Below are 144,179 nucleotides of genomic sequence, written 5' to 3'. Positions count from 1 at the left end.
GTTTCCTAGTGCCGGTTTGAATTTCCTGCAGTTTTCACTGTAAAACCGATTTGGAGCTTGTACCTCCCAATATATATGTATGGAGTGGAGATTGCAACTTAAAAGAATCTTTGTGTTAATAAAAAGCTAAGTGAAGTACGGCTATCACACACACTTATTTCTCATAACTGAGCATCTGGAGAGATGTTCGTTTATCTAGCACCAATAGAACGGATTGCAGGAGAAACTTTTACTCTGGTTTCTCGGGCTGTTTCCTAGTGCTGGTTTGAAGTTCCTGCAATTTTCTCTGTAAAGCCGAGTTGGAGCTAGTACCTCCCATTATATATGTATGGACTGAATTTTGCAACTTAAAAGAAACTTTGTGTTCCCAACAAGCTAGTTGAAGGACGGCTTTCACACACACTTATCGCTCAGAAATGAGCATGTGGAGAGTCGTTCATTCATCTAGCACAAAGGGAACGGTTTGCAGTAGAAATTTTTACTCTGGTTTCTCAGGCTGTTTCCTAGTGCCGGTTTGAATTTCCTGCACTTTTCACTGTAAAACCGAGTAGGAGCTAGTATCTCCCCATATATACGTATGAAGTGGAGTTTGCAACTACAAAGAAACTTTGTGTTCCCAACAAGCTAGGTGAAAGACGGCTTTCACACACACTTATCTCTCAGAACTGAGCATATGGAGAAACGTTCGTTCATCTTGCACAAAGGGAACGGGTTGCAAGAGAAACTTTTACTCTGGTTTCTGAGACAGTTTCCTAGGGCCGGTTTGAAGTTCCTGCAGTTTTCATTTTGAAATCGAGTTGGAGCTAGAACCTCCCTTTATATATGTATGGATTGGAGTTTGCAACTTAAAAGAACTTTGTGTTCCCAACAAGCTAGTTTAAGGAAGGCTTTCACACACACTTATCTCTCTGAACTGAGCACGTGGAGAGACGTTCGTTCATCTAGCACAAAGGGAACGTGTTGCAGGGGGAAGTTTTTCTCTGGTTTCTCAGGCTTTTTCCTAGTGCCGGTTTGAAGTTCCTGCAGTTTTCACTGTAAAACCAAGTTGGAGCTTGTATCTCCCCATATATCTATATGGAGTGTAGTTTGCAAATGTAAAGAAACTTTGTGTTCCCAACAAGCTAGGTGAAGGACAGCTTTCACACACACTTGTCTCTCCGAACTGAGCACGTGGAGGGATGATCGTTCATCTAGCACAAAGGGAACGGTTTGCAGGAGAAACATTTACTCTAGTTTCTCACGCTGTTTCGCAAGGCCGGTTTGAAGTTCCTGCAGTTTTCACTGTAAAACCGGGTTGGAGCTAGTACCTCCCCATATATACCTATGGAGTGGAGTTTGCAACTGTAAAGAAACTTTGTGTTCCCAACAAGCTAGGTGAAGGACAGCTTTCACACACACTTATCTCTACGAACTGAGCATGTGGAGAGACGTTCTTTTTTCTAGCAAATGGGAACGGTTTGCAGGTGAAACTTTTACTGTTTCATCACGCTGTTTCTTAGTGCTGGTTTGAAGTTCTTTCAGTTTTCACTGTAAAACCGTGTTGGCCTAGTACCTCCCCATATATATATATATGGATTGGAGTTTGCAACTGAAAAGAAACTTTGTGTTCCCAACAAGGTAGTTGAAGGACGGCTTTCACACACACTTATCTCTCAGAACTGAGCGTGTGGAGAGAAGTTCGTTCATCTAGCACATAGGGAACGGGTTGCAGGAGAAACTATTTCTCTGGTTTCTCAGAATGTTTCCTAGTGCCGGTTTGAAGTACCTGCATTTTTCACTGTAAAACCGAGTTGGAGATAGTACCTCCCCATATATATGTATGGAGTGGGGTTTGCAAGTGAAATAAACTTTGTGTTCCCAATAAGCTAGGTGAAGGATGGCTTTCACCCACAATTATCTCACAGAACTGAGCAGGTTGAGAGACTTTCATTCATCTAGCACAAAGGGAACGGGTTGCAGTAGAAATTATTACTCTGGATTCTCAGTCTGTGTCCTAGTGCCGGTTTGAATTTCCAGCAGTTTTCACTGTAAAAACGAGTTGGCGCTAGTACCTCCCCATATATATCTATGGAGTGGAGTTTGCAACTGAAAAGAAAATTTGTGTTCCCATCAAGCTAACTGAAAGACGGATTTCACACACAAAACTGGGCTTTAACACACAGAACTTTATCTCTAAAAACTGAGCATGTTTAGAGACGTTCGTTCATCAAGCACATAGGGAAAGTTTTGCATGAGAAAATTTTACTCTGGTTTCTCTGGCTGTTTCCTAGTGCTGGTTTGAAGTTCCTGCAGTTTTGACTGTAAAACTGAGTTGGAGCTATTACCTCCCCATATATATGTATAGTGGAGTTTGCAACTGAAATAAACTTTGTTTTCCCAAGAACCTAGGTGAAAGACCGCTATCATACACACTTATCTCTCACAACTGTGTATGTGGGGAGACGTTCGTTAATCTAGCACAAAAGGAACGGTTTGCAGGAAAAACTTTTGCTCTGTTTATCAGGCTGTTTCCTGGTGCCGGTTTGAAGTTCCTGCAGTTTTCACTGTAAAACCGAGTTGGAGCTAGTACCTCCCCATATATATGTATGGAGTGGAGTTTGCAACTGAAAGGAAACATTGTGTTCCGAACAAGCTAGCTGAAGAACGGCTTTCACACACACTTATCTCTCAGATCTGAGCATGTGGAGAGACGTTCGTTCATCTAGCACAAAGGTAACGGGTTGCAGGAGAAACTTTTACTCTGGTATATCACACTGTTTCCTAGTGCCGGTTTGAAGTTCCTGCAGTTTTCATTTTGAAATCGAGTTGTTGCTAGAACCTCCCTTTATATATGTATGGATTGGAGATTGCAACTTAAAAGAACTTTGTGTTCCCAACAAGCTAGTTTAAGGAAGGCTTTCACACACACTTATCTCTCTGAACTGAGCACGTGGACAGACGATCGTTCATCTAGCACAAAAGGAACGGGTTGCAGGAGAAACTTTTTCTCTGGTTTCTCAGGCTGTTTCCTAGTGCTAGTTTGAAGTTCCTGCAGTTTTCACTGTAAAATCGAGTTGGAGCTACTACCTCCCCATATATAAGTATGGAGTGTAGTTTGCAACTGAAAGGAAACTTTGTATTCCCAACAAGCTAGGTGAAGGACGGCTTTCACACACAATTATCTCTCAGAAATGAGCATGTGGAGAGACGTTCGTTCATCTAGCACAAAGGGAATGGTTTGCAGGTGAAACTTTTACTCTTTTTTCTCAGGCTGTTTCCTAGTACCGGTTTGAATTTCCTGCATTTGTCAGTGTAAAACCGAGTTGGATCTAGTACCTCCCCATATATATGTATGGTGTGATATTTGCAACTTAAAGGAAACTTTGTGTTCCCAACAAGCTAGGTGAAGGAAGGCATTCACGCACACTTATCTCTCAGAACTGTGTATGTGGATAGATGTTCGTTCATCAAGCACAAAGGGAACAGTTTGCAGGAGAAATTTTTACTCCGGTTTCTCAGGCTGTTTCCTAGTGCCGGTTTGAATTTCCTGCAGTTTTCACTGTAAAACCGATTTGGAGCTAGTACCTCCCCATATATATGTATGGAGTGGAGATTGCAACTTAAAAGAATCTTTGTGTTAATAAAAAGCTAAGTGAAGGACGGCTATCACACACACTTATTTCTCATAACTGAGCATCTGGAGAGATGTTCGTTTATCTAGCACCAATAGAACGGATTGCAGGAGAAACTTTTACTCTGGTTTCTCGGGCTGTTTCCTAGTGCTGGTTTGAAGTTCCTGCAATTTTCTCTGTAAAACCGAGTTGGAGCTAGTACCTCCCATTATATATGTATGGAGTGAATTTTGCAACTGAAAAGAAACTTTGTGTTCCCAACAAGCTAGTTGAAGGACGGCTTTCACACACACTTATCGCTCAGAAATGAGCATGTGGAGAGTCGTTCATTCATCTAGCACAAAGGGAACGGGTTGCAGTAGAAATTTTTACTCTGGTTTCTCAGGCTGTTTCCTAGTGCCGGTTTGAAATTCCTGCAGTTTTCACTGTAAAACCGAGTTGGAGCTAGTACATCCCCATATATGTGTATGGAGTGGAGTTTGCATCTGAAAAGTATCATTGTGTTCCCAACAAGCTAGGTGAAGAACGGCTTTCACACACACTTATATCTCAGAACTGAGTATGTGGATAGACGTTCGCTCACCTAGCACAAATCGAACGGGTTGAAGGAGAAATATTTACTCCGGTTTCTCAGGATGTTTCCTAGTGCCGGTTTGAAGTTCCTGCACTTTTCACTATAAAACCGAGTAGGAGCTAGTACCTCCCCATATATACGTATGAAGTGGAGTTTGCAACTACAAAGAAACTTTGTGTTCCCAACAAGCTAGGTGAAAGACGGCTTTCACACACACTTATCTCTCAGAAGTGAGCATATGGAGAAAAGTTCGTTCATCTTGCACAAAGGGAACGGGTTGCAAGAGAAACTTTTACTCTGGTTTCTGAGACAGTTTCCTAGTGCCGGTTTGAAGTTCCTGCAGTTTTCATTTTGAAATCGAGTTGGAGCTAGAACCTCCCTTTATATATGTATGGATTGGAGTTTGCAACTTAAAAGAACTTTGTGTTCCCAACAAGCTAGTTTAAGGAAGGCTTTCACACACACTTATCTCTCTGAACTGAGCACGTGGAGAGACGTTCGTTCATCTAGCACAAAGGGAACGTGTTGCAGGAGGAAGTTTTTCTCTGGTTTCTCAGGCTTTTTCCTAGTGCCGGTTTGAAGTTCCTGCAGTTTTCACTGTAAAACCAAGTTGGAACTAGTATCTCCCCATATATCTATATGGAGTGTAGTTTGCAAATGTAAAGAAACTTTGTGTTCCCAACAAGCTATGTGAAGGGCAGCTTTCACACACACTTGTCTCTCCGAACTGAGCACGTGGAGAGATGATCGTTCATCTAGCACAAAGAGAACGGTTTGCAGGAGAAACATTTACTCTAGTTTCTCACGCTGTTTCGCAAGACCGGTTTGAAGTTCCTGCAGTTTTCACTGTAAAACCGGGTTGGAGCTAGTACCTCCCCATAGATACCTATGGAGTGGAATTTGCAACTGTAAAGAAACTTTGTGTTCCCAACAAGCTAGGTGAAGGACAGCTTTCACACACACTTATCTCTCCGAACTGAGCATGTGGAGAGACGTTCGTTTTTCTAGCAAATGGGAACGGTTTGCAGGTGAAACTTTTACTGTTTCATCCCGCTGTTTCTTAGTGCCGGTTTGAAGTTCTTTCAGTTTTCACTGTAAAACCGTGTTGGCCTAGTACCTCCCCATATATATATATATGGATTGGAGTTTGCAACTGAAAAGAAACTTTGTGTTCCCAACAAGGTAGTTGAAGGACGGCTTTCACACACACTTATCTCTCAGAACTGAGCGTGTGGAGAGAAGTTCGTTCATCTAGCACAAATGAACGGGTTGCAGGAGAAACTATTTCTCTGGTTTCTCAGAATGTTTCCTAGTGCCGGTTTGAAGTACCTGCATTTTTCACTGTAAAACCGAGTTGGAGATAGTACCTCCCCATATATATGTATGGAGTGGGGTTTGCAAGTGAAATAAACTTTGTGTTCCCAATAAGCTAGGTGAAGGACGGCTTTCACCCACAATTATCTCACAGAACTGAGCAGGTTGAGAGACATTCATTCATCTAGCACAAAGGGAACGGGTTGCAGTAGAAACTATTACTCTGGATTCTCAGTCTGTGTCCTAGTGCCGGTTTGAATTTCCAGCAGTTTTCAATGTAAAAACGAGTTGGATCTAGTACCTCCCCATATATAACTATGAAGTGGAGTTTGCAACTGAAAAGAAAATTTGTGTTCCCATCAAGCTAACTGAAAGACGGATTTCACACACAAAACTGGGCTTTAACACACAGAACTTTATCTCTAAGAACTGAGCATGTGGAGAGACGTTCGTTCATCAAGCACATAGGGAACGGTTTGCATGAGAAAATTTTACTCTGGTTTCTCTGGCTGTTTCCTAGTGCTGGTTTGAAGTTCCTGCAGTTTTGACTGTAAAACTGAGTTGGAGCTATTACCTCCCCATATATATGTATAGTGGAGTTTGCAACTGAAATAAACTTTGTTTTCCCAAGAACCTAGGTGAAAGACCGCTTTCATACACACTTATCTCTCACAAATGTGTATGTGGGGAGACGTTCGTTAATCTAGCACAAAGGGAACGGGTTGCAGGAAAACTTTTGCTCTGTTTATCAGGCTGTTTCCTGGTGCCGGTTTGAAGTTCCTGCAGTTTTCACTGTAAAACCGAGTTGGAGCTAGTACCTCCCCATATATATGTATGGAGTGGAGTTTGCAACTGAAAGGAAACTTTGTGTTCCGAACAAGCTAGCTGAAGAACGGCTTTCACACACACTTATCTCTCAGAACTGAGAATGTGGAGAGACGTTCGTTCATCTAGCACAAAGGGCACGGGTTGCAGGAGAAACTTACTCTGGTTTCTCAGGCTGTTTCCTACTGCCGGTTTAAAATTCCTGCTGTTTTCACTGTAATACCAATTTGGAGCTAGTACCTCCCCATACATATGTATGGAGTGGAGTTTGCAACTGAAATAAACTTTGTGTTCCCAACAAGCTAGGTGAAGGACGGATTCACACACACTTATCTCGCAGAACAGAGCATGTGGAGAGACGTTCGTTCATCTAGCACGATGGGAACGTGTTGCAGGAGAAACTTTTACTTTGGTTTCTCAGGCTGTTTCCTAGTGCCGGTTTGAAGTTCCTGCAGTTTTTACTGTAAAACCAAGTTGGAGCTAGTACCTCCCCATTTATATGTATGGAGTGGAGTTTGCAACTGAAATAAACTTTGTGTTCCCAACAAGCTAGGTGAAGGACGGCTTTCACGCACACTTATATCTCAGAACTGAGCATGTGGAGAGACTTTCGTTCATCTAGCACAAAGGGAACGGGTTTCAGAAGAAACTTTTACTCTGTTTTCTCAGGCTGTTTCCTAGTGCCGCTTTGAATGTCCTGCAGTTTTCACTGTAAAACCTATTTGGAGATAGAACCACCCTATATATATGTATGGAGTGGAGGTTGCAACTTAAAAGAAATTTTGTGTTAACAAACAAGCTACGTGAAGGACGACTTTCACACACAATTATCTCTCAGAACTGAGCATGTGGAGAGACGAACGTTCATCTAGCCCAAAGGTAACGGGTTGCAGGAGAAACTTTCACTCTGGTTTATCAGACTGTTTCCTAGTGCTAGTTTGAAGTTCCTGCAGTTTTCATTTTGAAATCGAGTTGTTGCTAGAACCTCCCTTTATATATGTATGGATAGGAGATTGCAACTTAAAAGAACTTTGTGTTCCCAACAAGCTAGTTTAAGGAAGGCTTTCACACACACTTATCTCTCTGAACTGAGCACGTGGACAGACGATCGTTCATCTAGCACAAAGGGAACGGGTTGCAGGAGAAACTTTTTCTCTGGTTTCTCAGGCTGTGTCCTAGTGCTAGTTTGAAGTTCCTGCAGTTTTCACTGTAAAATCGAGTTGGAGCTACTACCCCCCATATATAAGTATGGAGTGTAGTTTGCAACTGAAAGGAAACTTTGTATTCCCAACAAGCTAGATGAAGGACGGCTTTCAAACACACTTATCTCTCCGAACTGAGCATGTGGAGAGACGTTCTTTCATCTATCCCAAAGAAAACTGTTTGCAGGGGAAAGATTTACTCTGGTTTCTCAGGCTGTTTCCTAATGCTGGTTTGAAGACCCTGCATTTTTCACTGTAAAACCGAGTTGGTGCTAGTACCTCCCCATATATATGTATGGAGTGGAGTTTGCTACTGAAAAAAAACTTTCTGTTCGCAACAAGCTAGGTGAAGGACCGTTTTCACACAATTATCTCTCAGAAATGAGCATGTGGAGAGACGTTCGTTCATCTAGCACAAAGGGAATGGTTTGCAGGTGAAACTATTATTCTTTTTTCTCAGGCTGTTTCCTAGTACCGGTTTGAATTTCCTGCCTTTGTCAGTGTAAAACCGAGTTGGATCTAGTACCTCCCCATATATATGTATGGTGTGATATTTGCAACTTAAAGGAAACTTTGTGTTCCCAACAAGCTAGGTGAAGGAAGGCATTCACGCACACTTATCTCTCAGAACTGAGCATGTGGAGAGATGTTCGTTCATCAAGCACAAAGGGAACAGTTTGCAGGAGAAATTTTTACTCCGGTTTCTCAGGCTGTTTCCTAGTGCCGGTTTGAATTTCCTGCAGTTTTCACTGTAAAACCGATTTGGAGCTAGTACCTCCCCATATATATGTATGGAGTGGAGATTGCAACTTAAAAGAATCTTTGTGTTAATAAAAAGCTAGGTGAAGGACGGCTATCACTCACAATTATTTCTCATAACTGAGAATCTGGAGAGATGTTCGTTCATCTAGCACCAATAGAACGGGTTGTAGGGGAAACATTTACTCTGGTTTCTCGGGCTGTTTCCTAGTGCTGGTTTGAAGTTCCTGCAATTTTCTCTGTAAAACCGAGTTGGAGCTAGTACCTCCCATTATATATGTATGGAGTGAATTTTGCAACTGAAAAGAAACTTTGTGTTCCCAACAAGCTAGTTGAAGGACGGCTTTCACACACACTTATCGCTCAGAAATGAGCATGTGGAGAGTCGTTCATTCATCTAGCACAAAGGGAACGGTTTGCAGTAGAAATTTTTACTCTGGTTTCTCAGGCTGTTTCCTAGTGCCGGTTTGAATTTCCTGCAGTTTTCACTGTAAAACATATTTGGAGTTAGTACCACCCTATATATATTTATGGATTGGTGTTTGCATCTGAAAAGAATCATTGTGTTCCCAACAAGCTAGGTGAAGGACGGCTTTCACACACACTTATATCTCAGAACTGAGTATGTGGATAGACGTTCGCTCATCTAGCAAAAATGGAACGGGTTGAAGGAGAAATACTTACTCCGGTTTCTCAGGATGTTACCTAGTGCCGGTGTGAATTTCCTGCACTTTTCACTGTAAAACCGAGTAGGAGCTAGTATCTCTCCATATATACGTATGAAGTGGAGTTTGCAACTACAAAGAAACTTTGTGTTCCCAACAAGCTAGGTGAAAGACGGCTTTCACACACACTTATCTCTCAGAACTGAGCATATGGAGAAACGTTCGTTCATCTTACACAAAGGGAACGGGTTGCAAGAGAAACTTTTACTCTGGTTTCTGAGACAGTTTCCTAGTGCCGGTTTGAAGTTCCTGCAGTTTTCATTTTGAAATCGAGTTGGAGCTAGAACCTCCCTTTATATATGTATGGATTGGAGTTTGCAACTTAAAAGAACTTTGTGTTCCCAACAAGCTAGTTTAAGGAAGGCTTTCACACAAACATATCTCTCTGAACTGAGCACGTGGAGAGACGTTCGTTCATCTAGCACAAAGGGAACGTGTTGCAGGAGGAAGTTTTTCTCTGGTTTCTCAGGCTTTTTCCTAGTGCCGGTTTGAAGTTCCTGCAGTTTTCACTGTAAAACTAAGTTGGAGCTAGTATCTCCCCATATATCTATATGGAGTGTAGTTTGCAAATGTAAAGAAACTTTGTGTTCCCAACAAGCTAGGTGAAGGACAGCTTTCACACACACTTGTCTCTCCGAACTGAGCACGTGGAGAGATGATCGTTCATCTAGCACAAAGGGAACGGTTTGCAGGAGAAACATTTACTCTAGTTTCTCACGCTGTTTCGCAAGGCCGGTTTGAAGTTCCTGCAGTTTTCACTGTAAAACCGGGTTGGAGCTAGTACCTCCCCATATATACCTATGGAGTGGAGTTTGCAACTGTAAAGAAACTTTGTGTTCCCAACAAGATAGGTGAAGGACAGCTTTCACAAACACATCTCTCCGAACTGAGCATGTGGAGAGACGTTCGTTCTTCTAGCAAATGGGAACGGTTTGCAGGTGAAACTTTTACTGTTTCATCACGCTGTTTCTTAGTGCTGGTTTGAAGTTCTTTCAGTTTTCACTGTAAAACCGTGTTGGCCTAGTACCTCCCCATATATATATATATGGATTGGAGTTTGCAACTGAAAAGAAACTTTGTGTTCCCAACAAGGTAGTTGAAGGACGGCTTTCACACACACTTATCTCTCAGAACTGAGCGTGTGGAGAGAAGTTCGTTCATCTAGCACAAATGAACGGGTTGCAGGAGAAACTATTTCTCTGGTTTCTCAGAATGTTTCCTAGTGCCGGTTTGAAGTACCTGCATTTTTCACTGTAAAACCGAGTTGGAGATAGTACCTCCCCATATATATGTATGGAGTGGGGTTTGCAAGTGAAATAAACTTTGTGTTCCCAATAAGCTAGGTGAAGGACGGCTTTCACCCACAATTATCTCACAGAACTGAGCAGGTTGAGAGACTTTCATTCATCTAGCACAAAGGGAACGGGTTGCAGTAGAAACTATTACTCTGGATTCTCAGTCTGTGTCCTAGTGCCGGTTTGAATTTCCAGCAATTTTCAATGTAAAAACGAGTTGGAGCTAGTACCTCCCCATATATAACTATGAAGTGGAGTTTGCAACTGAAAAGAAAATTTGTGTTCCCATCAAGCTAAGTGAAAGACGGATTTCACACACAAAACTGGGCTTTAACACACAGAACTTTATCTCTAAGAACTGAGCATGTGGAGAGACGTTCGTTCATCAAGCTCATAGGGAACGGTTTGCATGAGAAAATTATACTCAGGTTTCTCTGGCTGTTTCCTAGTGCTGGTTTGAAGTTCCTGCAGTTTTGACTGTAAAACTGAGTTGGAGCTATTACCTCCCCATATATATGTATAGTGGAGTTTGCAACTGAAATAAACTTTGTTTTCCCAAGAACCTAGGAGAAAGACCGCTTTCATACAAACTTATCTCTCACAACTGTGTATGTGGGGAGTCGTTCGTTAATCTAGCACAGAGGGAACAGTTTGCAGGAGAAACTTTTACTCCGTTTTCTCAGGCTGTTTCCTAGTGCCGGTTTGAATTTCCTGCAGTTTTCACTGTAAAACCGAGTTGGAGCTAGTACCTCCCCATATATATGTATGGAGTGGAGATTGCAACTTAAAAGAATCTTTGTGTTAATAAAAAGCTAGGTGAAGGACGGCTTTCACACACACTTATTTCTCATAACTGAGCATCTGGAGAGATGTTCGTTCATCTAGCACCAATAGAACGGGTTGCAGGAGAAACTTTTACTCTGGTTTCTCGGGCTGTTTCCTAGTGCTGGTTTGAAGTTCCTGCAATTTTCTCTGTAAAACCGAGTTGGAGCTAGTACCTCCCATTATATATGTATGGAATGAATTTTACAACTGAAAAGAAACTTTGTGTTCCCAACAAGCTAGTTGAAGGAGGGCTTTCACACACAATTATCGCTCAGAAATGAACAGGTGGAGAGTCGTTCATTCATCTAGCACAAAGGGAACGGGTTGCAGTAGAAACTTTTACTGTGGTTTCTCAGGCTGTTTCCTAGTGCCGGTTTGAAATTCCTACAGTTTTCACTGTAAAACATATTTGGAGTTAGTACCAACCTATATATATTTATGGATAGGTGTTTGCATCTAAAAAGAATCATTGTGTTCCCAACAAACTAGGTGAAGGACGGCTTTCACACTCAATTATCTCTTAGAACTGAGTATGTGGATAGACGTTCGCTCATGTAGCACAAATGGAACGGGTTGAAGGAGAAATTTTTACTCCGGTTTCTCAGGATGTTTCCTAGTGCCGGTTTGATGTTCCTGCAGTTTTCACTGTAAAACCGAGTTGGAGCTAGTACCTCCCCATATATGTGTATGGAGTGGAGTTTGCAACTGAAATAAACTTTGTGTTCCCAACAAGCTAGGTGAAGAACGGCTTTCACGCACACTTATCTCTCAGAACTCAGCATGTGGAGAGACGTTCGTTCATCTAGCACAAAGGGAAAGGTTTGCAGGAGAAACTTTTACTCCGGTTTCTCATGCTGTTTCCTAGTGCCGGTTTGAAGTTCCTGCACTTTTCACTGTAAAACCGAGTAGGAGCTAGTACCTCCCCATATATACGTATGAAGTGGAGTTTGCAACTACAAAGAAACTTTGTGTTCCCAACAAGCTAGGTGAAAAACTGCTTTCACACACACTTATCTCTCAGAACTGAGCATATGGAGAAACGTTCGTTCATCTTGCACAAAGGGAACGGGTTGCAGGAGAAACTTTTACTCTGGTTTCTGAGACAGTTTCCTAGTGCCGGTTTGAAGTTCCTGCAGTTTTCATTTTGAAATCGAGTTGGAGCTAAAACCTCCCTTTATATATGTATGGATTGGAGTTTGCAACTTAAAAGAACTTTGTGTTCCCAACAAGCTAGTTTAAGGAAGGCTTTCACACACACTTATCTCTCTGAACTGAGCACGTGGAGAGACGTTCGTTCATCTAGCACAAAGGGAACGGGTTGCAGGAGAAAGTTTTTCTCTGGTTTCTCAGGCTTTTTCCTAGTGCCGGTTTGAAGTTCCTGCAGTTTTCACTGTAAAACCAAGTTGGAGCTAGTATCTCCCCATATATCTATATGGAGTGGAGTTTGCAACTGTAAAGAAACTTTGTGTTCCCAACAAGCTAGGTGAAGGACAGCTTTCACACACACTTATCTCTCCGAGCTGAGCACGTGGAGAGATGTTCGTTCATCTAGCACAAAGGGAACTGTTTGCAGGATAAACTTTTACTCTAGTTTCTTAGGCTGTTTCGTAAGGCCGGTTTGAAGTTCCTGCAGTTTTCACTGTAAAACCGGGTTGGAGCTAGTACCTCCCCATATATATCTATGGAGTGGAGTTTGCAACTGTAAAGAAATTTTGTGTTCCCAACAAGCTAGGTGAAGGACAGCTTTCACACACACTTATCTCTCCGAACTGAGCATGTGGAGAGACGTTCGTTCTTCTAGCAAATGGGAACGGTTTTGCAGGTGAAACTTTTACTGTTTCATCACGCTGTTTCTTAATGCCGGTTTGAAGTTCTTTCATTTTTCACTGTAAAACCGTGTTGGCCTTGTACCTCCCCATATATATATATGGATTGGAGTTTGCAACTGAAAAGAAACTTTGTGTTCCCAACAAGGTAGTTGAAGTACGGCTTTCACACACACTTATCTCTGAGAACTGAGCGTGTGGAGAGAAGTTCGTTCATCTAGCACATAGGGAACGGGATGCAGGAGAAACTATTTCTCTGGTTTCTCAGAATGTTTCCTAGTGCCGGTTTGAAGTACCTGCATTTTTCACTGTAACACCGATTTGGAGATAGTACCTCCCCATATATATGTATGGAGTGGGGTTTGCAAGTGAAATAAACTTTGTGTTCCCAATAAGCTAGGTGAAGGACGGCTTTCACCCACAATTATCTCACAGAACTGAGCAGGTTGAGAGACTTTCATTCATCTAGCACAAAGGGAACGGGTTGCAGTAGAAACTATTACTCTGGATTCTCAGTCTGTGTCCTAGTGCCGGTTTGAATTTCCAGCAGTTTTCAATGTAAAAACGAGTTGGAGCTAGTACCTCCCCATATATAACTATGAAGTGGAGTTTGCAACTGAAAAGAAAATTTGTGTTCCCATCAAGCTAACTGAAAGACGGATTTCACACACAAAACTGGGCTTTAACACACAGAACTTTATCTCTAAGAACTGAACATGTGGAGAGACGTTCGTTCATCAAGCACATAGGGAACGGTTTGCATGAGAAAATTTTACTCTGGTTTCTCTGGCTGTTTCCTAGTGCTGGTTTGAAGTTCCTGCAGTTTTGACTGTAAAACTGACTTGGAGCTATTACCTCCCCATATATATGTATAGTGGAGTTTGCAACTGAAATAAACTTTGTTTTCCCAAGAACCTAGGTGAAAGACCGCTTTCATACACACTTATCTCTCACAAATGTGTATGTGGGGAGACGTTCGTTAATCTAGCACAAAGGGAACGGGTTGCAGGAAAACTTTTGCTCTGTTTATCAGGCTGTTTCCTGGTGCCGGTTTGAAGTTCCTGCAGTTTTCACTGTAAAACCGAGTTGGAGCTAGTACCTCCCCATATATATGTATGGAGTGGAGTTTGCAACTGAAAGGAAACTTTGTGTTCCGAACAAGCTAGCTGAAGAACGGCTTTCACACACACTTATCTCTCAGAACTGAGCATGTGGAGAGACGTTCGTTCATCTAGCACAAAGGGAACGGGTTGCAGGAGAAACTTACTCTGGTTTCTCGGGCTGTTTCCTAGTGCCGGTTTGAAGTTCCTGCTGTTTTCACTGTAATACCAATTTGGAGCTAGTACCTCCCCATACATATGTATGGAGTGGAGTTTGCAACTGAAATAAACTTTGTGTTCCCAACAAGCTAGGTGAAGGACGGATTCACACACACTTATCTCTCAGAACTGAGCATGTGGAGAGACGTTCGTTCATCTAGCAGGATGGGAACGTGTTGCAGGAGAAACTTTTACTTTGGTTTCTCAGGCTGTTTCCTAGTGCCGGTTTGAAGTTCCTGCAGTTTTTACTGTAAAACCAAGTTGGAGCTAGTACCTCCCCATATATATGTATGGAGTGGAGTTTGCAACTGAAATAAACTTTGTGTTCCCAACAAGCTAGGTGAAGGACGGCTTTCACGCACACTTATCTCTCAGAACTGAGCATGTGGAGAGACGTTCGTTCATCTAGCACAAAGGGAACGGGTTTCAGAAGAAACTTTTACTCTGTTTTCTCAGGCTGTTTCCTAGTGCCGCTTTGAATGTCCTGCAGTTTTCACTGTAAAACCTATTTGGAGCTAGAACCACCCAATATATATGTATGGAGTGGAGGTTGCAACTTAAAAGAAATTTTGTGTTAACAAACAAGCTACGTGAAGGACGACTTTCACACACAATTATCTCTCAGAACTGAGCATGTGGAGAGACGAACGTTCATCTAGCCCAAAGGTAACGGGTTGCAGGAGAAACTTTCACTCTGGTTTATCAGACTGTTTCCTAGTGCTAGATTGAAGTTCCTGCAGTTTTCATTTTGAAATCGAGTTGTTGCTAGAACCTCCCTTTATATATGTATGGATAGGAGATTGCAACTTAAAAGAACTTTGTGTTCCCAACAAGCTAGTTTAAGGAAGGCTTTCACACACAGTTATCTCTCTGAACTGAGCACGTGGACAGACGATCGTTCATCTAACACAAAGGGAACGGGTTGCAGGAGAAACTTTTTCTCTGGTTTCTCAGGCTGTTTCCTAGTGCTAGTTTGAATTTCCTGCAGTTTTCACTGTAAAATCGAGTTGGAGCTACTACCTCCCCATATATAAGTATGGACGTAGTTTGCAACTGAAAGGAAACTTTGTATTCCCAACAAGCTAGATGAAGGACGGCTTTCAAACACACTTATCTCTCCGAACTGAGCATGTGGAGAGACGTTCTTTCATCTATCCCAAAGAAAACTCTTTGCAGGGGAAAGATTTACTCTGGTTTCTCAGGCTGTTTCCTAATGCTGGTTTGAAGATCCTGCATTTTTCACTGTAAAACCGAGTTGGTGCTAGTACCTCCCCATATATATGTATGGAGTGGAGTTTGCTACTGAAAAAAAACTTTCTGTTCGCAACAAGCTAGGTGAAGTACCGTTTTCACACAATTATCTCTCAGAAATGAGCATGTGGAGAGACGTTCGTTCATCTAGCACAAAGGGAATGGTTTGCAGGTGAAACTATTACTCTTTTTTCTCAGGCTGTTTCCTAGTACCGGTTTGAATTTCCTGCATTTGTCAGTGTAAAACCGAGTTGGATCTAGTACCTCCCCATATATATGTATGGTGTGATATTTGCAACTTAAAGGAAACTTTGTGTTCCCAACAAGCTAGGGGAAGGAAGGCATTCACGCACACTTATCTCTCAGAACTGTGTATGTGGATAGATATTCGTTCATCAAGCACAAAGGGAACAGTTTGCAGGAGAAATTTTTACTCCGGTTTCTCAGGCTGTTTCCTAGTGCCGGTTTGAATTTCCTGCAGTTTTCACTCTAAAACCGATTTGGAGCTAGTACCTCCCCATATATATGTATGGAGTGGAGATTGCAACTTAAAAGAATCTTTGTGTTAATAAAAAGCTAGGTGAAGGACGGCTATCACACACACTTATTTCTCATAACTGAGAATCTGGAGAGATGTTCGTTCATCTAGCACCAATAGAACGGGTTGTAGGAGAAACATTTACTCTGGTTTCTCGGGCTGTTTCCTAGTGCTGGTTTGAAGTTCCTGCAATTTTCTCTGTAAAACCGAGTTGGAGCTAGTACCTCCCATTATATATGTATGGAGTGAATTTTGCAACTGAAAACAAACTTTGTGTTCCCAACAAGCTAGTTGAAGGACGGCTTTCACACACACTTATCGCTCAGAAATGAGCATGTGGAGAGTCGTTCATTCATCTAGCACAAAGGGAACGGGTTGCAGTAGAAATTTTTACTCTGGTTTCTCAGGCTGTTTCCTAGTGCCGCTTTGAATTTCCTGCAGTTTTCACTGTAAATCCTATTTGGAGCTTGTACCACCCTAAATATATGTATGGAGTGGAGGTTGCAACTTAAAAGAAATTTTGTGTTAACAAACAAGCTACGTGAAGGACGGCTTTCACACACAATTATCTCTCAGAACTGAGCATGTGGAGAGACGAACTTTCATCTAGCCCAAAGGTAACGGGTAGCAGGATAAACTTTTACTGTGGTTTCTCAGGCTGTTTCCTAGTGCCGGTTTGAAATTCCTACAGTTTTCACTGTAAAACATATTTGGAGTTAGTACCAACCTATATATATTTATGGATAGGTGTTTGCATCTGAAAAGAATCATTGTGTTCCCAACAAACTAGGTGAAGGACGGCTTTCACACTCACTTATCTCTCAGAACTGAGTATGTGGATAGACGTTCGCTCATCTGGCACAAATGGAACGGGTTGAAGGAGAAATTTTTACTCCGGTTTCTCAGGATGTTTCCTAGTGCCGGTTTGATGTTCCTGCAGTTTTCACTGTAAAACCGAGTTGGAGCTAGTACCTCCCCATATATGTGTATGCAGTGGAGTTGGCAACTGAAATAAACTTTGTATTCCCAACAAGCTGGGTGAAGAACGGCTTTCACGCACACTTATCTCTCAGAACTCAGCATGTGGAGAGACTTTTATTCATCTAGCACAAAGGGAGTGGTTTGCAGGAGAAACTTTTACTCCGGTTTCTCATGCTGTTTCCTAGTGCCGGTTTGAAGTTCCTGCACTTTTCACTGTAAAACCGAGTAGGAGCTAGTACCTCCCCATATATACGTATGAAGTGGAGTTTGCAACTACAAAGAAACTTTGTGTTCCCAACAAGCTAGATGAAAGACGGCTTTCACACACACTTATCTCTCAGAACTGAGCATATGGAGAAACGTTCGTTGATCTTGCACAAAGGGAACGGGTTGCAGGAGAAACTTTTACTCTGGTTTCTGAGACAGTTTCCTAGTGCCGGTTGGAAGTTCCTGCAGTTTTCATTTTGAAATCGAGTTGGAGCTAGAACCTCCCTTTATATATGTATGGATTGGAATTTGCAACTTAAAAGAACTTTGTGTTCCCAACAAGCTAGTTTAAGGAAGGCTTTCACACACACTTATCTCTCTGAACTGAGCACGTGGAGAGACGTTCGTTCATCTAGCACAAAGGGAACGGGTTGCAGGAGAAAGTTTTTCTCTGGTTTCTCAGGCTTTTTCCTAGTGCCGGTTTGAAGTTCCTGCAGTTTTCACTGTAAAACCAAGTTGGAGCTAGTATCTCCCCATATATCTATATGGAGTGGAGTTTGCAACTGTAAAGAAACTTTGTGTTCCCAAGAAGCTAGGTGAAGGACAGCTTTCACACACACTTATCTTTCCGAACTGAGCACGTGGAGAGATGATCTTTCATCCAGCACAAAGGGAACGGTTTGCAGGAGAAACTTTTACTCTAGTTTCTTAGGCTGTTTTGCAAGGCCGGTTTGAAGTTCCTGCAGTTTTCACTGTAAAACCGGGTTGGTGCTAGTACCTCCCCATATATATCTATGGAGTGGAGTTTGCAACTGTAAAGAAACTTTGTGTTCCCAACAAGCTAGGTGATGGACAGCTTTCACACACACTTATCTCTCCGAACTGAGCATGTGGAGAGACGTTCGTTCTTCTAGCAAATGGGAACGGTTTGCAGGTGAAACTTTTACTGTTTCATCACGCTGTTTCTTAGTGCCGGTTTGAAGTTCTTTCAGTTTTCACTGTAAAACCGTGTTGGCCTTGTACTTCCCCATATATATATATATGGATTGGAATTTGCAACTGAAAAGAAACTTTGTGTTCCCAACAAGGTAGTTGAAGGACGGCTTTCACACACACTTATCTCTCAGAACTGAGCATGTGGAGAGACGTTCTTTCATCTATCGCAAAGAAAACTGTTTGCAGGAGAAAGTTTTACTCTGGTTTCTCAGGCTGTTTCCTAATGCTGGTTTGAAGATCCTGCATTTTTCACTGTAAATCCGAGTTGGTGCTAGTACCTCCCTATATATATGTATGGAGTGGAGTTTGCTACTGAAAAAAAACTTTCTGTTCGCAACAAGCTAAGTTAAGGACGGTTTTCACACACAATTATCTCTCAGAAATGAGCATGTGGAGAGACGTTCGTTCATCTAGCACAAAGGGAATGGTTTGCAGGTGAAACTTTTACTCTTTTTTCTCAGGCTGTTTCCTAGTACCGGTTTGAATTTCCTGCATTTGTCAGTGTAAAACCGAGTTGGATCTAGTACCTCCCCATATATATGTATGGTGTGATATTTGCAACTTAAAGGAAACTTGGTGTTCCCAACAAGCTAGGTGAAGGAAGGCATTCACGCACACTTATCTCTCAGAACTGTGTATGTGGATAGATGGTCGTTCATCAAGCACAAAGGGAACAGTTTTTAGGAGAAATTTTTACTCCGGTTTCTCAGGCTGTTTCCTAGTGCCGGTTTGAATTTCCTGCAGTTTTCACTGTAAAACCGAGTTGGAGCTAGTACCTCCCCATATATATGTATGGAGTGGAGATTGCAACTTAAAAGAATCTTTGTGTTAATAAAAAGCTAGGTGAAGGACGGCTTTCACACACACTTATTTCTCATAACTAAGCATCTGGAGAGATGTTCGTTCATCTAGCACCAATAGAACGGGTTGCAGGAGAAAATGTTACTCTGGTTTCTCGGGCTGTTTCCTAGTGCTGGTTTGAAGTTCCTGCAATTTTCTCTGTAAAACCGAGTTGGAGCTAGTACCTCCCATTATATATGTATGGAGTGAATTTTGCAAATGAAAAGAAACTTTGTGATCCCAACAAGCAAGTTGAAGGACGGTTTGCACACACATTTATCGCTCAGAAATGAGCATGTGGAGAGTCGTTCATTCATCTAGCACAAAGGGAACGGGCTGCAGTAGAAAATTTTACTCTGGTTTCTCAGGCTGTTTCCTAGTGCCGGTTGGAAATTCCTACAGTTTTCACTGTAAAACATATTTGGAGTTAGTACCACCCTATATATATTTATGGATTGGTGTTTGCATCTGAAAAGAATCATTGTGTTCCCAACAAGCTAGGTGAAGGACGGCTTTCACACACACTTATCTCTCAGTACTGAGTATGTGGATAGACGTTCGCTCATCTAGCACAAATGGAACGGGTTGAAGGAGAAATTTTTACTCCGGTTTCTCAGGATGTTTCCTAGTGCCGGTTTGATGTTCCTGCAGTTTTCACTGTAAAACCGAGTTGGAGCTAGTACCTCCCCATATATGTGTATGGAGTGGAGTTTGCAACTGAAATAAACTTTGTGTTCCCAACAAGCTAGGTGAAGAACGGCTTTCACGCACACTTATATCTCAGACCTCAGCATGTGGAGAGACGTTCGTTCATCTAGCACAAAGGGAACGGGTTGCAGGAGAAACTTTTACTCTGGATTCTCAGTCTGTGTCCTAGTGCCGGTTTGAATTTCCAGCAGTTTTCACTGTAAAAAAGAGTTGGCGCTAGTACCTCCCCATATATATCTATGGAGTGGAGTTTGCAACTGAAAAGAAAATTTGTGTTCCCATCAAGCTAACTGAAAGACAGATTTCACACACAAAACTGGACTTTAACACACAGAACTTTATCTCTAAGAACTGAGCATGTGGAGAGACGTTCGTTCATCAAGCACATAGGGAACGGTTTGCATGAGAAAATTTTACTCTGGATTCTCAGGCTGTTTCCTAGTGCTGGTTTGAAGTTCCTGCAGTTATGACTGTAAAACTGAGTTGGAGCTATTACCTCCCCATATATATGTATAGTGGAGTTTGCAACTGAAATAAACTTTGTTTTCCCAACAACCTAGGTGAAAGACCGCTTTCATACACACTTATCTCTCACAACTGTGTATGTGGGGAGACGTTGGTTAATCTAGCACAAAGGGAACGGGTTGCAGGAAAAACTTTTTCTCTGTTTATCAGGCTGTTTCCTGGTGCCGGTTTGAAGTTCCTGCAGTTTTCACTGTAAAACCGAGTTGGAGCTAGTACCTCCCCATATATATGTATGGAGTGGAGTTTGCAACTGAAAGGAAACTTTGTGTTCCGAACAAGCTAGCTGAAGAACGGCTTTCACACACACATATCTCGCAGAACTGAGCATGTGGAGAGACGTTCGTTCATCTAGCACAAAAGGAACGGGTTGCAGGAGAAACTTACTCTGGTTTCTCGGGCTGTTTCCTAGTGCCGGTTTGAAGTTCCTGCTGTTTTCACTGTAAAACTGAGTTGGAGCTAGAACCTCCCCATACATATGTATGGAGTGGAGTTTGCAACTGAAATAAACTTTGTGTTCCCAACAAGCTAGGTGAAGGACGGATTCACACACACTTATCTCGCAGAACAGAGCATGTGGAGAGACGTTCGTTCATCTAGCACGAAGGGAACTTGTTGCAGGAGAAACCTTTACTTTGGTTTCTCAGGCTGTTTCCTAGTGCCGCTTTGAATTTCCTGCAGTTTTCACTGTAAAACCTATTTGGAGCTAGTACCACCCTATATATATGTATGGAGTGGAGGTTGCAACTTAAAAGAAATTTTGTGTTAACAAACAAGCTACGTGAAGGACGGCTTTCACACACAATTATCTCTCAGAACTGAGCGTGTGGAGAGACGAATGTTCATCTAGCACAAAGGTAACGGGTGCAGGAGAAACTTTTACTCTGGTTTATCAGACTGTTTCCTAGTGCCGGTTTGAAGTTCCTGCAGTTTTCACTGTAAAACCGAGTTGGAGCTACTACCTCCCCATATATAGTATGGATTGGAGATTGCAACTTAAAAGAATCTTTGTGTTAATAAAAATCTAGGTGAAGGACGGCTTTCACACACACTTATTTCTCATAACTGAGCATCTGGAGAGATGTTCGTTCATCTAGCACAAATAGAACGGTTTGCAGGAGAAACTTTTATTCTGGTTTCTCTGGCTGTTTCCTAGTGCTGGTTTGAAGTTCCTGCAATTTTCTCTGTAAAACCGAGTTGGAGCTAGTACCTCCCATTATATATGTATGGAGTGAATTTTGGAACTGAAAAGAAACTTGTGTTCCCAACAAGCTAGTTGTAGGAAGGCTTTCACACACACTTATCGCTCAGAAATGAGCATGTGGAGAGTCGTTCATTCATCTAGCACAAAGGAACGGGTTGCAGTAGAAACTTTTATTCTGGTATCTCAGGCTGTTTCCTAGTGCCGGTTTGAAATTCCTGCAGTTTTCACTGTAAAACATATTTGGAGTTAGTACCACCCTATATATATTTATGGATTGGTGTTTGCAACTGAAAAGAATTTTTTGTTCCCAACAAGCTAGATGAAGGAAGGCTTTCACACAGACTTATCTCTCAGAACTGAGTATGTGGATATACGTTAGCTCATCTAGAACAATGGGAACGGGTTGAAGGGAAATTATTACTCCGGTTTTAAGGTTGTTTCATAGTGCCGTTTTGATGTTCCTGCAGTTTTCACTGTAAAACCGATCTGGAGCTACTACCGCCCCATATATATGTATGGAGTGGAGATTGCAACTTGAAAGTAACTTTGTGTTAACAAACAAGCTTGGTGAAAGACGGCTTTCACATACACTTATCTCTCAGACATGAGTAGGTTGAGGGAAGTTCGTTCATTTAGCACAAAAGGAACGGGTTGCATGGTAAACATTTACTCTGGTTTCTCAGATTGTTTCCTGGTGCCGGTTTGAAGTTCCTGCAGTTTTCACTGTAAAACCGAGTTGGAGATAGTACCTCCCCATATATATGTATGGATTGGGGTTTGCAAGTGAAATAAAATTTGTGTTCCAAATAAGCTAGGTGAAGGACGGCTTTCACACACAATTATCTCACAGAACTGAGCAGGTTGAGAGACTTTCATTTATGTAGCACAAAGGGAACGGGATGCAGTAGAAACTATTACTCTGGATTCTCAGTCTGTGTCCTAGTGCCGGTTTGAATTTCCAGCTGTATTCATTTTAAAAAAGAGTTGGAGCTAGTACCTCCCCATATATATCTATTGAGTGGAGTTTACAACTGAAAAGAAATTTGTGTTCCCATCAAGCTAACTGAAAGACGGATTTCACACACAAAACTGGGCTTTAACACACAGAACTTTATCTCTAAGAACTGAGCATGTGGAGAGACGTTCGTTCATCGAGCACATAGGGAACTTTTTGCATGAGAAAATTTTACTCTGGTTTCTCTGGCTGTTTCCTAGTGCTGGTTTGAAGTTCCTGCAGTTTTGACTGTAAAACTGAGTTGGAGCTATTACCTCCCCATATATATGTATAGTGGAGTTTGCAACTGAAATAAACTTTGTTTTCCCAACAACCTAGGTGAAAGACCGCTTTCATACACACTTATCTCTCACAAATGTGTATGTGGGGAGACGTTCGTTAATCTAGCACAAAGGGAACGAGATGCAGGAAAAAATTTTGCTCTGTTTATCAGGCTGTTTCCTGGTGCCGGTTTGAAGTTCCTGCAGTTTTCACTGTAAAACCGAGTTGGAGCTAATACATCCCCATATATATGTATGGAGTGGAGTTTGCAACTGAAAGGAAATTTTGTGTTCCGAACAAGCTAGCTGAAGAACGGCTTTCACACACAATTATCTCTCAGAACTGAGCATGTGGAGAGACTTTCGTTCATCTAGCACAAAGGAAACGGTTTTCAGAAGAAACTTTTACTCTGTTTTCTCAGGCTGTTTCCTAGTGCCGCTTTGAAATTCCTGCAGTTTTCACTGTAAAACCGAGTTGGAGCTAGTACCAACCTATATATATGTATGGAGTGGAGGTTGCAACTTAAAAGAAATTTTGTGTTAACAAACAAGCTACGTGAAGGACGGCTTTCACACACAATTATCTCTCAGAACTGAGCATGTGGAGAGACGAACTTTCATGTAGCACAAATGGAACGGGTTGCAGGAGAAACTTTTACTCTGGTTTATCAGACTGTTCCTAGTGCTAGTTTGAAGTTCCTGCAGTTTTCATTTTGAAATCGAGTTGGAGCTAGAACCTCCCTTTATATATGTATGGATTGGAATTGCAACTTAAAAGAACTTTGTGTTCCCAACAAGCTAGTTTAAGGAAGGCTTTCACACACACTTATCTCTCTGAACTGAGCACGTGGACAGACGATCGTTCATCTAGCACAAAGGGAACGGGTTGCAGGAGAAACTTTTTCTCTGGTTTCTCAGGCTGTTTCCTAGTGCTAGTTTGAAGTTCCTGCAGTTTTCACTGTAAAACCGAGTTGGAGCTAGTACCTCCCCATATATATGTATGGAGTGGAGATTGCAACTTAAAAGAATCTTTGTGTTAATAAAAAGCTAGGTGAAGGACGGCTTTCACACACACTTATTTCTCATAACTGAGCATCTGGAGAGATGTTCGTTCATCTAGCACAAATAGAACGGGTTGCAGGAGAAACTTTTATTCTGGTTTCTCGGGCTGTTTCCTAGTGCTGTTTTGAAGTTCCTGCAATTTTCTCTGTAAAACCGAGTTGAAGCTTGTACCTCCCATTAGATATGTATGGAGTGAATTTTGCAACTGAAAAGAAACTTTGTGTTCCCAACAAGCTAGTTGTAGGACGGCTTTCACACACACTTATCGCTCAGAAATGAGCATGTGGAGAGTCGTTCATTCATCTAGCACAAAGGAACGGGTTGCAGTAGAAACTTTCACTCTGGTTTCTCTGTCTGTTTCCTAGTGCCGGTTTGAAATTCCTGCAGTTTTCACTGTAAAACATATTTGGAGTTAGTACCACACTATATATATTTATGGATTGGTGTTTGCATCTGAAAAGAATCATTGTGTTCACAACAAGCTAGGTGAAGAACGGCTTTCACACACACTTATCTCTCAGAACTGAGCATATGGAGAAACGTTCGTTCATCTTGCGCAAAGGGAACGGGTTGCAGGAGAAACCTTTACTCTGGTATCTCAGGATATTTCCTAGGTCCTGTTTGAAGTTCCTGCAGTTTTCATTGTGAAAACGAGATGGAGCTAGTACCTCCCCATATATAAGTATGGAGTGGAGTTTGCAACTGAAGAAAACTTTGTGTTCCCAACAAGCTATGTGAAGGACGCATTCACGCACATTTATCTCTCAGATCTGTGTATGTGGATAGATGTTCGTTCATCAAGCACAATGGGAACAGTTTGCAGGAGAAATTTTTACTCCGTTTTCTCAAGCTGTTTCCTAATGCAGGTTTGAAGTTCCTGCAGTTTTCACTGTAAAACCGATTTGGAGCTAGTACCTCCCCATATATATGTATGCAGTGGAGATAGCAACTTAAAAGAAAATTTGTGTTAACAAACAAGCTAGATGAATTACGGCTTTCACACACACTTATCTCTCAGAACTGATTATGTGTAGATACGTTCGTTCATCTAGCCCAAAGGGAACAGTTTGCAGGAGAAATTTTTACTCCGGTTTCTCAGTCTGTTTCCTAGTGCCGGTTGAATTTCCTGCAGATTTCCCTGTAAAAATATTTGGAGGTAATACCTCCCTATATATATATATGGATTGATGTTTGCATCTGAAATTAAACTTTGTAATCCCAACAAGCTAGTTGAAGGACGGCTTTCACACACACTTATCTCTCAGAACTGAGTACGTGGATAGACGTTCGCTCATCTAGCACAAAGGGAACGGGTTGAAGGAGAAATTTTTACTCCGGTTTCTCAGGATGTTTCCTAGTGCCGGTTTGATGTTCCTGCAGTTTTCACTGTAAAACAGAACTGGAGCTAGTACCTCCCCATATATATGTATGGAGTGGAGATTGCAAATTAAAGAAACTTTGTGTTAACAAACAAGCTATGTGAAGGACGGCTTTAACACACTTATCCCTCAGAGATGAGTAGGTGGAGAGACGTTCGTTCATCTAGCACAAAAGGAACGGGTTGCAGGGTAAACTTTTACTCTGGTTTCTCAGGGTGTTTCCTAGTGCCGGTTTGAAGTTCCTGCAGTTTTCGTTGTGAAAACGAGTTGGAGCTAGTACCTCCCCATATATATGTATGGAGTGGAGTTTGCTACTGAAAAGAAACTTTGTGTTCCCAACAAGCTAGGTGAAGGACGGCTTTCACACACACTTAACTCTTAGAAATGTGCATGTGGAGAGACGTTCGTTCATCTAGCACAAAGGAAAGGCTTGCAGGAGAAACTTTTATTCTGGTTTCTCAGGCTATTTCCTAGTGCCGATTTGAAATTCCTGCTGTTTTCACTGTAAAACATATTTGGAGTTAGTACCACCCTATATATATATATATGGATTTGTGTTTGCATCTGAAAAGAATCTTTGTGTTCCCAACAAGCTAGGTGAAGGAAGGCTTTCACACAGACTTACCTCTCAGAACTGAGTATGTGGATAGACGTTCGCTCATCTAGCACAAAGGGAACGGTTTGAAGGAGAAATTATTTCTCAGGTTTCTCAGGATGTTTCCTAGTGCCGGTTTGATGTTCCTGCATTTTTCACTGTAAAACCGAGTTGGAGCTAGTACCTCCCCATATATATGTATGGAGTGGAGATTGCAACTTAAAAGAAACTTTGTGTTAACAAACAAGCTAGGTGAAGGACGGCTTTCACACACACATCTCTCAGAACTGAGTAGGTTGAGGGACGTTCGTTCATTTAGCACAAAAGGAACGGGTTGCAGGAGAAACTTTTATTCTGGTTTCTCGGGTTGTTTCCTAGTGCTGGTTTGAAGTTCCTGCAATTTTCTCTGTAAAACCGAGTTGGAGCTAGTACCTCCCATTATATATATATGGAGTGAATTTTGGAACTGAAAAGAAACTTTGTGTTCCCAACAAGCTAGTTGAAGGACGGCTTTCACACACACTTATCGCTCAGAAATGAGCATGTGGAGAGTCGTTCATTCATCTAGCACAAAGGAACGGGTTGCAGTAGAAATTTTTACTCTGGTATCTCAGGCTGTTTCCTAGTGCCGGTTTGAAATTCCTGCAGTTTTCACTGTAAAACATATTTGGAGTTAGTACCACCCTATATATATTTATGGATTGGTGTTTGCATCTGAAAAGAATTTTGTGTTCCCAACAAGCTAGGTGAAGGAAGGCTTTCACACAGACTTATCTCTCAGAACTGAGTATGTGGATAGACGTTCGCTCATCTAGCACAATGGGAACGGGTTGAAGGAGAAATTATTACTCCGGTTTTAAGGTTGTTTCATAGTGCCGTTTTGATGTTCCTGCAGTTTTCACTGTAAAACCGATCTGGAGCTACTACCGCCCCATATATATGTATGGAGTGGAGATTGCAAGTTAAAAGAAACTTTGTGTTTACAAACAAGCTAGGTGAAAGACGGCTTTCACATACACTTATCTCTCAGACATGAGTAGGTTGAGGGAAGTTCGTTCATCTAGCACAAAAGGAACGGGTTGTATGGTAAATATTTACTCTGGTTTCTCAGACTGTTTCCTGGTGCCGGTTTGAAGTTCCTGCAGTTTTCACTGTAAAACCGAGTTGGAGATAGTACCTCCCCATATATATGTATGGATTGGGGTTTGCAAGTGAAATAAACTTTGTGTTCCCAATAAGCTAGGTGAAGGACGGCTTTCACACACAATTATCTCACAGAACTGAGCAGGTTGAGAGACTTTCATTCATCTAGCACAAAGGGAACGGCTTGCAGGTGAAACTTTTATTCTGGTTTCTCAGGCTATTTCCTAGTGCCGGTTTAAAGTTCCTGCAGTTTTCATTGTGAAAACGAGATGGAGCTAGTACCTCCCCATATATAAGTATGGAGTGGAGTTTGCAACTGAAGAAAACTTTGTGTTCCCAACAAGCTATGTGAAGGTCGCATTCACGCACATTTATCTCTCAGATCTGTGTATGTGGATAGATGTTCGTTCATCAAGCACAATGGGAACAGTTTGCAGGAGAAATTTTTACTCCGTTTTCTCAAGCTGTTTCCTAATGCAGGTTTGAAGTTCCTGCAGTTTTCACTGTAAAACCGAGTTGGAGCTAGTACCTCCCCATATATATGTATGCAGTGGAGATAGCAACTTAAAAGAAAATTTGTGTTAACAAACAAGCTAGATGAAGTACGGCTTTCACACACACTTATCTCTCAGAACTGATTATGTGGAGATACGTTCGTTCATCTAGCCCAAAGGGAACAGTTTGCAGGAGAAATTTTTACTCCGGTTTCTCAGTCTGTTTCCTAGTGCCGGTTGAATTTCCTGCAGATTTCCCTGTAAAAATATTTGGAGGTAATACCTCCCTATATATATATATGGATTGATGTTTACATCTGAAAATAAACTTTGTAATCCCAACAAGCTAGTTGAAGGACGGCTTTCACACACACTTATCTCTCAGAACTGAGTACGTGGATAGACGTTCGCTCATCTAGCACAAAGGGAACGGGTTGAAGGAGAAATTTTTACTCCGGTTTCTCAGGATGTTTCCTAGTGCCGGTTTGATGTTCCTGCAGTTTTCACTGTAAAACAGTACTGGAGCTAGTACCTCCCCATATATATGTATGGAGTGGAGATTGCAAATTAAAACAAACTTTGTGTTAACAAACAAGCTATGTGAAGGACGGCTTTAACACACTTATCCCTCAGAGATGAGTAGGTGGAGAGACGTTCGTTCATCTAGCACAAAAGGAACGGGTTGCAGGGTAAACTTTTACTCTGGTTTCTCAGTGTGTTTCCTAGTGCCAGTTTAAAGTTCCTGCAGTTTTCGTTGTGAAAACGAGTTGGAGCTAGTACCTCCCCATATATATGTATGGAGTGGAGTTTGCTACTGAAAAGAAACTTTGTGTTCCCAACAAGCTAGGTGAAGGACGGCTTTCACACACACTTAACTCTTAGAAATGTGCATGTGGAGAGACGTTCGTTCATCTAGCACAAAGGAAAGGCTTGCAGGAGAAACTTTTATTCTGGTTTCTCAGGCTATTTCCTAGTGCCGATTTGAAATTCCTGCTGTTTTCACTGTAAAACATATTTGGAGTTAGTACCACCCTATATATATATATATGGATTGGTGTTTGCATCTGAAAAGAATCTTTGTGTTCCCAACAAGCTAGGTGAAGGAAGGCTTTCACACAGACTTACCTCTCAGAACTGAGTATGTGGATAGACGTTCGCTCATCTAGCACAAAGGGAACGGTTTGAAGGAGAAATTATTTCTCAGGTTTCTCAGGATGTTTCCTAGTGCCGGTTTGATGTTCCTGCATTTTTCACTGTAAAACCGAGTTGGAGCTAGTACCTCCCCATATATATGTATGGAGTGGAGATTGCAACTTAAAAGAAACTTTGTGTTAACAAACAAGCTAGGTGAAGGACGGCTTTCACACACACATCTCTCAGAACTGAGTAGGTTGAGGGACGTTCGTTCATTTAGCACAAAAGGAACGGGTTGCAGGAGAAACTTTTATTCTGGTTTCTCGGGTTGTTTCCTAGTGCTGGTTTGAAGTCCTGCAATTTTCTCTGTAAAACCGAGTTGGAGCTAGTACCTCCCATTATATATATATGGAGTGAATTTTGGAACTGAAAAGAAACTTTGTGTTCCCAACAAGCTAGTTGAAGGACGGCTTTCACACACACTTATCGCTCAGAAATGACATGTGGAGAGTCGTTCATTCATCTAGCACAAAGGAACGGGTTGCAGTAGAAATTTTTACTCTGGTATCTCAGGCTGTTTCCTAGTGCCGGTTTGAAATTCCTGCAGTTTTCACTGTAAAACATATTTGGAGTTAGTACCACCCTATATATATTTATGGATTGGTGTTTGCATCTGAAAAGAATTTTGTGTTCCCAGCAAGCTAGGTGAAGGAAGGCTTTCACACAGACTTATCTCTCAGAACTGAGTATGTGGATAGACGTTCGCTCATCTAGCACAATGGGAACGGGTTGAAGGAGAAATTATTACTCCGGTTTTAAGGTTGTTTCATAGTGCCGTTTTGATGTTCCTGCAGTTTTCACTGTAAAACCGATCTGGAGCTACTACCGCCCCATATATATGTATGGAGTGGAGATTGCAAGTTAAAAGAAACTTTGTGTTTACAAACAAGCTAGGTGAAAGACGGCTTTCACATACACTTATCTCTCAGACATGAGTAGGTTGAGGGAAGTTCGTTCATCTAGCACAAAAGGAACGGGTTGTATGGTAAATATTTACTCTGGTTTCTCAGACTGTTTCCTGGTGCCGGTTTGAAGTTCCTGCAGTTTTCACTGTAAAACCGAGTTGGAGATAGTACCTCCCCATATATATGTATGGATTGGGGTTTGCAAGTGAAATAAACTTTGTGTTCCCAATAAGCTAGGTGAAGGACGGCTTTCACACACAATTATCTCACAGAACTGAGCAGGTTGAGAGACTTTCATTCATCTAGCACAAAGGGAACGGGTTGCAGTAGAAACTATTACTCTGGATTCTCAGTCTGTGTCCTAGTGCCGGTTTGAATTTCCAGCAGTTTTCACTTTAAAAACGAGTTGGAGCTAGTACCTCCCCATAGATATCTATGGAGTGGAGTTTGCAACTGAAAAGAAATTTGTGTTCCCATCAAGCTAACTGAAAGACGGATTTCACACACAAAACTGGGCTTTAACACACAGAACTTTATCTCTAAGAACTGAGCATGTGGAGAGACGTTCGTTCATCGAGCACATAGGGAACTTTTTGCATGAGAAAATTTTACTCTGGTTTCTCTGGCTGTTTCCTAGTGCTGGTTTGAAGTTCCTGCAGTTTTGACTGTAAAACTGAGTTGGAGCTATTACCTCCCCATATATATGTATAGTGGAGTTTGCAACTGAAATAAAATTGGTTTTCCCAACAAGCTAGGTGAAAGACCGATTTCATACACACTTATCTCTCACAACTGTGTATGTGGGGAGACGTTTGTTAATCTAGCACAAAGGGAACGGGATGCAGGAAAAAATTTTGCTCTGTTTATCAGGCTGTTTCCTGGTGCCGGTTTGAAGTTCCTGCAGTTTTCACTGTAAAACCGAGTTGGAGCTAGTACCTCCCCATATATATGTATGGAGTGGAGTTTGCAACTGAAAGGAAATTTTGTGTTCCGAACAAGCTAGCTGAAGAACGGCTTTCACACACAATTATCTCTCAGAACTGAGCATGTGGAGAGAATTTCGTTCATCTAGCACAAAGGGAACGGGTTTCAGAAGAAACTTTTACTCTGTTTTCTCAGGCTGTTTCCTAGTGCCGCTTTGAATTTCCTGCAGTTTTCACTGTAAAACCGAGTTGGAGCTAGTACCACCCTATATATATGTATGGAGTGGAGGTTGCAACTTAAAAGAAATTTTGTGTTAACAAACAAGCTACGTGAAGGACGGCTTTCACACACAATTATCTCTCAGAACTGAGCATGTGGAGAGACGAACGTTCATGTAGCACAAATGGAACGGGTTGAAGGAGAAACTTTTACTCTGGTTTATCAGACTGTTTCCTAGGGCCGGTTTGAAGTTCCTGCAGTTTTCATTTTGAAATCGAGTTGTTGCTAGAACCTCCCTTTATATATGTATGGATTGGAATTGCAACTTAAAAGAACTTTGTGTTCCCAACAAGCTAGTTTAAGGAAGGCTTTCACACACACTTATCTCTCTGAACTGAGCACGTGGACAGACGATCGTTCATCTAGCACAAAGGGAACGGGTTGCAGGAGAAACTTTTTCTCTGGTTTCTCAGGCTGTTTCCTAGTGCTAGTTTGAAGTTCCTGCAGTTTTCACTGTAAAATCGAGCGGAGCTACTACCTCCCCATATGTATGTATGGTGTGTAGTTTGCAACTGAAAGGAAACTTTGTATTCCCAACAAGCTAGATGAAGGACGGCTTTCACACACACTTATCTCTCCGAACTGAGCATGTGGAGAGACGTTCTTTCATCTATGGCAAAGAAAACTGTTTGCAGGAGAAAGTTTTACTCTGGTTTCTCAGGCTGTTTCCTAAAGCTGGTTTGAAGATCCTGCATTTTTCACTGTAAAACCGAGTTGGTGCTAGTACCTCCCCATATATATGTATGGAGTGGAGTTTGCTACTGAAAAGAAACTTTCTGTTCGCAACAAGCTAGGTGAAGGACGGTTTTCACACACAATAATCTCTCAGAAATAAGCATGTGTAGAGACGTTCGTTCATCTAGCACAAAGAGAACGGTTTGCAGGTGAAACATTTACTCTTTTTTCTCAGGCTGTTTCCTAGTACCGGTTTGAATTTCCTGCATTTGTCAGTGTAAAACCGAGTTGGATCTAGTACCTCCCCATATATATGTATGGTGTGATATTTGCAACTTAAAGGAAACTTTGTGTTCCCAACAAGCTAGGGGAAGGAAGGCATTCACGCACACTTATCTCTCAGAACTGTGTATGTGGATAGATGTTCGTTCATCAAGCACAAAAGGAACGGTTTGCAGGAGGAATTTTTTCTCCGGTTTCTCAGGTTGTTTCCTAGTGCCGGTTTGAATTTCCTGCAGTTTTCACTGTAAATCATATTTGGAATTAGTACCACCCTATATATATTTATGGATTGGTGTTTGCATCTGAAAAGAATCATTGTGTTCAAAACAAGCTAGGTGAAAAACGGCTTTCACACACACATATCTCTCAGAACTGAGCATTTGGAGAAACGTTCGTTCATCTTGCACAAATGGAACGGGTTGCAGGAGAAACTTTTACTCTGGTTTCTCAGGATATTTCCTAGTGCCGGTTTGAAGTTCCTGCAGTTTTCACTGTAAAATCGATTGGAACTAGTACCTCCCCATATATATATATGGAGTGGAATTTGCAACTGAAAAGAAACTTTGTGTTCCCAACAAGCTAGGTGAAGGACAACTTTCACACACGCTTATCTCTCAGAACTGAGCATGTGGAGAGACGTTCGCTCATCTAGCACAAAGGGAACGGGTTGCAGGTGAAATTTTACTCTGGTTTGTCAGGCTGCTTCCTAGTGCCGGTTTGAAATTCCTGCAGTTTTCACTGTAAAAAATATTTGGAGTTAGAACCACCCTATATATATTTATGGATTGGTGTTTGCATCTGAAAAGAAACTTTGTAATCCCAACAAGCTAGTTGAAGGACGGCTTTCACACACACTTATCTCTCAGAACTGAGTACGTGGATAGACGTTCGCTCATCTAGCACAAAGGGAACGGGTTGAAGGAGAAATTTTTACTCCGGTTTCTCAGGATGTTTCCTAGTGCCGGTTTGATGTTCCTGCAGTTTTCACTGTAAAACCGAACTGGAGCTAGTACCTCCCCATATATATTTATGGAGTGGAGATTGCAACTTAAAACAAACTTTGTGTTAACAAACAAGCTATGTGAAGGACGGCTTTAACACACTTATCTCTCAGAGATGTGTAGGTGGAGAGACGTTCGTTCATCTAGCACAAAAGGAAAGGGTTGCAGGGTAAACTTTTACTCTGGTTTCTCAGGGTGTTTCCTAGTGCCGGTTTGAAGTTCCTGCAGTTTTCGTTGTGAAAACGAGTTGGTGCTAGTACCTCCCCATATATATGTATGGAGTGGAGTTTGCTACTGAAAAGAAACTTTGTGTTCCCAACAAGCTAGGTGAAGGACGGCTTTCACACACACTTATCTCTCAGAAATGTGCATGTGGAGAGACGTTCGTTCATCTAGCACAAAGGAAAGGCTTGCAGGAGAAACTTTTATTCTGGTTTCTCAGGCTATTTCCTAGTGCCGATTTGAAATTCCTGCTGTTTTCACTGTAAAACATATTTGGAGTTAGTACCACCCTATATATATATATATATATGGATTGGTGTTTGCATCTGAAAAGAATCTTTGTGTTCCCAACAAGCTAGGTGAAGGAAGGCTTTCACACAGACTTATCTCTCAGAACTGAGTATGTGGATAGACGTTCGCTCATCTAGCACAAAGGGAACGGGTTGAAGGAGAAATTATTACTCCGGTTTCTCAGGATGTTTCCTAGTGCCGGTTTGATGTTCCTGCATTTTTCACTGTAAAACCGAGTTGGAGCTAGTACCTCACCATATATATGTATGGAGTGGAGATTGCAACTTAAAAGAAACTTTGTGTTAACAAACAAGCTAGGTGAAGGACGGCTTTCACACACACATCTCTCAGAACTGAGTAGGTTGAGGGACGTTCGTACATTTAGCACAAAAGGAACGGGTTGCAGGGTAAACTTTTTCTCTGATTTCTCAGGCTGTTTCCTAGTGCCGGTTTGAAGTTCCTGCAGTTTTCATTGTGAAAAACAGTTGGAATTAGAACCCCCCTTATATATGTATAGAGTGAATTTTGAAACTGAAAGGAAACTTTGTGTTCCCAACAAGCTAGGTGAAGAACGGCTTTCACGCACACTTATCTCTCAGAACTGAGCATGTGGAGAGACGTTCGTTCATCTAGTACAAAGGGAAAGGTTTGCAGGAGAAACTTTTACTCCGGTTTCTCATGCTGTTTAATAGTGCCGGGTTGAAGTTCCTTCAGTTTTCACTGTAAAACCGAGTAGGTGCTAGTACCCAACCATTTACACTTATGAAGTGGAGGTTGCAACTACAAAGAAACTTTGTGTTACCAACAAGCTAGGTGAAAGCGGCTTTCACAAATGCTTATCTCTGAGAACTGAGCATGTGGAGAGACGTTCGTTCATCTAGCACAAAGGGAAAGGGTTGCAGGTGAAACTTTTACTCTTTTTTCTCAGGCTGTTTCCTAGTACCGGTTTGAAGTTTCTGCAGTTGTCATGTAAAACCGAGTTGGAGCTAGTACCTCCCCACATATATGTATGGTGTGATGTTTGCAACTTAAAGGAAACTTTGTGTTCCCAACAAGCTAGATGAAAGACGGTATTCACGCACACTTATCTCTCAGAACTGTGTATGTGGATAGATGTTCGTTCATCAAGCACAAAGGGAACAGGTTGCAGGAGAAATTTTTACTCCGGTTTCTCAGGCTGTTTCCTAGTGCCGGTTTGAAGTTCCTGCAGTTTTCACTGTAAAACCGAGTTGGGGCTAGTACCTCCCCATATATATGTATGCAGTGGAGATAGCAACTTAAAAGAAACTTTGTGTTAAGAAACAAGCAAGATGAAGTACGGCTTTAACACACACTTATCTCTCAGAACTGATTATGTGGAGAGACGTTCGTTCATCTAGCCAAAGTGAACAGTTTGCAGGAGAAATTTTTACTCCTGTTTCTCAGTCTGTTTCCTAGTGCCGGTTGAATATCCTGCAGTTTTCCCTGTAAAAAATATTTGGAGGTAGTACCTCCCTATATATATATATGGATTGATGTTTGCATCTGAAAAGAATCTTTCTATTCCAAACAAGCTAGTTGAAGGACGGCTTTCACACACACTTATTTCTCAGAACTGAGTACGTGGATAGACGTTCGCTCATCTAGCACAAAGGGAACGGGTTGAAGGAGAAATTTTTACTCCGATTTCTCAGGATGTTTCCTAGTGCCGGTTTGATGTTCCTGCAGTTTTCACTGTAAAACCGAACTGGAGCTAGTACCTCCCCATATATATGTATGGAGTGGAGATTGCAACTTAAAACAAACTTTGTGTTAACAAACAAGCTATGTGAAGGACGGCTTTAACACACTTATCTCTCAGAGATGAGTAGGTGGAGAGACGTTCGTTCATCTATCACAAAAGGAACGGGTTGCAGGGTAAACTTTTACTCTGGTTTCTCAGGGTGTTTCCTAGTGCCGGTTTAAAGTTCCTGCAGTTTTCCTTGTGAAAACGATTTGGAGCTAGTACCTCCCCATATATATGTATGGAGTAGAGTTTGCAACTGAAAAGAAACTTTGTGTTCCCAACAATTTAGGTGAAGGACGGCTTTCACACACACTTATCTCTCAGAAATGTGCATGTGGAGAGACGTTCGTTCATCTAGCACAAATGAAAGGCTTGCAGGAGAAACTTTTATTCTGGTTTCTCAGGCTATTTCCTAGTTCCGGTTTGAAGTTCCTGCAGTTTTCATTGTGAAAAACAGTTGGAGCTAGAACCCCCCTTATATATGTACGGACTGGAGTTTGCAACTGAAAAGAAACTTTGTGTTCCCAACAAGCTAGGGGAAGAATGGCTTTCACACACAATTATCTCTCAGAACTGAGCATGTGGATAGACTTTCGTTCATCTTGCACAAAGGGAACGGGTTGAAGGAGAAATTTTTACTCCGATTTCTCAGGATGTTTCCTAGTGCCGGTTTGAAATTCCTGCAGGTTTCACTGTAAAACATATTTGGAGTTAGTACCACCCTATATATATTTATGGATTGGTGTTTGCATCTGAAAAGAATCATTGTGTTCACAACAAGCTAGGTGAAGAACGGCTTTCACACACACTTATCTCTCAGAACTGAGTATGTGGATAGACGTTCGCTCATCTAGCACAAAGAGAACGGGTTGAAGGAGAAATTATTACTCCGGTTTCTCAGGATGTTTCCTAGTGCCGGTTTGATGTTCCTGCATTTTTCACTGTAAAACCGAGTTGGAGCTAGTACCTCACCATATATATGTATACATTGTATTTTGCAAATGAAAGGAAACTTTGTGTTCCCAACAAGCTAGGTGAAGAACGGCTTTCACGCACACTTATCTCTCAGAACTTAGTATGTGGAGAGGCTTTCGTTCATCTAGCAGAAAGGGAAAGGTTTGCAGGAGAAACTTTTACTCCGGTTTCTCATGTTGTTTCCTAGTGCCGGGTTGAAGTTCCTGCAGTTTTCAATGTAAAACCGAGTAGGAGCTAGTACCTAACCATTTACACGTATGAAGTGGAGGTTGCAACTACAAAGAAACATTGTGTTACCAACAAGCTAGGTGAAAGCGGCTTTCACAAACGCTTATCTCTCAGAACTGAGCATGTGGACAGACGTTCGTTCATCTAGCACAAAGGGAATGGTATGCAGGGTAAACTATTACTGTGGTTTCTCAGGCTGTTTCCTAGTGCCGGTTTAAAGTTCCTGCAGTTTTCATTGTGAAACCGAGTTGGAGCTAGTACCTCCCCATATATATATATGAAGTGGGTTTTGCAAGTGATTATATTCTTTGTGTTCCCAACAAGCTTGGTGAAGGACGGCATTCAGGCGCACTTATCTCTCAGAACTGAGCATGTGGAGAGACGTTCGTTCATATAGCACAATGGGAACGGGTATCAGGTTAAACTTTTACTCTGGTTTCTCAGGCTTTTTCCTAGTGCCGGTTTGCCGTTCCTGCAGTTTTCACTGTAAAACCGATTTGGAGCTTGTACCTCCTCTTATATATGTATGGAGTGGAGTTTGCAACTGAAAAGAAAGTTTGTGTTCCAAACAAGCAAGGTGAAGGAAGGCTTTCACACACACTTATCTCTCCGAAATGAGCATGTGGAAAAACTTTCGTTCATCTAGAACAAAGGGAACGGGTTGAAGGGTAAACATTTACTCTGGTTTCTCAGCTGATTCCTAGTGCCGGTTTAAAGTTCCTGCAGTTTTCACTGTAAAATCGAGCGGAGCTACTACCTCCCCATATGTATGTATGGTGTGTAGTTTGCAACTGAAAGGAAACTTTGTATTCCCAACAAGCTAGGTGAAGGACGGCTTTCACACACACTTATCTCTCCGAGCTGAGCATGTGGAGAGACATTCTTTTATCTATGGCAAAGAAAACTGTTTGCAGGGGAAAGTTTTACTCTGGTTTCTCAGGCTGTTTCCTAATGCTGGTTTGAAGATCCTGCATTTTTCACTGTAAAACCGAGTTGGTGCTTGTACCTCCCCATATATATGTATGGAGTGGAGTTTGCTACTGAAAAGAAACTTTCTGTTCGCAACAAGCTAGGTGAAGGACGGTTTTCACACACAATAATCTCTCAGAAAGAAGCATGTGGAGAGACGTTCGTTCATCTAGCACAAAGAGAACGGTTTGCAGGTGAAACTTTTACTCTTTTTTCTCAGGCTGTTTCCTAGTACCGGTTTGAATTTCCTGCATTTGTCAGTGTAAAACCGAGTTGGATCTAGTACCTCCCCATATATATGTATGGTGTGATATTTGCAACTTAAAGGAAACTTTGTGTTCCCAACAAGCTAGGGGTAGGAAGGCATTCACGTACACTTATCTCTCAGAACTGTGTATGTGGATAGATGTTCGTTCATCAAGCACAAAGGAACGGTTTGCAGGAGAAATTTTTTCTCCGGTTTCTCAGGCTGTTTCCTAGTGCCGGTTTGAATTTCCTGCAGTTTTCACTGTAAAACCGAGTTGGAGCTAGTACTTCCCCATATATATGTATGGAGTGGAGATTGCAACTTAAAAGAATCTTTGTGTTAATAAAAAGCTAGGTGAAGGACGGCTTTCACACACACTTATTTCTCATAACTGAGCATCTGGAGAGATGTTCGTTCATCTAGCACAAATAGAACGGGTTGCAGGAGAAACTTTTATTCTGGTTTCTCGGGCTGTTTCCTAGTGCTGGTTTGAAGTTCCTGCAATTTTCTCTGTAAAACCGAGTTGAAGCTAGTACCTCCCATTATATATGTATGGAGTGAATTTTGCAACTGAAAAGAAACTTTGTGTTCCCAACAAGCTAGTTGTAGGACGGCTTTCACACACACTTATCGCTCAGAAATGAGCATGTGGAGAGTCGTTCATTCATCTAGCACAAAGGGAACGGGTTGCAGTAGAAACTTTCACTCTGGTTTCTCAGTCTGTTTCCTAGTGCCGGTTTGAAATTCCTGCAGTTTTCACTGTAAAACATATTTGGAGTTAGTACCACCCTATATATATTTATGGATTGGTGTTTGCATCTGAAAAGAATCATTGTGTTCACAACAAGCTAGGTGAAGAACGGCTTTCACACACACTTATCTCTCAGAACTGAGCATATGGAGAAACGTTCCTTCATCTTGCACAAATGGAACGGGTTTCAGGAGAAACTTTTACTCTGGTTTCTCAGGATATTTCCTAGTGCCGGTTTGAAGTTCCTGCAGTTTTCACTGTAAAATCGATTGGAACTAGTACCTCCCCATATATATATATGGAGTGGAGTTTGCAACTGAAAAGAAACTTTGTGTTCCCAACAAGCTAGGTGAAGGACAACTTTCACACACGCTTATCTCTCAGAACTGAGCATGTGGAGAGACGTTCGCTCATCTAGCACAAAGGGAACGGGTTGCAGGTGAAATTTTACTCTGGTTTGTCAGGCTGCTTCCTAGTGCCGGTTTGAAATTCCTGCAGTTTTCACTGTAAAAAATATTTGGAGTTAGAACCACCCTATATATATTTATGGATTGGTGTTTGCATCTGAAAAGAAACTTTGTAATCCCAACAAGCTAGTTGAAGGACGGCTTTCACACACACTTATCTCTCAGAACTGAGTACGTGGATAGACGTTCGCTCATCTAGCACAAAGGGAACGGGTTGAAGGAGAAATTTTTACTCCGGTTTCTCAGGATGTTTCCTAGTGCCGGTTTGATGTTCCTGCAGTTTTCACTGTAAAACCGAACTGGAGCTAGTACCTCCCCATATATATTTATGGAGTGGAGATTGCAACTTAAAACAAACTTTGTGTTAACAAACAAGCTATGTGAAGGACGGCTTTAACACACTTATCTCTCAGAGATGTGTAGGTGGAGAGACGTTCGTTCATCTAGCACAAAAGGAAAGGGTTGCAGGGTAAACTTTTACTCTGGTTTCTCAGGGTGTTTCCTAGTGCCGGTTTTAAGTTCCTGCAGTTTTCGTTGTGAAAACGAGTTGGTGCTAGTACCTCCCCATATATATGTATGGAGTGGAGTTTGCTACTGAAAAGAAACTTTGTGTTCCCAACAAGCTAGGTGAAGGACGGCTTTCACACACACTTATCTCTAAGAAATGTGCATGTGGAGAGACGTTCGTTCATCTAGCACAAAGGAAAGGCTTGCAGGAGAAACTTTTATTCTGGTTTCTCAGGCTATTTCCTAGTGCCGATTTGAAATTCCTGCTGTTTTCACTGTAAAACATATTTGGAGTTAGTACCACCCTATATATATATATATATATATATGGATTGGTGTTTGCATCTGAAAAGAATCTTTGTGTTCCCAACAAGCTAGGTGAAGGAAGGCTTTCACACAGACTTATCTCTCAGAACTGAGTATGTGGATAGACGTTCGCTCATCTAGCACAAAGGGAACGGGTTGAAGGAGAAATTATTACTCCGGTTTCTCAGGATGTTTCCTAGTGCCAGTTTGATGTTCCTGCATTTTTCACTGTAAAACCGAGTTGGAGCTAGTACCTCACCATATATATGTATGGAGTGGAGATTGCAACTTAAAAGAAACTTTGTGTTAACAAACAAGCTAGGTGAAGGACGGCTTTCACACACACATCTCTCAGAACTGAGTAGGTTGAGGGACGTTCGTTCATTTAGCACAAAATGAACGGGTTGCAGGGTAAACTTTTTCTCTGATTTCTCAGGCTGTTTCCTAGTGCCGGTTTAAAGTTCCTGCAGTTTTCATTGTGAAAAACAGTTGGAATTAGAACCCCCCTTATATATGTATAGAGTGAATTTTGCAACTGAAAGGAAACTTTGTGTTCCCAACAAGCTAGGTGAAGAACGGCTTTCACGCACACTTATCTCTCAGAACTGAGCATGTGGAGAGACGTTCGTTCATCTAGTACAAAGGGAAAGGTTTGCAGGAGAAACTTTTACTCCGGTTTCTCATGCTGTTTAATAGTGCCGGGTTGAAGTTCCTTCAGTTTTCACTGTAAAACCGAGTAGGAGCTAGTACCTAACCATTTACACTTATGAAGTGGAGGTTGCAACTACAAAGAAACTTTGTGTTACCAACAAGCTAGGTGAAAGCGGCTTTCACAAATGCTTATCTCTGAGAACTGAGCATGTGGAGAGACGTTTGTTCATCTAGCACAAAGGGAAAGGGTTGCAGGTGAAACTTTTACTCTTTTTTCTCAGGCTGTTTCCTAGTACCGGTTTGAAGTTTCTGCAGTTGTCAGTGTAAAACCGAGTTGGAGCTAGTACCTCCCCACATATATGTATGGTGTGATGTTTGCAACTTAAAGGAAACTTTGTGTTCCCAACAAGCTAGATGAAAGACGGTATTAACGCACACTTATCTCTCAGAACTGTGTATGTGGATAGATGTTCGTTCATCAAGCACAAAGGGAACAGGTTGCAGGAGAAATTTTTACTCCGGTTTCTCAGGCTGTTTCCTAGTGCCGGTTTGAAGTTCCTGCAGTTTTCACTGTAAAACCGAGTTGGGGCTAGTACCTCCCCATATATATGTATGCAGTGGAGATAGCAACTTAAAAGAAACTTTGTGTTAAGAAACAAGCAAGATGAAGTACGGCTTTAACACACACTTATCTCTCAGAACTGATTATGTGGAGAGACGTTCGTTCATCTAGCCAAAGTGAACAGTTTGCAGGAGAAATTTTTACTCCTGTTTCTCAGTCTGTTTCCTAGTGCCGGTTGAATATCCTGCAGTTTTCCCTGTAAAAAATATTTGGAGGTAGTACCTCCCTATATATATATATGGATTGATGTTTGCATCTGAAAAGAATCTTTCTATTCCAAACAAGCTAGTTGAAGGACGGCTTTCACACACACTTATCTCTCAGAACTGAGTACGTGGATAGACGTTCGCTCATCTAGCACAAAGGGAACGGGTTGAAGGAGAAATTTTTACTCCGATTTCTCAGGATGTTTCCTAGTGCCGGTTTGATGTTCCTGCAGTTTTCACTGTAAAACCGAACTGGAGCTAGTACCTCCCCATATATATGTATGGAGTGGAGATTGCAACTTAAAACAAACTTTGTGTTAACAAACAAGCTATGTGAAGGACGGCTTTAACACACTTATCTCTCAGAGATGAGTAGGTGGAGAGACGTTCGTTCATCTATCAGAAAAGGAACGGGTTGCAGGGTAAACTTTTACTCTGGTTTCTCAGGGTGTTTCCTAGTGCCGGTTTAAAGTTCCTGCAGTTTTCCTTGTGAAAACGATTTGGAGCTAGTACCTCCCCATATATATGTATGGAGTAGAGTTTGCAACTGAAAAGAAACTTTGTGTTCCCAACAATTTAGGTGAAGGACGGCTTTCACACACACTTATCTCTCAGAAATGTGCATGTGGAGAGACGTTCGTTCATCTAGCACAAATGAAAGGCTTGCAGGAGAAACTTTTATTCTGGTTTCTCAGGCTATTTCCTAGTTCCGGTTTGAAGTTCCTGCAGTTTTCATTGTGAAAAACAGTTGGAGCTAGAACCCCCCTTATATATGTACGGACTGGAGTTTGCAACTGAAAAGAAACTTTGTGTTCCCAACAAGCTAGGGGAAGAATGGCTTTCACACACAATTATCTCTCAGAACTGAGCATGTGGATAGACTTTCGTTCATCTTGCACAAAGGGAACGGGTTGAAGGAGAAATTTTTACTCCGATTTCTCAGGATGTTTCCTAGTGCCGGTTTGAAATTCCTGCAGGTTTCACTGTAAAACATATTTAGAGTTAGTACCACCCTATATATATTTATGGATTGGTGTTTGCATCTGAAAAGAATCATTGTGTTCACAACAAGCTAGGTGAAGAACGGCTTTCACACACACTTATCTCTCAGAACTGAGCATGTGGATAGACGTTCGTTCATCTAGCACAAAGGGAACGGGTTGAAGGAGAAATTATTACTCCGGTTTCTCAGGATGTTTCCTAGTGCCGGTTTGATGTTCCTGCATTTTTCACTGTAAAACCGAGTTGGAGCTAGTACCTCACCATATATATGTATGGAGTGGAGATTGCAACTTTAAAGAAACTTTGTGTTAACAAACAAGCTAGGTGAAGGACGGCTTTCACACACACATCTCTCAGAACTGAGTAGGTTGAGGGACGTTCGTTCATTTAGCACAAAAGGAACGGGTTGCAGGGTAAACTTTTTCTCTGGTTTCTCAGGCTGTTTCCTAGTGCCGGTTTGAAGTTCCTGCAGTTTTCATTGTGAAAAACAGTTGGAATTAGTACCCCCCTTATATATGTATAGAGTGAATTTTGCAACTGAAAGGATACTTTGTGTTCCCAACAAGCTAGGTGAAGAACGGCTTTCACGCACACTTATCTCTCAGAACTGAGCATGTGGAGAGACTTTCGTTCATCTAGTACAAAGGGAAAGGTTTGCAGTAGAAACTTTCACTCTGGTTTCTCAGTCTGTTTCCTAGTGCCGGTTTGAAATTCCTGCAGTTTTCACTGTAAAACATATTTGGAGTTAGTACCACCCTATATATATTTATGGATTGGTGTTTGCATCTGAAAAGAATCATTGTGTTCACAACAAGCTAGGTGAAGAACGGCTTTCACACACACTTATCTCTCAGAACTGAGCATATGGAGAAACGTTCGTTCATCTTGCAGAAATGGAACGGGTTGCAGGAGAAAATTTTACTCTGGTTTCTCAGGATATTTCCTAGTGCCGGTTTGAAGTTCCTGCAGTTTTCACTGTAAAATCGATTGGAACTAGTACCTCCCCATATATATATATGGAGTGGAGTTTGCAACTGAAAAGAAACTTTGTGTTCCCAACAAGCTAGGTGAAGGACAACTTTCACACACGCTTATCTCTCAGAACTTAGCATGTGGAGAGACGTTAGCTCATCTAGCACAAAGGGAACGGGTTGCAGGTGAAATTTTACTCTGGTTTGTCAGGCTGCTTCCTAGTGCCGGTTTGAAATTCCTGCAGTTTTCACTGTAAAAAATATTTGGAGTTAGATCCACCCTATATGTATTTATGGATTGGTGTTTGCATCTGAAAAGAAACTTTGTAATCCCAACAAGCTAGTTGAAGGACGGCTTTCACACACACTTATCTCTCAGAACTGAGTACGTGGATAGACGTTCGCTCATCTAGCACAAAGGGAATGGGTTGAAGGAGAAATTTTTACTACGGTTTCTCAGGATGTTTCCTAGTGCCGGTTTGATGTTCCTGCATTTTTCACTGTAAAACCGAGTTGGAGCTAGTACCTCACCATATATATGTATGGAGTGGAGATTGCAACTTTAAAGAAACTTTGTGTTAACAAACAAGCTAGGTGAAGGACGGCTTTCACACACACATCTCTCAGAACTGAGTAGGTTGAGGGACGTTCGTTCATTTAGCACAAAAGGAACGGGTTGCAGGGTAAACTTTTTCTCTGGTTTCTCAGGCTGTTTCCTAGTGCCGGTTTGAAGTTCCTGCAGTTTTCATTGTGGAAAACAGTTGGAATTAGAACCCCCCTTATATATGTATAGAGTGAATTTTGCAACTGAAAGGAAACTTTGTGTTCCCAACAAGCTAGGTGAAGAACGGCTTTCACGCACACTTATCTCTCAGAACTGAGCATGTGGAGAGACGTTCGTTCATCTAGTACAAAGGGAAAGGTTTGCAGGAGAAACTTTTACTCCGGTTTCTCATGCTGTTTAATAGTGCCGGGTTGAAGTTCCTTCAGTTTTCACTGTAAAACCGAGTAGGAGCTAGTACCTAACCATTTACACGTATGAAGTGGAGGTTGCAACTACAAAGAAACTTTGTGTTACCATCAAGCTAGGTGAAAGCGGCTTTCACAAATGCTTATCTCTGAGAACTGAGCATGTGGAGATACGTTCGTTCATCTAGCACAAAGGGAAAGGGTTGCAGGTGAAACTTTTACTCTTTTTTCTCAGGCTGTTTCCTAGTACCGGTTTGAAGTTTCTGCAGTTGTCAGTGTAAAACCGAGTTGGAGCTAGTACCTCCCCACATATATGTATGGTGTGATGTTTGCAACTTAAAGGAAACTTTGTGTTCCCAACAAGCTAGATGAAAGACGGTATTAACGCACACTTATCTCTCAGAACTGTGTATGTGGATAGATGTTCGTTCATCAAGCACAAAGGGAACAGGTTGCAGGAGAAATTTTTACTCCGGTTTCTCAGGCTGTTTCCTAGTGCCGGTTTGAAGTTCCTGCAGTTTTCACTGTAAAACCGAGTTGGGGCTAGTACCTCCCCATATATATGTATGCAGTGGAGATAGCAACTTAAAAGAAACTTTGTGTTAAGAAACAAGCAAGATGAAGTACGGCTTTAACACACACTTATCTCTCAGAACTGATTATGTGGAGAGACGTTCGTTCATCTAGCCAAAGTGAACAGTTTGCAGGAGAAATTTTTACTCCTGTTTCTCAGTCTGTTTCCTAGTGCCGGTTGAATATCCTGCAGTTTTCCCTGTAAAAAATATTTGGAGGTAGTACCTCCCTATATATATATATGGATTGATGTTTGCATCTGAAAAGAATCTTTCTATTCCAAACAAGCTAGTTGAAGGACGGCTTTCACACACACTTATCTCTCAGAACTGAGTACGTGGATAGACGTTCGCTCATCTAGCACAAAGGGAACGGGTTGAAGGAGAAATTTTTACTCCGATTTCTCAGGATGTTTCCTAGTGCCGGTTTGATGTTCCTGCAGTTTTCACTGTAAAACCGAACTGGAGCTAGTACCTCCCCATATATATGTATGGAGTGGAGATTGCAACTTAAAACAAACTTTGTGTTAACAAACAAGCTATGTGAAGGACGGCTTTAACACACTTATCTCTCAGAGATGAGTAGGTGGAGAGACGTTCGTTCATCTAGCACAAAAGGAACGGGTTGCAGGGTAAACTTTTACTCTGGTTTCTCAGGGTGTTTCCTAGTGCCGGTTTAAAGTTCCTGCAGTTTTCCTTGTGAAAACGAGTTGGAGCTAGTACCTCCCCATATATATGTATGGAGTGGAGTTTGCAACTGAAAAGAAACTTTGTGTTCCCAACAATTTAGGTGAAGGACGGCTTTCACACACACTTATCTCTCAGTACTGAGTATGTGGATAGACGTTCACTCATCTAGCACAAATGGAACGGGTTGAAGGAGAAATTTTTACTCCGGTTTCTCAGGATGTTTCCTAGTGCCGGTTTGATGTTCCTGCAGTTTTCACTGTAAAACCGAGTTGGAGCTAGTACCTCCCCATATATGTGTATGGAGTGGAGTTTGCAACTGAAATAAACTTTGTGTTCCCAACAAGCTAGGTGAAGAACGGCTTTCACGCACACTTATCTCTCAGAACTCAGCATGTGGAGAGACGTTCGTTCATCTAGCACAAAGGGAACGGGTTGCAGGAGAAACTTTTACTCTGGATTCTCAGTCTGTGTCCTAGTGCCGGTTTGAATTTCCTGCAGTTTTCACTGTAAAAAAGAGTTGGCGCTAGTACCTCCCCATATATATCTATGGAGTGGAGTTTGCAACTGAAAAGAAAATTTGTGTTCCCATCAAGCTAACTGAAAGACGGATTTCACACACAAAACTGGACTTTAACACACAGAACTTTATCTCTAAGAACTGAGCATGTGGAGAGACGTTCGTTCATCAAGCACATAGGGAAAGGTTTGCATGAGAAAATTTTACTCTGGTTTCTCAGGCTGTTTCCTAGTGCTGGTTTGAAGTTCCTGCAGTTTTGACTGTAAAACTGAGTTGGAGCTATTACCTCCCCATATATATGTATAGTGGAGTTTGCAACTGAAATAAACTTTGTTTTCCCAACAACCTAGGTGAAAGACCGCTTTCATACACACTTATCTCTCACAACTGTGTATGTGGGGAGACGTTCGTTAATCTAGCACAAAGGGAACGGGTTGCAGGAAAAACTTTTTCTCTGTTTATCAGGCTGTTTCCTGGTGCCGGTTTGAAGTTCCTGCAGTTTTCACTGTAAAACCGAGTTGGAGCTAGTACCTCCCCATATATATGTATGGAGTGGAGTTTGCAACTGAAAGGAAACTTTGTGTTCCGAACAAGCTAGCTGAAGAACGGCTTTCACACACACATATCTCTCAGAACTGAGCATGTGGAGAGACGTTCGTTCATCTAGCACAAAAGGAACGGGTTGCAGGAGAAACTTACTCTGGTTTCTCAGGCTGTTTCCTAGTGCCGGTTTGAAGTTCCTGCTGTTTTCACTGTAAAACTGAGTTGGAGCTAGAACCTCCCCATACATATGTATGGAGTGGAGTTTGCAACTGAAATAAACTTTGTGTTCCCAACAAGCTAGGTGAAGGACGGATTCACACACACTTATCTCGCAGAACAGAGCATGTGGAGAGACGTTCGTTCATCTAGCACGAAGGGAACTTGTTGCAGGAGAAACCTTTACTTTGGTTTCTCAGGCTGTTTCCTAGTGCCGCTTTGAATTTCCTGCAGTTTTCACTGTAAAACCTATTTGGAGCTAGTACCAACCTATATATATGTATGGAGTGGAAGTTGCAACTTAAAAGAAATTTTGTGTTAACAAACAAGCTACGTGAAGGACGGCTTTCACACACAATTATCTCTCAGAACTGAGCATGTGGAGAGACGAATGTTCATCTAGCACAAAGGTAACGGGTGCAGGAGAAACTTTTACTCTGGTTTATCAGACTGTTTCCTAGTGCCGGTTTGAAGTTCCTGCAGTTTTCACTGTAAAACCGTGTTGGAGCTAGTACCTCCCCATATATATGTATGGAGTGGAGATTGCAACTTAAAAGAATCTTTGTGTTAATAAAAAGCTAGGTGAAGGACGGCTTTCACACACACTTATTTCTCATAACTGAGCATCTGGAGAGATGTTCGTTCATCTAGCACAAATAGAACGGGTTGCAGGAGAAACTTTTATTCTGGTTTCTCTGGCTGTTTCCTAGTGCTGGTTTGAAGTTCCTGCAATTTTCTCTGTAAAACCGAGTTGGAGCTAGTACCTCCCATTATATATGTATGGAGAGAATTTTGGAACTGAAAAGAAACTTGTGTTCCCAACAAGCTAGTTGTAGGACGGCTTTCACACACACTTATCGCTCAGAAATGAGCATGTGGAGAGTCGTTCATTCATCTAGCACAAAGGAACGGGTTGCAGTAGAAACTTTTATTCTGGTATCTCAGGCTGTTTCCTAGTGCCGGTTTGAAATTCCTGCAGTTTTCACTGTAAAACATATTTGGAGTTAGTACCACCCTATATATATTTATGGATTGGTGTTTGCAACTGAACAGAATTTTGTGTTCCCAACAAGCTAGATGAAGGAAGGCTTTCACACAGACTTATCTCTCAGAACTGAGTATGTGGATATACGTTCGCTCATCTAGAACAATGGGAACGGGTTGAAGGAGAAATTATTACTCCGGTTTTAAGGTTGTTTCATAGTGCCGTTTTGATGTTCCTGCAGTTTTCACTGTAAAACCGATCTGGAGCTACTACCGCCCCATATATATGTATGGAGTGGAGATTGCAACTTGAAAGAAACTTTGTGTTAACAAACAAGCTAGGTGAAAGACGGCTTTCACATACACTTATCTCTCAGACATGAGTAGGTTGAGGGAAGTTCGTTCATTTAGCACAAAAGGAACGGGTTGCATGGTAAACATTTACTCTGGTTTCTCAGATTGTTTCCTGGTGCCGGTTTGAAGTACCTGCAGTTTTCACTGTAAAACCGAGTTGGAGATAGTACCTCTCCATATATATGTATGGATTGGGGTTTGCAAGTGAAATAAACTTTGTGTTCCCAATAAGCTAGGTGAAGGACGGCTTTCACACACAATTATCTCACAGAACTGAGCAGGTTGAGAGACTTTCATTTATGTAGCACAAAGGGAACGGGATGCAGTAGAAACTATTACTCTGGATTCTCAGTCTGTGTCCTAGTGCCGGTTTGAATTTCCAGCAGTTTTCACTTTAAAAACGAGTTGGAGCTAGTACCTCCCCATATATATCTATGGAGTGGAGTTTACAACTGAAAAGAAATTTGTGTTCCCATCAAGCTAACTGAAAGACGGATTTCACACACAAAACTGGGCTTTAACACACAGAACTTTATCTCTAAGAACTGAGCATGTGGAGAGACGTTCGTTCATCAAGCACATAGGGAACTTTTTGCATGAGAAAATTTTACTCTGGTTTCTCTGGCTGTTTCCTAGTGCTGGTTTGAAGTTCCTGCAGTTTTGACTGTAAAACTGAGTTGGAGCTATTACCTCCCCATATATATGTATAGTGGAGTTTGCAACTGAAATAAACTTTGTTTTTCCAACAACCTAGGTGAAAGACCGCTTTCATACACACTTATCTCTCACAACTGTGTATGTGGGGAGACGTTCGTTAATCTAGCACAAAGGGAACGAGATGCAGGAAAAAAATTTGCTCTGTTTATCAGGCTGTTTCCTGGTGCCGGTTTGAAGTTCCTGCAGTTTTCACTGTAAAACCGAGTTGGAGCTAGTACCTCCCCATATATATGTATGGAGTGGAGTTTGCAACTTAAAGGAAATTTTGTGTTCCGAACAAGCTAGCTGAAGAACGGCTTTCACACACAATTATCTCTCAGAACTGAGCATGTGGAGAGACGAACGTTCATCTAGCACAAATGGAACGGGTTGCAGGAGAAACTTTTACTCTGGTTTATCAGACTGTTCCTAGTGCTAGTTTGAAGTTCCTGCAGTTTTCATTTTGAAATCGAGTTGGAGCTAGAACCTCCCTGTATATATGTATGGATTGGAATTGCAACTTAAAAGAACTTTGTGTTCCCAACAAGCTAGTTTAAGGAAGGCTTTCACACACACTTATCTCTCTGAACTGAGCACGTGGACAGACGATCGTTCATCTAGCACAAAGGGAACGGGTTGCAGGAGAAACTTTTTCTCAGGTTTCTCAGGCTGTTTCCTAGTGCTAGTTTGAAGTTCCTGCAGTTTTCACTGTAAAATCGAGCGGAGCTACTACCTCCCCATATATATGTATGGTGTGTAGTTTGCAACTGAAAGGAAACTTTGTATTCCCAACAAGCTAGGTAAAGGACGGCTTTCACACACACTTATCTCTCCGAACTGAGCATGTGGAGAGACGTTCTTTCATCTATGGCAAAGAAAAATGTTTGCAGGAGAAACTTTTATTCTGGTTTCTCGGGCTGTTTCCTAGTGCTGGTTTGAAGTTCCTGCAATTTTCTCTGTAAAACCGAGTTGAAGCTAGTACCTCCCATTATATATGTATTGAGTGAATTTTGCAACTGAAAAGAAACTTTGTGTTCCCAACAAGCTAGTTGTAGGACGGCTTTCACACACACTTATCGCTCAGAAATGAGCATGTGGAGAGTCGTTCATTCATCTAGCACAAAGGGAACGGGTTGCATTAGAAACTTTCACTCTGGTTTCTCAGTCTGTTTCCTAGTGCCGGTTTGAAATTCCTGCAGTTTTCACTGTAAAACATATTTGGAGTTAGTAACACCCTATATATATTTATGGATTGGTGTTTGCATCTGAAAAGAATCATTGTGTTCACAACAAGCTAGGTGAAGAACGGCTTTCACACACACTTATCTCTCAGAACTGAGCATATGGAGAAACGTTCCTTCATCTTGCACAAATGGAACGGGTTGCAGGAGAAACTTTTACTCTGGTTTCTCAGGATATTTCCTAGTGCCGGTTTGAAGTTCCTGCAGTTTTCACTGTAAAATCGATTGGAACTAGTACCTCCCCATATATATATATGGAGTGGAGTTTGCAACTGAAAAGAAACTTTGTGTTCCCAACAAGCTAGGTGAAGGACAACTTTCACACACGCTTATCTCTCAGAACTGAGCATGTGGAGAGACTTTCGCTCATCTAGCACAAAGGGAACGTGTTGCAGGTGAAATTTTACTCTGGTTTGTCAGGCTGCTTCCTAGTGCCGGTTTGAAATTCCTGCAGTTTTCACTGTAAAAAATATTTGGAGTTAGAACCACCCTATATATATTTATGGATTGGTGTTTGCATCTGAAAAGAAACTTTGTAATCCCAACAAGCTAGTTGAAGGACGGCTTTCACACACACTTATCTCTCAGAACTGAGTACGTGGATAGACGTTCGCTCATCTAGCACAAAGGGAACGGGTTGAAGGAGAAATTTTTACTCCGGTTTCTCAGGATGTTTCCTAGTGCCGGTTTGATGTTCCTGCAGTTTTCACTGTAAAACCGAACTGGAGCTAGTACCTCCCCATATATATTTATGGAGTGGAGATTGCAACTTAAAACAAACTTTGTGTTAACAAACAAGCTATGTGAAGGACGGCTTTAACACACTTATCTCTCAGAGATGTGTAGGTGGAGAGACGTTCGTTCATCTAGCACAAAAGGAAAGGGTTGCAGGGTAAACTTTTACTCTGGTTTCTCAGGGTGTTTCCTAGTGCCGGTTTAAAGTTCCTGCAGTTTTTGTTGTGAAAACGAGTTGGTGCTAGTACCTCCCCATATATATGTATGGAGTGGAGTTTGCTACTGAAAAGAAACTTTGTGTTCCCAACAAGCTAGCTGAAGGACGGCTTTCACACACACTTATCTCTAAGAAATGTGCATGTGGAGAGACGTTCGTTCATCTAGCACAAAGGAAAGGCTTGCAGGAGAAACTTTTATTCTGGTTTCTCAGGCTATTTCCTAGTGCCGATTTGAAATTCCTGCTGTTTTCACTGTAAAACATATTTAGAGTTAGTACCACCCTATATATATGTATATATATATGGATTGGTGTTTGCATCTGAAAAGAATCTTTGTGTTCCCAACAAGCTAGGTGAAGGAAGGCTTTCACACAGACTTATCTCTCAGAACTGAGTATGTGGATAGACGTTCGCTCATCTAGCACAAAGGGAACGGGTTGAAGGAGAAATTATTACTCCGGTTTCTCAGGATGTTTCCTAGTGCCGGTTTGATGTTCCTGCATTTTTCACTGTAAAACCGAGTTGGAGCTAGTACCTCACCATATATATGTATGGAGTGGAGATTGCAACTTAAAAGAAACTTTGTGTTAACAAACAAGCTAGGTGAAGGACGGCTTTCACACACACATCTCTCAGAACTGAGTAGGTTGAGGGACGTTCGTTCATTTAGCACAAAAGGAACGGGTTGCAGGGTAAACTTTTTCTCTGGTTTCTCAGGCTGTTTCCTAGTGCCGGTTTGAAGTTCCTGCAGTTTTCATTGTGAAAAACAGTTGGAATTAGAACCCCCCTTATATATGTATAGAGTGAATTTTGAAACTGAAAGGAAACTTTGTGTTCCCAACAAGCTAGGTGAAGAACGGCTTTCACGCACACTTATCTCTCAGAACTGAGCATGTGGAGAGACGTTCGTTCATCTAGTACAAAGGGAAAGGTTTGCAGGAGAAACTTTTACTCCGGTTTCTCATGCTGTTTAATAGTGCCGGGTTGAAGTTCCTTCAGTTTTCACTGTAAAACCGAGTAGGAGCTAGTACCTAACCATTTACACGTATGAAGTGGAGGTTGCAACTACAAAGAAACTTTGTGTTACCAACAAGCTAGGTGAAAGCGGCTTTCACAAATGCTTATCTCTGAGAACTGAGCATGTGGAGAGACGTTCGTTCATCTAGCACAAAGGGAAAGGGTTGCAGGTGAAACTTTTACTCTTTTTTCTCAGGCTGTTTCCTAGTACCGGTTTGAAGTTTCTGCAGTTGTCAGTGTAAAACCGAGTTGGAGCTAGTACCTCCCCACATATATGTATGGTGTGATGTTTGCAACTTAAAGGAAACTTTGTGTTCCCAACAAGCTAGATGAAAGACGGTATTCACGCACACTTATCTCTCAGAACTGTGTATGTGGATAGATGTTCGTTCATCAAGCACAAAGGGAACAGGTTGCAGGAGAAATTTTTACTCCGGTTTCTCAGGCTGTTTCCTAGTGCCGGTTTGAAGTTCCTGCAGTTTTCACTGTAAAACCGAGTTGGGGCTAGTACCTCCCCATATATATGTATGCAGTGGAGATAGCAACTTAAAAGAAACTTTGTGTTAAGAAACAAGCAAGATGAAGTACGGCTTTAACACACACTTATCTCTCAGAACTGATTATGTGGAGAGACGTTCGTTCATCTAGCCAAAGTGAACAGTTTGCAGGAGAAATTTTTACTCCTGTTTCTCAGTCTGTTTCCTAGTGCCGGTTGAATATCCTGCAGTTTTCCCTGTAAAAAATATTTGGAGGTAGTACCTCCCTATATATATATATGGATTGATGTTTGCATCTGAAAAGAATCTTTCTATTCCAAACAAGCTAGTTGAAGGACGGCTTTCACACACACTTATCTCTCAGAACTGAGTACGTGGATAGACGTTCGCTCATCTAGCACAAAGGGAACGGGTTGAAGGAGAAATTTTTACTCCGATTTCTCAGGATGTTTCCTAGTGCCGGTTTGATGTTCCTGCAGTTTTCACTGTAAAACCGAACTGGAGCTAGTACCTCCCCATATATATGTATGGAGTGGAGATTGCAACTTAAAACAAACTTTGTGTTAACAAACAAGCTATGTGAAGGACGGCTTTAACACACTTATCACTCAGAGATGAGTAGGTGGAGAGACGTTCGTTCATCTAGCACAAAAGGAACGGGTTGCAGGGTAAACTTTTACTCTGGTTTCTCAGGGTGTTTCCTAGTGCCGGTTTAAAGTTCCTGCAGTTTTCCTTGTGAAAACGAGTTGGAGCTAGTACCTCCCCATATATATGTATGGAGTGGAGTTTGCAACTGAAAAGAAACTTTGTGTTCCCAACAATTTAGTTGAAGGACGGCTTTCACACACACTTATCTCTCAGAAATGTGCATGTGGAGAGACGTTCGTTCATCAAGCACAAATGAAAGGCTTGCAGGAGAAACTTTTATTCTGGTTTCTCAGGCTATTTCCTAGTTCCGGTTTGAAGTTCCTGCAGTTTTCATTGTGAAAAACAGTTGGAGCTAGAACCCCCCTTATATATGTACGGACTGGAGTTTGCAACTGAAAAGAAACTTTGTGTTCCCAACAAGCTAGGGGAAGAATGGCTTTCACACACAATTATCTCTCAGAACTGAGCATGTGGATAGACTTTCGTTCATCTTGCACAAATGGAACGGGTTGAAGGAGAAATTTTTACTCCGATTTCTCAGGATGTTTCCTAGTGCCGGTTTGAAATTCCTGCAGTTTTCACTGTAAAACATATTTGGAGTTAGTACCACCCTATATATATTTATGGATTGGTGTTTGCATCTGAAAAGAATCATTGTGTTCACAACAAGCTAGGTGAAGAACGGCTTTCACACACACTTATCTCTCAGAACTGAGCATATGGAGAAACGTTCGTTCATCTTGCACAAATGGAACGGGTTGCAGGAGAAACTTTTACTCTGGTTTCTCAGGATATTTCCTAGTGCCGGTTTGAAGTTCCTGCAGTTTTCACTGTAGAATCGATTGGAACTAGTACCTCCCCATATATATATATGGAGTGGAGTTTGCTACTGAAAAGAAACTTTGTGTTCCCAACAAGCTATGTGAAGGACAACTTTCACACACGCTTATCTCTCAGAACTGAGCATGTGGAGAGACGTTCGCTCATCTAGCACAAAGGGAACGGGTTGCAGGTGAAATTTTACTCTGGTTTGTTAGGCTGCTTCCTAGTGCCGGTTTGAAATTCCTGCAGTTTTCACTGTAAAAAATATTTGGAGTTAGAACCACCCTATATATATTTATGGATTGGTGTTTGCATCTGAAAAGAAACTTTGTAATCCCAACAAGCTAGTTGAAGGACGGCTTTCACACACACTTATCTCTCAGAACTGAGTACGTGGATAGACGTTCGCTCATCTAGCACAAAGGGAACGGGTTGAAGGAGAAATTTTTCTCCGGTTTCTCAGGATGTTTCCTAGTGCCGGTTTGATGTTCCTGCAGTTTTCACTGTAAAACCGAACTGGAGCTAGTACCTCCCCATATATATGTATGGAGTGGAGATTTCAACTTAAAACAAACTTTGTGTTAACAAAAAAGCTATGTGAAGGACGGCTTTAACACACTTATCTCTCAGAGATGAGTAGGTGGAGAGACGTTCGTTCATCTAGCACAAAAGGAACGGGTTGCAGGGTAAACTTTTACTCTGGTTTCTCAGGGTGTTTCCTAGTGCCGGTTTAAAGTTCCTGCAGTTTTCGTTGTGAAAACTAGTTGGTGCTAGTACCTCCCCGTATGTATGTATGGAGTGGAGTTTGCTACTGAAAAGAAACTTTGTGTTCCCAACAAGCTAGTTGAAGGACGGCTTTCACACACACTTATCTCTAAGAAATGTGCATGTGGAGAGACGTTCGTTCATCTAGCACAAAGGAAAGGCTTGCAGGAGAAACTTTTATTCTGGTTTCTCAGGCTATTTCCTAGTGCCGATTTGAAATTCCTGCTGTTTTCACTGTAAAACGTATTTGGAGTTAGTACCACCCTATATATATATATATATATATATATATATATATGGATTGGTGTTTGCATCTGAAAAGAATCTTTGTGTTCCCAACAAGCTAGGTGAAGGAAGGCTTTCACACAGACTTATCTCTCAGAACTGAGTATGTGGATAGACGTTCGCTCATCTAGCACAAAGGGAACGGGTTGAAGGAGAAATTATTACTCCGGGTTCTCAGGATGTTTCCTAGTGCCGGTTTGATGTTCCTGCATTTTTCACTGTAAAACCGAGTTGGAGCTAGTACCTCACCATATATATGTATACAGTGTATTTTGCAAATGAAAGGAAACTTTGTGTTCCCAACAAGCTATGTGAAGGACGGCTTTCACGCACACTTATCTTTCAGAACTGAGTATGTGGAGAGGCTTTCGTTCATCTAGCAGAAAGGGAAAGGTTTGCAGGAGAAACTTTTACTCCGGTTTCTCATGCTGTTTCCTAGTGCCGGGTTGAAGTTCATGCAGTTTTCAATGTAAAACCGAGTAGGAGCTAGTACCTAACCATTTACACGTATGTAGTGGAGGTTGCAACTACAAAGAAACATTGTGTTACCAACAAGCTAGGTGAAAGCGGCTTTCACAAACACTTATCTCTCAGAACTGAGCATGTGGACAGACGTTCGTTCATCTAGCACAAAGGGAATGGTATGCAGTGTAAACAATTACTGTGGTTTCTCAGGCTGTTTCCTAGTGCCGGTTTAAATTTCCTGCAGTTTTCATTGTGAAACCGAGTTTGAGCTAGTACCTCCCCATATATATATATGAAGTGGGTTTTGCAAGTGATTATATACTTTGTCTTCCCAACAAGCTTGGTGAAGGACGGCATTCAGGCGCACTTATCTCTCAGAACTGAGCATGTGGAGAGACGTTCGTTCATATAGCACAAAGGGAACGGGTATCAGGTTAAACTTTTACTCTGGTTTCTCAGGCAATTTCCTAGTGCCGGTTTGCCGTTCCTGCAGTTTTCACTGTAAAACCGAGTTGGAGCTTGTACCTCCTCTTATATATGTATGGAGTGGAGTTTGCAACTGAAAAGAAAGTTTGTGTTCCAAACAAGCAAGGTGAAGGAAGGCTTTCACACACACTTATCTCTCCGAAATGAGCATGTGGAAAAACGTTCGTTCATCTAGAACAAAGGGAACGGGTTGAAGGGTAAACATTTACTCTGGTTTCTCAGCTGATTCCTAGTGCCGGTTAAAAGTTCCTGCAGTTTTCACTGTAAAATCGAGCGGAGCTACTACCTCCCCATATGTATGTATGGTGTGTAGTTTGCAACTGAAAGGAAACTTTGTATTCCCAACAAGCTAGGTGAAGGACGGCTTTCACACACACTTATCTCTCCGAGCTGAGCATGTGGAGAGACGTTCTTTCATCTATGGCAAAGAAAACTGTTTGCAGGGGAAAGTTTTACACTGGTTTCTCAGGCTGTTTCCTAATGCTGGTTGGAAGATCCTGCATTTTTCACTGTAAAACCGAGTTGGTGCTAGTACCTCCCCATATGTATGTATGGAGTGGAGTTTGCTACTGAAAAGAAACTTTCTGTTCGCAACAAGCTAGGTGAAGGACGGTTTTCACACACAATAATCTCTCAGAAATAAGCATGTGGAGAGACGTTCGTTCATCTAGCACAAAGAGAACGGTTTGCAGGTGAAACTTTTACTCTTTTTTCTCAGGCTGTTTCCTAGTACCGGTTTGAATTTCCTGCATTTGTCAGTGTAAAACCGAGTTGGATCTAGTACCTCCCCATATATATGTATGGTGTGATATTTGCAACTTAAAGGAAACTTTGTGTTCCCAACAAGCTAGGGGAAGGAAGGCATTCACGTACACTTTTCTCTCAGAACTGTGTATGTGGATAGATGTTCGTTCATCAAGCACAAAAGGAACGGTTTGCAGGAGAAATTTTTTCTCCGGTTTCTCAGGCTGTTTCCTAGTGCCGGTTTGAATTTCCTGCAGTTTTCACTGTAAAACCGAGTTGGAGCTAGTACTTCCCCATATATATGTATGGAGTGGAGATTGCAACTTAAAAGAATCTTTGTGTTAATAAAAAGCTAGGTGAAGGACGGCTTTCACACACACTTATTTCTCATAACTGAGCATCTGGAGAGATGTTCGTTCATCTAGCACAAATAGAACGGGTTGCAGGAGAAACTTTTTTTCTGGTTTCTCGGGCTGTTTCCTAGTGCTGGTTTGAAGTTCCTGCAATTTTCTCTGTAAAACCGAGTTGAAGCTAGTACCTCCCATTATATATGTATGGAGTGAATTTTGCAACTGAAAAGAAACTTTGTGTTCCCAACAAGCTAGTTGTAGGACGGCTTTCACACACACTTATCGCTCAGAAATGAGCATGTGGAGAGTCGTTCATTCATCTAGCACAAAGGGAACGGGTTGCATTAGAAACTTTCACTCTGGTTTCTCAGTCTGTTTCCTAGTGCCGGTTTGAAATTCCTGCAGTTTTCACTGTAAAACATATTTGGAGTTAGTACCACCCTATATATATTTATGGATTGGTGTTTGCATCTGAAAAGAATCATTGTGTTCACAACAAGCTAGGTGAAGAACGGCTTTCACACACACTTATCTCTCAGAACTGAGCATATGGAGAAACGTTCGTTCATCTTGCACTAATGGAACGGGTTGCAGGAGAAACTTTTACTCTGGTTTCTCAGGATATTTCCTAGTGCCGGTTTGAAGTTCCTGCAGTTTTCACTGTAAAATCGATTGGAACTAGTACCTCCCCATATATATATATGGAGTGGAGTTTGCAACTGAAAAGAAACTTTGTGTTCCCAACAAGCTAGGTGAAGGACAACTTTCACACACGCTTATCTCTCAGAACTGAGCATGTGGAGAGACGTTCGCTCATCTAGCACAAAGGGAACGGGTTGCAGGTGAAATTTTACTCTGGTTTGTCAGGCTGCTTCCTAGTGCCGGTTTGAAATTCCTGCAGTTTTCACTGTAAAAATATTTGGAGTTAGAACCACCCTATATATATTTATGGATTGGTGTTTGCATCTGAAAAGAAACTTTGTAATCCCAACAAGCTAGTTGAAGGACGGCTTTCACACACACTTATCTCTCAGAACTGAGTACGTGGATAGACGTTCGCTCATCTAGCACAAAGGGAACGGGTTGAAGGAGAAATTTTTACTCCGGTTTCTCAGGATGTTTCCTAGTGCCGGTTTGATGTTCCTGCAGTTTTCACTGTAAAACCGAACTGGAGCTAGTACCTCCCCATATATATTTATGGAGTGGAGATTGCAACTTAAAACAAACTTTGTGTTAACAAACAAGCTATGTGAAGGACGGCTTTAACACACTTATCTCTCAGAGATGTGTAGGTGGAGAGACGTTCGTTCATCTAGCACAAAAGGAAAGGGTTGCAGGGTAAACTTTTACTCTGGTTTCTCAGGGTGTTTCCTAGTGCCGGTTTAAAGTTCCTGCAGTTTTCGTTGTGAAAACGAGTTGGTGCTAGTACCTCCCCATATATATGTATGGAGTGGAGTTTGCTACTGAAAAGAAACTTTGTGTTCCCAACAAGCTAGGTGAAGGACGGCTTTCACACACACTTATCTCTAACAAATGTGCATGTGGAGAGACGTTCGTTCATCTAGCACAAAGGAAAGGCTTGCAGGAGAAACTTTTATTCTGGTTTCTCAGGCTATTTCCTAGTGCCGATTTGAAATTCCTGCTGTTTTCACTGTAAAACATATTTGGAGTTAGTACCACCCTATATATATATATATATATATATATGGATTGGTGTTTGCATCTGAAAAGAATCTTTGTGTTCCCAACAAGCTAGGTGAAGGAAGGCTTTCACACAGACTTATCTCTCAGAACTGAGTATGTGGATAGACGTTCGCTCATCTAGCACAAATGGAACGGGTTGAAGAAGAAATTATTACTCCGGTTTCTCAGGATGTTTCCTAGTGCCGGTTTGATGTTCCTGCATTTTTCACTGTAAAACCGAGTTGGAGCTAGTACCTCACCATATATATGTATGGAGTGGAGATTGCAACTTAATAGAAACTTTGTGTTAACAAACAAGCTATGTGAAGGACGGCTTTCACACACACATCTCTCAGAACTGAGTAGGTTGAGGGACGTTCGTTCATTTAGCACAAAAGGAACGGGTTGCAGGGTAAACTTTTTCTCTGGTTTCTCAGGCTGTTTCCTAGTGCCGGTTTGAAGTTCCTGCAGTTTTCATTGTGAAAAACAGTTGGAATTAGAACCCCCCTTATATATGTATAGAGTGAATTTTGCAACTGAAAGGAAACTTTGTGTTCCCAACAAGCTAGGTGAAGAACGGCTTTCACGCACACTTATCTCTCAGAACTGAGCATGTGGAGAGACGTTCGTTCATCTAGTACAAAGGGAAAGGTTTGCAGGAGAAACTTTTACTCCGGTTTCTCATGCTGTTTAATAGTGCCGGGTTGAAGTTCCTTCAGTTTTCACTGTAAAACCGAGTAGGAGCTAGTACCTAACCATTTACACGTATGAAGTGGAGGTTGCAACTACAAAGAAACTTTGTGTTACCAACAAGCTAGGTGAAAGCGGCTTTCACAAATGCTTATCTCTTAGAACTGAGCATGTGGAGAGACGTTCGTTCATCTAGCACAAAGGGAAAGGGTTGCAGGTGAAACTTTTACTCTTTTTTCTCAGGCTGTTTCCTAGTACCGGTTTGAAGTTTCTGCAGTTGTCAGTGTAAAACCGAGTTGGAGCTAGTACCTCCCCACATATATGTATGGTGTGATGTTTGCAACTTAAAGGAAACTTTGTGTTCCCAACAAGCTAGATGAAAGACGGTATTCACGCACACTTATCTCTCAGAACTGTGTATGTGGATAGATGTTCGTTCATCAAGCACAAAGGGAACAGGTTGCAGGAGAAATTTTTACTCCGGTTTCTCAGGCTGTTTCCTAGTGCCGGTTTGAAGTTCCTGCAGTTTTCACTGTAAAACCGAGTTGGGGCTAGTACCTCCCCATATATATGTATGCAGTGGAGATAGCAACTTAAAAGAAACTTTGTGTTAAGAAACAAGCAAGATGAAGTACGGCTTTAACACACACTTATCTCTCAGAACTGATTATGTGGAGAGACGTTCGTTCATCTAGCCAAAGTGAACAGTTTGCAGGAGAAATTTTTACTCCTGTTTCTCAGTCTGTTTCCTAGTGCCGGTTGAATATCCTGCAGTTTTCCCTGTAAAAAATATTTGGAGGTAGTACCTCCCTATATATATATATGGATTGATGTTTGCATCTGAAAAGAATCTTTCTATTCCAAACAAGCTAGTTGAAGGACGGCTTTCACACACACTTATCTCTCAGAACTGAGTACGTGGATAGACGTTCGCTCATCTAGCACAAAGGGAACGGGTTGAAGGAGAAATTTTTACTCCGGTTTCTCAGGATGTTTCCTAGTGCCGGTTTGATGTTCCTGCAGTTTTCACTGTAAAACCGAACTGGAGCTAGTACCTCCCCATATATATGTATGGAGTGGAGATTGCAACTTAAAACAAACTTTGTGTTAACAAACAAGCTATGTGAAGGACGGCTTTAACACACTTATCTCTCAGAGATGAGTAGGTGGAGAGACGTTCGTTCATCTAGCACAAAAGGAACGGGTTGCAGGGTAAACTTTTACTCTGGTTTCTCAGGGTGTTTCCTAGTGCCGGTTTAAAGTTCCTGCAGTTTTCCTTGTGAAAACGAGTTGGAGCTAGTACCTCCCCATATATATGTATGGAGTGGAGATTGCAACTGAAAAGAAACTTTGTGTTCCCAACAATTTAAGTGAAGGACGGCTTTCACACACACTTATCTCTCAGAAATGTGCATGTGGAGAGACGTTCGTTCATCTAGCACAAATGAAAGGCTTGCAGGAGAAACTTTTATTCTGGTTTCTCAGGCTATTTCCTAGTTCCGGTTTGAAGTTCCTGCAGTTTTCATTGTGAAAAACAGTTGGAGCTAGAACCCCCCTTATATATGTACGGACTGGAGTTTGCAACTGAAAAGAAACTTTGTGTTCCCAACAAGCTATGTGAAGAATGGCTTTCACACACAATTATCTCTCAGAACTGAGCATGTGGATAGACTTTCGTTCATCTTGCACAAGGGGAACGGGTTACAGGGGAAACTTTTACTCTGGGTTCTCAGGCTGTTTCCTAGTTCCGGTTTGAAGTTCCTGCACTTTTCACTGTAAAATCGAGTTGGAGCTAGTACATCCCCATATATATGTATACAGTGTATTTTGCAAATGAAAGGAAAATTTGTGTTCCCAACAAGCTAGGTGAAGAACGGCTTTCAAGCACACTTATCTCTCAGAACTGAGTATGTGGAGAGGCTTTCGTTCATCTAGCAGAAAGGGAAAGGTTTGCAGGAGAAACTTTTACTCCGGTTTCTCATGCTGCTTCCTAGTGCCGGGTTGAAGTTCCTGCAGTTTTCACTGTAAAACCGAGTAGGAGCTAGTACCTAACCATTTACACGTATGAAGTGGAGGTTGCAACTACAAAGAAACTTTGTGTTACCAACAAGCTAGGTGAAAGCGGGTTTCACAAACGCTTTTCTCTCAGAACTGAGCATGTGGAGAGACGTTCGTTCATCTAGCACAAAGGGAATGGTATGTAGGGTAAACTATTACTGTGGTTTCTCAGGCTGTTTCCTAGTGCCGGTTTAAAGTTCCTGCAGTTTTCATTGTGAAACCGAGTTGGAGCTACTACCTCCCCATATATATATATGAAGTGGGTTTTGCAAGTGATTATATACTTTGTGTTCCCAACAAGCTTGGTGAAGGACGGCATTCAGGCGCACTTATCTCTCAGAACTGAGCATGTGGAGAGACGTTCGTTCATATAGCACAAAGGGAACGGGTATCAGGTTAAACTTTTACTCTGGTTTCTCAGGCTTTTTCCTAGTGCCGGTTTGCCGTTCCTGCAGTTTTCACTGTAAAACCGAGTTGGAGCTTGTACCTCCTCTTATATATGTATGGAGTGGAGTTTGCAACTGAAAAGAAAGTTTGTGTTCCAAACAAGCAAGGTGAAGGAAGGCTTTCACACACACTTATCTCTCCGAAATGAGCATGTGGAAAAACATTCGTTCATCTAGAACAAAGGGTACGGGTTGAAGGGTAAACATTTACTCTGGTTTCTCAGCTGATTCCTAGTGCCGGTTTAAAGTTCCTGCAGTTTTCACTGTAAAATCGAGTGGAGCTACTACCTCCCCATATGTATGTATGGTGTGTAGCTTGCAACTGAAAGTAAACTTTGTATTCCCAACAAGCTAGGTGAAGGACCGCTTTCACACACACTTATCTCTCCGAACTGAGCATGTGGAGAGACGTTCTTTCATCTATGGCAAAGAAAACTGTTTGCAGGGGAAAGTTTTACTCTGGTTTCTCAGGCTGTTTCCTAATGCTGGTTTGAAGATCCTGCATTTTTCACTGTAAAACCGAGTTGGTGCTAGTACATCCCCATATATCTGTATGGAGTGGAGTTTGCTACTGAAAAGAAACTTTCTGTTCGCAACAAGCTAGGTGAAGGACGGTTTTCACACACAATAATCTCTCCGAAATAAGCATGTGGAGAGACGTTCGTTCATCTAGCACAAAGAGAACGGTTTGCAGGTGAAACTTTTACTCTTTTTTCTCAGGCTGTTTCCTAGTACCGGTTTGAATTTCCTGCATTTGTCAGTGTAAAACCGAGTTGGATCTAGTACCTCCCCATATATATGTATGGTGTGATATTTGCAACTTAAAGGAAACTTTGTGTTCCCAACAAGCTAGGGGAAGGAAGGCATTCACGCACACTTATCTCTCAGAACTTTGTATGTGGATAGATGTTCGTTCATCAAGCACAAAAGGAACGGTTTGCAGGAGAAATTTTTTCTCCGGTTTCTCAGGCTGTTTCCTAGTGCCGGTTTGAATTTCCTGCAGTTTTCACTGTAAAACCGAGTTGGAGCTAGTACTTCCCCATATATATGTATGGAGTGGAGATTGCAACTTAAAAGAATCTTTGTGTTAATAAAAAGCTAAGTGAAGGACGGCTTTCACACACACACATTTCTCATAACTGAGCATCTGGAGAGATGTTCGTTCATCTAGCACAAATAGAACGGGTTGCAGGAGAAACTTTTATTCTGGTTTCTCGGGCTGTTTCCTAGTGCTGGTTTGAAGTTCCTGCAATTTTCTCTGTAAAACCGAGTTGAAGCTAGTACCTCCCATTATATATGTATGGAGTGAATTTTGCAACTTAAAAGAAACTTTGTGTTCCCAACAAGCTAGTTGTAGGACGGTTTTCACACACACATATCTCTCACAACTGAGCATATGGAGAAACGTTCGTTCATATTGCACAAATGGAACGGGTTGCAGGAGAAACTTTTACTCTGGTTTCTCAGGATATTTCCTAGTGCCGGTTTGAAGTTCCTGCAGTTTTCACTGTAAAATCGATTGGAACTAGTACCTCCCCATATATATATATGGAGTGGAGTTTGCAACTGAAAAGAAACTTTGTGTTCCCAACAAGCTAGGTGAAGGACAACTTTCACACACGCTTATTTCTCAGAACTGAGCATGTGGAGAGACGTTCGCTCATCTAGCACAAAGGGAACGGGTTGCAGGTGAAATTTTACTCTGGTTTGTCAGGCTGCTTCCTAGTGCCGGTTTGAAATTCCTGCAGTTTTCACTGTAAAAAATATTTGGAGTTAGAACCACCCTATATATATTTATGGATTGGTGTTTGCATCTGAAAAGAAACTTTGTAATCCCAACAAGCTAGTTGAAGGACGGCTTTCACACACACTTATCTCTCAGAACTGAGTACGTGGATAGACGTTCGCTCATCTAGCACAAAGGGAACGGGTTGAAGGAGAAATTTTTACTCCGGTTTCTCAGGATGTTTCCTAGTGCCGGTTTGATGTTCCTGCAGTTTTCACTGTAAAACCGAACTGGAGCTAGTACCTCCCCATATATATTTATGGAGTGGAGATTGCAACTTAAAACAAACTTTGTGTTAACAAACAAGCTATGTGAAGGACGGCTTTAACACACTTATCTCTCAGAGATGTGTAGGTGGAGAGACGTTCGTTCATCTAGCACAAAAAAAAAGGGTTGTAGGGTAAACTTTTACTCTGGTTTCTCAGGGTGTTTCCTAGTGCCGGTTTAAAGTTCCTGCAGTTTTCGTTGTGAAAACGAGTTGGTGCTAGTACCTCCCCATATATATGTATGGAGTGGAGTTTGCTACTGAAAAGAAACTTTGTGTTCCCAACAAGCTAGGTGAAGGACGGCTTTCACACACACTTATCTCTAAGAAATGTGCATGTGGAGAGACGTTCGTTCATCTAGCACAAAGGAAAGGCTTGCAGGAGAAACTTTTATTCTGGTTTCTCAGGCTATTTCCTAGTGCCGATTTGAAATTCCTGCTGTTTTCACTGTAAAACATCCTTGGAGTTTGTACCACCCTATATATATATATATATATGGATTGGTGTTTGCATCTGAAAAGAATCTTTGTGTTCCCAACAAGCTAGGTGAAGGAAGGCTTTCACACAGACTTATCTCTCAGAACTGAGTATGTGGATAGACGTTCGCTCATCTAGCACAAAGGGAACGGGTTGAAGGAGAAATTATTACTCCGGTTTCTCAGGATGTTTCCTAGTGCCGGTTTGATGTTCCTGCATTTTTCACTGTAAAACCGAGTTGGAGCTAGTACCTCACCATATATATGTATGGAGTGGAGATTGCAACTTAAAAGAAACTTTGTGTTAACAAACAAGCTAGGTGAAGGACGGCTTTCACACACACATCTCTCAGAACTGAGTAGGTTGAGGGACGTTCGTTCATTTAGCACAAAAGGAACGGGTTGCAGGGTAAACTTTTTCTCTGGTTTCTCAGGCTGTTTCCTAGTGCCGGTTTGAAGTTCCTGCAGTTTTCATTGTGAAAAACAGTTGGAATTAGAACCCCCCTTATATATGTATAGAGTGAATTTTGCAACTGAAAGGAAACTTTGTGTTCCCAACAAGCTAGGTGAAGAACGGCTTTCACGCACACTTATCTCTCAGAACTGAGCATGTGGAGAGACGTTCGTTCATCTAGTACAAAGGGAAAGGTTTGCAGGAGAAACTTTTACTCCGGTTTCTCATGCTGTTTAATAGTGCCGGGTTGAAGTTCCTTCAGTTTTCACTGTAAAACCGAGTAGGAGCTAGTACCTAACAATTTACACGTATGAAGTGGAGGTTGCAACTACAAAGAAACTTTGTGTTACCAACAAGCTAGGTGAAAGCGGCTTTCACAAATGCTTATCTCTGAGAACTGAGCATGTGGAGAGACGTTCGTTCATCTAGCACAAAGGGAAAGGGTTGCAGGTGAAACTTTTACTCTTTTTTCTCAGGCTGTTTCCTAGTACCGGTTTGAAGTTTCTGCAGTTGTCAGTGTAAAACCGAGTTGGAGCTAGTACCTCCCCACATATATGTATGGTGTGATGTTTGCAACTTAAAGGAAACTTTGTGTTCCCAACAAGCTAGATGAAAGAAGGTATTCATGCACACTTATCTCTCAGAACTGTGTATGTGGATAGATGTTCGTTCATCAAGCACAAAGGGAACAGGTTGCAGGAGAAATTTTTACTCCGGTTTCTCAGGCTGTTTCCTAGTGCCGGTTTGAAGTTCCTGCAGTTTTCACTGTAAAACCGAGTTGGGGCTAGTACCTCCCCATATATATGTATGCAGTGGAGATAGCAACTTAAAAGAAACTTTGTGTTAAGAAACAAGCAAGATGAAGTACGGCTTTAACACACACTTATCTCTCAGAACTGATTATGTGGAGAGACGTTCGTTCATCTAGCCAAAGTGAACAGTTTGCAGGAGAAATTTTTACTCCTGTTTCTCAGTCTGTTCCCTAGTGCCGGTTGAATATCCTGCAGTTTTCCCTGTAAAAAATATTTGGAGGTAGTACCTCCCTATATATATATATGGATTGATGTTTGCATCTGAAAAGAATCTTTCTATTCCAAACAAGCTAGTTGAAGGACGGCTTTCACACACACTTATCTCTCAGAACTGAGTACGTGGATAGACGTTCGCTCATCTAGCACAAAGGGAACGGGTTGAAGGAGAAATTTTTACTCCGATTTCTCAGGATGTTTCCTAGTGCCGGTTTGATGTTCCTGCAGTTTTCACTGTAAAACCGAACTGGAGCTAGTACCTCCCCATATATATGTATGGAGTGGAGATTGCAACTTAAAACAAACTTTGTGTTAACAAACAAGCTATGTGAAGGACGGCTTTAACACACTTATCTCTCAGAGATGAGTAGGTGGAGAGACGTTCGTTCATCTAGCACAAAAGGAACGGGTTGCAGGGTAAACTTTTACTCTGGTTTCTCAGGGTGTTTCCTAGTGCTGGTTTAAAGTTCCTGCAGTTTTCCTTGTGAAAACGAGTTGGAGCTAGTACCTCCCCATATATATGTATGGAGTGGAGTTTGCAACTGAAAAGAAACTTTGTGTTCCCAACAATTTAGGTGAAGGACGGCTTTCACACACACTTATCTCTCAGAAATGTGCATGTGGAGAGACGTTCGTTCATCTAGCACAAATGAAAGGCTTGCAGGAGAAACTTTTATTCTGGTTTCTCAGGCTATTTCCTAGTTCCGGTTTGAAGTTCCTGCAGTTTTCATTGTGAAAAACAGTTGGAGCTAGAACCCCCCTTATATATGTACGGACTGGAGTTTGCAACTGAAAAGAAACTTTGTGTTCCCAACAAGCTAGGGGAAGAATGGCTTTCACACACAATTATCTCTCAGAACTGAGCATGTGGATAGACTTTCGTTCATCTTGCACAAAGGGAACGGGTTACAGGGGAAACTTTTACTCTGGGTTCTCAGGCTGTTTCCTAGTTCCGGTTTGAAGTTCCTGCACTTTTCACTGTAAAATCGAGTTGGAGCTAGTACATCCCCATATATATGTATACAGTGTATTTTGCAAATGAAAGGAAACTTTGTGTTCCCAACAAGCTAGGTGAAGAACGGCTTTCACGCACACTTATCTCTCAGAACTGAGTATGTGGAGAGGCTTTCGTTCATCTAGCACAAAGGGAAAGGTTTGCAGGAGAAACTTTTACTCCGGTTTCTCATGCTGTTTCCTAGTGCCGGGTTGAAGTTCCTGCAGTTTTCACTGTAAAACCGAGTAGGAGCTAGTACCTAACCATTTACACGTATGAAGTGGAGGTTGCAACTACAAAGAAACATTGTGTTACCAACAAGCTAGGTGAAAGCGGCTTTCACAAACGCTTAACTCTCAGAACTGAGCATGTGGAGAGACGTTCGTTCATCTAGCACAAAGGAAATGGTATGCAGGGTAAACTATTACTGTGGTTTCTCAGGCTGTTTCCTAGTGCCGGTTTAAAGTTCCTGCAGTTTTCATTGTGAAAACGTGTTGGAGCTAGTACCTCCAAATATATATATATGAAGTGGGTTTTGAAAGTGATTATATACTTTGTGTTCCCAACAAGCTTGGTGAAGTACGGCATTCAGGCGCACTTATCTCTCAGAACTGAGCATGTGGAGAGACGTTCGTTCATATAGCACAAAGGGAACGGGTTGCAGGTGAAATTTTACTCTGGTTTGTCAGGCTGCTTCCTAGTGCCTTTTTGAAATTCCTGCAGTTTTCACTGTAAAAATATTTGGAGTTAGAACCACCCTATATATATTTATGGATTGGTGTTTGCATCTGAAAAGAAACTTTGTAATCCCAACAAGCTAGTTGAAGGAGGGCTTTCACACACACTTATCTCTCAGAACTGAGTACGTGGATAGACGTTCGCTCATCTAGCACAAAGGGAACGGGTTGAAGGAGAAATTTTTACTCCGGTTTCTCAGGATGTTTCCTAGTGCCGGTTTGATGTTCCTGCAGTTTTCACTGTAAAACCGAACTGGAGCTAGTACCTCTCCATATATATTTATGGAGTGGAGATTGCAACTTAAAACAAACTTTGTGTTAACAAACAAGCTATGTGAAGGACGGCTTTAACACACTTATCTCTCAGAGATGTGTAGGTGGAGAGACGTTCGTTCATCTAGCACAAAAGGAAAGGGTTGCAGGGTAAACTTTTACTCTGGTTTCTCAGGGTGTTTCCTAGTGCCGGTTTAAAGTTCCTGCAGTTTTCGTTGTGAAAACGAGTTGGTGCTAGTACCTCCCCATATATATGTATGGAGTGGAGTTTGCTACTGAAAAGAAACTTTGTGTTCCCAACAAGCTAGGTGAAGGACGGCTTTCACACACACTTATCTCTAAGAAATGTGCATGTGGAGAGACGTTCGTTCATCTAGCACAAAGGAAAGGCTTGCAGGAGAAACTTTTATTCTGGTTTCTCAGGCTATTTCCTAGTGCCGATTTGAAATTCCTGCCGTTTTCACTGTAAAACATATTTGGAGTTAGTACCACCCTATATATATATATATATATGGATTGGTGTTTGCATCTGAAAAGAATCTTTGTGTTCCCAACAAGCTAGGTGAAGGAAGGCTTTCACACAGACTTATCTCTCAGAACTGAGTATGTGGATAGACGTTCGCTCATCTAGCACAAAGGGAACGGGTTGAAGGAGAAATTATTACTCCGGTTTCTCAGGATGTTTCCTAGTGCCGGTTTGATGTTCCTGCATTTTTCACTGTAAAACCGAGTTGGAGCTAGTACCTCACCATATATATGTATGGAGTGGAGATTGCAACTTAAAAGAAACTTTGTGTTAACAAACAAGATAGGTGAAGGACGGCTTTCACACACACATCTCTCAGAACTGAGTAGGTTGAGGGACGTTCGTTCATTTAGCACAAAAGGAACGGGTTGCAGGGTAAACTTTTTCTCTGATTTCTCAGGCTGTTTCCTAGTGCCGGTTTGAAGTTCCTGCAGTTTTCATTGTGAAAAACAGTTGGAATTAGAACCCCCCTTATATATGTATAGAGTGAATTTTGCAACTGAAAGGAAACTTTGTGTTCCCAACAAGCTAGGTGAAGAACGGCTTTCACGCACAATTATCTCTCAGAACTGAGCATGTGGAGAGACGTTCGTTCATCTAGTACAAAGGGAAAGGTTTGCAGGAGAAACTTTTACTCCGGTTTCTCATGCTGTTTAATAGTGCCGGGTTGAAGTTCCTTCAGTTTTCACTGTAAAACCGAGTAGGAGCTAGTACCTAACCATTTACACGTATGAAGTGGAGGTTGCAACTACAAAGAAACTTTGTGTTACCAACAAGCTAGGTGAAAGCGGCTTTCACAAATGCTTATCTCTGAGAACTGAGCATGTGGAGAGACGTTCGTTCATCTAGCACAAAGGGAAAGGGTTGCAGGTGAAACTTTTACTCTTTTTTCTCAGGCTGTTTCCTAGTACCGGTTTGAAGTTTCTGCAGTTGTCAGTGTAAAACCGAGTTGGAGCTAGTACCTCCCCACATATATGTATGGTGTGATGTTTGCAACTTAAAGGAAACTTTGTGTTCCCAACAAGCTAGATGAAAGACGGTATTCACGCACACTTATCTCTCAGAACTGTGTATGTGGATAGATGTTCGTTCATCAAGCACAAAGGGAACAGGTTGCAGGAGAAATTTTTACTCCGGTTTCTCAGGCTGTTTCCTAGTGCCGGTTTGAAGTTCCTGCAGTTTTCACTGTAAAACCGAGTTGGGGCTAGTACCTCCCCATATATATGTATGCAGTGGAGATAGCAACTTAAAAGAAACTTTGTGTTAAGAAACAAGCAAGATGAAGTACGGCTTTAACACACACTTATCTCTCAGAACTGATTATGTGGAGAGACGTTCGTTCATCTAGCCAAAGTGAACAGTTTGCAGGAGAAATTTTTACTCCTGTTTCTCAGTCTGTTTCCTAGTGCCGGTTGAATATCCTGCAGTTTTCCCTGTAAAAAATATTTGGAGGTAGTACCTCCCTATATATATATATGGATTGATGTTTGCATCTGAAAAGAATCTTTCTATTCCAAACAAGCTAGTTGAAGGACGGCTTTCACACACACTTATCTCTCAGAACTGAGTACGTGGATAGACGTTCGCTCATCTAGCACAAAGGGAACGGGTTGAAGGAGAAATTTTTACTCCGATTTCTCAGGATGTTTCCTAGTGCCGGTTTGATGTTCCTGCAGTTTTCACTGTAAAACCGAACTGGAGCTAGTACCTCCCCATATATATGTATGGAGTGGAGATTGCAACTGAAAAGAAACTTTGTGTTCCCAACAATTTAGGTGAAGGACGGCTTTCACACACACTTATCTCTCAGAAATGTGCATGTGGAGAGACGTTCGTTCATCTAGCACAAATGAAAGGCTTGCAGGAGAAACTTTTATTCTGGTTTCTCAGGCTATTTCCTAGTTCCGGTTTGAAGTTCCTGCAGTTTTCATTGTGAAAAACAGTTGGAGCTAGAACCCCCTTATATATGTACGGACTGGAGTTTGCAACTGAAAAGAAACTTTGTGTTCCCAACAAGCTAGGGGAAGAATGGCTTTCACACACAATTATCTCTCAGAACTGAGCATGTGGATAGACTTTCGTTCATCTTGCACAAAGGGAACGGGTTGAAGGAGAAATTTTTACTCCGATTTCTCAGGATGTTTCCTAGTGCCGGTTTGAAATTCCTGCAGTTTTCACTGCAAAACATATTTGGAGTTAGTACCACCCTATATATATTTATGGATTGGTGTTTGCATCTGAAAAGAATCATTGTGTTCACAACAAGCTAGGTGAAGGACGGCTTTCACACACACTTATCTCTCAGAACTGAGCATATGGAGAAACGTTCGTTCATCTTGCACAAATGGAATGGGTTGCAGGAGAAACTTTTACTCTGGTTTCTCAGGATATTTCCTAGTGCCGGTTTGAAGTTCCTGCAGTTTTCACTGTAGAATCGATTGGAACTAGTACCTCCCCATATATATATATGGAGTGGAGTTTGCTACTGAAAAGAAAATTTGTGTTCCCAACAAGCTATGTGAAGGACAACTTTCACACACGCTTATCTCTCAGAACTGAGCATGTGGAGAGACGTTCTCTCATCTAGCACAAAGGGAACGGGTTGCAGGTGAAATTTTACTCTGGTTTGTTAGGCTGCTTCCTAGTGCCGGTTTGAAATTCCTGCAGTTTTCACTGTAAAAAATATTTGGAGTGAGAACCACCCTATATATATTTATGGATTGGTGTTTGCATCTGAAAAGAAACTTTGTAATCCCAACAAGCTAGTTGAAGGACGGCTTTCACACACACTTATCTCTCAGAACTGAGTACGTGGATAGACGTTCGCTCATCTAGCACAAAGGGAACGGGTTGAAGGAGAAATTTTTACTCCGGTTTCTCAGGATGTTTCCTAGTGCCGGTTTGATGTTCCTGCAGTTTTCACTGTAAAACCGAAATGGAGCTTGTACATCCCCATATATATTTATGGAGTGGAGATTGCAACTTAAAACAAACTTTGTGTTAACAAACAAGCTATGTGAAGGACGGCTTTAACACACTTATCTCTCAGAGATGTGTAGGTGGAGAGACGTTCGTTCATCTAGCACAAAAGGAAAGGGTTGCAGGGTAAACTTTTACTCTGGTTTCTCAGGGTGTTTCCTAGTGCCGGTTTAAAGTTCCTGCAGTTTTCGTTGTGAAAACGAGTTGGTGCTAGTACCTCCCCGTATGTATGTATGGAGTGGAGTTTGCTACTGAAAAGAAACTTTGTGTTCCAAACAAGCTAGGTGAAGGACGGCTTTCACACACACTTATCTCTAAGAAATGTGCATGTGGAGAGACGTTCGTTCATCTAGCACAAAGGAAAGGCTTGCAGGAGAAACTTTTATTCTGGTTTCTCAGGCTATTTCCTAGTGCCGATTTGAAATTCCTGCTGTTTTCACTGTAAAACATATTTGGAGTTAGTACCACCCTATATATATATATATATATATGGATTGGTGTTTGCATCTGAAAAGAATCTTTGTGTTCCCAACAAGCTAGGTGAAGGAAGGCTTTCACACAGACTTATCTCTCAGAACTGAGTATGTGGATAGACGTTCGCTCATCTAGCACAAAGGGAACGGGTTGAAGGAGAAATTATTACTCCGGTTTCTCAGGATGTTTCCTAGTGCCGGTTTGGTGTTCCTGCATTTTTCACTGTAAAACCGAGTTGGAGCTAGTACCTCACCATATATATGTATACAGTGTATTTTGCAAATGAAAGGAAACTTTGTGTTCCCAACAAGCTTGGTGAAGAACGGCTTTCACGCACACTTATCTCTCAGAACTGAGTATGTGGAGAGGCTTTCGTTCATCTAGCAGAAAGGGAAAGGTTTGCAGGAGAAACTTTTACTCCGGTTTCTCATGGTGTTTCCTAGTGCCGGGTTGAAGTTCCTGCAGTTTTCAATGTAAAACCGAGTAGGAGCTAGTACCTAACCATTTACACGTATGTAGTGGAGGTTGCAACTACAAAGAAACATTGTGTTACCAACAAGCTAGGTGAAAGCGGCTTTCACAAACGCTTATCTCTCAGAACTGAGCATGTGGACAGACGTTCGTTCATCTAGCACAAAGGGAATGGTATGCAGGGTAAACTATTACTGTGGTTTCTCAGGCTGTTTCCTAGTGCCGGTTTAAAGTTCCTGCAGTTTTCATTGTGAAACCGATTTGGAGCTAGTACCTCCCCATATATATATATGAAGTGGGTTTTGCAAGTGATTATATACTTTGTGTTCCCAACAAGCTTGGTGAAGGACGGCATTCAGGCGCACTTATCTCTCAGAACTGAGCATGTGGAGAGACGTTCGTTCATATAGCACAAAGGGAACGGGTATCAGGTTAAACTTTTACTCTGGTTTCTCAGGCAATTTCCTAGTGCCGGTTTGCCGTTCCTGCAGTTTTCACTGTAAAACCGAGTTGGAGCTTGTACCTCCTCTTATATATGTATGGAGTGGAGTTTGCAACTGAAAAGAAAGTTTGTGTTCCAAACAAGCAAGGTGAAGGAAGGCTTTCACACACACTTATCTCTCCGAAATGAGCATGTGGAAAAACGTTCGTTCATCTAGAACAAAGGGAACGGGTTGAAGGGTAAACATTTACTCTGGTTTCTCAGCTGATTCCTAGTGCCGGTTTAAAGTTCCTGCAGTTTTCACTGTAAAATCGAGCGGAGCTACTACCTCCCCATATGTATGTATGGTGTGTAATTTGCAACTGAAAGGAAACTTTGTATTCCCAACAAGCTAGGTGAAGGACGGCTTTCACACACACTTATCTCTCCGAGCTGAGCATGTGGAGAGACGTTCTTTCATCTATGGCAAAGAAAACTGTTTGCAGGGGAAAGTTTTACTCTGGTTTCTCAGGCTGTTTCCTAATGCTGGTTGGATGATCCTGCATTTTTCACTATAAAACCGAGTTGGTGCTAGTACCTCCCCATATATATGTATGGAGTGGAGTTTGCTACTGAAAAGAAACTTTCTGTTCGCAACAAGCTAGGTGAAGGACGGTTTTCACACACAATAATCTCTCAGAAATAAGCATGTGGAGAGACGTTCGTTCATCTAGCACAAAGAGAACGGTTTGCAGGTGAAACTTTTACTCTTTTTTCTCAGGCTGTTTCCTAGTACCGGTTTGAATTTCCTGCATTTGTCAGTGTAAAACCGAGTTGGATCTAGTACCTCCCCATATATATGTATGGTGTGATATTTGCAACTTAAAGGAAACTTTGTGTTCCCAACAAGCTAGGGGAAGGAAGGCATTCACGTACACTTATCTCTCAGAACTGTGTATGTGGATAGATGTTCGTTCATCAAGCACAAAAGGAACGGTTTGCAGGAGAAATTTTTTCTCCGATTTCTCAGGCTGTTTCCTAGTGCCGGTTTAAAGTTCCTGCAGTTTTCCTTGTGAAAACGAGTTGGAGCTAGTACCTCCCCATATATATGTATGGAGTGGAGTTTGCAACTGAAAAGAAACTTTGTGTTCCCAACAATTTAGGTGAAGGACGGCTTTCACACACACTTATCTCTCAGAAATGTGCATGTGGAGAGACGTTCGTTCATCTAGCACAAATGAAAGGCTTGCAGGAGAAACTTTTATTCTGGTTTCTCAGGCTATTTCCTAGTTCCGGTTTGAAGTTCCTGCAGTTTTCATTGTGAAAAACAGTTGGAGCTAGAACCCCCCTTATATATGTACGGACTGGAGTTTGCAACTGAAAAGAAACTTTGTGTTCCCAACAAGCTAGGGGAAGAATGGCTTTCACACACAATTATCTCTCAAAACTGAGCATGTGGATAGACTTTCGTTCATCTTGCACAAAGGGAACGGGTTGAAGGAGAAATTTTTACTCCGATTTCTCAGGATGTTTCCTAGTGCCGGTTTGAAATTCCTGCAGTTTTCACTGTAAAACATATTTGGAGTTAGTACCACCCTATATATATTTATGGATTGGTGTTTGCATCTGAAAAGAATCATTGTGTTCACAACAAGCTAGGTGAAGAACGGCTTTCACACACACTTATCTCTCAGAACTGAGCATATGGAGAAACGTTCGTTCTTCTTGCACAAATGGAACGGGTTGCAGGAGAAACTTTTACTCTGGTTTCTCAGGATATTTCCTAGTGCCGGTTTGAAGTTCCTGCAGTTTTCACTGTAGAATCGATTGGAACTAGTACCTCCCCATATATATATATGGAGTGGAGTTTGCTACTGAAAAGAAACTTTGTGTTCCCAACAAGCTATGTGAAGGACAACTTTCACACACGCTTATCTCTCAGAACTGAGCATGTGGAGAGACGTTCTCTCATCTAGCACAAAGGGAACGGGTTGCAGGTGAAATTTTACTCTGGTTTGTCAGGCTGCTTCCTAGTGCCGGTTTGAAATTCCTGCAGTTTTCACTGTAAAAAATATTTGGAGTTAGAACCACCCTATATATATTTATGGATTGGTGTTTGCATCTGAAAAGAAACTTTGTAATCCCAACAAGCTAGTTGAAGGACGGCTTTCACACACACTTATCTCTCAGAACTGAGTACGTGGATAGACGTTCGCTCATCTAGCACAAAGGGAACGGGTTGAAGGAGAAATTTTTACTCCGGTTTCTCAGGATGTTTCCTAGTGCCGGTTTGATGTTCCTGCAGTTTTCACTGTAAAACCGAAATGGAGCTAGTACCTCCCCATATATATTTATGGAGTGGAGATTGCAACTTAAAACAAACTTTGTGTTAACAAACAAGCTATGTGAAGGACGGCTTTAACACACTTATCTCTCAGAGATGTGTAGGTGGAGAGACGTTCGTTCATCTAGCACAAAAGGAAAGGGTTGCAGGAGAAACTTTTACTCTGGTTTCTCAGGGTGTTTCCTAGTGCCGGTTTAAAGTTCCTGCAGTTTTCGTTGTGAAAACGAGTTGGTGCTAGTACCTCCCCATATATATGTATGGAGTGGAGTTTGCTACTGAAAAGAAACTTTGTGTTCCCAACAAGCTAGGTGAAGGACGGCTTTCACACACACTTATCTCTAAGAAATGTGCATGTGGAGAGACGTTCGTTCATCTAGCACAAAGGAAAGGCTTGCAGGAGAAACTTTTATTCTGGTTTCTCAGGCTATTTCCTAGTGCCGATTTGAAATTCCTGCTGTTTTCACTGTAAAACATATTTGGAGTTAGTACCACCCTATATATATATATATATATATGGATTGGTGTTTGCATCTGAAAAGAATCTTTGTGTTCCCAACAAGCTAGGTGAAGGAAGGCTTTCACACAGACTTATCTCTCAGAACTGAGTATGTGGATAGACGTTCGCTCATCTAGCACAAAGGGAACGGGTTGAAGGAGAAATTATTACTCCGGTTTCTCAGGATGTTTCCTAGTGCCGGTTTGATGTTCCTGCATTTTTCACTGTAAAACCGAGTTGGAGCTAGTACCTCACCATATATATGTATGGAGTGGAGATTGCAACTTAATAGAAACTTTGTGTTAACAAACAATCTAGGTGAAGGACGGCTTTCACACACACATCTCTCAGAACTGAGTAGGTTGAGGGACGTTCGTTCATTTAGCACAAAAGGAACGGGTTGCAGGGTAAACTTTTTCTCTGGTTTCTCAGGCTGTTTCCTAGTGCCGGTTTGAAGTTCCTGCAGTTTTCATTGTGAAAAACAGTTGGAATTAGAACCCCCCTTATATATGTATAGAGTGAATTTTGCAACTGAAAGGAAACTTTGTGTTCCCAACAAGCTAGGTGAAGAACGGCTTTCACGCACACTTATCTCTCAGAACTGAGCATGTGGAGAGACGTTCGTTCATCTAGTACAAAGGGAAAGGTTTGCAGGAGAAACTTTTACTCCGGTTTCTCATGCTGTTTAATAGTGCCGGGTTGAAGTTCCTTCAGTTTTCACTGTAAAACCGAGTAGGAGCTAGTACCTAACCATTTACACGTATGAAGTGGAGGTTGCAACTACAAAGAAACTTTGTGTTACCAACAAGCTAGTTGAAAGCGGCTTTCACAAATGCTTATCTCTGAGAACTGAGCATGTGGAGAGACGTTCGTTCATCTAGCACAAAGGGAAAGGGTTGCAGGTGAAACTTTTACTCTTTTTTCTCAGGCTGTTTCCTAGTACCGGTTTGAAGTTTCTGCAGTTGTCAGTGTAAAACCGAGTTGGAGCTAGTACCTCCCCACATATATGTATGGTGTGATGTTTGCAACTTAAAGGAAACTTTGTGTTCCCAACAAGCTAGATGAAAGACGGTATTCACGCACACTTATCTCTCAGAACTGTGTATGTGGATAGATGTTCGTTCATCAAGCACAAAGGGAACAGGTTGCAGGAGAAATTTTTACTCCGGTTTCTCAGGCTGTTTCCTAGTGCCGGTTTGAAGTTCCTGCAGTTTTCACTGTAAAACCGAGTTGGGGCTAGTACCTCCCCATATATATGTATGCAGTGGAGATAGCAACTTAAAAGAAACTTTGTGTTAAGAAACAAGCAAGATGAAGTACGGCTTTAACACACACTTATCTCTCAGAACTGATTATGTGGAGAGACGTTCGTTCATCTAGCCAAAGTGAACAGTTTGCAGGAGAAATTTTTACTCCTGTTTCTCAGTCTGTTTCCTAGTGCCGGTTGAATATCCTGCAGTTTTCCCTGTAAAAAATATTTGGAGGTAGTACCTCCCTATATATATATATGGATTGATGTTTGCATCTGAAAAGAATCTTTCTATTCCAAACAAGCTAGTTGAAGGACGGCTTTCACACACACTTATCTCTCAGAACTGAGTACGTGGATAGACGTTCGCTCATCTAGCACAAAGGGAACGGGTTGAAGGAGAAATTTTTACTCCGATTTCTCAGGATGTTTCCTAGTGCCGGTTTGATGTTCCTGCAGTTTTCACTGTAAAACCGAACTGGAGCTAGTACCTCCCCATATATATGTATGGAGTGGAGATTGCAACTTAAAACAAACTTTGTGTTAACAAACAAGCTATGTGAAGGACGGCTTTAACACACTTATCTCTCAGAGATGAGTAGGTGGAGAGACGTTCGTTCATCTAGCACAAAAGGAACGGGTTGCAGGGTAAACTTTTACTCTGGTTTCTCAGGGTGTTTCCTAGTGCCGGTTTAAAGTTCCTGCAGTTTTCCTTGTGAAAACGAGTTGGAGCTAGTACCTCCCCATATATATGTATGGAGTGGAGTTTGCAACTGAAAAGAAACTTTGTGTTCCCAACAATTTAGGTGAAGGACGGCTTTCACACACACTTATCTCTCAGAAATGTGCATGTGGAGAGACGTTCGTTCATCTAGCACAAATGAAAGGCTTGCAGGAGAAACTTTTATTCTGGTTTCTCAGGCTATTTCCTAGTTCCGGTTTGAAGTTCCTGCAGTTTTCATTGTGAAAAACAGTTGGAGCTAGAACCCCCTTATATATGTACGGACTGGAGTTTGCAACTGAAAAGAAACTTTGTGTTCCCAACAAGCTAGGGGAAGAATGGCTTTCACACACAATTATCTCTCAGAACTGAGCATGTGGATAGACTTTCGTTCATCTTGCACAAAGGGAACGGGTTGAAGGAGAAATTTTTACTCCGATTTCTCAGGATGTTTCCTAGTGCCGGTTTGAAATTCCTGCAGTTTTCACTGTAAAACATATTTGGAGTTATTACCACCCTATATATATTTATGGATTGGGGTTTGCATCTGAAAAGAATCATTGTGTTCACAACAAGCTAGGTGAAGAACGGCTTTCACACACACTTATCTCTCAGAACTGAGCATATGGAGAAACGTTCGTTCATCTTGCACAAATGGAACGGGTTGCAGGAGAAACTTTTACTCTGGTTTCTCAGGATATTTCCTAGTGCCGGTTTGAAGTTCCTGCAGTTTTCACTGTAAAATCGATTGGAACTAGTACCTCCCCATATATATATATGGAGTGGAGTTTGCAACTGAAAAGAAACTTTGTGTTCCCAACAAGCTAGGTGAAGGACAACTTTCACACACGCTTATCTCTCAGAACTGAGCATGTGGAGAGACGTTCGCTCATCTAGCACAAAGGGAACGGGTTGCAGGTGAAATTTTACTCTGGTTTGTCAGGCTGCTTCCTAGTGCCGGTTTGAAACTCCTGCAGTTTTCACTGTAAAAATTATTTGGAGTTAGATCCACCCTATATGTATTTATGGATTGGTGTTTGCATCTGAAAAGAAACTTTGTAATCCCAACAAGCTAGTTGAAGGACGGCTTTCACACACACTTATCTCTCAGAACTGAGTACGTGGATAGACGTTCGCTCATCTAGCACAAACGGAATGGGTTGAAGGAGAAATTTTTACTCCGGTTCCTCAGGATGTTTCCTAGTGCCGGTTTGATGTTCCTGCAGTTTTCACTGTAAAACCGAACTGGAGCTATTACCTCCCCATATATATTTATGGAGTGGAGATTGCAACTTAAAACAAACTTTGTGTTAACAAACAAGCTATGTGAAAGACGGCTTTAACACACTTATCTCTCAGAGATGTGTAGGTGGACAGACGTTCGTTCATCTAGCACAAAAGGAAAGGGTTGCAGGGTAAACTTTTACTCTGGTTTCTCAGGGTGTTTCCTAGTGCCGGTTTTAAGTTCCTGCAGTTTTCGTTGTGAAAACGAGTTGGTGCTAGTACCTCCCCATATATATGTATGGAGTGGAGTTTGCTACTGAAAAGAAACTTTGTGTTCCCAACAAGCTAGGTGAAGGACGGCTTTCACACACACTTATCTCTAAGAAATGTGCATGTGGAGAGACGTTCGTTCATCTAGCACAAAGGAAAGGCTTGCAGGAGAAACTTTTATTCTGGTTTCTCAGGCTATTTCCTAGTGCCGATTTGAAATTCCTGCTGTTTTCACTGTAAAACATATTTGGAGTTAGTACCACCCTATATATATATATATATATATGGCTTGGTGTTTGCATCTGAAAAGAATCTTTGTGTTCCCAACAAGCTAGGTGAAGGAAGGCTTTCACACAGACTTATCTCTCAGAACTGAGTATGTGGATAGACGTTCGCTCATCTAGCACAAAGGGAACGGGTTGAAGGAGAAATTATTACTCCGGTTTCTCAGGATGTTTCCTAGTGCCGGTTTGATGTTCCTGCATTTTTCACTGTAAAACCGAGTTGGAGCTTGTACCTCACCATATATATGTATGGAGTGGAGATTGCAACTTAAAAGAAACTTTGTGTTAACAAACAAGATAGGTGAAGGACGGCTTTCACACACACATCTCTCAGAACTGAGTAGGTTGAGGGACGTTCGTTCATTTAGCACAAAAGGAACGGGTTGCAGGGTAAACTTTTTCTCTGATTTCTCAGGCTGTTTCCTAGTGCCGGTTTGAAGTTCCTGCAGTTTTCATTGTGAAAAACAGTTGGAATTAGAACCCCCCTTATATATGTATAGAGTGAATTTTGAAACTGAAAGGAAACTTTGTGTTCCCAACAAGCTAGGTGAAGAACGGCTTTCACGCACACTTATCTCTCTGAACTGAGCATGTGGAGAGACGTTCGTTCATCTAGTACAAAGGGAAAGGTTTGCAGGAGAAACTTTTACTCCGGTTTCTCATGCTGTTTAATAGTGCCGGGTTGAAGTTCCTTCAGTTTTCACTGTAAAACCGAGTAGGAGCTAGTACCTAACCATTTACACGTATGAAGTGGAGGTTGCAACTACAAAGAAACTTTGTGTTACCAACAAGCTAGGTGAAAGCGGCTTTCACAAATGCTTATCTCTGAGAACTGAGCATGTGGAGAGACGTTCGTTCATCTAGCACAAAGGGAAAGGGTTGCAGGTGAAACTTTTACTCTTTTTTCTCAGGCTGTTTCCTAGTACCGGTTTGAAGTTTCTGCAGTTGTCAGTGTAAAACCGAGTTGGAGCTAGTACCTCCCCACATATATGTATGGTGTGATGTTTGCAACTTAAAGGAAACTTTGTGTTCCCAACAAGCTAGATGAAAGACGGTATTCACGCACACTTATCTCTCAGAACTGTGTATGTGGATAGATGTTCGTTCATCAAGCACAAAGGGAACAGGTTGCAGGAGAAATTTTTACTCCGGTTTCTCAGGCTGTTTCCTAGTGCCGGTTTGAAGTTCCTGCAGTTTTCACTGTAAAACCGAGTTGGGGCTAGTACCTCCCCATATATATGTATGCAGTGGAGATAGCAACTTAAAAGAAACTTTGTGTTAAGAAACAAGCAAGATGAAGTACGGCTTTAACACACACTTATCTCTCAGAACTGATTATGTGGAGAGACGTTCGTTCATCTAGCCAAAGTGAACAGTTTGCAGGAGAAATTTTTACTCCTGTTTCTCAGTCTGTTTCCTAGTGCCGGTTGAATATCCTGCAGTTTTCCCTGTAAAAAATATTTGGAGGTAGTACCTCCCCATATATATGTATGGAGTGGAGATTGCAACTTAAAACAAACTTTGTGTTAACAAACAAGATAGGTGAAGGACGGCTTTCACACACACATCTCTCAGAACTGAGTAGGTTGAGGGACGTTCGTTCATTTAGCACAAAAGGAACGGGTTGCAGGGTAAACTTTTTCTCTGATTTCTCAGGCTGTTTCCTAGTGCCGGTTTGAAGTTCCTGCAGTTTTCATTGTGAAAAACAGTTGGAATTAGAACCCCCCTTATATATGTATAGAGTGAATTTTGAAACTGAAAGGAAACTTTGTGTTCCCAACAAGCTAGGTGAAGAACGGCTTTCACGCACACTTATCTCTCAGAACTGAGCATGTGGAGAGACGTTCGTTCATCTAGTACAAAGGGAAAGGTTTGCAGGAGAAACTTTTACTCCGGTTTCTCATGCTGTTTAATAGTGCCGGGTTGAAGTTCCTTCAGTTTTCACTGTAAAACCGAGTAGGAGCTAGTACCTAACCATTTACACGTATGAAGTGGAGGTTGCAACTACAAAGAAACTTTGTGTTACCAACAAGCTAGGTGAAAGCGGCTTTCACAAATGCTTATCTCTGAGAACTGAGCATGTGGAGAGACGTTCGTTCATCTAGCACAAAGGGAAAGGGTTGCAGGTGAAACTTTTACTCTTTTTTCTCAGGCTGTTTCCTAGTACCGGTTTGAAGTTTCTGCAGTTGTCAGTGTAAAACCGAGTTGGAGCTAGTACCTCCCCACATATATGTATGGTGTGATGTTTGCAACTTAAAGGAAACTTTGTGTTCCCAACAAGCTAGATGAAAGACGGTATTCACGCACACTTATCTCTCAGAACTGTGTATGTGGATAGATGTTCGTTCATCAAGCACAAAGGGAACAGGTTGCAGGAGAAATTTTTACTCCGGTTTCTCAGGCTGTTTCCTAGTGCCGGTTTGAAGTTCCTGCAGTTTTCACTGTAAAACCGAGTTGGGTCTAGTACCTCCCCATATATATGTATGCAGTGGAGATAGCAACTTAAAAGAAACTTTGTGTTAAGAAACAAGCAAGATGAAGTACGGCTTTAACACACACTTATCTCTCAGAACTGATTATGTGGAGAGACGTTCGTTCATCTAGCCAAAGTGAACAGTTTGCAGGAGAAATTTTTACTCCTGTTTCTCAGTCTGTTTCCTAGTGCCGGTTGAATATCCTGCAGTTTTCCCTGTAAAAAATATTTGGAGGTAGTACCTCCCCATATATATGTATGGAGTGGAGATTGCAACTTAAAACAAACTTTGTGTTAACAAACAAGCTATGTGAAGGACGGCTTTAACACACTTATCTCTCAGAGATGAGTAGGTGGAGAGACGTTCGTTCATCTAGCACAAAAGGAACGGGTTGCAGGGTAAACTTTTACTCTGGTTTCTCAGGGTGTTTCCTAGTGCCGGTTTAAAGTTCCTGCAGTTTTCATTGTGAAAACGAGTTGGAGCTAGTACCTCCCCATATATATGTATGGAGTGGAGTTTGCAACTGAAAAGAAACTTTGTGTTCCCAACAATTTAAGTGAAGGACGGCTTTCACACACACTTATCTCTCAGAAATGTGCATGTGGAGAGTCGTTCGTTCATCTAGCACAAATGAAAGGCTTGCAGGAGAAACTTTTATTCTGGTTTCTCAGGCTATTTCCTAGTTCCGGTTTGAAGTTCCTGCAGTTTTCATTGTGAAAAACATTTGGAGCTAGAACCCCCCTTATATATGTACGGACTGGAGTTTGCAACTGAAAAGAAACTTTGTGTTCCCAACAAGCTAGGGGAAGAATGGCTTTCACACACAATTATCTCTCAGAACTGAGCATGTGGATAGACTTTCGTTCATCTTGCACAAAGGGAACGGGTTGAAGGAGAAATTTTTACTCCGATTTCTCAGGATGTTTCCTAGTGCCGGTTTGAAATTACTGCAGTTTTCACTGTAAAACATATTTGGAGTTAGTACCACCCTATATATATTTATGGATTGGTGTTTGCATCTGAAAAGAGTCATTGTGTTGACAACAAGCTAGGTGAAGAACGGCTTTCACACACACTTATATCTCAGAACTGAGCATATGGAGAAACGTTCGTTCTTCTTGCACAAATGGAACGGGTTGCAGGAGAAACTTTTACTCTGGTTTCTCAGGATTTTTCCTAGTGCCGGTTTGAAGTTCCTGCAGTTTTCACTGTAAAATCGATTGGAACTAGTACCTCCCCATATATATATATGGAGTGGAGTTTGCAACTGAAAAGAAACTTTGTGTTCCCAACAAGCTAGGTGAAGGACAACTTTCACACACGCTTATCTCTCAGAACTGAGCATGTGGAGAGACGTTCGCTCATCTAGCACAAAGGGAACGGGTTGCAGGTGAAATTTTACTCTGGTTTGTCAGGCTGCTTCCTAGTGCCGGTTTGAAATTCCTGCAGTTTTCACTGTAAAAAATATTTGGAGTTAGAACCACCCTATATATATTTATGGATTGGTGTTTGCATCTGAAAAGAAACTTTGTAATCCCAACAAGCTAGTTGAAGGACGGCTTTCACACACACTTATCTCTCAGAACTGAGTACGTGGATAGACGTTCGCTCATCTAGCACAAAGGGAACGGGTTGAAGGAGAAATTTTTACTCCGGTATCTCAGGATGTTTCCTAGTGCCGGTTTGATGTTCCTGCAGTTTTCACTGTAAAACCGAACTGGAGCTAGTACCTCCCCATATATATTTATGGAGTGGAGATTGCAACTTAAAACAAACTTTGTGTTAACAAACAAGCTATGTGAAGGACGGCTTTAACACACTTATCTCTCAGAGATGTGTAGGTGGAGAGACGTTCGTTCATCTAGCACAAAAGGAAAGGGTTGCAGGGTAAACTTTTACTCTGGTTTCTCAGGGTGTTTCCTAGTGCCGGTTTTAAGTTCCTGCAGTTTTCGTTGTGAAAACGAGTTGGTGCTAGTACCTCCCCATATATATGTATGGAGTGGAGTTTGCTACTGAAAAGAAACTTTGTGTTCCCAACAAGCTAGGTGAAGGACGGCTTTCACACACACTTATCTCTAAGAAATGTGCATGTGGAGAGACGTTCGTTCATCTAGCACAAAGGAAAGGCTTGCAGGAGAAACTTTTATTCTGGTTTCTCAGGCTATTTCCTAGTGCCGATTTGAAATTCCTTCTGTTTTCACTGTAAAACATATTTGGAGTTAGTACCACCCTATATATATGTATATATATGGATTGGTGTTTGCATCTGAAAAGAATCTTTGTGTTCCCAACAAGCTAGGTGAAGGAAGGCTTTCACACAGACTTATCTCTCAGAACTGAGTATGTGGATAGACGTTCGCTCATCTAGCACAAAGGGAACGGGTTGAAGGAGAAATTATTACTCCGGTTTCTCAGGATGTTTCCTAGTGCCGGTTTGATGTTCCTGCATTTTTCACTGTAAAACCGAGTTGGAGCTAGTACCTCACCATATATATGTATGGAGTGGAGATTGCAACTTAAAAGAAACTTTGTGTTAACAAACAAGCTAGGTGAAGGACGGCTTTCACACACACATCTCTCAGAACTGAGTAGGTTGAGGGACGTTCGTTCATTTAGCACAAAAGGAACGGGTTGCAGGGTAAACTTTTTCTCTGATTTCTCAGGCTGTTTCCTAGTGCCGGTTTGAAGTTCCTGCAGTTTTCATTGTGAAAAACAGTTGGAATTAGAACCCCCCTTATATATGTATAGAGTGAATTTTGCAACTGAAAGGAAACTTTGTGTTCCCAACAAGCTAGGTGAAGAACGGCTTTCACGCACACTTATCTCTCAGAACTGAGCATGTGGAGAGACGTTCGTTCATCTAGTACAAAGGGAAAGGTTTGCAGGAGAAACTTTTACTCCGGTTTCTCATGCTGTTTAATAGTGCCGGGTTGAAGTTCCTTCAGTTTTCACTGTAAAACCGAGTAGGAGCTAGTACCTAACCATTTACACGTATGAAGTGGAGGTTGCAACTACAAAGAAACTTTGTGTTACCAACAAGCTAGGTGAAAGCGGCTTTCACAAATGCTTATCTCTGAGAACTGAGCATGTGGAGAGACGTTCGTTCATCTAGCACAAAGGGAAAGGGTTGCAGGTGAAACTTTTACTCTTTTTTCTCAGGCTGTTTCCTAGTACCGGTTTGAAGTTTCTGCAGTTGTCAGTGTAAAACCGAGTTGGAGCTAGTACCTCCCCACATATATGTATGGTGTGATGTTTGCAACTTAAAGGAAACTTTGTGTTCCCAACAAGCTAGATGAAAGACGGTATTCACGCACACTTATCTCTCAGAACTGTGTATGTGGATAGATGTTCGTTCATCAAGCACAAAGGGAACAGGTTGCAGGAGAAATTTTTACTCCGGTTTCTCAGGCTGTTTCCTAGTGCCGGTTTGAAGTTCCTGCAGTTTTCACTGTAAAACCGAGTTGGGGCTAGTACCTCCCCATATATATGTATGCAGTGGAGATAGCAACTTAAAAGAAACTTTGTGTTAAGAAACAAGCAAGATGAAGTACGGCTTTAACACACACTTATCTCTCAGAACTGATTATGTGGAGAGACGTTCGTTCATCTAGCCAAAGTGAACAGTTTGCAGGAGAAATTTTTACTCCTGTTTCTCAGTCTGTTTCCTAGTGCCGGTTGAATATCCTGCAGTTTTCCCTGTAAAAAATATTTGGAGGTAGTACCTCCCCATATATATGTATGGAGTGGAGATTGCAACTTAAAACAAACTTTGTGTTAACAAACAAGCTATGTGAAGGACGGCTTTAACACACTTATCTCTCAGAGATGAGTAGGTGGAGAGACGTTCGTTCATCTAGCACAAAAGGAACGGGTTGCAGGGTAAACTTTTACTCTGGTTTCTCAGGGTGTTTCCTAGTGCCGGTTTAAAGTTCCTGCAGTTTTCCTTGTGAAAACGAGTTGGAGCTAGTACCTCCCCATATATATGTATGGAGTGGAGTTTGCAACTGAAAAGAAACTTTGTGTTCCCAACAAGCTAGGTGAAGGACGGCTTTCACACACACTTATCTCTAAGAAATGTGCATGTGGAGAGACGTTCGTTCACCTAGCACAAAGGAAAGGCTTGCAGGAGAAACTTTTATTCTGGTTTCTCAGGCTATTTCCTATTGCCGATTTGAAATTCCTGCTGTTTTCACTGTAAAACATATTTGGAGTTAGTACCACCCTATATATATATATATATATATGGCTTGGTGTTTGCATCTGAAAAGAATCTTTGTGTTCCCAACAAGCTAGGTGAAGGAAGGCTTTCACACAGACTTATCTCTCAGAACTGAGTATGTGGATAGACGTTCGCTCATCTAGCACAAAGGGAACGGGTTGAAGGAGAAATTATTACTCCAGTTTCTCAGGATGTTTCCTAGTGCCGGTTTGATGTTCCTGCATTTTTCACTGTAAAACCGAGTTGGAGCTTGTACCTCACCATATATATGTATGGAGTGGAGATTGCAACTTAAAAGAAACATTGTGTTAACAAACAAGATAGGTGAAGGACGGCTTTCACACACACATCTCTCAGAACTGAGTAGGTTGAGGGACGTTCGTTCATTTAGCACAAAAGGAACGGGTTGCAGGGTAAACATTTTCTCTGATTTCTCAGGCTGTTTCCTAGTGCCGGTTTGAAGTTCCTGCAGTTTTCATTGTGAAAAACAGTTGGAATTAGAACCCCCCTTATATATGTATAGAGTGAATTTTGAAACTGAAAGGAAACTTTGTGTTCCCAACAAGCTAGGTGAAGAACGGCTTTCACGCACACTTATCTCTCAGAACTGAGCATGTGGAGAGACGTTCGTTCATCTAGTACAAAGGGAAAGGTTTGCAGGAGAAACTTTTACTCCGGTTTCTCATGCTGTTTAATAGTGCCGGGTTGAAGTTCCTTCAGTTTTCACTGTAAAACCGAGTAGGAGCTAGTACCTAACCATTTACACGTATGAAGTGGAGGTTGCAACTACAAAGAAACTTTGTGTTACCAACAAGCTAGGTGAAAGCGGCTTTCACAAATGCTTATCTCTGAGAACTGAGCATGTGGAGAGACGTTCGTTCATCTAGCACAAAGGGAAAGGGTTGCAGGTGAAACTTTTACTCTTTTTTCTCAGGCTGTTTCCTAGTACCGGTTTGAAGTTTCTGCAGTTGTCAGTGTAAAACCGAGTTGGAGCTAGTACCTCCCCACATATATGTATGGTGTGATGTTTGCAACTTAAAGGAAACTTTGTGTTCCCAACAAGCTAGATGAAAGACGGTATTCACGCACACTTATCTCTCAGAACTGTGTATGTGGATAGATGTTCGTTCATCAAGCACAAAGGGAACAGGTTGCAGGAGAAATTTTTACTCCGGTTTCTCAGGCTGTTTCCTAGTGCCGGTTTGAAGTTCCTGCAGTTTTCACTGTAAAACCGAGTTGGGGCTAGTACCTCCCCATATATATGTATGCAGTGGAGATAGCAACTTAAAAGAAACTTTGTGTTAAGAAACAAGCAAGATGAAGTACGGCTTTAACACACACTTATCTCTCAGAACTGATTATGTGGAGAGACGTTCGTTCATCTAGCCAAAGTGAACAGTTTGCAGGAGAAATTTTTACTCCTGTTTCTCAGTCTGTTTCCTAGTGCCGGTTGAATATCCTGCAGTTTTCCCTGTAAAAAATATTTGGAGGTAGTACCTCCCCATATATATGTATGGAGTGGAGATTGCAACTTAAAACAAACTTTGTGTTAACAAACAAGATAGGTGAAGGACGGCTTTCACACACACATCTCTCAGAACTGAGTAGGTTGAGGGACGTTCGTTCATTTAGCACAAAAGGAACGGGTTGCAGGGTAAACTTTTTCTCTGATTTCTCAGGCTGTTTCCTAGTGCCGGTTTGAAGTTCCTGCAGTTTTCATTGTGAAAAACAGTTGGAATTAGAACCCCCCTTATATATGTATAGAGTGAATTTTGAAACTGAAAGGAAACTTTGTGTTCCCAACAAGCTAGGTGAAGAACGGCTTTCACGCACACTTATCTCTCAGAACTGAGCATGTGGAGAGACGTTCGTTCATCTAGTACAAAGGGAAAGGTTTGCAGGAGAAACTTTTACTCCGGTTTCTCATGCTGTTTAATAGTGCCGGGTTGAAGTTCCTTCAGTTTTCACTGTAAAACCGAGTAGGAGCTAGTACCTAACCATTTACACGTATGAAGTGGAGGTTGCAACTACAAAGAAACTTTGTGTTACCAACAAGCTAGGTGAAAGCGGCTTTCACAAATGCTTATCTCTGAGAACTGAGCATGTGGAGAGACGTTCGTTCATCTAGCACAAAGGGAAAGGGTTGCAGGTGAAACTTTTACTCTTTTTTCTCAGGCTGTTTCCTAGTACCGGTTTGAAGTTTCTGCAGTTGTCAGTGTAAAACCGAGTTGGAGCTAGTACCTCCCCACATATATGTATGGTGTGATGTTTGCAACTTAAAGGAAACTTTGTGTTCCCAACAAGCTAGATGAAAGACGGTATTCACGCACACTTATCTCTCAGAACTGTGTATGTGGATAGATGTTCGTTCATCAAGCACAAAGGGAACAGGTTGCAGGAGAAATTTTTACTCCGGTTTCTCAGGCTGTTTCCTAGTGCCGGTTTGAAGTTCCTGCAGTTTTCACTGTAAAACCGAGTTGGGGCTAGTACCTCCCCATATATATGTATGCAGTGGAGATAGCAACTTAAAAGAAACTTTGTGTTAAGAAACAAGCAAGATGAAGTACGGCTTTAACACACACTTATCTCTCAGAACTGATTATGTGGAGAGACGTTCGTTCATCTAGCCAAAGTGAACAGTTTGCAGGAGAAATTTTTACTCCTGTTTCTCAGTCTGTTTCCTAGTGCCGGTTGAATATCCTGCAGTTTTCCCTGTAAAAAATATTTGGAGGTAGTACCTCCCCATATATATGTATGGAGTGGAGATTGCAACTTAAAACAAACTTTGTGTTAACAAACAAGCTATGTGAAGGACGGCTTTAACACACTTATCTCTCAGAGATGAGTAGGTGGAGAGACGTTCGTTCATCTAGCACAAAAGGAACGGGTTGCAGGGTAAACTTTTACTCTGGTTTCTCAGGGTGTTTCCTAGTGCCGGTTTAAAGTTCCTGCAGTTTTCATTGTGAAAACGAGTTGGAGCTAGTACCTCCCCATATATATGTATGGAGTGGAGTTTGCAACTGAAAAGAAACTTTGTGTTCCCAACAATTTAAGTGAAGGACGGCTTTCACACACACTTATCTCTCAGAAATGTGCATGTGGAGAGTCGTTCGTTCATCTAGCACAAATGAAAGGCTTGCAGGAGAAACTTTTATTCTGGTTTCTCAGGCTATTTCCTAGTTCCGGTTTGAAGTTCCTGCAGTTTTCATTGTGAAAAACAGTTGGAGCTAGAACCCCCCTTATATATGTACGGACTGGAGTTTGCAACTGAAAAGAAACTTTGTGTTCCCAACAAGCTAGGGGAAGAATGGCTTTCACACACAATTATCTCTCAGAACTGAGCATGTGGATAGACTTTCGTTCATCTTGCACAAAGGGAACGGGTTGAAGGAGAAATTTTTACTCCGATTTCTCAGGATGTTTCCTAGTGCCGGTTTGAAATTACTGCAGTTTTCACTGTAAAACATATTTGGAGTTAGTACCACCCTATATATATTTATGGATTGGTGTTTGCATCTGAAAAGAGTCATTGTGTTGACAACAAGCTAGGTGAAGAACGGCTTTCACACACACTTATATCTCAGAACTGAGCATATGGAGAAACGTTCGTTCTTCTTGCACAAATGGAACGGGTTGCAGGAGAAACTTTTACTCTGGTTTCTCAGGATTTTTCCTAGTGCCGGTTTGAAGTTCCTGCAGTTTTCACTGTAAAATCGATTGGAACTAGTACCTCCCCATATATATATATGGAGTGGAGTTTGCAACTGAAAAGAAACTTTGTGTTCCCAACAAGCTAGGTGAAGGACAACTTTCACACACGCTTATCTCTCAGAACTGAGCATGTGGAGAGACGTTCGCTCATCTAGCACAAAGGGAACGGGTTGCAGGTGAAATTTTACTCTGGTTTGTCAGGCTGCTTCCTAGTGCCGGTTTGAAATTCCTGCAGTTTTCACTGTAAAAAATATTTGGAGTTAGAACCACCCTATATATATTTATGGATTGGTGTTTGCATCTGAAAAGAAACTTTGTAATCCCAACAAGCTAGTTGAAGGACGGCTTTCACACACACTTATCTCTCAGAACTGAGTACGTGGATAGACGTTCGCTCATCTAGCACAAAGGGAACGGGTTGAAGGAGAAATTTTTACTCCGGTTTCTCAGGATGTTTCCTAGTGCCGGTTTGATGTTCCTGCAGTTTTCACTGTAAAACCGAACTGGAGCTAGTACCTCCCCATATATATTTATGGAGTGGAGATTGCAACTTAAAACAAACTTTGTGTTAACAAACAAGCTATGTGAAGGACGGCTTTAACACACTTATCTCTCAGAGATGTGTAGGTGGAGAGACGTTCGTTCATCTAGCACAAAAGGAAAGGGTTGCAGGGTAAACTTTTACTCTGGTTTCTCAGGGTGTTTCCTAGTGCCGGTTTAAAGTTCCTGCAGTTTTCGTTGTGAAAACGAGTTGGTGCTAGTACCTCCCCATATATATGTATGGAGTGGAGTTTGCTACTGAAAAGAAACTTTGTGTTCCCAACAAGCTAGGTGAAGGACGGCTTTCACACACACTTATCTCTAAGAAATGTGCATGTGGAGAGACGTTCGTTCATCTAGCACAAAGGAAAGGCTTGCAGGAGAAACTTTTATTCTGGTTTCTCAGGCTATTTCCTAGTGCCGATTTGAAATTCCTTCTGTTTTCACTGTAAAACATATTTGGAGTTAGTACCACCCTATATATATGTATATATATGGATTGGTGTTTGCATCTGAAAAGAATCTTTGTGTTCCCAACAAGCTAGGTGAAGGAAGGCTTTCACACAGACTTATCTCTCAGAACTGAGTATGTGGATAGACGTTCGCTCATCTAGCACAAAGGGAACGGGTTGAAGGAGAAATTATTACTCCGGTTTCTCAGGATGTTTCCTAGTGCCGGTTTGATGTTCCTGCATTTTTCACTGTAAAACCGAGTTGGAGCTAGTACCTCACCATATATATGTATGGAGTGGAGATTGCAACTTAAAAGAAACTTTGTGTTAACAAACAAGCTAGGTGAAGGACGGCTTTCACACACACATCTCTCAGAACTGAGTAGGTTGAGGGACGTTCGTTCATTTAGCACAAAAGGAACGGGTTGCAGGGTAAACTTTTTCTCTGATTTCTCAGGCTGTTTCCTAGTGCCGGTTTGAAGTTCCTGCAGTTTTCATTGTGAAAAACAGTTGGAATTAGAACCCCCCTTATATATGTATAGAGTGAATTTTGCAACTGAAAGGAAACTTTGTGTTCCCAACAAGCTAGGTGAAGAACGGCTTTCACGCACACTTATCTCTCAGAACTGAGCATGTGGAGAGACGTTCGTTCATCTAGTACAAAGGGAAAGGTTTGCAGGAGAAACTTTTACTCCGGTTTCTCATGCTGTTTAATAGTGCCGGGTTGAAGTTCCTTCAGTTTTCACTGTAAAACCGAGTAGGAGCTAGTACCTAACCATTTACACGTATGAAGTGGAGGTTGCAACTACAAAGAAACTTTGTGTTACCAACAAGCTAGGTGAAAGCGGCTTTCACAAATGCTTATCTCTGAGAACTGAGCATGTGGAGAGACGTTCGTTCATCTAGCACAAAGGGAAAGGGTTGCAGGTGAAACTTTTACTCTTTTTTCTCAGGCTGTTTCCTAGTACCGGTTTGAAGTTTCTGCAGTTGTCAGTGTAAAACCGAGTTGGAGCTAGTACCTCCCCACATATATGTATGGTGTGATGTTTGCAACTTAAAGGAAACTTTGTGTTCCCAACAAGCTAGATGAAAGACGGTATTCACGCACACTTATCTCTCAGAACTGTGTATGTGGATAGATGTTCGTTCATCAAGCACAAAGGGAACAGATTGCAGGAGAAATTTTTACTCCGGTTTCTCAGGCTGTTTCCTAGTGCCGGTTTGAAGTTCCTGCAGTTTTCACTGTAAAACCGAGTTGGGGCTAGTACCTCCCCATATATATGTATGCAGTGGAGATAGCAACTTAAAAGAAACTTTGTGTTAAGAAACAAGCAAGATGAAGTACGGCTTTAACACACACTTATCTCTCAGAACTGATTATGTGGAGAGACGTTCGTTCATCTAGCCAAAGTGAACAGTTTGCAGGAGAAATTTTTACTCCTGTTTCTCAGTCTGTTTCCTAGTGCCGGTTGAATATCCTGCAGTTTTCCCTGTAAAAAATATTTGGAGGTAGTACCTCCCTATATATATATATGGATTGATGTTTGCATCTGAAAAGAATCTTTCTATTCCAAACAAGCTAGTTGAAGGACGGCTTTCACACACACTTATCTCTCAGAACTGAGTACGTGGATAGACGTTCGCTCATCTAGCACAAAGGGAACGGGTTGAAGGAGAAATTTTTACTCCGATTTCTCAGGATGTTTCCTAGTGCCGGTTTGATGTTCCTGCAGTTTTCACTGTAAAACCGAACTGGAGCTAGTACCTCCCCATATATATGTATGGAGTGGAGATTGCAACTTAAAACAAACTTTGTGTTAACAAACAAGCTATGTGAAGGACGGCTTTAACACACTTATCTCTCAGAGATGAGTAGGTGGAGAGACGTTCGTTCATCTAGCACAAAAGGAACGGGTTGCAGGGTAAACTTTTACTCTGGTTTCTCAGGGTGTTTCCTAGTGCCGGTTTAAAGTTCCTGCAGTTTTCATTGTGAAAAACAGTTGGAATTAGAACCCCCCTTATATATGTATAGAGTGAATTTTGCAACTGAAAGGAAACTTTGTGTTCCCAACAAGCTAGGTGAAGAACGGCTTTCACGCACACTTATCTCTCAGAACTGAGCATGTGGAGAGACGTTCGTTCATCTAGTACAAAGGGAAAGGTTTGCAGGAGAAACTTTTACTCCGGTTTCTCATGCTGTTTAATAGTGCCGGGTTGAAGTTCCTTCAGTTTTCACTGTAAAACCGAGTAGGAGCTAGTACCTAACCATTTACACGTATGAAGTGGAGGTTGCAACTACAAAGAAACTTTGTGTTACCAACAAGCTAGGTGAAAGCGGCTTTCACAAATGCTTATCTCTGAGAACTGAGCATGTGGAGAGACGTTCGTTCATCTAGCACAAAGGGAAAGGGTTGCAGGTGAAACTTTTACTCTTTTTTCTCAGGCTGTTTCCTAGTACCGGTTTGAAGTTTCTGCAGTTGTCAGTGTAAAACCGAGTTGGAGCTAGTACCTCCCCACATATATGTATGGTGTGATGTTTGCAACTTAAAGGAAACTTTGTGTTCCCAACAAGCTAGATGAAAGACGGTATTCACGCAAACTTATCTCTCAGAACTGTGTATGTGGATAGATGTTCGTTCATCAAGCACAAAGGGAACAGGTTGCAGGAGAAATTTTTACTCCGGTTTCTCAGGCTGTTTCCTAGTGCCGGTTTGAAGTTCCTGCAGTTTTCACTGTAAAACCGAGTTGGGGCTAGTACCTCCCCATATATATGTATGCAGTGGAGATAGCAACTTAAAAGAAACTTTGTGTTAAGAAACAAGCAAGATGAAGTACGGCTTTAACACACACTTATCTCTCAGAACTGATTATGTGGAGAGACGTTCGTTCATCTAGCCAAAGTGAACAGTTTGCAGGAGAAATTTTTACTCCTGTTTCTCAGTCTGTTTCCTAGTGCCGGTTGAATATCCTGCAGTTTTCCCTGTAAAAAATATTTGGAGGTAGTACCTCCCTATATATATATATGGATTGATGTTTGCATCTGAAAAGAATCTTTCTATTCCAAACAAGTTAGTTGAAGGACGGCTTTCACACACACTTATCTCTCAGAACTGAGTACGTGGATAGACGTTCGCTCATCTAGCACAAAGGGAACGGGTTGAAGGAGAAATTTTTACTCCGATTTCTCAGGATGTTTCCTAGTGCCGGTTTGATGTTCCTGCAGTTTTCACTGTAAAACCGAACTGGAGCTAGTACCTCCCCATATATATGTATGGAGTGGAGATTGCAACTTAAAACAAACTTTGTGTTAACAAACAAGCTATGTGAAGGACGGCTTTAACACACTTATCTCTCAGAGATGAGTAGGTGGAGAGACGTTCGTTCATCTAGCACAAAAGGAACGGGTTGCAGGGTAAACTTTTACTCTGGTTTCTCAGGGTGTTTCCTAGTGCCGGTTTAAAGTTCCTGCAGTTTTCCTTGTGAAAACGAGTTGGAGCTAGTACCTCCCCATATATATGTATGGAGTGCAGTTTGCAACTGAAAAGAAACTTTGTGTTCCCAACAATTTAGGTGAAGGACGGCTTTCACACACACTTATCTCTCAGAAATGTGCATGTGGAGAGACGTTCGTTCATCTAGCACAAATGAAAGGCTTGCAGGAGAAACTTTTATTCTGGTTTCTCAGGCTATTTCCTAGTTCCGGTTTGAAGTTCCTGCAGTTTTCATTGTGAAAAACAGTTGGAGCTAGAACCCCCCTTATATATGTACGGACTGGAGTTTGCAACTGAAAAGAAACTTTGTGTTCCCAACAAGCTAGGGGAAGAATGGCTTTCACACACAATTATCTCTCAGAACTGAGCATGTGGATAGACTTTCGTTCATCTTGCACAAAGGGAACGGGTTACAGGGGAAACTTTTACTCTGGGTTCTCAGGCTCTTTCCTAGTTCCGGTTTGAAGTTCCTGCACTTTTCACTGTAAAATCGAGTTGGAGCTAGTACATCCCCATATATATGTATACAGTGTATTTTGCAAATGAAAGGAAAATTTGTGTTCCCAACAAGCTAGGTGAAGAACGGCTTTCACGCACACTTATCTCTCAGAACTGAGTATGTGGATAGACTTTCGTTCATCTAGCACAAAGGGAAAGGTTTGCAGGAGAAACTATTACTGCGGTTTCTCATGCTGTTTCCTAGTGCCGGGTTGAAGTTCCTGCAGTTTTCACTGTAAAACCGAGTAGGAGCTAGTACCTAACCATTTACACGTATGAAGTGGAGGTTGCAACTACAAAGAAACTTTGTGTTACCAACAAGCTAGGTGAAAGCGGCTTTCACAAACGCTTATCTCTCAGAACTGAGCATGTGGACAGACGTTCGTTCATCTAGCACAAAGGGAAAGGGTTGCAGGTGAAACTTTTACTCTTTTTTCTCAGGCTGTTTCCTAGTACCGGTTTGAAGTTTCTGCAGTTGTCAGTGTAAAACCGAGTTGGAACTAGTACCTCCCCACATATATGTATGGTGTGATGTTTGCAACTTAAAGGAAACTTTGTGTTCCCAACAAGCTAGATGAAAGACGGTATTCACGCACACTTATCTCTCAGAACTGTGTATGTGGATAGATGTTCGTTCATCAAGCACAAAGGGAACAGGTTGCAGGAGAAATTTTTACTCCGGTTTCTCAGGCTGTTTCCTAGTGCCGGTTTGAAGTTCCTGCAGTTTTCACTGTAAAACCGAGTTGGGGCTAGTACCTCCCCATATATATGTATGCAGTGGAGATAGCAACTTAAAAGAAACTTTGTGTTAAGAAACAAGCAAGATGAAGTACGGCTTTAACACACACTTATCTCTCAGAACTGATTATGTGGAGAGACGTTCGTTCATCTAGCCAAAGTGAACAGTTTGCAGGAGAAATTTTTACTCCTGTTTCTCAGTCTGTTTCCTAGTGCCGGTTGAATATCCTGCAGTTTTCCCTGTAAAAAATATTTGGAGGTAGTACCTCCCCATATATATGTATGGAGTGGAGATTGCAACTTAAAACAAACTTTGTGTTAACAAACAAGCTATGTGAAGGACGGCTTTAACACACTTATCTCTCAGAGATGAGTAGGTGGAGAGACGTTCGTTCATCTAGCACAAAAGGAACGGGTTGCAGGGTAAACTTTTACTCTGGTTTCTCAGGGTGTTTCCTAGTGCCGGTTTAAAGTTCCTGCAGTTTTCATTGTGAAAACGAGTTGGAGCTAGTACCTCCCCATATATATGTATGGAGTGGAGTTTGCAACTGAAAAGAAACTTTGTGTTCCCAACAATTTAAGTGAAGGACGGCTTTCACACACACTTATCTCTCAGAAATGTGCATGTGGAGAGTCGTTCGTTCATCTAGCACAAATGAAAGGCTTGCAGGAGAAACTTTTATTCTGGTTTCTCAGGCTATTTCCTAGTTCCGGTTTGAAGTTCCTGCAGTTTTCATTGTGAAAAACAGTTGGAGCTAGAACCCCCCTTATATATGTACGGACTGGAGTTTGCAACTGAAAAGAAACTTTGTGTTCCCAACAAGCTAGGGGAAGAATGGCTTTCACACACAATTATCTCTCAGAACTGAGCATGTGGATAGACTTTCGTTCATCTTGCACAAAGGGAACGGGTTGAAGGAGAAATTTTTACTCCGATTTCTCAGGATGTTTCCTAGTGCCGGTTTGAAATTACTGCAGTTTTCACTGTAAAACATATTTGGAGTTAGTACCACCCTATATATATTTATGGATTGGTGTTTGCATCTGAAAAGAGTCATTGTGTTGACAACAAGCTAGGTGAAGAACGGCTTTCACACACACTTATATCTCAGAACTGAGCATATGGAGAAACGTTCGTTCTTCTTGCACAAATGGAACGGGTTGCAGGAGAAACTTTTACTCTGGTTTCTCAGGATATTTCCTAGTGCCGGTTTGAAGTTCCTGCAGTTTTCACTGTAAAATCGATTGGAACTAGTACCTCCCCATATATATATATGGAGTGGAGTTTGCAACTGAAAAGAAACTTTGTGTTCCCAACAAGCTAGGTGAAGGACAACTTTCACACACGCTTATCTCTCAGAACTGAGCATGTGGAGAGACGTTCGCTCATCTAGCACAAAGGGAACGGGTTGCAGGTGAAATTTTACTCTGGTTTGTCAGGCTGCTTCCTAGTGCCGGTTTGAAATTCCTGCAGTTTTCACTGTAAAAAATATTTGGAGTTAGAACCACCCTATATATATTTATGGATTGGTGTTTGCATCTGAAAAGAAACTTTGTAATCCCTACAAGCTAGTTGAAGGACGGCTTTCACACACACTTATCTCTCAGAACTGAGTACGTGGATAGACGTTCGCTCATCTAGCACAAAGGGAACGGGTTGAAGGAGAAATTTTTACTCCGATTTCTCAGGATGTTTCCTAGTGCCGGTTTGATGTTCCTGCAGTTTTCACTGTAAAACCGAACTGGAGCTAGTACCTCCCCATATATATTTATGGAGTGGAGATTGCAACTTAAAACAAACTTTGTGTTAACAAACAAGCTATGTGAAGGACGGCTTTAACACACTTATCTCTCAGAGATGTGTAGGTGGAGAGACGTTCGTTCATCTAGCACAAAAGGAAAGGGTTGCAGGGTAAACTTTTACTCTGGTTTCTCAGGGTGTTTCCTAGTGCCGGTTTAAAGTTCCTGCAGTTTTCGTTGTGAAAACGAGTTGGTGCTAGTACCTCCCCATATATATGTATGGAGTGGAGTTTGCTACTGAAAAGAAACTTTGTGTTCCCAACAAGCTAGGTGAAGGACGGCTTTCACACACACTTATCTCTAAGAAATGTGCATGTGGAGAGACGTTCGTTCATCTAGCACAAAGGAAAGGCTTGCAGGAGAAACTTTTATTCTGGTTTCTCAGGCTATTTCCTAGTGCCGATTTGAAATTCCTGCTGTTTTCACTGTAAAACATATTTGGAGTTAGTACCACCCTATATATATGTATATATATGGATTGGTGTTTGCATCTGAAAAGAATCTTTGTGTTCCCAACAAGCTAGGTGAAGGAAGGCTTTCACACAGACTTATCTCTCAGAACTGAGTATGTGGATAGACGTTCGCTCATCTAGCACAAAGGGAACGGGTTGAAGGAGAAATTATTACTCCGGTTTCTCAGGATGTTTCCTAGTGCCGGTTTGATGTTCCTGCATTTTTCACTGTAAAACCGAGTTGGAGCTTGTACCTCACCATATATATGTATGGAGTGGAGATTGCAACTTAAAAGAAACTTTGTGTTAACAAACAAGCTAGGTGAAGGACGGCTTTCACACACACATCTCTCAGAACTGAGTAGGTTGAGGGACGTTCGTTCATTTAGCACAAAAGGAACGGGTTGCAGGGTAAACTTTTTCTCTGGTTTCTCAGGCTGTTTCCTAGTGCCGGTTTGAAGTTCCTGCAGTTTTCATTGTGAAAAACAGTTGGAATTAGAACCCCCCTTATATATGTATAGAGTGAATTTTGCAACTGAAAGGAAACTTTGTGTTCCCAACAAGCTAGGTGAAGAACGGCTTTCACGCACACTTATCTCTCAGAACTGAGCATGTGGAGAGACGTTCGTTCATCTAGTACAAAGGGAAAGGTTTGCAGGAGAAACTTTTACTCCGGTTTCTCATGCTGTTTAATAGTGCCGGGTTGAAGTTCCTTCAGTTTTCACTGTAAAACCGAGTAGGAGCTAGTACCTAACCATTTACACGTATGAAGTGGAGGTTGCAACTACAAAGAAACTTTGTGTTACCAACAAGCTAGGTGAAAGCGGCTTTCACAAATGCTTATCTCTGAGAACTGAGCATGTGGAGAGACGTTCGTTCATCTAGCACAAAGGGAAAGGGTTGCAGGTGAAACTTTTACTCTTTTTTCTCAGGCTGTTTCCTAGTACCGGTTTGAAGTTTCTGCAGTTGTCAGTGTAAAACCGAGTTGGAGCTAGTACCTCCCCACATATATGTATGGTGTGATGTTTGCAACTTAAAGGAAACTTTGTGTTCCCAACAAGCTAGATGAAAGACGGTATTCACGCACACTTATCTCTCAGAACTGTGTATGTGGATAGATGTTCGTTCATCAAGCACAAAGGGAACAGGTTGCAGGAGAAATTTTTACTCCGGTTTCTCAGGCTGTTTCCTAGTGCCGGTTTGAAGTTCCTGCAGTTTTCACTGTAAAACCGAGTTGGGGCTAGTACCTCCCCATATATATGTATGCAGTGGAGATAGCAACTTAAAAGAAACTTTGTGTTAAGAAACAAGCAAGATGAAGTACGGCTTTAACACACACTTATCTCTCAGAACTGATTATGTGGAGAGACGTTCGTTCATCTAGCCAAAGTGAACAGTTTGCAGGAGAAATTTTTACTCCTGTTTCTCAGTCTGTTTCCTAGTGCCGGTTGAATATCCTGCAGTTTTCCCTGTAAAAAATATTTGGAGGTAGTACCTCCCTATATATATATATGGATTGATGTTTGCATCTGAAAAGAATCTTTCTATTCCAAACAAGCTAGTTGAAGGACGGCTTTCACACACACTTATCTCTCAGAACTGAGTACGTGGATAGACGTTCGCTCATCTAGCACAAAGGGAACGGGTTGAAGGAGAAATTTTTACTCCGATTTCTCAGGATGTTTCCTAGTGCCGGTTTGATGTTCCTGCAGTTTTCACTGTAAAACCGAACTGGAGCTAGTACCTCCCCATATATATGTATGGAGTGGAGATTGCAACTTAAAACAAACTTTGTGTTAACAAACAAGCTATGTGAAGGACGGCTTTAACACACTTATCTCTCAGAGATGAGTAGGTGGAGAGACGTTCGTTCATCTAGCACAAAAGGAACGGGTTGCAGGGTAAACTTTTACTCTGGTTTCTCAGGGTGTTTCCTAGTGCCGGTTTAAAGTTCCTGCAGTTTTCATTGTGAAAAACAGTTGGAATTAGAACCCCCCTTATATATGTATAGAGTGAATTTTGCAACTGAAAGGAAACTTTGTGTTCCCAACAAGCTAGGTGAAGAACGGCTTTCACGCACACTTATCTCTCAGAACTGAGCATGTGGAGAGACGTTCGTTCATCTAGTACAAAGGGAAAGGTTTGCAGGAGAAACTTTTACTCCGGTTTCTCATGCTGTTTAATAGTGCCGGGTTGAAGTTCCTTCAGTTTTCACTGTAAAACCGAGTAGGAGCTAGTACCTAACCATTTACACGTATGAAGTGGAGGTTGCAACTACAAAGAAACTTTGTGTTACCAACAAGCTAGGTGAAAGCGGCTTTCACAAATGCTTATCTCTGAGAACTGAGCATGTGGAGAGACGTTCGTTCATCTAGCACAAAGGGAAAGGGTTGCAGGTGAAACTTTTACTCTTTTTTCTCAGGCTGTTTCCTAGTACCGGTTTGAAGTTTCTGCAGTTGTCAGTGTAAAACCGAGTTGGAGCTAGTACCTCCCCACATATATGTATGGTGTGATGTTTGCAACTTAAAGGAAACTTTGTGTTCCCAACAAGCTAGATGAAAGACGGTATTCACGCAAACTTATCTCTCAGAACTGTGTATGTGGATAGATGTTCGTTCATCAAGCACAAAGGGAACAGGTTGCAGGAGAAATTTTTACTCCGGTTTCTCAGGCTGTTTCCTAGTGCCGGTTTGAAGTTCCTGCAGTTTTCACTGTAAAACCGAGTTGGGGCTAGTACCTCCCCATATATATGTATGCAGTGGAGATAGCAACTTAAAAGAAACTTTGTGTTAAGAAACAAGCAAGATGAAGTACGGCTTTAACACACACTTATCTCTCAGAACTGATTATGTGGAGAGACGTTCGTTCATCTAGCCAAAGTGAACAGTTTGCAGGAGAAATTTTTACTCCTGTTTCTCAGTCTGTTTCCTAGTGCCGGTTGAATATCCTGCAGTTTTCCCTGTAAAAAATATTTGGAGGTAGTACCTCCCTATATATATATATGGATTGATGTTTGCATCTGAAAAGAATCTTTCTATTCCAAACAAGCTAGTTGAAGGACGGCTTTCACACACACTTATCTCTCAGAACTGAGTACGTGGATAGACGTTCGCTCATCTAGCACAAAGGGAACGGGTTGAAGGAGAAATTTTTACTCCGATTTCTCAGGATGTTTCCTAGTGCCGGTTTGATGTTCCTGCAGTTTTCACTGTAAAACCGAACTGGAGCTAGTACCTCCCCATATATATGTATGGAGTGGAGATTGCAACTTAAAACAAACTTTGTGTTAACAAACAAGCTATGTGAAGGACGGCTTTAACACACTTATCTCTCAGAGATGAGTAGGTGGAGAGACGTTCGTTCATCTAGCACAAAAGGAACGGGTTGCAGGGTAAACTTTTACTCTGGTTTCTCAGGGTGTTTCCTAGTGCCGGTTTAAAGTTCCTGCAGTTTTCCTTGTGAAAACGAGTTGGAGCTAGTACCTCCCCATATATATGTATGGAGTGCAGTTTGCAACTGAAAAGAAACTTTGTGTTCCCAACAATTTAGGTGAAGGACGGCTTTCACACACACTTATCTCTCAGAAATGTGCATGTGGAGAGACGTTCGTTCATCTAGCACAAATGAAAGGCTTGCAGGAGAAACTTTTATTCTGGTTTCTCAGGCTATTTCCTAGTTCCGGTTTGAAGTTCCTGCAGTTTTCATTGTGAAAAACAGTTGGAGCTAGAACCCCCCTTATATATGTACGGACTGGAGTTTGCAACTGAAAAGAAACTTTGTGTTCCCAACAAGCTAGGGGAAGAATGGCTTTCACACACAATTATCTCTCAGAACTGAGCATGTGGATAGACTTTCGTTCATCTTGCACAAAGGGAACGGGTTACAGGGGAAACTTTTACTCTGGGTTCTCAGGCTCTTTCCTAGTTCCGGTTTGAAGTTCCTGCACTTTTCACTGTAAAATCGAGTTGGAGCTAGTACATCCCCATATATATGTATACAGTGTATTTTGCAAATGAAAGGAAAATTTGTGTTCCCAACAAGCTAGGTGAAGAACGGCTTTCACGCACACTTATCTCTCAGAACTGAGTATGTGGATAGACTTTCGTTCATCTAGCACAAAGGGAAAGGTTTGCAGGAGAAACTATTACTGCGGTTTCTCATGCTGTTTCCTAGTGCCGGGTTGAAGTTCCTGCAGTTTTCACTGTAAAACCGAGTAGGAGCTAGTACCTAACCATTTACACGTATGAAGTGTAGGTTGCAACTACAAAGAAACTTTGTGTTACCAACAAGCTAGGTGAAAGCGGCTTTCACAAACGCTTATCTCTCAGAACTGAGCATGTGGACAGACGTTCGTTCATCTAGCACAAAGGGAAAGGGTTGCAGGTGAAACTTTTACTCTTTTTTCTCAGGCTGTTTCCTAGTACCGGTTTGAAGTTTCTGCAGTTGTCAGTGTAAAACCGAGTTGGAGCTAGTACCTCCCCACATATATGTATGGTGTGATGTTTGCAACTTAAAGGAAACTTTGTGTTCCCAACAAGCTAGATGAAAGACGGTATTCACGCACACTTATCTCTCAGAACTGTGTATGTGGATAGATGTTCGTTCATCAAGCACAAAGGGAACAGGTTGCAGGAGAAATTTTTACTCCGGTTTCTCAGGCTGTTTCCTAGTGCCGGTTTGAAGTTCCTGCAGTTTTCACTGTAAAACCGAGTTGGGGCTAGTACCTCCCCATATATATGTATGCAGTGGAGATAGCAACTTAAAAGAAACTTTGTGTTAAGAAACAAGCAAGATGAAGTACGGCTTTAACACACACTTATCTCTCAGAACTGATTATGTGGAGAGACGTTCGTTCATCTAGCCAAAGTGAACAGTTTGCAGGAGAAATTTTTACTCCTGTTTCTCAGTCTGTTTCCTAGTGCCGGTTGAATATCCTGCAGTTTTCCCTGTAAAAAATATTTGGAGGTAGTACCTCCCCATATATATGTATGGAGTGGAGATTGCAACTTAAAACAAACTTTGTGTTAACAAACAAGCTATGTGAAGGACGGCTTTAACACACTTATCTCTCAGAGATGAGTAGGTGGAGAGACGTTCGTTCATCTAGCACAAAAGGAACGGGTTGCAGGGTAAACTTTTACTCTGGTTTCTCAGGGTGTTTCCTAGTGCCGGTTTAAAGTTCCTGCAGTTTTCATTGTGAAAACGAGTTGGAGCTAGTACCTCCCCATATATATGTATGGAGTGGAGTTTGCAACTGAAAAGAAACTTTGTGTTCCCAACAATTTAAGTGAAGGACGGCTTTCACACACACTTATCTCTCAGAAATGTGCATGTGGAGAGTCGTTCGTTCATCTAGCACAAATGAAAGGCTTGCAGGAGAAACTTTTATTCTGGTTTCTCAGGCTATTTCCTAGTTCCGGTTTGAAGTTCCTGCAGTTTTCATTGTGAAAAACAGTTGGAGCTAGAACCCCCCTTATATATGTACGGACTGGAGTTTGCAACTGAAAAGAAACTTTGTGTTCCCAACAAGCTAGGGGAAGAATGGCTTTCACACACAATTATCTCTCAGAACTGAGCATGTGGATAGACTTTCGTTCATCTTGCACAAAGGGAACGGGTTGAAGGAGAAATTTTTACTCCGATTTCTCAGGATGTTTCCTAGTGCCGGTTTGAAATTACTGCAGTTTTCACTGTAAAACATATTTGGAGTTAGTACCACCCTATATATATTTATGGATTGGTGTTTGCATCTGAAAAGAGTCATTGTGTTGACAACAAGCTAGGTGAAGAACGGCTTTCACACACACTTATATCTCAGAACTGAGCATATGGAGAAACGTTCGTTCTTCTTGCACAAATGGAACGGGTTGCAGGAGAAACTTTTACTCTGGTTTCTCAGGATATTTCCTAGTGCCGGTTTGAAGTTCCTGCAGTTTTCACTGTAAAATCGATTGGAACTAGTACCTCCCCATATATATATATGGAGTGGAGTTTGCAACTGAAAAGAAACTTTGTGTTCCCAACAAGCTAGGTGAAGGACAACTTTCACACACGCTTATCTCTCAGAACTGAGCATGTGGAGAGACGTTCGCTCATCTAGCACAAAGGGAACGGGTTGCAGGTGAAATTTTACTCTGGTTTGTCAGGCTGCTTCCTAGTGCCGGTTTGAAATTCCTGCAGTTTTCACTGTAAAAAATATTTGGAGTTAGAACCACCCTATATATATTTATGGATTGGTGTTTGCATCTGAAAAGAAACTTTGTAATTCCTACAAGCTAGTTGAAGGACGGCTTTCACACACACTTATCTCTCAGAACTGAGTACGTGGATAGACGTTCGCTCATCTAGCACAAAGGGAACGGGTTGAAGGAGAAATTTTTACTCCGGTTTCTCAGGATGTTTCCTAGTGCCGGTTTGATGTTCCTGCAGTTTTCACTGTAAAACCGAACTGGAGCTAGTACCTCCCCATATATATTTATGGAGTGGAGATTGCAACTTAAAACAAACTTTGTGTTAACAAACAAGCTATGTGAAGGACGGCTTTAACACACTTATCTCTCAGAGATGTGTAGGTGGAGAGACGTTCGTTCATCTAGCACAAAAGGAAAGGGTTGCAGGGTAAACTTTTACTCTGGTTTCTCAGGGTGTTTCCTAGTGCCGGTTTAAAGTTCCTGCAGTTTTCGTTGTGAAAACGAGTTGGTGCTAGTACCTCCCCATATATATGTATGGAGTGGAGTTTGCTACTGAAAAGAAACTTTGTGTTCCCAACAAGCTAGGTGAAGGACGGCTTTCACACACACTTATCTCTAAGAAATGTGCATGTGGAGAGACGTTCGTTCATCTAGCACAAAGGAAAGGCTTGCAGGAGAAACTTTTATTCTGGTTTCTCAGGCTATTTCCTAGTGCCGATTTGAAATTCCTGCTGTTTTCACTGTAAAACATATTTGGAGTTAGTACCACCCTATATATATGTATATATATGGATTGGTGTTTGCATCTGAAAAGAATCTTTGTGTTCCCAACAAGCTAGGTGAAGGAAGGCTTTCACACAGACTTATCTCTCAGAACTGAGTATGTGGATAGACGTTCGCTCATCTAGCACAAAGGGAACGGGTTGAAGGAGAAATTATTACTCCGGTTTCTCAGGATGTTTCCTAGTGCCGGTTTGATGTTCCTGCATTTTTCACTGTAAAACCGAGTTGGAGCTTGTACCTCACCATATATATGTATGGAGTGGAGATTGCAACTTAAAAGAAACTTTGTGTTAACAAACAAGCTAGGTGAAGGACGGCTTTCACACACACATCTCTCAGAACTGAGTAGGTTGAGGGACGTTCGTTCATTTAGCACAAAAGGAACGGGTTGCAGGGTAAACTTTTTCTCTGGTTTCTCAGGCTGTTTCCTAGTGCCGGTTTGAAGTTCCTGCAGTTTTCATTGTGAAAAACAGTTGGAATTAGAACCCCCCTTATATATGTATAGAGTGAATTTTGCAACTGAAAGGAAACTTTGTGTTCCCAACAAGCTAGGTGAAGAACGGCTTTCACGCACACTTATCTCTCAGAACTGAGCATGTGGAGAGACGTTCGTTCATCTAGTACAAAGGGAAAGGTTTGCAGGAGAAACTTTTACTCCGGTTTCTCATGCTGTTTAATAGTGCCGGGTTGAAGTTCCTTCAGTTTTCACTGTAAAACCGAGTAGGAGCTAGTACCTAACCATTTACACGTATGAAGTGGAGGTTGCAACTACAAAGAAACTTTGTGTTACCAACAAGCTAGGTGAAAGCGGCTTTCACAAATGCTTATCTCTGAGAACTGAGCATGTGGAGAGACGTTCGTTCATCTAGCACAAAGGGAAAGGGTTGCAGGTGAAACTTTTACTCTTTTTTCTCAGGCTGTTTCCTAGTACCGGTTTGAAGTTTCTGCAGTTGTCAGTGTAAAACCGAGTTGGAGCTAGTACCTCCCCACATATATGTATGGTGTGATGTTTGCAACTTAAAGGAAACTTTGTGTTCCCAACAAGCTAGATGAAAGACGGTATTCACGCAAACTTATCTCTCAGAACTGTGTATGTGGATAGATGTTCGTTCATCAAGCACAAAGGGAACAGGTTGCAGGAGAAATTTTTACTCCGGTTTCTCAGGCTGTTTCCTAGTGCCGGTTTGAAGTTCCTGCAGTTTTCACTGTAAAACCGAGTTGGGGCTAGTACCTCCCCATATATATGTATGCAGTGGAGATAGCAACTTAAAAGAAACTTTGTGTTAAGAAACAAGCAAGATGAAGTACGGCTTTAACACACACTTATCTCTCAGAACTGATTATGTGGAGAGACGTTCGTTCATCTAGCCAAAGTGAACAGTTTGCAGGAGAAATTTTTACTCCTGTTTCTCAGTCTGTTTCCTAGTGCCGGTTGAATATCCTGCAGTTTTCCCTGTAAAAAATATTTGGAGGTAGTACCTCCCTATATATATATATGGATTGATGTTTGCATCTGAAAAGAATCTTTCTATTCCAAACAAGCTAGTTGAAGGACGGCTTTCACACACACTTATCTCTCAGAACTGAGTACGTGGATAGACGTTCGCTCATCTAGCACAAAGGGAACGGGTTGAAGGAGAAATTTTTACTCCGATTTCTCAGGATGTTTCCTAGTGCCGGTTTGATGTTCCTGCAGTTTTCACTGTAAAACCGAACTGGAGCTAGTACCTCCCCATATATATGTATGGAGTGGAGATTGCAACTTAAAACAAACTTTGTGTTAACAAACAAGCTATGTGAAGGACGGCTTTAACACACTTATCTCTCAGAGATGAGTAGGTGGAGAGACGTTCGTTCATCTAGCACAAAAGGAACGGGTTGCAGGGTAAACTTTTACTCTGGTTTCTCAGGGTGTTTCCTAGTGCCGGTTTAAAGTTCCTGCAGTTTTCCTTGTGAAAACGAGTTGGAGCTAGTACCTCCCCATATATATGTATGGAGTGGAGTTTGCAACTGAAAAGAAACTTTGTGTTCCCAACAATTTAGGTGAAGGACGGCTTTCACACACACTTATCTCTCAGAAATGTGCATGTGGAGAGACGTTCGTTCATCTAGCACAAATGAAAGGCTTGCAGGAGAAACTTTTATTCTGGTTTCTCAGGCTATTTCCTAGTTCCGGTTTGAAGTTCCTGCAGTTTTCATTGTGAAAAACAGTTGGAGCTAGAACCCCCCTTATATATGTACGGACTGGAGTTTGCAACTGAAAAGAAACTTTGTGTTCCCAACAAGCTAGGGGAAGAATGGCTTTCACACACAATTATCTCTCAGAACTGAGCATGTGGATAGACTTTCGTTCATCTTGCACAAAGGGAACGGGTTACAGGGGAAACTTTTACTCTGGGTTCTCAGGCTCTTTCCTAGTTCCGGTTTGAAGTTCCTGCACTTTTCACTGTAAAATCGAGTTGGAGCTAGTACATCCCCATATATATGTATACAGTGTATTTTGCAAATGAAAGGAAAATTTGTGTTCCCAACAAGCTAGGTGAAGAACGGCTTTCACGCACACTTATCTCTCAGAACTGAGTATGTGGAGAGACGTTCGTTCATCTAGCACAAAGGGAAAGGTTTGCAGGAGAAACTTTTACTCCGGTTTCTCATGCTGTTTCCTAGTGCCGGGTTGAAGTTCCTGCAGTTTTCACTGTAAAACCGAGTAGGAGCTAGTACCTAACCATTTACACGTATGAAGTGGAGGTTGCAACTACAAAGAAACATTGTGTTACCAACAAGCTAGGTGAAAGCGGCTTTCACAAACGCTTATCTCTCAGAACTGAGCATGTGGAGAGACGTTCGTTCATCTAGCACAAAGGGAATGGTATGCAGGGTAAACTATTACTGTGGTTTCTCAGGCTGTTTCCTAGTGCCGGTTTAAAGTTCCTGCAGTTTTCATTGTGAAACCGAGTTGGAGCTAGTACCTCCCCATATATATATATGAAGTGGGTTTTGCAAGTGATTATATACTTTGTGTTCCCAACAAGCTTGGTGAAGTACGGCATTCAGGCGCACTTATCTCTCAGAACTGAGCATGTGGAGAGACGTTCGTTCATATAGCACAAAGGGAACGGGTATCAGGTTAAACTTTTACTCTGGTTTCTCAGGCTTTTTCCTAGTGCCGGTTTGCCGTTCCTGCAGTTTTCACTGTAAAACCGAGTTGGAGCTTGTACCTCCTCTTATATAAGTATGGAGTGGAGTTTGCAACTGAAAAGAAAGTTTGTGTTCCAAACAAGCAAGGTGAAGGAAGGCTTTCACACACACTTATCTCTCCGAAATGAGCATGTGGAAAAACGTTCGTTCATCTAGAACAAAGGGAACGGGTTGAAGGGTAAACATTTACTCTGGTTTCTCAGCTGATTCCTAGTGCCGGTTTAAAGTTCCTGCAGTTTTCACTGTAAAATCGAGCGGAGCTACTACCTCCCCATATGTATGTATGGTGTGTAGTTTGCAACTGAAAGGAAACTTTGTATTCCCAACAAGCTAGGTGAAGGACGGCTTTCACACACACTTATCTCTCCGAACTGAGCATGTGGAGAGACGTTCTTTCATCTATGGCAAAAAAACCGTTTGCAGGGGAAAGTTTTACACTGGTTTCTCAGGCTGTTTCCTAATGCTGGTTGGAAGATCCTGCATTTTTCACTATAAAATCGAGTTGGTGCTAGTACCTCCCCATATATATTTATGGAGTGGAGTTTGCTACTGAAAAGAAACTTTCTGTTCGCAACAAGCTAGGTGAAGGACGGTTTTCACACACAATAATCTCTCAGAAATAAGCATGTGGAGAGACGTTCGTTCATCTAGCACAAAGAGAACGGTTTGCAGGTGAAACTTTTACTCTTTTTTCTCAGGCTGTTTCCTAGTACCGGTTTGAATTTCCTGCATTTGTCAGTGTAAAACCGAGTTGGATCTAGTACCTCCCCATATATATGTATGGTGTGATATTTGCAACTTAAAGGAAACTTTGTGTTCCCAACAAGCTAGGGGAAGGAAGGCATTCACGTACACTTATCTCTCAGAACTGTGTATGTGGATAGATGTTCGTTCATCAAGCACAAAAGGAACGGTTTGCAGGAGAAATTTTTTCTCCAGTTTCTCAGGCTGTTTCCTAGTGCCGGTTTGAATTTCCTGCAGTTTTCACTGTAAAACCGAGTTGGAGCTAGTACTTCCCCATATATATGTATGGAGTGGAGATTGCAACTTAAAAGAATCTTTGTGTTAATAAAAAGCTAGGTGAAGGACGGCTTTCACACACACTTATTTCTCATAACTGAGCATCTGGAGAGATGTTCGTTCATCTAGCACAAATAGAACGGGTTGCAGGAGAAACTTTTATTCTGGTTTCTCGGGCTGTTTCCTAGTGCTGGTTTGAAGTTCCTGCAATTTTCTCTGTAAAACCGAGTTGAAGCTAGTACCTCCCATTATATATGTATGGAGTGAATTTTGCAACTGAAAAGAAACTTTGTGTTCCCAACAAGCTAGTTGTAGGACGGCTTTCACACACACTTATCGCTCAGAAATGAGCATGTGGAGAGTCGTTCATTCATCTAGCACAAAGGGAACGGGTTGCATTAGAAACTTTCACTCTGGTTTCTCAGTCTGTTTCCTAGTGCCGGTTTGAAATTCCTGCAGTTTTCACTGTAAAACATATTTGGAGTTAGTACCACCCTATATATATTTATGGAGTGGAGATTGCAACTTAAAACAAACTTTGTGTTAACAAACAAGCTATGTGAAGGACGGCTTTAACACACTTATCTCTCAGAGATGTGTAGGTGGAGAGACGTTCGTTCATCTAGCACAAAGGGAATGGGTTGAAGGGGAAATTTTTACTCCGGTTTCTCAGGATGTTTCCTAGTGCCGGTTTGATGTTCCTGCAGTTTTCACTGTAAAACCGAACTGGAGCTAGTACCTCCCCATATATATTTATGGAGTGGAGATTGCAACTTAAAACAAACTTTGTGTTAACAAACAAGCTATGTGAAGGACGGCTTTAACACACTTATCTCTCAGAGATGTGTAGGTGGAGAGACGTTCGTTCATCTAGCACAAAAGGAAAGGGTTGCAGGGTAAACTTTTACTCTGGTTTCTCAGGGTGCTTCCTAGTGCCGGTTTAAAGTTCCTGCAGTTTTCGTTGTGAAAACGAGTTGGTGCTAGTACCTCCCCATATATATGTATGGAGTGGAGTTTGCTACTGAAAAGAAACTTTGTGTTCCCAACAAGCTAGGTGAAGGACGGCTTTCACACACACTTATCTCTAAGAAATGTGCATGTGGAGAGACGTTCGTTCATCTAGCACAAAGGAAAGGCTTGCAGGAGAAACTTTTATTCTGGTTTCTCAGGCTATTTCCTAGTGCCGATTTGAAATTCCTGCTGTTTTCACTGTAAAACATATTTGGAGTTAGTACCACCCTATATATATGTATATATATGGATTGGTGTTTGCATCTGAAAAGAATCTTTGTGTTCCCAACAAGCTAGGTGAAGGAAGGCTTTCACACAGACTTATCTCTCAGAACTGAGTATGTGGATAGACGTTCGCTCATCTAGCACAAAGGGAACGGGTTGAAGGAGAAATTATTACTCCGGTTTCTCAGGATGTTTCCTAGTGCCGGTTTGATGTTCCTGCATTTTTCACTGTAAAACCGAGTTGGAGCTTGTACCTCACCATATATATGTATGGAGTGGAGATTGCAACTTAAAAGAAACTTTGTGTTAACAAACAAGCTAGGTGAAGGACGGCTTTCACACACACATCTCTCAGAACTGAGTAGGTTGAGGGACGTTCGTTCATTTAGCACAAAAGGAACGGGTTGCAGGGTAAACTTTTCTCTGGTTTCTCAGGCTGTTTCCTAGTGCCGTTTTGAATTTCCTGCAGTTTTCATTGTGAAAAACAGTTGGAATTAGAACCCCCCTTATATATGTATAGAGTGAATTTTGCAACTGAAAGGAAACTTTGTGTTCCCAACAAGCTAGGTGAAGAACGGCTTTCACGCACACTTATCTCTCAGAACTGAGCATGTGGAGAGACGTTCGTTCATCTAGTACAAAGGGAAAGGTTTGCAGGAGAAACTTTTACTCCGGTTTCTCATGCTGTTTAATAGTGCCGGGTTGAAGTTCCTTCAGTTTTCACTGTAAAACCGAGTAGGAGCTAGTACCTAACCATTTACACGTATGAAGTGGAGGTTGCAACTACAAAGAAACTTTGTGTTACCAACAAGCTAGGTGAAAGCGGCTTTCACAAATGCTTATCTCTGAGAACTGAGCATGTGGAGAGACGTTCGTTCATCTAGCACAAAGGGAAAGGGTTGCAGGTGAAACTTTTACTCTTTTTTCTCAGGCTGTTTCCTAGTACCGGTTTGAAGTTTCTGCAGTTGTCAGTGTAAAACCGAGTTGGAGCTAGTACCTCCCCACATATATGTATGGTGTGATGTTTGCAACTTAAAGGAAACTTTGTGTTCCCAACAAGCTAGATGAAAGACGGTATTCACGCACACTTATCTCTCAGAACTGTGTATGTGGATAGATGTTCGTTCATCAAGCACAAAGGGAACAGGTTGCAGGAGAAATTTTTACTCCGGTTTCTCAGGCTGTTTCCTAGTGCCGGTTTGAAGTTCCTGCAGTTTTCACTGTAAAACCGAGTTGGGGCTAGTACCTCCCCATATATATGTATGCAGTGGAGATAGCAACTTAAAAGAAACTTTGTGTTAAGAAACAAGCAAGATGAAGTACGGCTTTAACACACACTTTTCTCTCAGAACTGATTATGTGGAGAGACGTTCGTTCATCTAGCCAAAGTGAACAGTTTGCAGGAGAAATTTTTACTCCTGTTTCTCAGTCTGTTTCCTAGTGCCGGTTGAATATCCTGCAGTTTTCCCTGTAAAAAATATTTGGAGGTAGTACCTCCCTATATATATATATGGATTGATGTTTGCATCTGAAAAGAATCTTCCTATTCCAAACAAGCTAGTTGAAGGACGGCTTTCACACACACTTATCTCTCAGAACTGAGTACGTGGATAGACGTTCGCTCATCTAGCACAAAGGGAACGGGTTGAAGGAGAAATTTTTACTCCGATTTCTCAGGATGTTTCCTAGTGCCGGTTTGATGTTCCTGCAGTTTTCACTGTAAAACCGAACTGGAGCTAGTACCTCCCCATATATATGTATGGAGTGGAGATTGCAACTTAAAACAAACTTTGTGTTAACAAACAAGCTATGTGAAGGACGGCTTTAACACACTTATCTCTCAGAGATGTGTAGGTGGAGAGACGTTCGTTCATTTAGCACAAAAGGAAAGGGTTGCAGGGTAAACTTTTACTCTGGTTTCTCAGGATATTTCCTAGTGCCGGTTTGAAGTTCCTGCAGTTTTCACTGTAAAATCGATTGGAACTAGTACCTCCCCATATATATATATGGAGTGGAGTTTGCAACTGAAAAGAAACTTTGTGTTCCCAACAAGCTAGGTGAAGGACAACTTTCACACACGCTTATCTCTCAGAACTGAGCATGTGGAGAGACGTTCGCTCATCTAGCACAAAGGGAACGGGTTGCAGGTGAAATTTTACTCTGGTTTGTCAGGCTGCTTCCTAGTGCCGGTTTGAAATTCCTGCAGTTTTCACTGTAAAAAATATTTGGAGTTAGAACCACCCTATATATATTTATGGATTGGTGTTTGCATCTGAAAAGAAACTTTGTAATCCCAACAAGCTAGATGAAGGACGGCTTTCACACACACTTATCTCTCAGAACTGAGTACGTGGATAGACGTTCGCTCATCTAGCACAAAGGGAACGGGTTGAAGGAGAAATTTTTACTCCGGTTTCTCAGGATGTTTCCTAGTGCCGGTTTGATGTTCCTGCAGTTTTCACTGTAAAACCGAACTGGAGCTAGTACCTCCCCATATATATTTATGGAGTGGAGATTGCAACTTAAAACAAACTTTGTGTTAACAAACAAGCTATGTGAAGGACGGCTTTAACACACTTATCTCTCAGAGATGTGTAGGTGGAGAGACGTTCGTTCATCTAGCACAAAAGGAAAGGGTTGCAGGGTAAACTTTTACTCTGGTTTCTCAGGGTGCTTCCTAGTGCCGGTTTAAAGTTCCTGCAGTTTTCGTTGTGAAAACGAGTTGGTGCTAGTACCTCCCCATATATATGTATGGAGTGGAGTTTGCTACTGAAAAGAAACTTTGTGTTCCCAACAAGCTAGGTGAAGGACGGCTTTCACACACACTTATCTCTAAGAAATGTGCATGTGGAGAGACGTTCGTTCATCTAGCACAAAGGAAAGGCTTGCAGGAGAAACTTTTATTCTGGTTTCTCAGGCTATTTCCTAGTGCCGATTTGAAATTCCTGCTGTTTTCACTGTAAAACATATTTGGAGTTAGTACCACCCTATATATATGTATATATATGGATTGGTGTTTGCATCTGAAAAGAATCTTTGTGTTCCCAACAAGCTAGGTGAAGGAAGGCTTTCACACAGACTTATCTCTCAGAACTGAGTATGTGGATAGACGTTCGCTCATCTAGCACAAAGGGAACGGGTTGAAGGAGAAATTATTACTCCGGTTTCTCAGGATGTTTCCTAGTGCCGGTTTGATGTTCCTGCATTTTTCACTGTAAAACCGAGTTGGAGCTTGTACCTCACCATATATATGTATGGAGTGGAGATTGCAACTTAAAAGAAACTTTGTGTTAACAAACAAGCTAGGTGAAGGACGGCTTTCACACACACATCTCTCAGAAATGAGTAGGTTGAGGGACGTTCGTTCATTTAGCACAAAAGGAACGGGTTGCAGGGTAAACTTTTTCTCTGGTTTCTCAGGCTGTTTCCTAGTGCCGTTTTGAATTTCCTGCAGTTTTCATTGTGAAAAACAGTTGGAATTAGAACCCCCCTTATATATGTATAGAGTGAATTTTGCAACTGAAAGGAAACTTTGTGTTCCCAACAAGCTAGGTGAAGAACGGCTTTCACGCACACTTATCTCTCAGAACTGAGCATGTGGAGAGACGTTCGTTCATCTAGTACAAAGGGAAAGGTTTGCAGGAGAAACTTTTACTCCGGTTTCTCATGCTGTTTAATAGTGCCGGGTTGAAGTTCCTTCAGTTTTCACTGTAAAACCGAGTAGGAGCTAGTACCTAACCATTTACACGTATGAAGTGGAGGTTGCAACTACAAAGAAACTTTGTGTTACAAACAAGCTAGGTGAAAGCGGCTTTCACAAATGCTTATCTCTGAGAACTGAGCATGTGGAGAGACGTTCGTTCATCTAGCACAAAGGGAAAGGGTTGCAGGTGAAACTTTTACTCTTTTTTCTCAGGCTGTTTCCTAGTACCGGTTTGAAGTTTCTGCAGTTGTCAGTGTAAAACCGTGTTGGAGCTAGTACCTCCCCATATATATGTATGGAGTGGAGATTGCAACTTAAAAGAATCTTTGTGTTAATAAAAAGCTAGGTGAAGGATGGCTTTCACACACACTTATTTCTCATAACTGAGCATCTGGAGAGATGTTCGTTCATCTAGCACAAATAGAACGGGTTGCAGGAGAAACATTTATTCTGGTTTCTCGGGCTGTTTCCTAGTGCTGGTTTGAAGTTCCTGCAATTTTCTCTGTAAAACCGAGTTGAAGTTAGTACCTCCCATTATATATGTATGGAGTGAATTTTGCAACTGAAAAGAAACTTTGTGTTCCCAACAAGCTAGTTGTAGGACGGCTTTCACACACACTTATCGCTCAGAAATGAGCATGTGGAGAGTCGTTCATTCATCTAGCACAAAGGGAACGGGTTGCATTAGAAACTTTCACTCTGGTTTCTCAGTCTGTTTCCTAGTGCCGGTTTGAAATTCCTGCAGTTTTCACTGTAAAACATATTTGGAGTTAGTACCACCCTATATATATTTATGGATTGGTGTTTGCATCTGAAAAGAATCATTGTGTTCACAACAAGCTAGGTGAAGAACGGCTTTCACACACACTTATCTCTCAGAACTGAGCATATGGAGAAACGTTCGTTCATCTTGCACAAATGGAACGGGTTGCAGGAGAAACTTTTACTCTGGTTTCTCAGGATATTTCCTAGTGCCGGTTTGAAGTTCCTGCAGTTTTCACTGTAAAATCGATTGGAACTAGTACCTCCCCATATATATATATGGAGTGGAGTTTGCAACTGAAAAGAAACTTTGTGTTCCCAACAAGCTAGGTGAAGGACAACTTTCACACACGCTTATCTCTCAGAACTGAGCATGTGGAGAGACGTTCGCTCATCTAGCACAAAGGGAACGGGTTGCAGGTGAAATTTTACTCTGGTTTGTCAGGCTGCTTCCTAGTGCCGGTTTGAAATTCCTGCAGTTTTCACTGTAAAAAATATTTGGAGTTAGAACCACCCTATATATATTTATGGATTGGTGTTTGCATCTGAAAAGAAACTTTGTAATCCCAACAAGCTAGATGAAGGACGGCTTTCACACACACTTATCTCTCAGAACTGAGTACGTGGATAGACGTTCGCTCATCTAGCACAAAGGGAACGGGTTGAAGGAGAAATTTTTACTCCGGTTTCTCAGGATGTTTCCTAGTGCCGGTTTGATGTTCCTGCAGTTTTCACTGTAAAACCGAACTGGAGCTAGTACCTCCCCATATATATTTATGGAGTGGAGATTGCAACTTAAAACAAACTTTGTGTTAACAAACAAGCTATGTGAAGGACGGCTTTAACACACTTATCTCTCAGAGATGTGTAGGTGGAGAGACGTTCGTTCATCTAGCACAAAAGGAAAGGGTTGCAGGGTAAACTTTTACTCTGGTTTCTCAGGGTGTTTCCTAGTGCCGGTTTTAAGTTCCTGCAGTTTTCGTTGTGAAAACGAGTTGGTGCTAGTACCTCCCCATATATATGTATGGAGTGGAGTTTGCTACTGAAAAGAAACTTTGTGTTCCCAACAAGCTAGGTGAAGGACGGCTTTCACACACACTTATCTCTAAGAAATGTGCATGTGGAGAGACGTTCGCTCATCTAGCACAAAGGGAACGGGTTGCAGGTGAAATTTTACTCTGGTTTGTCAGGCTGCTTCCTAGTGCCGGTTTGAAATTCCTGCAGTTTTCACTGTAAAAAATATTTGGAGTTAGAACCACCCTATATATATTTATGGATTGGTGTTTGCATCTGAAAAGAAACTTTGTAATCCCAACAAGCTAGATGAAGGACGGCTTTCACACACACTTATCTCTCAGAACTGAGTACGTGGATAGACGTTCGCTCATCTAGCACAAAGGGAACGGGTTGAAGGAGAAATTTTTACTCCGGTTTCTCAGGATGTTTCCTAGTGCCGGTTTGATGTTCCTGCAGTTTTCACTGTAAAACCGAACTGGAGCTAGTACCTCCCCATATATATTTATGGAGTGGAGATTGCAACTTAAAACAAACTTTGTGTTAACAAACAAGCTATGTGAAGGACGGCTTTAACACACTTATCTCTCAGAGATGTGTAGGTGGAGAGACGTTCGTTCATCTAGCACAAAAGGAAAGGGTTGCAGGGTAAACTTTTACTCTGGTTTCTCAGGGTGCTTCCTAGTGCCGGTTTAAAGTTCCTGCAGTTTTCGTTGTGAAAACGAGTTGGTGCTAGTACCTCCCCATATATATGTATGGAGTGGAGTTTGCTACTGAAAAGAAACTTTGTGTTCCCAACAAGCTAGGTGAAGGACGGCTTTCACACACACTTATCTCTAAGAAATGTGCATGTGGAGAGACGTTCGTTCATCTAGCACAAAGGAAAGGCTTGCAGGAGAAACTTTTATTCTGGTTTCTCAGGCTATTTCCTAGTGCCGATTTGAAATTCCTGCTGTTTTCACTGTAAAACATATTTGGAGTTAGTACCACCCTATATATATGTATATATATGGATTGGTGTTTGCATCTGAAAAGAATCTTTGTGTTCCCAACAAGCTAGGTGAAGGAAGGCTTTCACACAGACTTATCTCTCAGAAATGAGTATGTGGATAGACGTTCGCTCATCTAGCACAAAGGGAACGGGTTGAAGGAGAAATTATTACTCCGGTTTCTCAGGATGTTTCCTAGTGCCGGTTTGATGTTCCTGCATTTTTCACTGTAAAACCGAGTTGGAGCTTGTACCTCACCATATATATGTATGGAGTGGAGATTGCAACTTAAAAGAAACTTTGTGTTAACAAACAAGCTAGGTGAAGGACGGCTTTCACACACACATCTCTCAGAACTGAGTAGGTTGAGGGACGTTCGTTCATTTAGCACAAAAGGAACGGGTTGCAGGGTAAACTTTTTCTCTGGTTTCTCAGGCTGTTTCCTAGTGCCGTTTTGAATTTCCTGCAGTTTTCATTGTGAAAAACAGTTGGAATTAGAACCCCCCTTATATATGTATAGAGTGAATTTTGCAACTGAAAGGAAACTTTGTGTTCCCAACAAGCTAGGTGAAGAACGGCTTTCACGCACACTTATCTCTCAGAACTGAGCATGTGGAGAGACGTTCGTTCATCTAGTACAAAGGGAAAGGTTTGCAGGAGAAACTTTTACTCCGGTTTCTCATGCTGTTTAATAGTGCCGGGTTGAAGTTCCTTCAGTTTTCACTGTAAAACCGAGTAGGAGCTAGTACCTAACCATTTACACGTATGAAGTGGAGGTTGCAACTACAAAGAAACTTTGTGTTACCAACAAGCTAGGTGAAAGCGGCTTTCACAAATGCTTATCTCTGAGAACTGAGCATGTGGAGAGACGTTCGTTCATCTAGCACAAAGGGAAAGGGTTGCAGGTGAAACTTTTACTCTTTTTTCTCAGGCTGTTTCCTAGTACCGGTTTGAAGTTTCTGCAGTTGTCAGTGTAAAACCGAGTTGGAGCTAGTACCTCCCCACATATATGTATGGTGTGATGTTTGCAACTTAAAGGAAACTTTGTGTTCCCAACAAGCTAGATGAAAGACGGTATTCACGCACACTTATCTCTCAGAACTGTGTATGTGGATAGATGTTCGTTCATCAAGCACAAAGGGAACAGGTTGCAGGAGAAATTTTTACTCCGGTTTCTCAGGCTGTTTCCTAGTGCCGGTTTGAAGTTCCTGCAGTTTTCACTGTAAAACCGAGTTGGGGCTAGTACCTCCCCATATATATGTATGCAGTGGAGATAGCAACTTAAAAGAAACTTTGTGTTAAGAAACAAGCAAGATGAAGTACGGCTTTAACACACACTTATCTCTCAGAACTGATTATGTGGAGAGACGTTCGTTCATCTAGCCAAAGTGAACAGTTTGCAGGAGAAATTTTTACTCCTGTTTCTCAGTCTGTTTCCTAGTGCCGGTTGAATATCCTGCAGTTTTCCCTGTAAAAAATATTTGGAGGTAGTACCTCCCCATATATATGTATGGAGTGGAGATTGCAACTTAAAACAAACTTTGTGTTAACAAACAAGCTATGTGAAGGACGGCTTTAACACACTTATCTCTCAGAGATGAGTAGGTGGAGAGACGTTCGTTCATCTAGCACAAAAGGAACGGGTTGCAGGGTAAACTTTTACTCTGGTTTCTCAGGGTGTTTCCTAGTGCCGGTTTAAAGTTCCTGCAGTTTTCATTGTGAAAACGAGTTGGAGCTAGTACCTCCCCATATATATGTATGGAGTGGAGTTTGCAACTGAAAAGATACTTTGTGTTCCCAACAATTTAAGTGAAGGACGGCTTTCACACACACTTATCTCTCAGAAATGTGCATGTGGAGAGTCGTTCGTTCATCTAGCACAAATGAAAGGCTTGCAGGAGAAACTTTTATTCTGGTTTCTCAGGCTATTTCCTAGTTCCGGTTTGAAGTTCCTGCAGTTTTCATTGTGAAAAACTGTTGGAGCTAGAACCCCCCTTATATATGTACGGACTGGAGTTTGCAACTGAAAAGAAACTTTGTGTTCCCAACAAGCTAGGGGAAGAATGGCTTTCACACACAATTATCTCTCAGAACTGAGCATGTGGATAGACTTTCGTTCATCTTGCACAAAGGGAACGGGTTGAAGGAGAAATTTTTACTCCGATTTCTCAGGATGTTTCCTAGTGCCGGTTTGAAATTCCTGCAGTTTTCACTGTAAAACATATTTGGAGTTAGTACCACCCTATATATATTTATGGATTGGTGTTTGCATCTGAAAAGAGTCATTGTGTTGACAACAAGCTAGGTGAAGAACGGCTTTCACACACACTTATCTCTCAGAACTGAGCATATGGAGAAACGTTCGTTCTTCTTGCACAAATGGAACGGGTTGCAGGAGAAACTTTTACTCTGGTTTCTCAGGATATTTCCTAGTGCCGGTTTGAAGTTCCTGCAGTTTTCACTGTAAAATCGATTGGAACTAGTACCTCCCCATATATATATATGGAGTGGATTTTGCAACTGAAAAGAAACTTTGTGTTCCCAACAAGCTAGGTGAAGGACAACTTTCACACACGCTTATCTCTCAGAACTGAGCATGTGGAGAGACGTTCGCTCATCTAGCACAAAGGGAACGGGTTGCAGGTGAAATTTTACTCTGGTTTGTCAGGCTGCTTCCTAGTGCCGGTTTGAAATTCCTGCAGTTTTCACTGTAAAAAATATTTGGAGTTAGAACCACCCTATATATATTTATGGATTGGTGTTTGCATCTGAAAAGAAACTTTGTAATCCCAACAAGCTAGTTGAAGGACGGCTTTCACACACACTTATCTCTCAGAACTGAGTACGTGGATAGACGTTCGCTCATCTAGCACAAAGGGAACGGGTTGAAGGAGAAATTTTTACTCCGGTTTCTCAGGATGTTTCCTAGTGCCGGTTTGATGTTCCTGCAGTTTTCACTGTAAAACCGAACTGGAGCTAGTACCTCCCCATATATATTTATGGAGTGGAGATTGCAACTTAAAACAAACTTTGTGTTAACAAACAAGCTATGTGAAGGACGGCTTTAACACACTTATCTCTCAGAGATGTGTAGGTGGAGAGACGTTCGTTCATCTAGCACAAAAGGAAAGGGTTGCAGGGTAAACTTTTACTCTGGTTTCTCAGGGTGCTTCCTAGTGCCGGTTTAAAGTTCCTGCAGTTTTCGTTGTGAAAACGAGTTGGTGCTAGTACCTCCCCATATATATGTATGGAGTGGAGTTTGCTACTGAAAAGAAACTTTGTGTTCCCAACAAGCTAGGTGAAGGACGGCTTTCACACACACTTATCTCTAAGAAATGTGCATGTGGAGAGACGTTCGTTCATCTAGCACAAAGGAAAGGCTTGCAGGAGAAACTTTTATTCTGGTTTCTCAGGCTATTTCCTAGTGCCGATTTGAAATTCCTGCTGTTTTCACTGTAAAACATATTTGGAGTTAGTACCACCCTATATATATGTATATATATGGATTGGTGTTTGCATCTGAAAAGAATCTTTGTGTTCCCAACAAGCTAGGTGAAGGAAGGCTTTCACACAGACTTATCTCTCAGAACTGAGTATGTGGATAGACGTTCGCTCATCTAGCACAAATGGAACGGGTTGAAGGAGAAATTATTACTCCGGTTTCTCAGGATGTTTCCTAGTGCCGGTTTGATGTTCCTGCATTTTTCACTGTAAAACCGAGTTGGAGCTTGTACCTCACCATATATATGTATGGAGTGGAGATTGCAACTTAAAAGAAACTTTGTGTTAACAAACAAGCTAGGTGAAGGACGGCTTTCACACACACATCTCTCAGAACTGAGTAGGTTGAGGGACGTTCGTTCATTTAGCACAAAAGGAACGGGTTGCAGGGTAAACTTTTTCTCTGGTTTCTCAGGCTGTTTCCTAGTGCCGGTTTGAAGTTCCTGCAGTTTTCATTGTGAAAAACAGTTGGAATTAGAACCCCCCTTATATATGTATAGAGTGAATTTTGCAACTGAAAGGAAACTTTGTGTTCCCAACAAGCTAGGTGAAGAACGGCTTTCACGCACACTTATCTCTCAGAACTGAGCATGTGGAGAGACGTTCGTTCATCTAGTACAAAGGGAAAGGTTTGCAGGAGAAACTTTTACTCCGGTTTCTCATGCTGTTTAATAGTGCCGGGTTGAAGTTCCTTCAGTTTTCACTGTAAAACCGAGTAGGAGCTAGTACCTAACCATTTACACGTATGAAGTGGAGGTTGCAACTACAAAGAAACTTTGTGTTACCAACAAGCTAGGTGAAAGCGGCTTTCACAAATGCTTATCTCTGAGAACTGAGCATGTGGAGAGACGTTCGTTCATCTAGCACAAAGGGAAAGGGTTGCAGGTGAAACTTTTACTCTTTTTTCTCAGGCTGTTTCCTAGTACCGGTTTGAAGTTTCTGCAGTTGTCAGTGTAAAACCGAGTTGGAGCTAGTACCTCCCCACATATATGTATGGTGTGATGTTTGCAACTTAAAGGAAACTTTGTGTTCCCAACAAGCTAGATGAAAGACGGTATTCACGCACACTTATCTCTCAGAACTGTGTATGTGGATAGATGTTCGTTCATCAAGCACAAAGGGAACAGGTTGCAGGAGAAATTTTTACTCCGGTTTCTCAGGCTGTTTCCTAGTGCCGGTTTGAAGTTCCTGCAGTTTTCACTGTAAAACCGAGTTGGGGCTAGTACCTCCCCATATATATGTATGCAGTGGAGATAGCAACTTAAAAGAAACTTTGTGTTAAGAAACAAGCAAGATGAAGTACGGCTTTAACACACACTTTTCTCTCAGAACTGATTATGTGGAGAGACGTTCGTTCATCTAGCCAAAGTGAACAGTTTGCAGGAGAAATTTTTACTCCTGTTTCTCAGTCTGTTTCCTAGTGCCGGTTGAATATCCTGCAGTTTTCCCTGTAAAAAATATTTGGAGGTAGTACCTCCCTATATATATATATGGATTGATGTTTGCATCTGAAAAGAATCTTCCTATTCCAAACAAGCTAGTTGAAGGACGGCTTTCACACACACTTATCTCTCAGAACTGAGTACGTGGATAGACGTTCGCTCATCTAGCACAAAGGGAACGGGTTGAAGGAGAAATTTTTACTCCGATTTCTCAGGATGTTTCCTAGTGCCGGTTTGATGTTCCTGCAGTTTTCACTGTAAAACCGAACTGGAGCTAGTACCTCCCCATATATATGTATGGAGTGGAGATTGCAACTTAAAACAAACTTTGTGTTAACAAACAAGCTATGTGAAGGACGGCTTTAACACACTTATCTCTCAGAGATGAGTAGGTGGAGAGACGTTCGTTCATCTAGCACAAAAGGAACGGGTTGCAGGGTAAACTTTTACTCTGGTTTCTCAGGGTGTTTCCTAGTGCCGGTTTAAAGTTCCTGCAGTTTTCCTTGTGAAAACGAGTTGGAGCTAGTACCTCCCCATATATATGTATGGAGTGGAGTTTGCAACTGAAAAGAAACTTTGTGTTCCCAACAATTTAGGTGAAGGACGGCTTTCACACACACTTATCTCTCAGAAATGTGCATGTGGAGAGACGTTCGTTCATCTAGCACAAATGAAAGGCTTGCAGGAGAAACTTTTATTCTGGTTTCTCAGGCTATTTCCTAGTTCCGGTTTGAAGTTCCTGCAGTTTTCATTGTGAAAAACAGTTGGAGCTAGAACCCCCCTTATATATGTACGGACTGGAGTTTGCAACTGAAAAGAAACTTTGTGTTCCCAACAAGCTAGGGGAAGAATGGCTTTCACACACAATTATCTCTCAGAACTGAGCATGTGGATAGACTTTCGTTCATCTTGCACAAAGGGAACGGGTTACAGGGGAAACTTTTACTCTGGGTTCTCAGGCTCTTTCCTAGTTCCGGTTTGAAGTTCCTGCACTTTTCACTGTAAAATCGAGTTGGAGCTAGTACATCCCCATATATATGTATACAGTGTATTTTGCAAATGAAAGGAAACTTTGTGTTCCCAACAAGCTACGTGAAGAACGGCTTTCACGCACACTTATCTCTCAGAACTGAGTATGTGGATAGACTTTCGTTCATCTAGCACAAAGGGAAAGGTTTGCAGGAGAAACTTTTACTCCGGTTTCTCATGCTGTTTCCTAGGGCCGGGTTGAAGTTCCTGCAGTTTTCACTGTAAAACCGAGTAGGAGCTAGTACCTAACCATTTACACGTATGAAGTGGAGGTTGCAACTACAAAGAAACATTGTGTTACCAACAAGCTAGGTGAAAGCGGCTTTCACAAACGCTTATCTCTCAGAACTGAGCATGTGGACAGACGTTCGTTCATCTAGCACAAAGGGAATGGTATGCAGGGTAAACTATTACTGTGGTTTCTCAGGCTGTTTCCTAGTGCCGGTTTAAAGTTCCTGCAGTTTTCATTGTGAAACCGAGTTTGGGCTAATACCTCCCCATATATATATATGAAGTGGGTTTTGCAAGTGATTATATACTTTGTGTTCCCAACAAGCTTGGTGAAGGACGGCATTCAGGCGCACTTATCTCTCAGAACTGAGCATGTGGAGAGACGTTCGTTCATATAGCACAAAGGGAACGGGTATCAGGTTAAACTTTTACTCTGGTTTCTCAGGCTTTTTCCTAGTGCCGGTTTGCCGTTCCTGCAGTTTTCACTGTAAAACCGAGTTGGAGCTTGTACCTCCTCTTATATATGTATGGAGTGGAGTTTGCAACTGAAAAGAAAGTTTGTGTTCCAAACAAGCAAGGTGAAGGAAGGCTTTGACACACACTTATCTCTCCGAAATGAGCATGTGGAAAAACGTTCGTTCATCTAGAACAAAGGGAACGGGTTGAAGGATAAACATTTACTCTGGTTTCTCAGCTGATTCCTAGTGCCGGTTTAAAGTTCCTGCAGTTTTCACTGTAAAATCGAGCGGAGCTACTACCTCCCCATATGTATGTATGGTGTGTATTTTGCAACTGAAAGGAAACTTTGTATTCCCAACAAGCTAGGTGAAGGACGGCTTTCACACACACTTATCTCTCCGAACTGAGCATGTGGAGAGACGTTCTTTCATCTATGGCAAAAAAACTGTTTGCAGGGGAAAGTTTTACACTGGTTTCTCAGGCTGTTTCCTAATGCTGGTTGGATGATCCTGCATTTTTCACTATAAAACCGAGTTGGTGCTAGTACCTCCCCATATATATGTATGGAGTGGAGTTTGCTACTGAAAAGAAACTTTCTGTTCGCAACAAGCTAGGTGAAGGACGGTTTTCACACACAATAATCTCTCAGAAATAAGCATGTGGAGAGACGTTCGTTCATCTAGCACAAAGAGAACGGTTTGCAGGTGAAACTTTTACTCTTTTTTCTCAGGCTGTTTCCTAGTACCGGTTTGAATTTCCTGCATTTGTCAGTGTAAAACCGAGTTGGATCTAGTACCTCCCCATATATATGTATGGTGTGATATTTGCAACTTAAAGGAAACTTTGTGTTCCCAACAAGCTAGGGGAAGGAAGGCATTCACGTACACTTATCTCTCAGAACTGTGTATGTGGATAGATGTTCGTTCATCAAGCACAAAAGGAACGGTTTGCAGGAGAAATTTTTTCTCCGGTTTCTCAGGCTGTTTCCTACTGCCGGTTTGAATTTCCTGCAGTTTTCACTGTAAAACCGAGTTGGAGCTAGTACTTCCCCATATATATGTATGGAGTGGAGATTGCAACTTAAAAGAATCTTTGTGTTAATAAAAAGCTAGGTGAAGGACGGCTTTCACACACACTTATTCCTCATAACTGAGCATCTGGAGAGATGTTCGTTCATCTAGCACAAATAGAACGGGTTGCAGGAGAAACTTTTATTCTGGTTTCTCGGGCTGTTTCCTAGTGCTGGTTTGAAGTTCCTGCAATTTTCTCTGTAAAACCGAGTTGAAGTTAGTACCTCCCATTATATATGTATGGAGTGAATTTTGCAACTGAAAAGAAACTTTGTGTTCCCAACAAGCTAGTTGTAGGACGGCTTTCACACACACTTATCGCTCAGAAATGAGCATGTGGAGAGTCGTTCATTCATCTAGCACAAAGGGAACGGGTTGCATTAGAAACTTTCACTCTGGTTTCTCAGTCTGTTTCCTAGTGCCGGTTTGAAATTCCTGCAGTTTTCACTGTAAAACATATTTGGAGTTAGTACCACCCTATATATATTTATGGATTGGTGTTTGCATCTGAAAAGAATCATTGTGTTCACAACAAGCTAGGTGAAGAACGGCTTTCACACACACTTATCTCTCAGAACTGAGCATATGGAGAAACGTTCGTTCATCTTGCACAAATGGAACGGGTTGCAGGAGAAACTTTTACTCTGGTTTCTCAGGATATTTCCTAGTGCCGGTTTGAAGTTCCTGCAGTTTTCACTGTAAAATCGATTGGAACTAGTACCTCCCCATATATATATATGGAGTGGAGTTTGCAACTGAAAAGAAACTTTGTGTTCCCAACAAGCTAGGTGAAGGACAACTTTCACACACGCTTATCTCTCAGAACTGAGCATGTGGAGAGACGTTCGCTCATCTAGCACAAAGGGAACGGGTTGCAGGTGAAATTTTACTCTGGTTTGTCAGGCTGCTTCCTAGTGCCGGTTTGAAATTCCTGCAGTTTTCACTGTAAAAAATATTTGGAGTTAGAACCACCCTATATATATTTATGGATTGGTGTTTGCATCTGAAAAGAAACTTTGTAATCCCAACAAGCTAGATGAAGGACGGCTTTCACACACACTTATCTCTCAGAACTGAGTACGTGGATAGACGTTCGCTCATCTAGCACAAAGGGAACGGGTTGAAGGAGAAATTTTTACTCCGGTTTCTCAGGATGTTTCCTAGTGCCGGTTTGATGTTCCTGCAGTTTTCACTGTAAAACCGAACTGGAGCTAGTACCTCCCCATATATATTTATGGAGTGGAGATTGCAACTTAAAACAAACTTTGTGTTAACAAACAAGCTATGTGAAGGACGGCTTTAACACACTTATCTCTCAGAGATGTGTAGGTGGAGAGACGTTCGTTCATCTAGCACAAAAGGAAAGGGTTGCAGGGTAAACTTTTACTCTGGTTTCTCAGGGTGCTTCCTAGTGCCGGTTTAAAGTTCCTGCAGTTTTTGTTGTGAAAACGAGTTGGTGCTAGTACCTCCCCATATATATGTATGGAGTGGAGTTTGCTACTGAAAAGAAACTTTGTGTTCCCAACAAGCTAGGTGAAGGACGGCTTTCACACACACTTATCTCTAAGAAATGTGCATGTGGAGAGACGTTCGTTCATCTAGCACAAAGGAAAGGCTTGCAGGAGAAACTTTTATTCTGGTTTCTCAGGCTATTTCCTAGTGCCGATTTGAAATTCCTGCTGTTTTCACTGTAAAACATATTTGGAGTTAGTACCACCCTATATATATGTATATATATGGATTGGTGTTTGCATCTGAAAAGAATCTTTGTGTTCCCAACAAGCTAGGTGAAGGAAGGCTTTCACACAGACTTATCTCTCAGAACTGAGTATGTGGATAGACGTTCGCTCATCTAGCACAAAGGGAACGGGTTGAAGGAGAAATTATTACTCCGGTTTCTCAGGATGTTTCCTAGTGCCGGTTTGATGTTCCTGCATTTTTCACTGTAAAACCGAGTTGGAGCTTGTACCTAACCATATATATGTATGGAGTGGAGATTGCAACTTAAAAGAAACTTTGTGTTAACAAACAAGCTAGGTGAAGGACGGCTTTCACACACACATCTCTCAGAACTGAGTAGGTTGAGGGACGTTCGTTCATTTAGCACAAAAGGAACGGGTTGCAGGGTAAACTTTTTCTCTGGTTTCTCAGGCTGTTTCCTAGTGCCGTTTTGAATTTCCTGCAGTTTTCATTGTGAAAAACAGTTGGAATTAGAACCCCCCTTATATATGTATAGAGTGAATTTTGCAACTGAAAGGAAACTTTGTGTTCCCAACAAGCTAGGTGAAGAACGGCTTTCACGCACACTTATCTCTCAGAACTGAGCATGTGGAGAGACGTTCGTTCATCTAGTACAAAGGGAAAGGTTTGCAGGAGAAACTTTTACTCCGGTTTCTCATGCTGTTTAATAGTGCCGGGTTGAAGTTCCTTCAGTTTTCACTGTAAAACCGAGTAGGAGCTAGTACCTAACCATTTACACGTATGAAGTGGAGGTTGCAACTACAAAGAAACTTTGTGTTACCAACAAGCTAGGTGAAAGCGGCTTTCACAAATGCTTATCTCTGAGAACTGAGCATGTGGAGAGACGTTCGTTCATCTAGCACAAAGGGAAAGGGTTGCAGGTGAAACTTTTACTCTTTTTTCTCAGGCTGTTTCCTAGTACCGGTTTGAAGTTTCTGCAGTTGTCAGTGTAAAACCGAGTTGGAGCTAGTACCTCCCCACATATATGTATGGTGTGATGTTTGCAACTTAAAGGAAACTTTGTGTTCCCAACAAGCTAGATGAAAGACGGTATTCACGCACACTTATCTCTCAGAACTGTGTATGTGGATAGATGTTCGTTCATCAAGCACAAAGGGAACAGGTTGCAGGAGAAATTTTTACTCCGGTTTCTCAGGCTGTTTCCTAGTGCCGGTTTGAAGTTCCTGCAGTTTTCACTGTAAAACCGAGTTGGGGCTAGTACCTCCCCATATATATGTATGCAGTGGAGATAGCAACTTAAAAGAAACTTTGTGTTAAGAAACAAGCAAGATGAAGTACGGCTTTAACACACACTTATCTCTCAGAACTGATTATGTGGAGAGACGTTCGTTCATCTAGCAAAAGTGAACAGTTTGCAGGAGAAATTTTTACTCCTGTTTCTCAGTCTGTTTCCTAGTGCCGGTTGAATATCCTGCAGTTTTCCCTGTAAAAAATATTTGGAGGTAGTACCTCCCCATATATATGTATGGAGTGGAGATTGCAACTTAAAACAAACTTTGTGTTAACAAACAAGCTATGTGAAGGACGGCTTTAACACACTTATCTCTCAGAGATGAGTAGGTGGAGAGACGTTCGTTCATCTAGCACAAATGAAAGGCTTGCAGGAGAAACTTTTATTCTGGTTTCTCAGGCTATTTCCTAGTTCCGGTTTGAAGTTCCTGCAGTTTTCATTGTGAAAAACAGTTGGAGCTAGAACCCCCCTTATATATGTACGGACTGGAGTTTGCAACTGAAAAGAAACTTTGTGTTCCCAACAAGCTAGGGGAAGAATGGCTTTCACACACAATTATCTCTCAGAACTGAGCATGTGGATAGACTTTCGTTCATCTTGCACAAAGGGAACGGGTTACAGGGGAAACTTTTACTCTGGGTTCTCAGGCTCTTTCCTAGTTCCGGTTTGAAGTTCCTGCACTTTTCACTGTAAAATCGAGTTGGAGCTAGTACATCCCCATATATATGTATACAGTGTATTTTGCAAATGAAAGGAAACTTTGTGTTCCCAACAAGCTACGTGAAGAACGGCTTTCACGCACACTTATCTCTCAGAACTGAGTATGTGGATAGACTTTCGTTCATCTAGCACAAAGGGAAAGGTTTGCAGGAGAAACTTTTACTCCGGTTTCTCATGCTGTTTCCTAGTGCCGGGTTGAAGTTCCTGCAGTTTTCACTGTAAAACCGAGTAGGAGCTAGTACCTAACCATTTACACGTATGAAGTGGAGGTTGCAACTACAAAGAAACATTGTGTTACCAACAAGCTAGGTGAAAGCGGCTTTCACAAACGCTTATCTCTCAGAACTGAGCATGTGGACAGACGTTCGTTCATCTAGCACAAAGGGAATGGTATGCAGGGTAAACTATTACTGTGGTTTCTCAGGCTGTTTCCTAGTGCCGGTTTAAAGTTCCTGCAGTTTTCATTGTGAAACCGAGTTTGGGCTAATACCTCCCCATATATATATATGAAGTGGGTTTTGCAAGTGATTATATACTTTGTGTTCCCAACAAGCTTGGTGAAGGACGGCATTCAGGCGCACTTATCTCTCAGAACTGAGCATGTGGAGAGACGTTCGTTCATATAGCACAAAGGGAACGGGTATCAGGTTAAACTTTTACTCTGGTTTCTCAGGCTTTTTCCTAGTGCCGGTTTGCCGTTCCTGCAGTTTTCACTGTAAAACCGAGTTGGAGCTTGTACCTCCTCTTATATATGTATGGAGTGGAGTTTGCAACTGAAAAGAAAGTTTGTGTTCCAAACAAGCAAGGTGAAGGAAGGCTTTGACACACACTTATCTCTCCGAAATGAGCATGTGGAGAAACGTTCGTTCATCTAGAACAAAGGGAACGGGTTGAAGGGTAAACATTTACTCTGGTTTCTCAGCTGATTCCTAGTGCCGGTTTAAAGTTCCTGCAGTTTTCACTGTAAAATCGAGCGGAGCTACTACCTCCCCATATGTATGTATGGTGTGTAGTTTGCAACTGAAAGGAAACTTTGTATTCCCAACAAGCTAGGTGAAGGACGGCTTTCACACACACTTATCTCTCCGAACTGAGCATGTGGAGAGACGTTCTTTCATCTATGGCAAAAAAACTGTTTGCAGGGGAAAGTTTTACACTGGTTTCTCAGGCTGTTTCCTAATGCTGGTTGGAAGATCCTGCATTTTTCACTATAAAACCGAGTTGGTGCTAGTACCTCCCCATATATATGTATGGAGTGGAGTTTGCTACTGAAAAGAAACTTTCTGTTCGCAACAAGCTAGGTGAAGGACGGTTTTCACACACAATAATCTCTCAGAAATAAGCATGTGGAGAGACGTTCGTTCACCTAGCACAAAGAGAACGGTTTGCAGGTGAAACTTTTACTCTTTTTTCTCAGGCTGTTTCCTAGTACCGGTTTGAATTTCCTGCATTTGTCAGTGTAAAACCGAGTTGGATCTAGTACCTCCCCATATATATGTATGGTGTGATATTTGCAACTTAAAGGAAACTTTGTGTTCCCAACAAGCTAGGGGAAGGAAGGCATTCACGTACACTTATCTCTCAGAACTGTGTATGTGGATAGATGTTCGTTCATCAAGCACAAAAGGAACGGTTTGCAGGAGAAATTTTTTCTCCGGTTTCTCAGGCTGTTTCCTACTGCCGGTTTGAATTTCCTGCAGTTTTCACTGTAAAACCGAGTTGGAGCTAGTACTTCCCCATATATATGTATGGAGTGGAGATTGCAACTTAAAAGAATCTTTGTGTTAATAAAAAGCTAGGTGAAGGACGGCTTTCACACACACTTATTTCTCATAACTGAGCATCTGGAGAGATGTTCGTTCATCTAGCACAAATAGAACGGGTTGCAGGAGAAACTTTTATTCTGGTTTCTCGGGCTGTTTCCTAGTGCTGGTTTGAAGTTCCTGCAATTTTCTCTGTAAAACCGAGTTGAAGTTAGTACCTCCCATTATATATGTATGGAGTGAATTTTGCAACTGAAAAGAAACTTTGTGTTCCCAACAAGCTAGTTGTAGGACGGCTTTCACACACACTTATCGCTCAGAAATGAGCATGTGGAGAGTCGTTCATTCATCTAGCACAAAGGGAACGGGTTGCAGTAGAAACTTTCACTCTGGTTTCTCAGTCTGTTTCCTAGTGCCGGTTTGAAATTCCTGCAGTTTTCACTGTAAAACATATTTGGAGTTAGTACCACCCTATATATATTTATGGATTGGTGTTTGCATCTGAAAAGAATCATTGTGTTCACAACAAGCTAGGTGAAGAACGGCTTTCACACACACTTATCTCTCAGAACTGAGCATATGGAGAAACGTTCGTTCATCTTGCACAAATGGAACGGGTTGCAGGAGAAACTTTTACTCTGGTTTCTCAGGATATTTCCTAGTGCCGGTTTGAAGTTCCTGCAGTTTTCACTGTAAAATCGATTGGAACTAGTACCTCCCCATATATATATATGGAGTGGAGTTTGCAACTGAAAAGAAACTTTGTGTTCCCAACAAGCTAGGTGAAGGACAACTTTCACACACGCTTATCTCTCAGAACTGAGCATGTGGAGAGACGTTCGCTCATCTAGCACAAAGGGAACGGGTTGCAGGTGAAATTTTACTCTGGTTTGTCAGGCTGCTTCCTAGTGCCGGTTTGAAATTCCTGCAGTTTTCACTGTAAAAAATATTTGGAGTTAGAACCACCCTATATATATTTATGGATTGGTGTTTGCATCTGAAAAGAAACTTTGTAATCCCAACAAGCTAGATGAAGGACGGCTTTCACACACACTTATCTCTCAGAACTGAGTACGTGGATAGACGTTCGCTCATCTAGCACAAAGGGAACGGGTTGAAGGAGAAATTTTTACTCCGGTTTCTCAGGATGTTTCCTAGTGCCGGTTTGATGTTCCTGCAGTTTTCACTGTAAAACCGAACTGGAGCTAGTACCTCCCCATATATATTTATGGAGTGGAGATTGCAACTTAAAACAAACTTTGTGTTAACAAACAAGCTATGTGAAGGACGGCTTTAACACACTTATCTCTCAGAGATGTGTAGGTGGAGAGACATTCGTTCATCTAGCACAAAAGGAAAGGGTTGCAGGGTAAACTTTTACTCTGGTTTCTCAGGGTGCTTCCTAGTGCCGGTTTAAAGTTCCTGCAGTTTTCGTTGTGAAAACGAGTTGGTGCTAGTACCTCCCCATATATATGTATGGAGTGGAGTTTGCTACTGAAAAGAAACTTTGTGTTCCCAACAAGCTAGGTGAAGGACGGCTTTCACACACACTTATCTCTAAGAAATGTGCATGTGGAGAGACGTTCGTTCATCTAGCACAAAGGAAAGGCTTGCAGGAGAAACTTTTATTCTGGTTTCTCAGGCTATTTCCTAGTGCCGATTTGAAATTCCTGCTGTTTTCACTGTAAAACATATTTGGAGTTAGTACCACCCTATATATATATATATATATGGATTGGTGTTTGCATCTGGAAAGAATCTTTGTGTTCCCAACAAGCTAGGTGAAGGAAGGCTTTCACACAGACTTATCTCTCAGAACTGAGTATGTGGATAGACGTTCGCTCATCTAGCACAAAGGGAACGGGTTGAAGGAGAAATTATTACTCCGGTTTCTCAGGATGTTTCCTAGTGCCGGTTTGATGTTCCTGCATTTTTCACTGTAAAACCGAGTTGGAGCTAGTACCTCACCATATATATGTATGGAGTGGAGATTGCAACTTAAAAGAAACTTTGTGTTAACAAACAAGCTAGGTGAAGGACGGCTTTCACACACACATCTCTCAGAACTGAGTAGGTTGAGGGACGTTCGTTCATTTAGCACAAAAGGAACGGGTTGCAGGGTAAACTTTTTCTCTGGTTTCTCAGGCTGTTTCCTAGTGCCGGTTTGAAGTTCCTGCAGTTTTCATTGTGAAAAACAGTTGGAATTAGAACCCCCCTTATATATGTATAGAGTGAATTTTGCAACTGAAAGGAAACTTTGTGTTCCCAACAAGCTAGGTGAAGAACGGCTTTCACGCACACTTATCTCTCAGAACTGAGCATGTGGAGAGACGTTCGTTCATCTAGTACAAAGGGAAAGGTTTGCAGGAGAAACTTTTACTCCGGTTTCTCATGCTGTTTAATAGTGCCGGGTTGAAGTTCCTTCAGTTTTCACTGTAAAACCGAGTAGGAGCTAGTACCTAACCATTTACACGTATGAAGTGGAGGTTGCAACTACAAAGAAACTTTGTGTTACCAACAAGCTAGGTGAAAGCGGCTTTCACAAATGCTTATCTCTGAGAACTGAGCATGTGGAGAGACGTTCGTTCATCTAGCACAAAGGGAAAGGGTTGCAGGTGAAACTTTTACTCTTTTTTCTCAGGCTGTTTCCTAGTACCGGTTTGAAGTTTCTGCAGTTGTCAGTGTAAAACCGAGTTGGAGCTAGTACCTCCCCACATATATGTATGGTGTGATGTTTGCAACTTAAAGGAAACTTTGTGTTCCCAACAAGCTAGATGAAAGACGGTATTCACGCACACTTATCTCTCAGAACTGTGTATGTGGATAGATGTTCGTTCATCAAGCACAAAGGGAACAGGTTGCAGGAGAAATTTTTACTCCGGTTTCTCAGGCTGTTTCCTAGTGCCGGTTTGAAGTTCCTGCAGTTTTCACTGTAAAACCGAGTTGGGGCTAGTACCTCCCCATATATATGTATGCAGTGGAGATAGCAACTTAAAAGAAACTTTGTGTTAAGAAACAAGCAAGATGAAGTACGGCTTTAACACACACTTATCTCTCAGAACTGATTATGTGGAGAGACGTTCGTTCATCTAGCCAAAGTGAACAGTTTGCAGGAGAAATTTTTACTCCTGTTTCTCAGTCTGTTTCCTAGTGCCGGTTGAATATCCTGCAGTTTTCCCTGTAAAAAATATTTGGAGGTAGTACCTCCCTATATATATATATGGATTGATGTTTGCATCTGAAAAGAATCTTTCTATTCCAAACAAGCTAGTTGAAGGACGGCTTTCACACACACTTATCTCTCAGAACTGAGTACGTGGATAGACGTTCGCTCATCTAGCACAAAGGGAACGGGTTGAAGGAGAAATTTTTACTCCGATTTCTCAGGATGTTTCCTAGTGCCGGTTTGATGTTCCTGCAGTTTTCACTGTAAAACCGAACTGGAGCTAGTACCTCCCCATATATATGTATGGAGTGGAGATTGCAACTTAAAACAAACTTTGTGTTAACAAACAAGCTATGTGAAGGACGGCTTTAACACACTTATCTCTCAGAGATGAGTAGGTGGAGAGACGTTCGTTCATCTAGCACAAAAGGAACGGGTTGCAGGGTAAACTTTTACTCTGGTTTCTCAGGGTGTTTCCTAGTGCCGGTTTAAAGTTCCTGCAGTTTTCCTTGTGAAAACGAGTTGGAGCTAGTACCTCCCCATATATATGTATGGAGTGGAGTTTGCAACTGAAAAGAAACTTTGTGTTCCCAACAATTTAGGTGAAGGACGGCTTTCACACACACTTATCTCTCAGAAATGTGCATGTGGAGAGACGTTCGTTCATCTAGCACAAATGAAAGGCTTGCAGGAGAAACTTATATTCTGGTTTCTCAGGCTATTTCCTAGTTCCGGTTTGAAGTTCCTGCAGTTTTCATTGTGAAAAACAGTTGGAGCTAGAACCCCCCTTATATATGTACGGACTGGAGTTTGCAACTGAAAAGAAACTTTGTGTTCCCAACAAGCTAGGGGAAGAATGGCTTTCACACACAATTATCTCTCAGAACTGAGCATGTGGATAGACTTTCGTTCATCTTGCACAAAGGGAACGGGTTACAGGGGAAACTTTTACTCTGGGTTCTCAGGCTCTTTCCTAGTTCCGGTTTGAAGTTCCTGCACTTTTCACTGTAAAATCGAGTTGGAGCTAGTACATCCCCATATATATGTATACAGTGTATTTTGCAAATGAAAGGAAACTTTGTGTTCCCAACAAGCTACGTGAAGAACGGCTTTCACGCACACTTATCTCTCAGAACTGAGTATGTGGATAGACTTTCGTTCATCTAGCACAAAGGGAAAGGTTTGCAGGAGAAACTTTTACTCCGGTTTCTCATGCTGTTTCCTAGTGCCGGGTTGAAGTTCCTGCAGTTTTCACTGTAAAACCGAGTAGGAGCTAGTACCTAACCATTTACACGTATGAAGTGGAGGTTGCAACTACAAAGAAACATTGTGTTACCAACAAGCTAGGTGAAAGCGGCTTTCACAAACGCTTATCTCTCAGAACTGAGCATGTGGACAGACGTTCGTTCATCTAGCACAAAGGGAATGGTATGCAGGGTAAACTATTACTGTGGTTTCTCAGGCTGTTTCCTAGTGCCGGTTTAAAGTTCCTGCAGTTTTCATTGTGAAACCGAGTTTGGGCTAATACCTCCCCATATATATATATGAAGTGGGTTTTGCAAGTGATTATATACTTTGTGTTCCCAACAAGCTTGGTGAAGGACGGCATTCAGGCGCACTTATCTCTCAGAACTGAGCATGTGGAGAGACGTTCGTTCATATAGCACAAAGGGAACGGGTATCAGGTTAAACTTTTACTCTGGTTTCTCAGGCTTTTTCCTAGTGCCGGTTTGCCGTTCCTGCAGTTTTCACTGTAAAACCGAGTTGGAGCTTGTACCTCCTCTTATATATGTATGGAGTGGAGTTTGCAACTGAAAAGAAAGTTTGTGTTCCAAACAAGCAAGGTGAAGGAAGGCTTTGACACACACTTATCTCTCCGAAATGAGCATGTGGAAAAACGTTCGTTCATCTAGAACAAAGGGAACGGGTTGAAGGGTAAACATTTACTCTGGTTTCTCAGCTGATTCCTAGTGCCGGTTTAAAGTTCCTGCAGTTTTCACTGTAAAATCGAGCGGAGCTACTACCTCCCCATATGTATGTATGGTGTGTAGTTTGCAACTGAAAGGAAACTTTGTATTCCCAACAAGCTAGGTGAAGGACGGCTTTCACACACACTTATCTCTCCGAACTGAGCATGTGGAGAGACGTTCTTACAACTATGGCAAAAAAACTGTTTGCAGGGGAAAGTTTTACACTGGTTTCTCAGGCTGTTTCCTAATGCTGGTTGGAAGATCCTGCATTTTTCACTATAAAACCGAGTTGGTGCTAGTACCTCCCCATATATATGTATGGAGTGGAGTTTGCTACTGAAAAGAAACTTTCTGTTCGCAACAAGCTAGGTGAAGGACGGTTTTCACACACAATAATCACTCAGAAATAAGCATGTGGAGAGACGTTCGTTCATCTAGCACAAAGAGAACGGTTTGCAGGTGAAACTTTTACTCTTTTTTCTCAGGCTGTTTCCTAGTACCGGTTTGAATTTCCTGCATTTGTCAGTGTAAAACCGAGTTGGATCTAGTACCTCCCCATATATATGTATGGTGTGATATTTGCAACTTAAAGGAAACTTTGTGTTCCCAACAAGCTAGGGGAAGGAAGGCATTCACGTACACTTATCTCTCAGAACTGTGTATGTGGATAGATGTTCGTTCATCAAGCACAAAAGGAACGGTTTGCAGGAGAAATTTTTTCTCCGGTTTCTCAGGCTGTTTCCTAGTGCCGGTTTGAATTTCCTGCAGTTTTCACTGTAAAACCGAGTTGGAGCTAGTACTTCCCCATATATATGTATGGAGTGGAGATTGCAAATTAAAAGAATCTTTGTGTTAATAAAAAGCTAGGTGAAGGACGGCTTTCACACACACTTATTTCTCATAACTGAGCATCTGGAGAGATGTTCGTTCATCTAGCACAAATAGAACGGGTTGCAGGAGAAACCTTTATTCTGGTTTCTCGGGCTGTTTCCTAGTGCTGGTTTGAAGTTCCTGCAATTTTCTCTGTAAAACCGAGTTGAAGTTAGTACCTCCCATTATATATGTATGGAGTGAATTTTGCAACTGAAAAGAAACTTTGTGTTCCCAACAAGCTAGTTGTAGGACGGCTTTCACACACACTTATCGCTCAGAAATGAGCATGTGGAGAGTCGTTCATTCATCTAGCACAAAGGGAACGGGTTGCAGTAGAAAGTTTCACTCTGGTTTCTCAGTCTGTTTCCTAGTGCCGGTTTGAAATTCCTGCAGTTTTCACTGTAAAACATATTTGGAGTTAGTACCACCCTATATATATTTATGGATTGGTGTTTGCATCTGAAAAGAATCATTGTGTTCACAACAAGCTAGTTGAAGAACGGCTTTCACACACACTTATCTCTCAGAACTGAGCATATGGAGAAACGTTCGTTCATCTTGCACTAATGGAACGGGTTGCAGGAGAAACTTTTACTCTGGTTTCTCAGGATATTTCCTAGTGCCGGTTTGAAGTTCCTGCAGTTTTCACTGTAAAATCGATTGGAACTAGTACCTCCCCATATATATATATGGAGTGGAGTTTGCAACTGAAAAGAAACTTTGTGTTCCCAACAAGCTAGGTGAAGGACAACTTTCACACACGCTTATCTCTCAGAACTGAGCATGTGGAGAGACGTTCGCTCATCTAGCACAAAGGGAACGGGTTGCAGGTGAAATTTTACTCTGGTTTGTCAGGCTGCTTCCTAGTGCCGGTTTGAAATTCCTGCAGTTTTCACTGTAAAAAATATTTGGAGTTAGAACCACCCTATATATATTTATGGATTGGTGTTTGCATTTGAAAAGAAACTTTGTAATCCCAACAAGCTAGATGAAGGACGGCTTTCACACACACTTATCTCTCAGAACTGAGTACGTGGATAGACGTTCGCTCATCTAGCACAAAGGGAACGGGTTGAAGGAGAAATTTTTACTCCGGTTTCTCAGGATGTTTCCTAGTGCCGGTTTGATGTTCCTGCAGTTTTCACTGTAAAACCGAACTGGAGCTAGTACCTCCCCATATATATTTATGGAGTGGAGATTGCAACTTAAAACAAACTTTGTGTTAACAAACAAGCTATGTGAAGGACGGCTTTAACACACTTATCTCTCAGAGATGTGTAGGTGGAGAGACGTTCGTTCATCTAGCACAAAAGGAAAGGGTTGCAGGGTAAACTTTTACTCTGGTTTCTCAGGGTGCTTCCTAGTGCCGGTTTAAAGTTCCTGCAGTTTTCGTTGTGAAAACGAGTTGGTGCTAGTACCTCCCCATATATATGTATGGAGTGGAGTTTGCTACTGAAAAGAAACTTTGTGTTCCCAACAAGCTAGGTGAAGGACGGCTTTCACACACACTTATCTCTAAGAAATGTGCATGTGGAGAGACGTTCGTTCATCTAGCACAAAGGAAAGGCTTGCAGGAGAAACTTTTATTCTGGTTTCTCAGGCTATTTCCTAGTGCCGATTTGAAATTCCTGCTGTTTTCACTGTAAAACATATTTGGAGTTAGTACCACCCTATATATATATATATATATGGATTGGTGTTTGCATCTGAAAAGAATCTTTGTTTTCCCAACAAGCTAGGTGAAGGAAGGCTTTCACACAGACTTATCTCTCAGAACTGAGTATGTGGATAGACGTTCGCTCATCTAGCACAAAGGGAACGGGTTGAAGGAGAAATTATTACTCCGGTTTCTCAGGATGTTTCCTAGTGCCGGTTTGATGTTCCTGCATTTTTCACTGTAAAACCGAGTTGGAGCTTGTACCTCACCATATATATGTATGGAGTGGAGATTGCAACTTAAAAGAAACTTTGTGTTAACAAACAATCTAGGTGAAGGACGGCTTTCACACACACATCTCTCAGAACTGAGTAGGTTGAGGGACGTTCGTTCATTTAGCACAAAAGGAACGGGTTGCAGGGTAAACTTTTTCTCTGGTTTCTCAGGCTGTTTCCTAGTGCCGGTTTGAAGTTCCTGCAGTTTTCATTGTGAAAAACAGTTGGAATTAGAACCCCCCTTATATATGTATAGAGTGAATTTTGCAACTGAAAGGAAACTTTGTGTTCCCAACAAGCTAGGTGAAGAACGGCTTTCACGCACACTTATCTCTCAGAACTGAGCATGTGGAGAGACGTTCGTTCATCTAGTACAAAGGGAAAGGTTTGCAGGAGAAACTTTTACTCCGGTTTCTCATGCTGTTTAATAGTGCCGGGTTGAAGTTCCTTCAGTTTTCACTGTAAAACCGAGTAGGAGCTAGTACCTAACCATTTACACGTATGAAGTGGAGGTTGCAACTACAAAGAAACTTTGTGTTACCAACAAGCTAGGTGAAAGCGGCTTTCACAAATGCTTATCTCTGAGAACTGAGCATGTGGAGAGACGTTCGTTCATCTAGCACAAAGGGAAAGGGTTGCAGGTGAAACTTTTACTCTTTTTTCTCAGGCTGTTTCCTAGTACCGGTTTGAAGTTTCTGCAGTTGTCAGTGTAAAACCGAGTTGGAGCTAGTACCTCCCCACATATATGTATGGTGTGATGTTTGCAACTTAAAGGAAACTTTGTGTTCCCAACAAGCTAGATGAAAGACGGTATTCACGCACACTTATCTCTCAGAACTGTGTATGTGGATAGATGTTCGTTCATCAAGCACAAAGGGAACAGGTTGCAGGAGAAATTTTTACTCCGGTTTCTCAGGCTGTTTCCTAGTGCCGGTTTGAAGTTCCTGCAGTTTTCACTGTAAAACCGAGTTGGGGCTAGTACCTCCCCATATATATGTATGCAGTGGAGATAGCAACTTAAAAGAAACTTTGTGTTAAGAAACAAGCAAGATGAAGTACGGCTTTAACACACACTTATCTCTCAGAACTGATTATGTGGAGAGACGTTCGTTCATCTAGCCAAAGTGAACAGTTTGCAGGAGAAATTTTTACTCCTGTTTCTCAGTCTGTTTCCTAGTGCCGGTTGAATATCCTGCAGTTTTCCCTGTAAAAAATATTTGGAGGTAGTACCTCCCTATATATATATATGGATTGATGTTTGCATCTGAAAAGAAACTTTGTAATCCCAACAAGCTAGTTGAAGGACGGCTTTCACACACACTTATCTCTCAGAACTGAGTACGTGGATAGACGTTCGCTCATCTAGCACAAAGGGAACGGGTTGAAGGAGAAATTTTTACTCCGATTTCTCAGGATGTTTCCTAGTGCCGGTTTGATGTTCCTGCAGTTTTCACTGTAAAACCGAACTGGAGCTAGTACCTCCCCATATATATGTATGGAGTGGAGATTGCAACTTAAAACAAACTTTGTGTTAACAAACAAGCTATGTGAAGGACGGCTTTAACACACTTATCTCTCAGAGATGAGTAGGTGGAGAGACGTTCGTTCATCTAGCACAAAAGGAACAGGTTGCAGGGTAAACTTTTACTCTGGTTTCTCAGGGTGTTTCCTAGTGCCGGTTTAAAGTTCCTGCAGTTTTCCTTGTGAAAACGAGTTGGAGCTAGTACCTCCCCATATATATGTATGGAGTGGAGTTTGCAACTGAAAAGAAACTTTGTGTTCCCAACAATTTAGGTGAAGGACGGCTTTCACACACACTTATCTCTCAGAAATGTGCATGTGGAGAGACGTTCGTTCATCTAGCACAAATGAAAGGCTTGCAGGAGAAACTTTTATTCTGGTTTCTCAGGCTATTTCCTAGTTCCGGTTTGAAGTTCCTGCAGTTTTCATTGTGAAAACAGTTGGAGTTACAACCCCCCTTATATATGTACGGACTGGAGTTTGCAACTGAAAAGAAACTTTGGGTTCCCAATAAGCTAGGGGAAGAATGGCTTTCACACACAATTATCTCTCAGCACTGAGCATGTGGATAGACTTTCGTTCATCTTGCACAAAGGGAACGGGTTGAAGGAGAAATTTTTACTCCGATTTCTCAGGATGTTTCCTAGTGCCGGTTTGAAATTCCTGCAGTTTTCACTGTAAAACATATTTGGAGTTAGTACCACCCTATATATATTTATGGATTGGTGTTTGCATCTGAAAAGAATCATTGTGTTCACAACAAGCTAGGTGAAGAACGGCTTTCACACACACTTATCTCTCAGGATTGAGCATATGGAGAAACGTTCGTTCATCTTGCACAAATGGAACGGGTTGCAGGAGAAACTTTTACTCTGTTTTCTCAGGATATTTCCTAGTGCCGGTTTGAATTTCCTGCAGTTTTCACTGTAAAATCGATTGGAACTAGTACCTCCCCATATATATATATGGAGTGGAGTTTGCAACTGAAAAGAAACTTTGTGTTCCCAACAAGCTAGGTGAAGGACAACTTTCACACACGCTTATCTCTCAGAACTGAGCATGTGGAGAGACGTTCGCTCATCTAGCACAAAGGGAACGGTTTGCAGGTGAAATTTTACTCTGGTTTGTAAGGCTGCTTCCTAGTGCCGGTTTGAAATTCCTGCAGTTTTCACTGTAAAACATATTTGGAGTTAGTACCACCCTATATATATTTATGGATTGGTGTTTGCATCTGAAAAGAATCATTGTGTTCACAACAAGCTAGGTGAAGAACGGCTTTCACACACACTTATCTCTCAGAACTGAGCATATGGAGAAACGTTCGTTCATCTTGCACAAATGGAACGGGTTGCAGGAGAAACTTTTACTCTGGTTTCTCAGGATATTTCCTAGTGCCGGTTTGAAGTTCCTGCAGTTTTCACTGTAAAATCGATTGGAACTAGTACCTCCCCATATATATATATGGAGTGGAGTTTGCAACTGAAAAGAAACTTTGTGTTCCAAACAAGCTAGGTGAAGGACAACTTTCACACACGCTTATCTCTCAGAACTGAGCATGTGGAGAGACGTCCGCTCATCTAGCACAAAGGGAACGGGTTGCAGGTGAAATTTTACTCTGGTTTGTCAGGCTGCTTCCTAGTGCCGGTTTGAAATTCCTGCAGTTTTCACTGTAAAAAATATTTGGAGTTAGAACCACCCTATATATATTTATTGATTGGTGTTTGCATCTGAAAAGAAACTTTGTAATCCCAACAAGCTAGTTGAAGGACGGCTTTCACACACACTTATCTCTCAGAACTGAGTACGTGGATAGACGTTCGCTCATCTAGCACAAAGGGAACGGGTTGAAGGAGAAATTTTTACTCCGGTTTCTCAGGATGTTTCCTAGTGCCGGTTTGATGTTCCTGCAGTTTTCACTGTAAAACCGAACTGGAGCTAGTACCTCCCCATATATATTTATGGAGTGGAGATTGTAACTTAAAACAAACTTTGTGTTAACAAACAAGCTATGTGAAGGACGGCTTTAACACACTTATCTCTCAGAGATGTGTAGGTGGAGAGACGTTCGTTCATCTAGCACAAAAGGAAAGAGTTGCAGGGTAAACTTTTACTCTGGTTTCTCAGGGTGCTTCCTAGTGCCGGTTTAAAGTTCCTGCAGTTTTCGTTGTGAAAACGAGTTGGTGCTAGTACCTCCCCATATATATGTATGGAGTGGAGTTTGCTACTGAAAAGAAACTTTGTGTTCCCAACAAGCTAGGTGAAGGACGGCTTTCACACACACTTATCTCTAAGAAATGTGCATGTGGAGAGACGTTCGTTCATCTAGCACAAAGGAAAGGCTTGCAGGAGAAACTTTTATTCTGGTTTCTCAGGCTATTTCCTAGTGCCGATTTGAAATTCCTGCTGTTTTCACTGTAAAACATATTTGGATTTAGTACCACCCTATATATATGTATATATATATGGATTGGTGTTTGCATCTGAAAAGAATCTTTGTGTTCCCAACAAGCTAGGTGAAGGAAGGCTTTCACACAGACTTATCTCTCAGAACTGAGTATGTGGATAGTAGTTCGCTCATCTAGCACAAAGGGAACGGGTTGAAGGAGAAATTATTACTCCGGTTTCTCAGGCTGTTTCCTAGTGCCGGTTTGAAGTTCCTGCAGTTTTCATTGTGAAAAACAGTTGGAATTAGAACCCCCCTTATATATGTATAGAGTGAATTTTGCAACTGAAAGGAAACTTTGTGTTCCCAACAAGCTAGGTGAAGAACGGCTTTCACGCACACTTATCTCTCAGAACTGAGCATGTGGAGAGACGTTCGTTCATCTAGTACAAAGGGAAAGGTTTGCAGGAGAAACTTTTACTCCGGCTTCTCATGCTGTTTAATAGTGCCGGGTTGAAGTTCCTTCAGTTTTCACTGTAAAACCGAGTAGGAGCTAGTACCTAACCATTTACACGTATGAAGTGGAGGTTGCAACTACAAAGAAACTTTGTGTTACCAACAAGCTAGGTGAAAGCGGCTTTCACAAATGCTTATCTCTGAGAACTGAGCATGTGGAGAGACGTTCGTTCATCTAGCACAAAGGGAAAGGGTTGCAGGTGAAACTTTTACTCTTTTTTCTCAGGCTGTTTCCTAGTACCGGTTTGAAGTTTCTGCAGTTGTCAGTGTAAAACCGAGTTGGAGCTAGTACCTCCCCACATATATGTATGGTGTGATGTTTGCAACTTAAAGGAAACTTTGTGTTCCCAACAAGCTAGATGAAAGACGGTATTCACGCACACTTATCTCTCAGAACTGTGTATGTGGATAGATGTTCGTTCATCAAGCACAAAGGGAACAGGTTGCAGGAGAAATTTTTACTCCGGTTTCTCAGGCTGTTTCCTAGTGCCGGTTTGAAGTTCCTGCAGTTTTCACTGTAAAACCGAGTTGGGGCTAGTACCTCCCCATATATATGTATGCAGTGGAGATAGCAACTTAAAAGAAACTTTGTGTTAAGAAACAAGCAAGATGAAGTACGGCTTTAACACACACTTATCTCTCAGAACTGATTATGTGGAGAGACGTTCGTTCATCTAGCCAAAGTGAACAGTTTGCAGGAGAAATTTTTACTCCTGTTTCTCAGTCTGTTTCCTAGTGCCGGTTGAATATCCTGCAGTTTTCCCTGTAAAAAATATTTGGAGGTAGTACCTCCCTATATATATATATGGATTGATGTTTGCATCTGAAAAGAATCTTTCTATTCCAAACAAGCTAGTTGAAGGACGGCTTTCACACACACTTATCTCTCAGAACTGAGTACGTGGATAGACGTTCGCTCATCTAGCACAAAGGGAACGGGTTGAAGGAGAAATTTTTACTCCGATTTCTCAGGATGTTTCCTAGTGCCGGTTTGATGTTCCTGCAGTTTTCACTGTAAAACCGAACTGGAGCTAGTACCTCCCCATATATATGTATGGAGTGGAGATTGCAACTTAAAACAAACTTTGTGTTAACAAACAAGCTATGTGAAGGACGGCTTTAACACACTTATCTCTCAGAGATGAGTAGGTGGAGAGACGTTCGTTCATCTAGCACAAAAGGAACGGGTTGCAGGGTAAACTTTTACTCTGGTTTCTCAGGGTGTTTCCTAGTGCCGGTTTAAAGTTCCTGCAGTTTTCCTTGTGAAAACGAGTTGGAGCTAGTACCTCCCCATATATATGTATGGAGTGGAGTTTGCTACTGAAAAGAAACTTTGTGTTCCCAACAAGCTAGGTGAAGGACGGCTTTCACACACACTTATCTCTTAGAAATGTGCATGTGGAGAGACGTTCGTTCATCTAGCACAAAGGAAAGGCTTGCAGGAGAAACTTTTATTCTGGTTTCTCAGGCTATTTCCTAGTGCCGATTTGAAATTCCTGCTGTTTTCACTGTAAAACATATTTGGAGTTAGTACCACCCTATATATATGTATATATATATGGATTGGTGTTTGCATCTGAAAAGAATCTTTGTGTTCCCAACAAGCTAGGTGAAGGAAGGCTTTCACACAGACTTATCTCTCAGAACTGAGTATGTGGATAGACGTTCGCTCATCTAGCACAAAGGGAACGGGTTGAAGGAGAAATTATTACTCCGGTTTCTCAGGATGTTTCCTAGTGCCGGTTTGATGTTCCTGCATTTTTCACTGTAAAACCGAGTTGGAGCTTGTACCTCACCATATATATGTATGGAGTGGAGATTGCAACTTAAAAGAAACTTTGTGTTAACAAACAATCTAGGTGAAGGACGGCTTTCACACACACATCTCTCAGAACTGAGTAGGTTGAGGGACGTTCGTTCATTTAGCACAAAAGGAACGGGTTGCAGGGTAAACTTTTTCTCTGGTTTCTCAGGCTGTTTCCTAGTGCCGGTTTGAAGTTCCTGCAGTTTTCATTGTGAAAAACAGTTGGAATTAGAACCCCCCTTATATATGTATAGAGTGAATTTTGCAACTGAAAGAAACTTTGTGTTCCCAACAAGCTAGGTGAAGAACGGCTTTCTCGCACACTTATCTCTCAGAACTGAGCATGTGGAGAGACGTTCGTTCATCTAGTACAAAGGGAAAGGTTTGCAGGAGAAACTTTTACTCCGGTTTCTCATGCTGTTTAATAGTGCCGGGTTGAAGTTCCTTCAGTTTTCACTGTAA

The sequence above is a fragment of the Camelus bactrianus genome, chromosome 27 (assembly GCF_048773025.1).
Source record: "Camelus bactrianus isolate YW-2024 breed Bactrian camel chromosome 27, ASM4877302v1, whole genome shotgun sequence".
Lineage (NCBI taxonomy): Eukaryota > Metazoa > Chordata > Mammalia > Artiodactyla > Camelidae > Camelus > Camelus bactrianus.
The sequence above is the reverse complement of the archived record's forward strand: the minus strand, read 5'-3'. Positions refer to the sequence as shown.